Source organism: Dermochelys coriacea, chromosome 2 (genome assembly GCF_009764565.3).
Source record: "Dermochelys coriacea isolate rDerCor1 chromosome 2, rDerCor1.pri.v4, whole genome shotgun sequence".
Taxonomy (NCBI): Eukaryota; Metazoa; Chordata; order Testudines; family Dermochelyidae; genus Dermochelys; species Dermochelys coriacea.
In genome coordinates this window covers 252,439,804-252,583,982 of record NC_050069.1, presented here as the reverse complement: position 1 = coordinate 252,583,982, position 144,179 = coordinate 252,439,804, and the positions used below count along the sequence as shown (strand labels likewise).

General features: G+C 41.7%; 2 long non-coding RNA genes across 2 annotated transcripts; both read right to left on the bottom strand.

Annotated features, from left to right (window-relative positions):
* Positions 1–22,359: 22,359 nt before the first annotated feature.
* Positions 22,360–45,933, bottom strand: LOC122458551. Its single transcript, XR_006278596.1, has 3 exons — positions 45,921–45,933; positions 30,178–30,189; positions 22,360–22,505 (listed from the first exon to the last, which is right to left on the bottom strand). It is a non-coding gene; the product is annotated as an uncharacterized LOC122458551 (long non-coding RNA).
* A 13,521-nt stretch (positions 45,934–59,454) lies between these two features.
* On the bottom strand, positions 59,455–135,723 carry LOC122459050. The gene is made up of 3 exons (XR_006279484.1): positions 135,661–135,723; positions 72,044–72,123; positions 59,455–59,903 (listed from the first exon to the last, which is right to left on the bottom strand). It is a non-coding gene; the product is annotated as an uncharacterized LOC122459050 (long non-coding RNA).
* Positions 135,724–144,179: the final 8,456 nt, after the last annotated feature.

The following is a 144,179-nucleotide window of genomic DNA, read 5'->3' as shown; positions in this document are numbered from 1 at the left end:
TGGTGGCTTATGGAGGAGGGAAGAACTTAGCAGAGAGAACTGTTGGAGTGGTTCATCTCAATCATGGCTGCAAGCATACAGGTTCCTGCTGCCTATCCCACACCACCCCCTTATTCCCCTGTGATGTACCCTCACTTCAGAAACAGCCTGAGAACTCTAGGCTCATGCAATCAAGCCCCATGAGCAGCTGGGCAGGGTAACTTAGCCCCATGAAGTCCTCCATCTTGAGCCCCATCCTGTGGATGGCCCCACCCCTGTGCCAAGTGCACAGAAATTGGGGAGAGAAGGCAAAGGAGAAACAGGGGCCAGGGACATGCAGTGGTAGGGAGTTTCTGTCATGTTTGTGCTTGTTCATGCACCTCTTTAATTTTGTTTTGGAAAGGCTCTGTTGTAATGTCAGCAGGCGGGCCTGGCAATGGGTGAATGTTGTACTGTTTTATTACATGTTTATGAATAAAGCTTTTTAGGTCATCAAGAAAATCACTGCATCTCATCATACAATCAATATTTGACATAATAAAGCTAAACACATGATCAGGAACAATTAGGAATTAGTAAGCAGACACTATTCCTTTGTTAGTTAGGTACAGCAATCCACATCAATCACTTCCTTATATGAATCCATACTGTGAATCATCCCCCACCCTCACGCCATTTCATAAGTCATGATGTCATTCATAAGTACATTGCATGACAATCAAGCCCCCACCCCTTCCAAATATTGAACCCCCCAATCAATTAGCCCCATCCCCCTCAAGCACATTCACAGAAGTACTATTCCCCCTCTTCCCTTCGGCTATGCAAGTCCATAATGTGGAAACATAAAGCATGCCTGACTTCTGTTGCCCGATACAGCTCCAGCAGTAGTAGGTGCACTTTCTGGCTGATGTTTACCAATTCAGAGGCCCCTCACTGTCATAGGTCCATTGAGGGGGGGAAATGGCTCACCTCTGGCTGCACAATGATTGTGAAGACCACAGCAAGCCACAGTAGACTTCCAAACAGGTCTGTAAACATCTCCAATTGAGATTTCAATCTGCCCACAGCACATTCAACAACCAATCTTCACCTGCTTAGAGTGTAATTAAACCATCTTTTGCCAAGGGCCTCTGAAATAAGGGCATGGTTTCATAAGCCAAGTCTATGAATGTAGACTCCTGATTGGCAAAAAACCCTGACATCATGAACTTTCCCAGTGCAGCCCACACGAATGTTCATAAATTGACATCTCTTGTCAATGAGGGCCTGCATAACAGTAGAGTCATACCCTTTTTGATTTATGTACTCATGTGGTCCTTGAGAAGGACAAACTATGGGCACACGAGTCCCATCAATAGCCCCAGAGCAGTATGGAAACCCTATTTTCTCAAAGCCTGCAATTACTTCAGGAATATTTTTTACGCCCGCTTCCTTAGGTTAAACCACATGGCTGGTTGCCTCAGAAACCTCCACCACCACTTTACCTATAGTCAACTTTTCAACACCAAACTGGTTGGCAACAGATTTGAGCCCAGGTTAGAAAATTCTTAACATAGGGTTAAGAATCAGTGTAGATGCTCAAACCCTGGGTTCTCTAACATGGGTCAGCTGATTCAAGTCCCACTAACTTGGGCTTACATTGCAGTGGTGACATACCTATTGATATCAATGCCAAGACTCCCATTGACTTCAGTGGGGCCATGTATTCAAACTAGGTCTTTAGATGGACTTAAGTAGAGCATAGACCTCTCTGCACAAGGATGAATCTCATCCACTGTATGCATTTAAAGCACATTGTACACATGGCACCTGCACTGTACACAGTACAACACATGTTTTGTATTGCACTTTTTCCTAAAATAAATGTAGTCTGACAACAACATAGTATCTTAGTGTGAAAAACAAACTAAGAAACAGTTTTATATATAATTTATATAAAGTGTTTTTTCATTAGCTGGTGAATGTATATATTTGCAGACATCTTATCTCCATGTTGCTGTTTTCCTGAGAACCTCAAACAATAAATTGAAACATATTTCATGGCAACACAGTGTATTTTTCTCCCCCACATACATGCCTACAAAGGTTTAATATACAAATTTTGTAAAGACTTAAGATTGAAGGGGGGGAATAATCTTATTATGCAACAATTTATTGTCCTGCCAAAAGAGGGTGCCTTGGTAGTCAAGAACTGCCAGCCAGCACACCTGTGTACATTGGCATGAAATTAAATCAATAACAAAAAAATAGGCTAACAGCCAATTATCTGTCAAAAAGAGATTCATTTTAAGTATTTAAATGGAGTTTTTACAAGCACAAGTTGAATCATTTTATACTTAGAAGATAGTCCACATAGGATATTTACAGACACTAAAATGTACAATGATACTTATCTAAAATTGGTACATAACATTAATAATGTGCACCTAATAATTGTAATACTACTGTTTTCCTCTGGAAAAGTTTATTAGTGTAAATGAATGTTCTGGGGTGTGAATTTATTTTCAGTCAGTGGGATTTCTTGAGATCATCATTCTGGAGTAGCTAAACATTATTGAAATATGTCCTATTTGCTCTACTGCTGGAATGTAATAGTCCTGCTTAGCATGTAAATGGCAACTTCTTTGTAAAATATCAAAATCAGCCCTTAAGTTATAAAAAAGCAGCTGAAACTCCATACAAACATTTTATTAGCAAACAATTCCATTCTTATAAGATATTAGGGGCAGATTCCCACAGTTACACAGGTGGAAATCAAGGACAGTTTCATTAGGTTGGTGCAACCTCTTCCAATCTTGGAAGCAGATGTCTGCTGCAGAGCACTGCAGACAAGAATCAGAGATAGGACTTCCCCTCCCATTCACCACTTCTGGTTCCCTGTGGGGAGCATGCATAGGAGCATATGGGAGGGAGTAGTTCTTCTATTCTCTCAAACATGGGGTCCAGGTACTTCCATGACCCATGCCATGGCTAGAGGCTCCTTGCAGACTCTCCTATCCCATCTTTGAACCCCCACACAAGGACCTGCCACAATCTGGCCCTTAATTTACAAGATATTTTATGTATAGTACATTCAATTAACTCTCCCAAATGACCAATAGGTAGCTCTGTGCTACAATTTCCCTGTAGGCCAGTCTAAAGCACTGCCTTGCTGATACTTCCCTCCAATACAAGCTGTCATGGGTGGGCTGGCCATCTAAGCATGACTTAGCAGCTATCCCTCAGCCTCACTGAAGAGCTGGCAACATAAGAGCTGGCTAATTAGTGACCCCAGCTGGGTGTAATGGGGCTTAATTAGAAAGACTGACCCCAGCTGTGGGGGTGAAGCAGGGAGATCACTACCTAAATACAGCTGGGAAGTTAGTACAAGAAGAAAGACCCTACAAACAGGAAGAAGGGGACTTCCTCTCTATGAAGCATGTGAGGAAATTAGACTAGAGGCACCCACAGGGAACAGGGTATGCATCTGTAGGGGGTGGGAATCTTGAGTTAGGGGCTGCAGCAAGAGAAGGAGACCCATAGGGAGCAGAGTAGTTTCTTGTGGGGGAGCCCTGAGATGGGGCCTAAAAGGGGCAGGGAGATCCTCAGAGGTAAACATTTGAGTCCCTGGTAAGGGAAGCAGTGGGAGAATATTGCTGAAGAAGAAGCAATTGAAGAGACACTTTGCAGGGGCCAGGCAGCAGATTTCAGTCAAGCCCAAGAGGGGCAGAAGAACTATACGTTTGGACATTGTGTACTTTAAGTTGCACCTGTAGTTACCCCCAGAAGGGGAGTGAACTGTTATGTGACTTGGCCGAAGGGCTGAGCAACAGAAGACCAAAGAAGAGGCTCAGGAGTAGACACTGTTGACCCCCCAGGGGAGACTGGCTGTATCCTGAAGAGGGTAAATGGGCCCCCGCCGGGAGAGGGAGGAGGAGACGGAAGGACAAGCCGGCAATTGAGCACCATTCCCCAGCACCGACGGGGCAATTGAAGGGACCCTCCTTACTGAGCGAGCGGGAGGGCGCTACCGAGTGGGAAAGCTGAAGCACCGATTCCCTTCCCCTCTGTCCCACGGAGCTGCTGAGCCCAGTCTGGGTCTGCAGTGCAGGGAGCAGCTCTGGGTACTGACTGGCAACGGGTAATAAACGTGCTAATCTCTTCTATACTTCTCCCACTCACAAAGCTCAGGGGAATCTTGCTTCCCCTGGGTACCCACCCAAGGACCCTCCTCTGCCTTTCCCCACTGCATGGCCCCGTGTAGCCCACCTCTGCCTGATCCAGACTCTCACCCGGCTCTAGATCTTCATTATTGGCTCCAAGTATCCTGATCCATGTCCTGAGCCCAGCTCTGAGCTGTCCCCATGGAACCCATGTCCACAGCCTGGCAACCACTGCAGCATCACAAAAGGCTTGCATCCATGTTCAGAGTGGCTGACAACCCAGGTTAGCATGGTCAAGGGGAGTCGGACATGGATTCCTTGTTTCTGCCCTGAATGTCACCCAGAGACCACCACCCCACATGGCCACCTGACCTCCTGCCATCTACCGGTACAACTGAAGAGTGTATTGAAGGTGTATGCCACCCTCCCAGAGAATCACCACACCTGCAAGGATCAAGCTCAGCATAGTTAACTAACATTTTATAACCCTGAAGACAGTTGGCTTTTCCACCGCATGTGTCCACTGTGATAGTCTCACATGGTTCATAGTTTTTCAGATGACTGGAATTGCATGGTGATTGCCTTTTGCTGAATACTTGCACAATTCAGGGCAAGCTTTAAAAATTTCTTTCTGTACAGTATGATATTGAAAAGGGTGAATGCTACCACCATCTTCTACAATGATAAAGCCATTTTATTTTTTTACTGCCACTCTACCTAGAACCGCCTCCTGTAGAGCATGCAGTTTATTTATACTGATCTGTTACATGACAATCTCCCAGATTCAAAGTTTTACTTTCAGTGACCTAACAGTTTTTGACTTTGGCCCAGCATGTCTAAATCTACTGTTGTGTGATGCAGATCCATAGCATAGTCTACAGGGAAGATGAGTCTTTTTTTCCTCTTTCTACTGAGACTAGATAAGACATGCCAGTAAGAATCCACATGCCTGTCTTTATCTCTCTCTTTCTCCACAATCTTATCGTCCTATTCAATCTGTCTACCTACCTATTTATGACCTCCTTCACCATAGTATCTGAGCATCAGTGTAGGGGCCCGGTAAATACCGGGCAATCCTATGTCCTCAGTACTGTCCATTTAAGGTAAATTTATATGCGAGTATAAATTGAAGCCAATCAACAAGTTAAAGATAGTATTCAGAGTAGCAGCCGTGTTAGTCTGTATTCGCAAAAAGAAAAGGAGTACTTGTGGCACCTTAGAGACTAACAAATTTATTTGAGCATAAGCTTTCGTGAGCTACAGCTCACTTCATTGGATGAAGTGCTGTAGCTCACGAAAGCTTATGCTCAAATAAATTTGTTAGTCTCTAAGGTGCCACAAGTACTCCTTTTCTTTTTAAAGATAGTAGTAGTCTGTGTTACAGGCATCTTTCAGGAAAGCTATAATGAATGATACTTCTTCCTGAAATCTTCTTCCTGGAATCCTGAAGAATGATTTAAACATGACCAATCAACAATACCCTTTTGGCAAGTCACATGAGTCTACAACAAGGTAGGTGCATGGCTATTCAGGCATATTTCTGTGTACTTCATAGCAATTCACAACTTGACATGCTTGGAAGGTATGACAGTATATCCCACCTACTACCAGTTAGGAGTCACTATACCTTAATCTTAACTACCTTAGAATGAGATGTCCGATCTGTTGTTCTTTCCATTGTTTCAAAATTGGTGGATTTGATAAAATACAATTTGCATCATCCTCAGTTCTTGTAGAGTGCAATATTCTTTAACACTAATATTATCTGAGTTTTTGCAGGCTATGGTACTTACTAGATGTTGGTGTATCTCATCATGCCAGAGATATCAGAAATTAATTATTTTAAGCTTAATAGTACCTTATGGATTGGAAAAGTTGTAATTTTCCTGACTATAAGATAAGCTTGATCAAGTTCAGTGTTACCAAAAAGAAAACTTACAGTATGTTATTTTTTGTACCATTGAGTACATTGACAATTGTTGATAGGGAGAATTCTCCCTTATGGACATCTTATTATTGTTCCTCATGCAAATGTAGACATCCTCTGATACTTTTTTAATTATACTAAAAAGTGACTTCAAGATATAAGATTTTCCCCCTCAAACAGAAGTTTCTACTGTTTCTTAATCTAAAATAAAAACTGCAAATTAATTATACAAAGATGTCTCAATATTTTATAGTGTTAATATTATATAGAGTGTGTGTGTGTGTGTGTGTGTGTGTGTGTCCATTGAATTGAATTCACCATCATTATAAACACCCACAATGTGATTGGGCAATTTACTGCATTTTACTGTATTAGTGACCCCTTGACTGGATATACACATCCAGATATCTAATCCAAAACTGTACTATTATATAATCTAATATAAGCAATATAGCAGTCACCTCATTTTCTTTCTGGTTCTTTGGGTCCTGAATTAAGCCATATTATTCTGCATTTTCCACATTGTTATACTTATTTATGTGACGTTATTGTGGAATCATTAAGCTTCTGTGGCTGCTGGCTATTAGACTTTAGCTTGACTTTACCTTCATTCCCATCATCATCATCATCATCTCCCAAATCCTGGTTCTGAACTATGTCTACAGCAAGAAGACCTTGGATTCTCCCTAGCCTACTTAATGTCTGCAGTTCAAGATGCTCCCACGAGTCCTGAGGACACACAACATTCCTGAAACATGGCCCCATAGTAATATCAGCTATGGTCAGAGTGTGTGGCAGGATCCATGTAGGAAAAGAACATTTATCATATTTTGGGGACCTAGATATCAGGTTTCCTAAAATTACCAAGTATTTTAATATTAACACAGCCATACATTATACCTCAATCGTTGCCAAACTACCAGAGACTCATAAAAAGCTATTAGGTCTCCTAGCCCATGTCAGTGTAGAAATGTTCCACACACTATGTTCCAAAGGGTAGAAAGTTTTTAATTATTTAACCCAGGGAGGATTTGTCTGTTATTTCATTCTAACTGTTAAAATGCAACACACACATAAGAGGTATGGTTCATCACTGCATGACTCCAGTTTCACACCAGCATCACTCCATTGATTTTAAGATCTTCTTCTCTCCTGGAGTCCTCTCAAAAGTCAATATTACTTCCTGTCTCCCAGCGATGTGTACCTGCTACGTCTCACAAATAATCATTAGGTGGCTCAATTTTACAACCTGTCTATAAACAGTCACATGACAAAATGTCTGCTCCTTTATTGCCGAGGTAATAAAATCTAGTAGAATCCCAAGGAAAAAAAAATGGTTTCCAAAAACGAAACAGAAAGGATAGAATTCTCTTAAATCTGATAATTTTCCAAAAAGCTTTGATAAAAATGTACACTAACTTTTCCCAGCTTTCATGTTGGAAGCAGTGTAATAAACATACATTCTAATAGATGATCACTATTAGGAAGCCTGTTTGAAGCTGCAGAAACAATAATTAATTTACACTTATTAATATGTGTTAAGCTCTGACCATGTGCTTGGATAGATAGTACTACAAGAGGCTCTGGGGAACATCAGGAGGGTTAGTACGTTATGTATGACCATCAGGGTCAGTTCACACAGCATATGAAATATGAAGCTGCAGGAGGCTCCTGGACTGGTTCTGCCAAAGGCAAAGCATCATGCATGTTCTATGAGAGTTCACTATGAAAACAAGAAAGGAGCTGTGTGCGCACCTTAGACAGCATAAAGGCTCTTGATGTGATCAGGTTGAGACTGCTGAGCTGCACTTCTTGCTTGCTGGGATATCTCTGTCCCCAAGTGCCAGATCAGACCATAATAGTATCTTGGGTATGAACAAGCTTACACTGTGTTGAGAGTCCTCATGTGCTGTTAGGCTGGCTATAAAGGGGTAGGGTTGATTTCTTCAGGATAGTGTCTCCTCATTTTCAAGGTTATGATAGAGTAAAATTCCCAGTGGGTCTTTTTGCTGTACTTCAGACTGATAAGGTGGAGGAGGCTGATGTATCACTTCAGCAGGAAAAGCCCGAAATGGAGAAGCCTTGGTTCAGAGTGACAGGGTTGATCTTGGCTGCATTACTTTTGGGCTGCTGGACTGCAGAAAAATGAGAAATGTTTGAATTTACCCCTTTGGGAACTTCTCTCACAATTCATAAGCTTGCTCCTAGGTCAGGGAAATGGCAGAGATACAGGTAGGTGGTGACTACAAGCCGTCAGGAACAGTATCCCCAATAATGTCATGGCTAACCTGGTGGCTGAACTTTGTGACTTTGTCCTCATCCATAACTATTTCACATTTGGGGACAATGTATACCTTCAAATCAGCGGCACTGCGATGGGTACCCGCATGGCCCCACAGTATGCCAACATTTTTATGGCTGACTTAGAACAACGCTTCCTCAGCTTTCGTCCCCTAATGCCCCTACTCTACTTGCGCTACATTGATGACATCTTCATCATCTGGACCCAAGGAAAAGAAGCCCTTGAGGAATTCCACCATGATTTCAACAATTTCCATCCCACCATCAACCTCAGCCTGGACCAGTCCACACAAGAGATCCACTTCCTGGACACTACGGTGCTAATACGCGATGGTCACATAAACATCACCTTATATTGGAAACCTACTGACCGCTATTCCTACCTACATGCCTTGAGCTTTCATCCAGATCATACCACGCGATCCATTGTCTACAGCCAAGCTCTACGATATAACCGCATTTGCGGTTATAACCGCATAACCCTCAGACAGAGACAAACACCTACAAGATGTCTATCATGCATTCCTACAACTACAGTACCCACCTGATGAAGTGAAGAAACAGATTGACAGAGCCAGAAGAGTACCCAGAAGTCACTTACTACAGGACAGGCCCAACAAAGAAAATAACAGAACGCCACTAGCCATCACCTTCAGCCCCCAACTAAAACCTCTCCAACGCATCATCAGGGATCTACAACCTATCCTGAAGGACCCATCACTCTCACAGATCTTGGGAGACAAGACAGTCCTTGCTTACAGACAGCCCCCCAACCTGAAGCAAATACTCACCAGCAACCACACACTACACAACAGAACCACTAACCCAGGAACCTATCCTTGCAACAAAGCCCGTTGCCAACTCTGTCCACATATCTATTCAGGGGACACCATCATAGGGCCTAATCACATCAGCCACACTATCAGAGGCTCGTTCACCTGCACATCTACCAATGTGATATATGCCATCATGTGCCAGCAATGCCCTTCTGCCATGTACATTGGTCAAACTGGACAGTCTCTACGTAAAAGAATAAATGGACACAAAACAGACATCAAGAATTATAACATTCAAAAACCAGTCGGAGAACACATCAATCTCTCCAGTCACTCTATTACAGACCTGAGAGTGGCTATCCTTCAACAAAAAAACTTCAAAAACAGACTCCAACGAGAGACTGCTGAATTGGAATTAATTTGCAAACTGGATACAATTAACTTAGGCTTGAATAGAGACTGGGAATGGATGAGTCATTACACAAAGTAAAACTATTTCCCCATGGTATTTCCCCCCCACCCCCCACTGTTCCTCAGATGTTCTTAAAAAGAAAAGGAGTACTTCTGGCACCTTAGAGACTAACAAATTTATTAGAGCATAAGCTTTCGTGAGCTACAGCTCACTTCATCGGATGCATCCTTTTCTTTTTGCGAATACAGACTAACACGGCTGCTACTCTGAAACCTGTCAGATGTTCTTGTTAACTGCTGGAAATGGCCTACCTTGCTTGTCACCATGAAAGGTTTTCCTCCTTTCCGCTCCCCCTGCTGCTGGTGATGGCTCTTCTTAAGTGATCACTCTCCTTTTTTCCACCAAATGCATCCGATGAAGTGAGCTGTAGCTCATGAAAGCTTATGCTCTAATATAAATTTGTTAGTCTCTAAGGTGCTACAAGTACTCCTTTTCTTTCTCCTTACAGTGTGTATGATAAAACCCATTGTTTTATGTTCTCTGTGTGTGTATATAAATCTCCCCACTGTATTTTCCACCAAATGCATACGATGAAGTGAGCTGTAGCTCACGAAAGCTTATGCTCAAATAAATGTCTCTAATTAGTCTCTAAGGTGCCAGAAGTACGCCTTTTCTTTTTAGGTAGGTGGTGATGACTTCAATCTTCTTCTAAGGAGCAGGTCTGCATTTATTGCACAGGATGGTAGTTTTACTTAGACAATAGAGGGATGCACAGAACCTCTGTAAGACAAACATCAGACTTCATTTCAAGTTAACCCTTGCTAAGATTAAGTCCAAAGAGGATCAATATAATGCCTCCCACCAGTAAGATTTTTCCCTTATTTCCTCAGACTTAGTGAATCAATATTTTAAAAGCCTAGTCCAGAACCTTCCCAAGTCAAAGTAGAGTTTGTAATTGCTTTCATAAAGGCAAAAGTCACAGTGATGTTCTTACACCATAATGACTACACATTCAAAGAAGATTGGTTCCAAAACACAACTTAGTCAATGCTGAAACATGGGGATTTTTAAAGAGCACAATTAGGATGGTTTCATATATAATCTTTCCACACCCATATAGTCGGGTTTGGGAGGGATTTAGGTAACAGGTGCTATTGTGGAATTTCATGTTTGTAATTGTTGCACTCAGTGTAGGGTGCAATTGAAATAAAGATGTTCAAATAGTCATAACAATATGTTTAAAAAACTGGAAACTCACATTTTTTCACATTTTGTAACAGGCTTGAAAAGTGCCAGTGGGAGGGGGGGAGTGTTGCTGAGTATTTTAGAATTTTGAGGGGTGAAAATGTGCCTGTGTTTGAGTGGAAAACATTACACAAATGTTTGTTTTCAATGCAAAAACAAATACTACAGTGAATTTTCATTCATTTTCAGAGAGGTACTGTTGATGGTACAAAAAATGAGCACGTTTTCACACAAAATGTAATGAAACAAATCACATTTGCATTCAGCAAAACTCTCATTTGAGACCAATCCTGACTTTTATGATCACTCTAATTCAGAATTAAGAAACAATAACTTTCCCTTTAAGTATATATTGATGGAGCATGTAGGAGTCCATATGTTTGCTTAACTGGCCCTGCAACCAGCACTGCTTACAGTAAAACCCAAAGTTCAAACTTAATTCCTTGCTTTCAAGTATGCCCTTCAAACTGCAAATATCAGTTGATCATCCCTCTAAAACAGGGTACACCTTAACCAGGAATATATCCAATATATCCACATCAAGGTTCCTAGCACATAATATACCAAAACAGTTTACTGACATTTTTAAACATACTTGCTACCAGCAATAACTGGTTGCAGAGTGTGTGTGTGACAAAAAAAAACAACCTGGTATTTCTAAGTACTATAATATCCTGCCTACTTCCTAGTCTTGCAAATATCCTTGAAGTGGAACAATATTTAACAGAATGCAATGCAGCTAGAAAACAGTCAAAGAAATGGGCAGGGAGAAGTCAGTCAAAGTAAACCGAAGAATATATCTTGCACCACCAAAGCCACAAGCATTATACAAACATTGATCTATTTTTAGGGCAATCACAGTTAGCTATTGCCCAAAGGTTGCAGACGTTTCCAAGATTGTTTAATAATGCATGAAACCAAAGACTGAGGTATTATTGAAGAACTTGAGGTAACTTTTGATAGTGAAGGACAATATGATGACAATGTCCTGTTTTCCCGCCTTTTCTGCCCTCTGCTTTGAAATACTGTGAGTGCTTGCTGTGAAACACTATTGTGGAGCTTTTCAGCTGAAGTAGGGAACAACACAGATGAGATGCTGGTCAACACTGTGATTGAGGGTATGTCCATACAGCAATTAGAAACCCACAGCTGGCCCATGTCAGCCAACTTGGGCTCACAGGGCTTGGGCTGCGGGGCTGTTTCATTGCTGTGTAGACTTCCGGGCTTGGGCTGGAACCTGGGCTCTAGGACCCTGCAAGGTGAGATGATCTTAACACTTGAGCTCTTGCCTGAGCCCAGAACTCTACAGAGAAAAAACAGCCTTTCAGCCCAAGCCCTGCAAGCCCAAGTCAGCTGGCACAAGCCAGACATGGGTTTTTCTTTGCTGTGTACACATACCTATAATGCCATCTGTTTTTCTTTGACTTCATACTTTAGTACATTATTTATTTGTTTATAAACATTTCTCTGTTCTCATCACACTAGCATATCAAAGCATCTCACAAACATTAATGAATTTGATCGTCCATCTGTTTGCATATTTCTGATGTCTGTTACCTGTCAGTGCAAAATCTGAGCAGTGAAAGTTTCAATTAAAATATATTTTGCAGGCATATTGGCAAGAATCAGAATAGATTTTTAAAATGCAGCATTCACACTGAATGAAACTTTGTTTACCACTCTTATTTGACTCTTTAGAACCATATCAAGATAAAGAAACATGCAGTGCCTTAGTGGGTTTATTCAAAATGGCAGTCATTCATCCCATAATTCTTCAGTAGCAGAGCAAAACTGAGCCATGAATGAATTAGGTGAGATCATCCCAAACAGCTCAGTATCAAAATTATTTTGGCCTTCCTTTCAATGGATTCAACACACTGAGCACTTCAGATGATTATGGTTGTTGGTGATAAAGCAATAAAGGTAAGTTTGAGGAAAACTGTTATTTTTTGCAAATGATATTACTGAGCAATTTTGAAATATTCTACATAGAAAGACCACAAGAAGAATACATGGTGAAGAGGAGTGTGAAATGAACCCACAATTCACAAGTGGCTAAGCCAACCAAACCTACAAATTGTTTGGAAACAATTTTCCTAGAGCCTATCGGTGAAATCCTGGCTGCATACCAGTCAATGGGAGTTTCAGAATTGACTTCAGTGCAGCTAGGATTTCACCCTGTAAATGAAAACTATATCACAGTATCCTTGTGTCACACACTACAGTTTATTTAAATAATGCTTTAAGAATATGCTATCATGTATAAGTATATTAACAAACGGCTACTTACTGAAGTAGCTTTTGTTCTCCAAATGTATTGTCTCTGCAGGTCCAGCCTATGGAACAGTTGTCATGCCATGCAGCAATGGAACCCATTTCAAAGAAGGTAGCCATAGGGGAAATAGGTGACACTATGTTCCAGTATTCTAGAATCAATTACATAAAGGCCCCCACCCTGCAAACGGACCTCATTTCCTCTTCAATTCCATCCAAATCCTTTAAATTTACAAACCAGAAGTAAGAAGTATGAGTCATTATGAGTCTATAGACACAATACTTTTGGAGAACAAAATTACTTTGCTTGATAACCCCTTTTTCTCCTTCACCGCTTTGCCTCTACAGATTCCCACTTTAGAAAATTAACTAGTAATGCACTCCTCAGAAGAAGAAAGTGTGGAAGGGAGGGTAACTACAACACTTCTCTCTTGAATGAAGCATCCAATCTGGTCTGGACCAAGTATTCAGCAAACAACATTTTGTAAAGAGATGCACTGAGCTCCAGGTAGTAGCCTTTCTGGCAAAGAGATAGTGCTGAAGATTCTTCTCCATCTTATATAAAGTCATGAAGTCCTTCCAGTACAAGAACATCAGCTTGTCTACTTAGATCATTTCTCGACTGTCCCTTGAATTTTCATAAGAAGCGACAAACATGCTTTTTAAAAGGTATTGATTATATCTTTGACAGGACAAAAGTCCTTTTAACATCCAAGATGTGCAATGACATATAATTTGGAAGATCATGAGTCTTAGCAAAAGTACAGACAGAGAAAAATTCTGATTTAAATGAAATTCCAGAACACTATAGTCAAGAATTTGGGATGGGTTCTAATGTCTATCCCAATATTTCTGCTTTAGAATGTTGGACCACTTCATCCTTGTGAACATTTGTATCAGGAATTATCTGCCACTAATGACTGCAGTTCTGAAACTGTCCTGAACAATGCTATTGTCAAAAGTGAAGGAACCTTCAATGACAAATGCAAGAAGGAGCATACACGAAGAGGAGCCTGCAGAGAACTTGTGAGACCAAGATCTCAATATCATGCACTTGCAAGTTATGATTCTCAACATACACTTTCACCTAAACTTCAGTACAGTATATTGTTTTCCAAAGGATGACAAAAGGCTGAAAGTCCTTTGCATAGGCACATAGACGGCAGAGAGGCAGCTAATAAACTTTTGGTCATACCTCAAGGCAATCCAGAATCTTTCAATAATAAAGGATAATGTAAAGTGACCAGTAAAGGGACAAAGGACTAGATGCACCTCTTTGGACTATCCAAATCTTTAAATATTTTCCACTTACAGACATGACCCTCTAATGAAAGAGTTTTGTGCACGTTTGACTTTCCCAGAGAAATACAAGAATTTCCCTTTTAACAACCTAGCAACCAGGCTATCAGATAAAATGATTTCTAGAGTGACCAAAGACCTGGATTGAAATCCTGGGCCTACTGAAATCCATGGGAGCTTTATCATTGATTTCCATGGGGCCAGGATTTCATCCCTGACCTTACTCCTGAGGCCAAGTCTCTAAGTAGAAGGACAATCCCCTTTTAAAGTCATACCAGTCCCACAGACCCATTGCTATTTGACACAACTGGGGTATCCCTGTCTATTCAAATAAACCATTGCACAGAGTATTATCTGTGAGACCTACCTCTGCTGTCCATCTCATCAGGGAGAAAAAAAAGCATGAAATGCAAGTCAGATGGACTTTCAGCCCCAATTAGTTCATGTGTCTTGTTAGTACCAGATGGGGCCACTATATCTAGATCTCATTTTTGAGATTACCTACCAGAATTCTTCCCGGGATATTCTGAGAAGACAGACTAATGCAGGGAAGCCTTTATAAATCTTGAACCTGTGTGGAACTAAGACCAACTTTCCCATATTCACTCTTATCCTTAAAATGCTGGATAGAGAATAAGTTATCTTTAGAGTATAAATCACGCCCTGATAAATTCAGGCCCTTAGAAGCCAGTTGTGTATACATGGAAACACCTGCAGTCCTTGATAACAAAGGTTAGCAGCCACACCTGCCAGACACCCAGCAAACAACCTTGTAGTTGCTGCTTTCCCAAGTAAGTATTATATCTGGTACATTCCTCATTAAATTTCCTCATTTAACCTGAGGTGTTTCCTGTGCTCCTGTTGAGATATGGAGCTGTGTATTCAGAAGGCCCTGACCAATCTTGAGAAGTCAAAGCAGGGATTTTTCTCTTCAGAGATGGAAAAGAAAGGATTGGCACTAGCACACATTCTGTAGCCTCCATTTACAGAAGACATTGGGCCATACCCCACAGAGTTTTTTTGTAACGAGACCACTCAATGCAACAAAAATAAATCTATTCATAGCACTGCAAGCTAGGAACTTGCTATTTAATTTGACTGCATCACAACAGCATGCGGGGAATACTGCCATTAAGTAAACAGGATATGAGGGTGGGTGAAGCATTACTCCAACTCATAATACCCAGTCAATCCTTAGTGACCATTCTGCTACAATTATCATGAGCAAATAGAAATAGAGGGGATTTTGTTTTGGTATGACCTTAAACAATTGGATGAGGATTCACTGATTTAGAAATATCCTCCTATGCCTGTAAAAATCTGGACAACTGAAAACTAAAATTAAAGTCAGTTCTAGGTTCTCTAGAATCAACAGAAAAATCAGACAAACCCAAGCTGGGCAAAGATGACAATCTACATTTCTGGCAACCTCTGATTTTTCCCCCACATTGACTAAAGAACCCTGATGGACCTGGAATCCCCTTTGAAGAAGAGGAGTGGAAAGATCAGGCTGTCTGATACCAGAAAGAAGCCTGCAGCTTCTTATGCAAAGACTAACAAATTAACCAGGAAGGCATGGACCATGGGTTAAAAGATGGCTGTCTGCATTTGGGATATAACTGGACCTAACCTTTGACTAAGTCCTTACCAGATCCAGAGGTGTACGTTATTGGATGCTTGTTCACCTCTATGTTTCTTGTTCTTCCTAAAAGGGGAAGCAGATAAATACAAAGAATCCCAATTCTTAGAATACGTGGCTGTTTTTCTCACAGGAAAATAATCTGAAGACCTTGTGTCCTGATGTACAAAAGAACTTCTCCAACAAGGCTGAGACCTAGAAGAGGCTGCCAGGAGCAGGTCTCTTCCTGATGGATGTGAAGATTTCTTAGGCAAAGACAAGTAGGCCTGGGATTTTTCCCACTGAATATGCTAACTCCTTCTTAGACAAAAACAAATATTTTAAACTAAAACTATTCACTAGTAGAAATGCTGATTGTGTAGGGAGAAGTTTGGGTTCCATTCTGATCAGGCTGATGAAAAGAAAGGAAAGTCAGTGTTGGAGTTTCAATACCCTCTTTCTAGAATGTTGGAACAGAAAGGCATATACATTCTCTTCCATTGGCTAACTGTTTTGAAATGGATCCAGTCATCATGTGGCCAGGCACGCAATCTCATAGTGGGGATCTGCAGAGGCAATGTCTTGAAGAAGAAGAACAAGAATTAATGTGCTCAAGAAAAATTGCTTTATTATAAGATGCAATAGACTATATTGTAAAGACGTGTAAAAAAATAATTTAAAAATACTTAACAGATGGTGTTAGCCTGTTGCAGCCTGTTACAAAGCAATTATAAATTGGAGTACATACAATGGTTCATACATGTGGCTTCATGTCAGAATACAACATCATAGCCTAATTTGTTAGAAAAACCAAACTCTATAACTTATATAGGTTACCTTAATTTACGTTAGCCTGATTTGATAATTTACTACATCTAGGACCCTACCAAATTCACTGCAATGAAAAATGCCTCACGGATGGTAAAATCTGGTCCTTTGTGTGCTTTTACCCTATACTATATAGATTTCATGGGGGAGATCAGTGTTTCTCAAATTGGGGGTCCTGACCCAAAAGGGAGTTGCGGGGGGGAGGGTCGCAAGGTTATTTTAGGGGGGTCACGGTAATGCCACCCTTACTTCTGTGCTGCCTTCAGAGCTGAGCAGCCAGAGAGCAGTGACTGTTAGCCAGGCCCCCAGCTCTAAAAGCAGGACCCCACCAGCAGCAGCGCAGAAGTAAGGGTGGCAATACCACACCATGTCACCCTTACTTCTGTGTTGCTGCTGGCGGTGGCTCTGCCTTCAGAGTTGAGATCCCAGCCAGCAGCCGCCACTTTCCAGTTGCCCAATTCTGAAAGCATCACTGCCACCAGCAGCAGCAGAAAAGTAAGGGTAGTAGTACCGCAACCCACCCTACAATAACCTTGTGACCCCCCCAACTCCTTTTTGGGTCAGGACCCCTACAATTACAACACTGTGAAATTTCAGATTTAAATAGCTGAAATCATGAAGTTTATGATTTTTAAAATCCTATGTCTGTGAAATTGACCAAAATGGATCATGAATTTGGTAGGACCTTAACTATATCAAATTGCAGAATCTTCCCTCTCTGGAACGCTGAACTAACATAGCTGGGACATACAGATTATGTCAAATCCATCCAGCTTCTTGAAGGATAATTACCATAGACATGTAACCACATGGTCAATCTCCTATGTGTTTGTGTAGGCAGAGGACATTAATTTAACAAACTCTCCAGCAGCTGAACTTTTTTCATATCTAATAAAGGACCCTTAGATATGGCCTTCCATCTAGCAGCTGCAGGAGGCTCACCACCATGCTCATGACATCTCCCTGGAAAAGCTATAAAATACCCTCCAGATCTGTTATGTTAAGAAAAGGGCCTTGCCATCAGTTATGATGAGATTGTATGACACTTTTTATTGTTTCACAGAGAAACACCTTCCAGACCATAGACTGTACTAGGATTACAATAGCTATTTGGTAACTGATGCTGCTGTAGCATGATTTATATTCTGGTGTTTATTGTTTTAACAGTGTTTGCAGACGTTGACTTAAAGAGGTATCAGATTTAGTGTGAGTTTCTGCAGTTATCTGCTAAAACATTACTTTCCAATTTAACACAGCGAGACTCTCCTCAATGACTCACAAAATACGTCCCTGTAACTCCTGCTACAATTGGTAAGGCAATTTCCCACAACATCTCCAGCATCAGAGATGATGAGCATCATATGAGACTATGCTGTCATTATCAGGGATGTTCCTATCTTCACAATCTGGATCCAAATGGTTGGCTGGGAAGAAAATAACCAGAAGAAATGGCAAGTAACAACTGCCCATTTCTACCCATTGGAAACATTTTTAGGTGCAATGTATAAAATAAATAAAATATGCTGCTCTTGATCTGCAGTGAAATCAGTGGTCAAATATGCCTGGATCAAGGCCAATTATGTCCCCAAGTGTCAGAATCCTATTGACAAACTTTAGGTTATTGTAAAACTGTATATTTTTGAATCTATGTCCAGAGTAGCTTATAGCTCATTAAAAATGCTTTGTCAAGCAGATTCTATAAATATCTATAATATCTATAACACCTGCAATAAAATTCATTACTTAGCAAAACTAGTAACACAAACAAAGAACATTAAATGAGAGTCCTTTTACTTACCGAAAACATATCATAGCTATTTTACTTCAAGATCTAATTAGATTTAAGGCTTCATTTTGAAAATAGAAGATGAAAATGAGCCTCTTACCTTAGGGAGATCTGGCAATAAGTCAACAGCATATATTTTTTATCATATAGCAAATTTGCCCACATAATAAGCAAACAAAAGAACTCTACTGATTGTGCTTAACTGAAAGAAAAAACCTCAACTATATAGTATGACATCAAAACATCAATTATTTGGATTATTTTTATCAATTACATCATTTTCTTTACTGCTACTTAGATGCATAAATATTTTTACACTCATGATTGTTAAACCAGTACCATGTATGCAACTACACAGTAGTTAATAATCATTGTTTTCACAGCTAACCTCTTTTTTTCCAGGCATTTCTAACTTAGACATAAATGAACTCCAAGCTTAAAACTGGCATAAACAATACCCCCAAAAAAGTATTTTGTTTTGTTTTTTGAGGGATTGCAGTATAGTAGACTAATTCTGGGATTGGGAGTTGAATTCATTAACTTGTCTATGTCTCAGTTTGCCATCTCTAAAAGGGATAACAATTACTAACCTACTTCACCAAGAGAATTAGTTAGTTTGTGCCTGGTCCAAAGTCCACTGACATCAATGGAAAGACTCCCCATTGATTTCAATGGGCTTTGAATCAGGTTCCAAAATGCACAGGCACTTTGGAAATCCTAGGCTTTAAGCTCTCTGTACTCTAGCCGCCAAATAAGTATTACAATACCTACCGGTATCTATCTCATAAGAGTGCGGTGATGTCAGGCCTAATAAGTCACCTGGTTTCTCCCAGAGACACCCAGTTTTGAGTGCCCTTTACTGGGTTCCTGAATGGTGGCCTCAATATACTTGTTTTCATGGGCAGGGAGTTGCTCATTCAGCCCAACAGCGGGGCTCATGCAGGGAGATTGTCCTTATAAACTACTTGCCTTCCTTTGTTTGATCCTTAGACAAACAGCTCTATAATATAATTAATTAACAACATTCCCAGCCCAACTGGAAGTAGGAACTATAGCAAATTTTGAAAGACAGCCTGTTCTTATGAGAATTGCAGCAGATACCAGAGGTTCAGACAAGATTTGGAGAAGTATCCAAATCTTTGTGAGTTTATCTGAAAACAGCTTCCAAATATGTTTAAGTTTAATTAGCAAGTGATTGTTTAGGGTAAGTCTGTGAGGGGAAGCCAGGATGTGAAAAATATCTGTGAGCAACAGGAGAGGAAGGAAGATACTATGGACAAATTCTGCTCCCACTTAGATGCTAGATGACCCCATTGACTTCAGTAGGCTTGTATGTTGTATGTAGACTAGAGCTTGTGGGAAAACAACAATTATTCTTCACAGGACATTTTGGAAATGTTTTAAGGTTTTTTGGAAATGTTTCAGGTTTTTATAATTTCCCACAAAAAATCAGTTTTCCAAACTATTTCAAGATAAATGCTAAGTGTTCGGTTTTCAATTTTTAGACAAAAATCAGTAAAAGCCCATTTCACTTGAAAACTAATCAACGAGTTATAATATTGACTAACCTGTGGAGATAGTGTGCATTCACTTATGTATTCAGGCAAGATGAGTTGAGAAGAATGTAGTATCTGGTTCTACCACTGAGGTCTTGATTCTTATTAGACATGTATCTAAACCAAAAGCCCTGATCCAAACACCAGGCTTTAGAAAAAATTAGATATGGATCTGGAGCAGAGCTTTGCAATACCAGCCTTTCTCTATATCTGACCCAAACAAGAATGTGAAGTTGAACATCCCCAAACTTGATAAAAGTTAAGCTCTGCAGCCAGAAATGGATATCACAGTTCCACACCATCTGGTCTTTTCGTCTTCCTTTCAGCAGGGTTAAGCAAAATAAATGAATACCCCAAACCCATATATTGTGAAACTACGCCAGGATTACAACTAGCCCTCAGTACAGCAGTTTAACCCAATAGGCCCAACACACAACCTCATTCTTTTTTCTTATTATGGGTTCAGCTTCAGTCTATATTGTGGGTTAGGGCCCTTTATTGTTTTCCAAAAGAACAAGAGTAGAATTAATATTTGAAAATTTGCTACAGCATACAGGTTTGCCAGTGATGCTTTTAAACATTCATACCATTGTCTTGTAATGGACCCACTCTGTAGAGTCATACTGTTTGTTACATTGATTGATTGGTTGATTTATTGAGGTGGAAAGAGAGTGTGCATGACTACTAGCAACCTAAGGGTCCCTCCATTACATCAGGGATAGTTATACCATAAAGGTTCAGCAACCCAGTTTGTTTGGATAAGTAGCCAAAACCCTTTAAACCTCATAAGTCTACAAATTCAGGCTGGAAAATTCAGGAAAAAAATCTTGATTGCAAGATTTCTTGTACTTCCACTTCTAGTTACAGTCTGAAATACACAAGAACAGCCTTCCACACAGTATTTCGACCATTCTTGTGCCGGTCCCAGCTGGGAATTGAATGTGAAAAAGGCATCCACCATCTCAGAACCTTAAAGAAGGGACCAGTACAAGATTGGATCTAATAATTAATGAAGAGTCAGAAGTGGGAAGGTGTGTTGTTATATTTCCCAACCCTTCCTTCCCCCTCCTAGTAAGTCCTGCACTATGCAGTAACATTGTGGCATGAGGCTATTGTGTTTGTTTCCTAGAAAATCATCCTTATAACAACATTCCCCTATTGATGATAAACACATTTCTCAGATCCCAATTACAGTGACAAACTCTAGCTCCAGTAAAGCGCATTAAATAACTCATTAGAGAATGTAGTACAGCTATATCATTTTTGAATTATGAATATTGAAAAGCAGCAGCATGAGTGACTTTGGTTCTTTACATAATATTAATTTAAAAAAAGACACTTTACAGAGACTCATAGCTGAGTTAAAAATCAAGGGCCCATTCCTGCTCCCACTAGGTCCATGGCGGAAGTCCCAAAGGAAAAAGGAACAGGCCCAAGGTAAAGAAAACAATGCCACAGTTTAAAACAATCCTCTTGCCTTAAACAATCTTCTAACATCGCCTACTCAAGTAGATCAAGACAAGTTTTATAGCTTACTTGCATGTTCCAACCTTAAAAAAAATGATTATTTATTTATGCCCTTTTTATTTAAGAAGTTAAATCCCCAGAGCATCTCAATTTAGATCAAAAGCAAGCTACCAAGCTTCACCTGGCACACCTGTGCCTTATGATTTCTTAATTACCTGCCGAACATTCCCAGAGCTATAAGGCAAAGATGCAGGATTCATTTAGTGCATATACAAATCTCTGAAATACACCTAATGTAACAGAGCCTTTCCAGAATGCCCGAGGTGTTAACCAGTGTTAAATGATCCCACACCTCCTAAGATACTTGCATCGCAGCAAATTGCTTTCTTCCAGGTTTCAGAAGATAGGGTGCTATCACAAGGCTATGAATCTGTGGAAAGTTATTTACTTCTTTCTGACTTTCTTCAGAAAATGTCTTAACACTGTGGTTTTCATCCAGTACGTGTACTCTTGGGGGTACACAGATGTCTTCCAGGGGGTACAACAACTCAACTATATAGTTGCCTAGTTTTATAACACACTACCTAAAAAGCACTAGTGAAGTCAGTACCAACTAAAATATCATACAAACAATGACTTGTTTATACTGCTCTATATACTATACACCAAAATGTAAGTACAATATTTATATTCCAATCAATTTATTTTATAATTATAAGGTAAACATGAGAAAGTAAGCAATTAATTTTTTGGTAATAGAGCGCTGTGATAATTTCATATTTTATGTCAGATTTTGTAAGCAAGTAGTTTTTAAGTAAGGTGAAACTTGGGCTATGCAAGACAAATCAGACTCCTGAAATGGGTACAGCAGTTTGGAAAGGTTTAGAACCACTGTCTTAATAGACGTAGCGGACTATCCAGAGTCTTCTGTCATCAGAAAGACACTGGACTTGATCCTCATATCACTGAAATCAGTGAAGGTAGGATAAGATCCTTTAGCTACAATAGCTACACTACATTATTATTAATCATGTTTATTACAGAAGTGCCTGAAGACCAGCCAAGAACAGGGCCCAACAGTGCTAGACACTGTACAAACACAGAGTAGTAGAGAGTTCCTGCTCCAAAGAGTTTACAATTTAAATGGACAAGGCAGACATAGGGTGGAGGAAAGGGGTATAACACACAAGCAGAGTGATCGGTGAAATGCCAGCAAATATCATTTGGTGCCACAATTTTTCTTGTTTTGAGAAGGGTTGCGGGGGGGATTAGTTAGGCAGGGATAATCTTAACAGAAAAATAAGGAAAGGGACAGGAGTGAGGGGGACAGAGCAGTGTAGAAGAGGCAGGAATTCTGTTCCCAGTTACATTTTGCAAGTATGGAGTAACCTTATTGTTTTCATCTGACTTACTTTCAACTTTGACTGCTATCAGAATCTGGCCCCTGATTTCTGTATATGAGCAGCTTTGTAATTTAGTAGGACATTAGCAATAATTTCTTGTTTGCACTTGATTTGCTAAGTTAGACTCTTTAACCCTCCATACAAATCCACAGATCTCAGTATGTCTTAATCAAACATTACAGTTTGTTTCTTGGGCTATTTGTCAATAGTGTAATTTCACTAACTGGACAAATCACTGACTGAAGGCTCTATTAATCTGAATTTAATTTATACTGCCAAGAGGAGTTCTTTGGTTTTTCTTCTCAAGCTGAGGACATCTCTAAGGTTGGTGCTACATTCCCTGCACTGCTTTAGATGTCATCTTCAGATCAGTTGGTCCAGAGAAAATATACAGGACCTTAATTAAAAATGATTAAAGGAAAACGTTATTAATTATATCATTATTATACATTTTGCAATATTGTGTGCATAGAAGCCCCAATGAGACCGGGACCACTTACAGACACACAGAGTAAGAGGAAGTCTGTGCTATTAAGATCCTACAGTCCAAATAGATGAGGGTGAGAGAAATGGAGCCCCATTTTACAGATGGGTGAGTAACTGAGATACAGGAAGACTAAGGCCCAGAACTCCAAGAGTATTTAGGCTCCTAATATCCATTGAAATCAGTGGAAATTAGAAGCCTAAATTCCATTGAGGATCTGGGCCTAAGGGACTTAAAATCATGGAATCATAGAAATGTAGTGCTGGAAGAGACCTCAGGGAGTCATCTAGTCCAGCTCCCTGTGCTGAGGCAGAACCAAGTAAACGTAGACCATCCCTGACTAGAGTTTGTTCAGCTTGTTCTTAAAATCTTCCAAGGATGGGGATTCCACAGCCTCCCTCAGAAGCCTATTCCAGAATGTAACTACCCTTATAGTTTTTCCTAACTTCTAACCTAAATCTCCCTTCTTGCAGCTTAACCCAATTATTTCTTGTCCTACTTTCTTCGTCATAACAGCCCTTAACGTATTTGAAGATTGTTTTCAGGTCCCCCCCTCAGTCTTCTTTTCTCAAGATTCAACATGCCCAGTTATTTTAACCTTTCCTCATATTTTCTAAACCTTTTCTCATTTTTGTTGCTCTCCTCTGGAGTCTCTCCAATTTATCAACATCTTTCCTAAAGTGTGTCTCCCAGAATTGGACCTGGTACTCCAGCTGAAGCCCCACCAGTGATGAATTGAGCGGGACAATTACCTCCCACATCTTACATACAACACTCCTATTAATACACCCCAATATGTTATTACTCTTTTTCGCAACTACATCACATTGTTGATCCACCTTCAATTTGTGATCCATTGTAACTAGGGCCCTACCAAATTCATGGTCATGACAAACATGTCACAGACCATGAAATTTGGTCTCCCCTGTGAAATCTGGGCTTTTGAGTACTTTTATCCCATACAGTACAGATTTCACAGGGGAGAACAGTGTATCTGAAACTGGGGGTCCCAACTGAAAAGGTGATGGCAAGATTATTGTAGGTGGTCCATAGTATTGCTACCTTTACTTCTGCGCTGCCTTCAGGCTGGGTGGCCAGAGAGCAGCAGCTGCTGATCAGGTGCCCAGCTCCGAAGGCAGCTCTCCGCCAGCAGCATCACAAAAGTAAGAGTGGCAATATCATACCATGCCATCCTTACTTATAGCTGCTGCCTTCAGAACTGGGCAGCCAGAGAGTGGCGGCTGCTGGTGGTGGGCCAAGCTGTGAAGGCAGCAGCACAGAAGTAAGGGTGGCAATACCACACCATGCTATTCTTACCTCTGCAAGCTGGGCTCCCAACCAGCAGCTGTCACTCTCCGGCTGCCTAGCTCTGAAGGCAGTACTGCCACCAGCAGCAGCACAGAAGTAAGAGTGCAATACCATGACCTCCCTGCAATAATCCCTTCCACAGTCTCCTTGTGAGTCAACACCCTACAGCTACAAAACCATGAAATTTCAGATTTAAATATCTGAAATCATGAAATTTATGATTTTTAAAATCCTATGATCATGAAACTGACCAAAATGGATGGAGAATTCAGTAGCGCCCTAACTATAACCCTCAGATCCTTTTCAGCAGTAATACTGCCTAGCTGGTTATTCCCCATTTTGTAGTTGTGCATTTGATTTTCCTTTCCGAAGTGTAATACTTTGCACTTGCCTTTATTGAATTTCATCCGATTGATTTCAGATCAATTCCCCAATTTGTCAAAGTTGTTTTGAATTCTAATCCTGTCCTCCAAAGTGCAACCTCTCACAGTTTTCTGGCATCTGCAAATTTATAAGCATAATCTCCACTCCATTATCCAAGTCATTCTTGAAAATATTGGCTGGTATCAGACCCACAACAGACCCCTGTGGGACCCACTAGGTATGTCCTCTCAGATTGACAGTGAACCATTGATAACTACTCTTTGAATATGGTCTTTCAACCAGTTGTGTCACCTGATAGTAATTTCATCTTGACCACATTTCCTAGTTTGCATATGAAAATGTCATGTGGGACTGTATCGAAAGTCTTACTTAAATAAAAATAGATCACATCTACAGATTTCCCCACACACAACAGGCCAGTAGCCCTGTCAAAGAAGGAAATTAGGTTGGTTTAGTGTGTTTATTTTTGACAAATCCATGATATATGCCATCATGTGCCAGCAATGCCCCTCTGCCATATACATTGGCCAAACACGAACGCTTATGCCCAAATACATTTGTTAGTCTCTAAGGTGCCACAAGGACTCCTAGTTGTTTTTCCTTATAACCTTGTGATCCGCTAGGTGTTTACAGTTTGATTGTTTAATAATTTGTTCCAGTATCTTTCCAGGTATCAAAATTAGGCTGACAGGTCTATTATTCTCTGGATCCTCTTTGTTCTCCCTTTTTAAAATAGGTACTATGTTTGCTCTTCTCCAGTTCTCTGGGACTGCACCCGTCTTCCATGAGTGTTAAAAGTTAATTGCTAATGATTCCAAACTTTAGCTAGTTCCTTAAGTACCCTAGGATGAATTTCATCAGCCCCTGCTGACTTGAATACACATAACTTATCTAAATTTCCCTATTTTGGCTTGTGGTCCTTTCCTCTTTATGTCAATATTTATTGTGTTGAGTATCTGGTCACCATTAACCTTTTAGTGAAGACTGAAGTAAGATAAGCATTAAACACCTAAGCCTTCCTCATGTCATCAGTTATTAGCTCTCCTTCCCTACTAAACAGAGGACCTACACTTTCCTTCTTCTTTCTCTTGCTTCTAATGTATTTAAAGAACCTCTTTTTGTTGTCTTTTATGTCCCTTGCTTGGTGCAATTCATTTTGTGCCTTAAGCTAGATCTACACTTAAACTGCTATGACAGCAGCCCTGCAGCTGCACCACTGTAGCACTTCAGTGTAGATACTCCCTACTGTGACAGGAGAAGAATTTTTCTGTTGACTAGCACTTCACACCCCTGAGAGATATAGCTGTGTGATGTAAGTTACCATTGTAGACCAGCCCTTAGCCTTTCTGATTTTGTCCCTACATACTTGTACTGTTCTTTTGTAGTCCTCCTTAGCAATATGGCCATGTTTCCATTTTTTGTAGGATTCCTTTCTGATTTTCAAGTCTTTAAAGAGCTCCTGCTGGAGCCATATTGCCCCCTTACTATTCTTCCGATCTTTCCTTCCCTTCAGGACAGTTTGCAGTTGTGAGTTTAATATTGTCTCCATGAGAAACTGTCAGCTCTCCTGAACTCCATTATTGCTTAGGGTATGTCTACACTATGAAATTAGATCAAATTTATAGAAGTCTTTTTTTAGAAATCGTTTTTATATAGTCGATTGTGTGTATCCCCACACAAAATGCTCTAAGTGCATTAAGTGCATTAACTCAGCGAAGTGCTTCCACAGTACCGAGGCTAGCGTTGACTTCCGGAGTGTTGCACTGTGGGTAGCTATCCCACAGTCTCCGCTGCCCATTGGAATTCTGGGTTGAGATCCCAATGCCTGATGGGGCAAAAAACATTGTCGCGAGTGGTTCTGGGTACATGTCATCAGGCCCTCCCTCCCTCTGAGAAAGCAACGGCAGACAATCGTTTCACGCCTTTTTTCCTGAGTTACCTGTGCAGACACCATACCATGGCAAGCATGGAGCCCACTCGGCTCACTGTCACCCTATGTTTCCTGGGTGATGGCAGACATGGTACTGCATTGCTACACAGCAGCAGCAACCCATTGCCTTGTGGCAGCAGATGGTGCAATAGGCCTGAAAACCATCCTCATCATGTCTGAGGTGCTCCTGGCTGCCTTGGTAAAGTTGGTCAGGAGCACCTGGGCAGACATGGGTGCAGGGACTAAATTAGGAGCTTGACCAGATCATTCTCTTTAGTCCTGCAGGCAGTCCTACTGTACCATCTTATGGTGAGCTGGCAGGAGATGAGGATGGCTAGCAGTCCTATTGCACCATCTTCTGCCAGCCAAAGATGTAAAAGATAGATGGAGTGGATCAAAACAAGAAATAGACCAGATTTGTTTTGTATTCATTTGCTCCCCCCTCCCTCCCTCCGTGAAATCAATAGCTGACAATCATTTTGGTGAGGTCTGTCAGGGGCATCTTGAAAACTTTAATGGAGATTCAGTCTTACCTGAAATACCAGAGGGAGGGATAGCTTAGTGGGTTGAGCATTGGCCTGCTAAACCCAGGGTTTTGAGTTCAATCCTTCAGGGGGCCATTCTGTGTGACAGTTGTTTTTGTTTCTCCTTGATGTAAAGCCACCACCTTTGTTGATTTTAATTCCTATAAGCCAACCCTGTAAGCCATGTCATCAGTCGCCCCTACCTCCATCAGAGCAACAGCAGATAATCGTTCCGCACCTTTTTTCTGTGCAGACGCCATACCACGACAAGCATGGAGCCCGTTCAGATCACTTTGGCAATTAGGAGCACATTAAACACCACATGCATTATCCAGCAGTATATGCAGCACCAGAACCTGGCAAAATGAAACCGGGCAAGTAGGCAACGTCAGTGCGGTGACGAGAGTGATGAGGACATGGACACAGACTTCTCTCAAAGCACGGGTCGTGGCAATGTGGGCATCATGGTGCTAATGGGGCAGGTTTATGCGGTGGAACGCCGATTCTGGGACCGGGAAACAAGCACAGAGTGGTGGGACCGCATAGTGTTGCGGGTCTGAGACGATTCCCAGTGGCTGTGAAACTTTTGCATGCATAAGGGCACTTTCATGGAACTTTGTGACTTGCTTTCCCCTGCCCTGAAGCACATGAATACCAAGATGAGAGCAGCCCTCACAGTTGAGAAGTGAGTGGCAATAGCCCTGTGGAAGCTTGCAATGCCAGACAGCTACCGGTCAGTCAGGAATCAATTTGGAGTGGGCAAATCTACTGTGGGGGCTGCTGCGATGCAAGTAGCCAACGCAATCAAAAATCTGCTGATATCAAGGGTAGTGACTGTGGTGAGGCCATAGATGGAACCCATATCCCTATCTTGGCACCGGAGCACCAAGCCAGCGAGTACATAAACCACAAGGGGTACTTTTCAATAGTGCTGCAAGCACTGGTGGATCACAAGGGACATTTCACCAACATCAACATGGAATGGCCGGGAAAGGTACATGACGCTCGCATCTTCAGGAATTCTGGTCTGTTTCAAAAGCTGCAGAAAGGGACTTTCTTCCCAGACCAGAAAATAACCATTGGGAATGTTGAAAGACTATAGTTATCCTTGGGGACCCAGCCTACCCCTTAATGCCATGGCTCATGAAGCCATACACAGGCAGCTTGGACAGTAGTCAGGAGCTGTTCAACTACAGGCTGAGCAAGTGCAGAATGGTGGTAGAATGTGCATTTGGACGTTTAAAAGCACGCTGGTGCAGTTTACTGACTCGGTTAGACCTCAGCGAAACCAATATTCCCACTGTTATTACTGCTTGCTGTGTACTCCACAATATCTGTGAGAGTAAAGGGGAGATGTTTATGGCGGGGTGGGAGGTTGAGGCAAATCACCTGGCCACTGGTTACATGCAGCCAGACACCAGGGGCAGTTAGAAGAGCACAGGAGGGCGTGGTGCGCATCAGAGAAGCTTTGAAAACCAATTTCATGACTGGCCAGGCTACGGTGTGAAAGTTCTGTTTGTTTCTCCTTGACGAAACCCTCCTCTCCCTTGGTTCACTCTACTTCCCTGTAAGCTAGCCACCCTCCCCTCCGCCCTTCAATCACCGCTTGCAGAGGCAATAAAGACAGGTTTCAGAGTAGCAACCGTGTTAGTCTGTATTCGCAAAAAGAAAAGGAGTACTTATGGCACCTTAGAGACTAACAAATTTATTTGAGCATAAGCTTTCGTGAGCTACAGCTCACTTCATTGGATGCAATAGAGGCAATAAAGTTACTGTTGCTTCACATTCATGCATTCTTTATTAATTCATCATACAAACAGGGGGATAACTGCCAAGGTAGCCTGGGAGGGGTGGTGGAGGAGAGAAGCACTGGGAGGGGTGGTGGAGGAGGGAAGGACAAGGCCACACAGCACTTTAAAACTTATTGAATGCCAGCCTTCTGTTACTTGGGCAATCCTCTGCGATGGAGTGGCTGGTGCCCCCCCCCCCACCACATTCTTGGGCATTTGGGTGAGGAGGCTATGGAACTTGGGGAGGAGGGCGGTTGGTTACACAGGGGCTGTAGTGGCGGTCTGTGCTCCAGCTGCCTTTCCTGCAGCTCAACCATGTGCTGGAGCATATTAGTTTGATCCTCCAGCAGCCTCAGCATTGAATCCTGCCTCCTCTCATCATGCAGCCGCCACCTTTCAGCTTCAGCCCTCTCTTCAGCCCGCCACTTACTCTCCTCAGCCCACCACCTCTCCTCCCTGTCATTTTATGATTTCCTGCACTCTGACATTGTCTGCCTCCACGCATTCGTCTGTGCTCTGTCAGTGTGGGAGGACAGCATGAGCTCAGAGAACATTTCATTGCGAGTGTGGGTTTTTTTGCATTCTAATCTTCACTAGCCTCTGGGAAGGAGAAGATCCTGTGATCCTTGAAACACATGCAGCTGGTGGAGAAAAAAAAAGGGGACAGTGGTATTTAAAAAGACACATTTTATAGAACAATGGGTACACTCTTTCACAGTAAATCTTGCTGTTAACATTACATACATAGCACATGTGCTTTCGTTCCGAGGTCGCATTTTGCCTCCTCCCACTGCGTGGCTAACAGCGGGGAACATTTCTGTTCAGTCACGGGCAAACAGCCCAGCAGGAACAGGCACCTCTGAATGTCCCCTTAAGAAAAGCACCCTATTTCAACCAGGTGACCATGAATGATATCACTCTCCTGAGGATAATACAGAGAGATAAAGAACGGATGTTGTTTGAATGGCAGCAAACATACACTGCAATGCTTTGTTCTACAATGATTCCCGAGTACGTGCTACTGGCCTGGAGTGGTAAAGTGTCCTACCATGGTGGACAGAATAAGGCTGCCCTCCCCAAAAACCTTTTGCAAAGACTTTTGGAGTACATCCAGGAGAGCCGCAAATACCAGGGTAAATCAATCATTAAACATGCTGGCTTTTAAACCTTGTATAGTATTTTAAAAAGTACACTCACCAGAGGTCCCTTCTCCGCCTGGCAGGTCCGGGAGGCAGCCTTGGGTGGGTTCGGGGGGGACTGGCTCCAGGTCCAGGGTGAGAAACAGTTCCTGGCTGTCAGGAAAACTGGTTTCTCCACTTGCTTGCTGTGAGCTATCTTCCTCATCCCCAAAACCTACTTCCATGTTGCCTCCATCTCCATGGCAGGAGTCAAACAACACAGCTGGGGTAGTGGTGGCTGAAACCCCTAAAATGGTATGCAGCTCATCATAGAAGCGGCATGTTTGGGGCGCTGAACCGGAGCGGCCATTTGCCTCTCTGGTTTTCTGGTAGGCTTGCGTCAGCTCCTTAAGTTTCACGCAGCACTGCTTTGGGTCCCTGTTATGGCCTCTATCCTTCATGCCCTGGGAGATTTTGATAAATGTTTTGGCATTTTGAAAACTGGAACAGAGTTCTGATAGCACGGATTCCTCTCCCCATAAAGCGATCTGATCCTGTACCTCCCGTTGGGTCCATGCTGGAGCTCTTTTATGATTCTGGGACTCCATCATGGTCACCTCTGCTGATGAGCTCTGCACGGTCACCTCTGCTGATGAGCTCTGCACTCATCTGCAGCTTGTCGTCATGATGGCCAAACAGGAAATTGAAATTCAAAAGTTTGTGGGCCTTTTCCTGTCTACCTGGCCAGTACATCTGAGTTGAGAGTGCTGTCCAGAGCAGTCACAGTGGAGCACTCTGAGATAGCTCCCGGAGGCCAATACCGTCTAATTGCGTCCACAGTACCCCAAATTCGACCCAGCAAGGCTGATTCCAGCGCTAATCCCTTTGTTGGGGTTGGAGTCAGGAAATCGATTTTAAGAGCCCTTTAAGTCGAAAAAAAGACCTTTGTCGTGTGGACAGGTGCAGGTTTAAATCGATTTAACGCTGTTAAATTCGACCTCAGCTCCCAGTGTAGACCAGGGCCTAGAGTTTCTTCCCATGGAACCTTACCTTCCAGTTCTCTGAGATTGTTAAAATCTACTTTTTTGAAGTCCATTTTTCCTTACTCTGCTGCTCTAACTCCTTCCTTCCCTAAGGATAATGAAATCTAACATTCCATGATCACTTTCCACCTTTAGATTCACAACCAATTCTTCCCTGTTGACCAGCGTCAAGCCTAAAATGACTAGCTTTCAGGTTACTTCCTCCACTTACAGGAATGATAAGTTGTCTCCAATACATTCTAAGAACTTATTAGAAATTTAGTGTTTTGCCCTATTACTTTTCTAACAGATGTCTGGGTTGTTAAATGCCCCATTACTACCAACTCTTGTGTTTGGGATTTCTGTTACCTGTTCTAGAAATGCCTCATCCACTTCCTCTTCCTGATTTGGAGATCTGTAGTAGACCCCTACCATGACATCATTCCTATCTTCCCCTTCTATCTTCATCCAGAGGCTTTCAACTGGTCTGCCTCCTGCCTCCTTCTGGACCTTAGAACCAGTGTACATATTCTGTATGTACAATGCAACACCTCCTCTGTTTTTTGCCCTATTTGTCCTTCTTGAACAAGCTATATCCCGCTATACCAATATTCCAGTCATGAAATTTATCCCACCAACTCTCTGTGATGCCAATTACGTCATAATTTAGTTTATGTACTAATACTTCCATTTCTACCCATTTATTCCCCATACTTGCCCAAGAACACACAAAAAGATCATGGCAGAGCTGGTAACTGAGCCCAGATCTCCTGAGCTCCAGCCCAGTGCCTTAAACACAAGATCTCTCTTCTCCCAGGAAATAATTCTGAACTATTTTGTTTTAAATTGTAATTACAATAGAACCTTGATTATCTAAATATAATAATTGAAAGTAAATGGGAATTAGACACTTAATTCCATTAAGCGCTTTTGAAAATTCCACCCTAAATGCCAGATAAATGAGGAAAAACAGTTATGTGCATGAAATCAAGTGCATAATCTTTAGTTTCTGGACAAACTATTTTCAGTGTTTTTATTGAAAAATAGAAATTTTAATGAAATATGTGTTTAATTGAAAACCCAATTTTCCATCAATAAGCAAACACTTCCAATGGAAATTTTACAACGAGCACTGACTGATATCAGATCTCAGCACATAGCGATGGATAGTCTGAACTCTGCATGCAGTACAAACTTCAAGCAGAAAAGACTTCAGCAGACAAATGTGTGTATTTTGACACCACCACATAAATAGCTTTGCAGTGAAGTTTAAATTCCTGAAGTCGTCCATGCATAAAAGCTTTAACACTTTTTAAAAAAAGAAATGGAAGGATGTGATCCTGTTTTCATTAAGAATGGGGAGGGAAGGTCCAAATAAGTGAGATTTGGTTAATGAAGGTGCTATTGCATTTGCTACAGTTAACCTTGGAACTTAAATAGATTCCTCTACACCCCAAAAAAGTCACTATTTTGAAGTGAGGGTTGCTAGCCCATATTGGTGGTTTGAAAACATGCTACCTGTCAAGAACACTAAAATTAAAAAAATCTTTAAATATTAGATATGCAGAGTTAAGGCAATACTTTTCAAACAGGCACTTCCCTGCTTTCTGCAAGCAATAAACATCCTGTGATTTGACAGCAAGGAATTCTTCTGCTGCAAAACCATAAGGGAACATCAGAGGACCTCCAAAGGTCTGCAGAGAAGAGGACTGGGTGAGAATTGGGAGTGGGGGATGAGAATGGGTGCATTTTCCCACTCCACTCTTGTGGACCTCATCAGGCCTCCAGGAGGAGAGAACCACAAGCTCAGAGGCCCAGTGACAAGTCTATTGATAGAGAAAATGTTCTCATCCTTCGACACACCTCTTTCATTATTGGGTTTCACCATTAGCTCTGCCTCTGCCAGGAAAAGGGCTGGAGACTTTAATTTAAATGAAAGCTGAGATCTCCAGCAAGCATTTGGCATTCTATATTAAACTCACCAGAACTAATGATTCCAAGTGATGTTACTAAAGAAAATACTTTTAAACTTGTGTATTACACAACTAATTGGTCCTGTGCACTAGATCTCAGCTAGATCTTATAGCAAGATTCTATCTTGGATCCAGATCTAATTTACCAATTTTAAGATCAGTTTGGTTTTGGTGGGGAGGTGGCTTGGGGTGTGTGTGCAAAAATGGGCAGAGTGTCAGTTCATTTACATCTTTAACTACAGAGTGACTTCCACAGTACCCATATAAATAAGACAACACACCAGCTGTAGGTCAACACCAAGTTATCTTTAATGGAGTTTTTATTTCTACAGAGACAGACTTAAGATGGCTGCTGCTACCCATAATTTCAAGGTAGACATGTCAGATGAGAATTTCCAAAGTGTTAGTTGGCCTAACTCTGCTCCCTTGCAAGTCAATTGAAATGTCACCACTGACTTCAAAGGCAGCAAAAATAGGTCAATGCTTTTGAAAATTCCATCCTTAAAGTTGACTATTCAGCCAATGCAAAGAGAGATGAAATACTTCTTCATACCCATTAGTTTTTGGCCTAAATTTTAGTTATTTATTAAATTCCATCAGCATTTCCAATGCTATAAATAAGAAGTCATGATCTCTGATAAACTTCTTGGAGATCATGAGAAACTTCACAATCTAATTGAAACAGAAAATAGTTCAAGCACATATATCCCACTTAAAGACAGTTTAATGTGAAGTTATGCAGATGTCTTTACAGAGATCTAAATTGGAAGGCTTTGCAGAGGAAGTATTTTATTGAGTGAAGATGAGGATGGGAAGCCCGATTGTTTATTCTGTTAGTAACCTTAAGAATCAAACTGCTATTTAAAAATTCTTTTTAAAATTACCTTTCAGTTAGAAATCTATTTCTTGTAAAATGCTAAACAAAATTTTCATCCAAATATTGCATGAGGTTACGTTTAGCTTCTGAGCATGGTGGCCAAATTGGAAAAAAATTCAAACACCTGACATTTCTATCTACCTTTCTTTTCATGTAATTTACTCAGTAAATAAATAGATGATTACCACAACAGGTATTCCTGGCTTTGAGAAGATGGGCTATCTACTGGGGGCAACATATTTAAAGAATTGCACAGGTTTTAAAAAGCCTCTTGCAAATATTTATGACATTCAAACAAACAACTGGATTTTTTTTTAAGCAGAGAATAACATTCTTTACTCCATAGCATTTTCCCTTAAATCTTGGCTGTCAACACTGGCTAATATCCCCACCTATCAGATGTCATGGATGTCCCAGAGTTCCCATCACCCTTGAGCCATTTAAAATGCTTTGCTTTCTTTTTAATTGGAATAAGCTCAGATTAGCTCCCTTCAAACTTAGAGTGTTGTTTTTATAACGTTAACTGTCTGAGACAGAGCATGACAAACAATTCAAACCTTTCAATTGTTTCAACGTATTTTAAGAGTTGTCACAGTTCTATAAATTGCTAGAAAGATATTAACACTGGGCCTCATTCGCCACTCCAGTTTGATTTCAAAGAAGATATCGCAGCATAAAACTGGAGTAATGTGGTGGTGAATTAGGAATACTGAATATACTCTGTGTGTGTATGCACACACACACACACACCCACCAGGTGTGACTGGTAGAACCACACTTTTCAATTTTTTTTAAAAATTGCAGTTAATACATGCTTAGTAGACATCTCTTAAATTTTAGCAGCTAAAGTCCCCAAAGATTCCATCCATGCTGAAAATGCTCCAGGCCAGGAATGAATAGGACTTTCCCTGCCATTGCAGATCTGAGCTGCTGGAGACCATGTCAGGTCCAGGTCTGGGCACCTGAACAGAAAGCAGAGAGAATGTCTCTCCTCTGCTGTCAGTGACCCACCGAAAGGGTTGCCAATTTTGTTTGGATGTATTCCTGGAGATTTCATCACATGACATTTAATTAAAATAATCTTTAATTCCTGGAGACTCCTGGCCAATCCTGGAGAGTTGGTAACCGTACCCACCTACTGGGCCCAAGCTCCACTGAGGAGGACACTGCCTGATTAAAATGCTTAGGAGACAAGAGCCAGATTTGTTGGAGATCCAGGAGGAATAGAGTAGGACAAATATCCTGGAGTGGGGGGAGACTGGAGACTGAGAGTGGGGAGAGGGAAACTGGGACTCAGATTTGAGGCAGATACTAGGCCTGGCTGGACAAGGGGAGCTGGGACTGGTTGGGCAAGGAACCTAGGACTGGGAGCTAGAAAGGAAAATGGGGGAAAGGGAAAGACTGCAGCTGTATGAGGAGCCTAGGAAGGGAGAATGGGACTGGGAAACAGTGGAGACAGGGAATTTGGATAGGATGGGGGAGGCAACTGGAGGCAGAGGGGGAAGGAGAGAGACTGATGGGATGAAGAACAGGGAGCGTCAGGAAATTGTACTGGCTGGACAAGGAGACTGGAAGAAAAGGAGACTGGTCTGGCAAGGCTGGAGGTGTGAAACGAGGACTTGCTGGGCAAGGAGACTAGGACTGGCATGAGAAGCCTGAAGGGTAGAGACTGGGACTGGCTAGGTGAGAAGCATGGAACTGCGATGAGGAACTGGATGGGGAGCAAGAGACAGAACTTGGTCAAGAAGAGTTTGGACAGGACAGAGAATAAGGGGTCACACTTGGGATAAATGAGCAAAAGAATCTGTGTCTACTATACTACATTCCCCTTCAGACCCTGGAATGGAACTCACCAACCCCAAGTCTCACCATTCCTCTGCTGCTAGCAAATACCCATGAAACTCACAGGCAAAATGTCCCATCCCCCTGTAGTGCTGGTCCACACAAAGCATAACACCCTACTACTCTTATCAGTGACCATTAGCTCAAGTAGCAGAGTTCAGCGTGGTGTGTCTAAAGGTTCCAACCCTGCTGCTGACTCAGGTGGGTGTCAGTGTGACATCACATGATGTATTTTCTGTTTCTTTTTTAAAAACCTAGTAAATTGCACACTCAAAAATGATGCGAAAATGTCATTAAGATCAAGCACTGACATTTCCAAACTTTTGAGGGCAAGTCTACACTACAGCTGTATATCAGCCCAGCCACACTGCTGTGGCACGTTTGGTGAAGATGCACTATGCCAATGGGAGAGTGCTCCCCCGTCGGCATAATTATTCCACCATGGCGAGAAGCAGAAGCTATGTTGGCCGGAGAGCACCAGTGTGGCCAGTGCAAAACTTGTGTCACTCTGGGTGGGGGATGACACTTTTACATCCCTGACTGATGTAAGTTAGATCGACTTCAGTGGTAGTGTAGACCTGTCCTGAGTGTTTGTCTTTGCAACCTTAATAATGTTCTTTTAAGATTGATGATATTTTCTGTCTCTCTCTCCATCCCAATATTATAAGTATTATTCCAGATGACACTGTCATGCAACATTTCACTAAAGTCACTAAAATGTATCATTAGGATGCACTGCATGCCCTATGCGACAAGAGATGGAAGTTCATTGAATTCAGCACTCAACTAGTGATTACAGTTAAAAGATTTCCTTCAAATTATTCTTCTAATAGTAGAGCTTAAATGCCATGGCTTGTATTATCATATATGGAATACTTTTGAAATGGGATTTAAGTTAAAAAGAAATTGTCTTTTGATTATAAGTTGACATCATCTGTACTTATGAAGAATGTGTAAAACTACAAAAAGAAAGTTTTAATTTGATTAAGAAAATCACTAGCTCTAATCATTACAGAAAATACACCTTCACAATTCAAAGCTGGGTTTAAAAAAAAGCTAAATAGACTAACAGATTTATTCCTTTTCCTGTTTTCTATTTTTGCAACAAATATCCACAATCATATTATGTTCCTTGAAGCTACTTTTGCCATCCAGCTTGTTAGTACATGACTTTAACTGTAGTTCCTATTGAAATTAGTATTTTTTCAAGATTTTTCACATCATTAATATCTTCATTCAAAGATCATACATCTTTACTTCAAATAAAGCATTCAACCATACAGTCAACATCTTGTTGACCTCACTTACAACCAATCTTTGACAGCTAGTGGAAGCTTGAGTAATTGCATACCACCTGCCCTCCCCTTCAAGAATAGTAATATTTCACATGTGCTATCAATTATCACTCCTTTGCTACATCAGGAACATTAATGTCTAACCCCACAAGTATTGCCTTTCACAAACATGTTAGACATCATACCCCTGAATTACTCAAATTTTATTTTTTAAAATGTTTCAAATTCTTTTTGTGGGGAAACGTAAGTTGGTCCTGCTTAACACAATTGCTGTTTTTAAGGTGACATACTTAAAACAACCTTGAGCCTGCAGATGTTTAGAATCTACAACAGTAGCAAAGCTACAATAGAAGTAAGTATATACATTACATTCACTGGAATCTAAATTTTCAAAAGCGACTACTAATTTTGGGTGCTCAACTTGATAAACCGGAAAGATACCTGATTTCCAATGAGTGGGTATATTCAACTTTCTGAAAATCAGGCCCTTTGATGGTGTCTCTAGTTAACTACCCATAATTCAAGCACATAAAATCACTAGTTACTTTTGAAATTCTAGGCCTAGACTCCTAAAACCAAATTATGCTTTCAGGTTCACAAATACAACTGTATTGAAGTCCATGTTGTTTCAGGTCTCAGAATGATAGCAGAATTTGGCTGAAAGAACAGTTAGGAAAAATCTACACTGAGCTTGACCACCCATGTCCCAGTCATTGACAGAAACAACCCCATTTTAAAAACAGGACCACTTGATACGCAGAGGTTACAAGTTAGATTGTTCCTTTAGGCACAGTCTTTACCAAGGGGTGGTGTGTAAACTCCACCGCAGGAGCAGCCCTGGGACATGGCATTACTGGGAGACAATCCTCTGAGTCACAATTCTTCCCCTACTTCCTCGTTCCCCCAGGGGGTTAGTAATTTGCTGCTGGCCTCTATCAGCAGAAAATTACAACATCTCTATGCCAGCTCATACACCGAACATTGATTAGTGGGACTGGAGTCAAGGGACTTTGGCCTTTTCCTGCCCCTCCCCATGCATCTGCTCTAGGGAGAAAATAAGTGGCATGTAGCAACCACTTACTCCTGTGTGTCTGGATCCAAAGTCTGGGTAGCCCATGTGAGTATGTGAAGGGGGTTCTGACACTCATGGGTGGATGTGTAGTCACAAGTCACAACCAGCCCTAAATGACTTGCTCAGGACCACAGAGGGGATCATGTCAGAGCTGATCAGCTCATGCTTCCTTTTGCTGTCTTCACATCAAACCTCTTTCTCTAATATGCTACATATTCCAGTTTTTAAGTGTGTAGTAAGACAAGGGGCTTGTCTGCTTAGAGACATCAAGGAACATTAATCCAAATTAACTAAAGGTGTGAATTTGAAGTGAATTGGGTAAACCACATTAATTCCAAACTGCAGTTTTCACAAAGGGATTTAAAGTAGCCTTAATTCACTCCTAGCAGTCATTAAACTAAACCGAATGAAAGACACTTTAAACCCCCATGTGAACACCTTCATTCAGAATTAAAGTGGTTTATGTAATCCACTTCAAATTCATACTTTTAGTTAATTCAGATTAATTTTCCTGGATGTCTCCATGTAGACAAGGCCATGGTTTTGGAGAATGTATCAAAAGGCAGCTACTCCAGACTCAACAACAACCTGCAGACGCTCCATCATCACATAAATGGACTTGTGTTTCTTCCCCCACACAGTCAAGGATGTTCTGCCACATGCACTCATGCCTGAATTCTGCACAGAACAAAGCATTTTGTTAATTTTCACCCAAAGGTCACTTCCCATTGATGTGATGAAAAGTGGTCCTAACTTCTACTAGCATCAGAGAGCCCAAACCCAACATTAGTGAGAGAATTTAGAAGTTGTTCCAAAAAGGAAGTAACAAATCTAGATGCCCATTCCTCCCCAGGTGCCCTGCTGGCTCTTGTACTTTCAGACAGGATATGTTTGTTCACTCTCAGTGCCATTAAGGGTGGCAGGGGGGTAAACTAATATAGTAATATCTTCCCAAAAAAGTGCCACCCAAATTTTGCAACACTGAGGGCCACATGGGCAAGTTGCCAGAGTCACACATACTCAAATCCACTTTTACCATCCCCAGTGTCTTACTGGGCACTGGGGAGATCCACAGAGAAGAGAGGGAAAAAATCCTTCCCATAAGACTGGACTGGCAAAGTGTTGCTCCTTGTAGACTGCTCCTGCTCAGTGACTGGAATAGCCTCTATTTGCAGCTTGTCCCCTCTGCAGGGAGAAGGATTCAAAGACCCATGTAGTAGCAAACCCCTCAGCCCCATCTATACCCCACCTATAGTCCCATCTCTCTGTCATTCAAGGAGCCTCTACCCTTACAGAGCCAAGTCTTCACAGCTGTGTAAGAGGTGCTCATTCCTTCAGGGCTCATCAAATCCTGTCCTGCTTCCCACCACCACCACACATGCCCACCCTTCCCAACTTCTCTTGACCTACAGAATTACACTGGTTCTACTAGCAGCCATGTTAGTCTGTATTCGCAAAAAGAAAAGGAGTACTTGTGGCACCTTAGAGACTAACAAATTTATTTGAGCATAAGCTTTCATGAGCTACAGCTCACTTCATCGGATGCATTCCGATGAAGTGAGCTGTAGCTCACGAAAGCTTATGCTCAAATAAATGTGTTAATCTCTAAGGTGCCACAAGTACTCCTTTTCTTTTTACTGGTTCTACTGCTTGAATATTACCCTTTGCACCCATCAAGCTATGCCAGGAATTGTCTCTTAATTTGCATGTAAATGTAGATAACATTTAAATTAGGGCTGTTGATTAATCGCAGTTAACTCACGCAACTAACTCAAAAAAATCAATCGCAATTAAAAAAATGTATCACGGTTAATCAGTTTTAATCGCACTATTAAACAATAGAATACCAATGTCTCTTGAAATTTTTTAAATAGTTTTGGATGTTTTTCAACATTTTCAAATATATTGATTTCAATTGCAACATAGAATACAAAGTGTATAGTGCTCATTTTATATTATTTTTTATTACAAATATTTGCATTATAAAAATGGCACACAAGAAATACTGTTTTTCAATTCATCTCATACAAGTACTGTAGTGAAATCTCTATCATGAAAGTGCAACTTACAAATGTAGATTTTATTTGTTACATAACTGCACTCAAAAACAATGCAAAAGTTTAGAGCCTACAAGTCCACTCAGTCGTAATGGTTTTCTATTATTGTTTAACAGTGCGATTAATTTTTTAATCCCTTGACAGCCATAATTTTAATGCATGCATGAAGTCATAATTTTTGTTTGTACTTGTGTTTTCCCTGGCAGATTAATAGAAATTGCTTGCTGTCCAGCAATAAAAATCTCCAAGATGATCAGCTTCATCCTCATGCTGCAGTCACAGGAAGAGGAAGGCTGGGTAATAGGATCCTGTGGGCAATATTTGATCCATTGAGTTGCACTCTGTGTAACCTCTATTATCTTTAGCATATGCCCTGGAAAGCACCACCAACAGTACTGTAAAACACCCAGACCCCTGCGTTAGGAAGAACCTTATATTGACTGTTCTAGACTTGTGTGTCTTCTCTGTGATCTCTACTAATGTGTCATGATTTGTAAAATATGCATGCACAGAAGGTTTACAATAGATAAATTGCATTTCCTCTACTATTCCTCTGCTCCAGTTCTACAAAAAGTGATATTTAAAGCCAGGGGTCTTTCAGATCATTTCAGAATTGCAGCATCAAAAATACTCTATGGAACCGAATCACAAATTAAATGTTCATAGGAAGGAAAGAATGCAAAACATGAGTTAATTTAATCACAGAGTTCACTTTGCCTATTTAAAGTGGGAGGGCATTATTACTCTGCATTAGCAATGATGATAAATAATGTTTTAAGGTAAGACTGGGATGGTTACGGTGTGAATATGAAGGTTCTTTTTTCTAGACAATTCCATTTCTTCCTTCAATTTTTTATGTAAACTGTAAATGAGTTTTCCTACATTGGAGGCAACATGGGACTGAGAATCAGGAAAGCTGGGTTTTTCTCCCACTCCTGCCTACTGCCTTGCTATGCGACTTCAAGCAAATAACTGAACATTTCTGGTACCTCAGTTTCCCCACATGAAATATAATGATCTCTTCTGTTTCGACCTCTGTAAAAGTGCTTTGAGGCCAGATAGATATAAGCCTGGGGTATTATTATATAAATCATGTCTTCATAACGATCAGTTCTAATAAAGAAAAACCAAGTTACATTGCCATTTGTTTAGAACATCATTTTTGTCAGTTGCACATACTAGGTTTTTGAGTCAGCCTTCCTAGATTGGATGGCTGGTGATCTCTTGTTCTCCTGTGAAGATCAACTCTTATTTGTGGGAGGGGGAGATTTGCTGACATACATCTATGTGAAAACAGAGAGGGAAAAGAAGAATCCTGTAGAATATTGTATAAAATAGTTTTATTTTCTTTCCCAAATCCAATTTCTTGACCTGATTCCTGTGGGTATAGAGTAGAACAATTACAAATTTAACATGCTCATTTATATAAAGTATTAAGCAAGTTACATTCTCTGTTATAACTGGATCTGCAATGTAGCGCCATCTGGTGCATGAACAAAGAATATGATGCAACACAGATGTTTAAGGTTTAAAAATCCATATTGTCACAATGAAAAACTGCAACATAGCAGTAGCAATAATAATCCTTAGCATTTATCTTATATATAGTGCTTTAGAAACACTAAGACTTGACCTACACTTAGAATTTAGGTCAACATAACTATGGTACTCAGGGGTGTGAAAAAAATCCATATCCCGGAGCATTATAACTATGCCAACCTAAACCCCCAGTGTAGATGCAGCTAGGCTGACAAAAGAACGCTTGAGTTGACCTAGCTACTGTTGCTTGGGGAAGTGGTTTTCCTATAGTGATGGAAAAACCTCTTCTGTGGCTATGCATCTGTTGCTCCCATAGTGTAGACAAGCCCTAAATAATTAATCCTTAAACTATGTCAGGTAGATAAGCATGACTTCCCCATTTTGAAGACAAATATACAGGGCAAAAAGGTTATCTGAGTTGCCTAGGGCTATAGAGGCAATCAGTGTTAGAGCTGGGATTAAGCGTTCCTGACTCCCCACTCTGTTCATATTCAGCCTAACTAGAGAAAAAGGTGTGGTACTTATTTAGATAGATGTGATTGCCCAGTGGTTCCAGGGCTAGCCTGTGACTTGGAAGCTTCAGTTCTCCCTGTCTCATAACATCCGAAAAAGAGGACATTCAATTAAATTAAAAAGTGAGCAATTCAAAACTGACAAAAGGAAACACTTTTTTCACATAATATGTAATTAGACTGTGGAACTCATTCCCACAGGAAATTCCTGAGGCTAAGACATCAACAAGTGGTTGTAAGATAAAGCTGACCCTCTCCTGCAACTTTCCCTTTCTACCCCTTATTATATAGGTTACACTAGCTTAAAGTCACTAACTCCCCAAGGTTTAAGTTACATCACTGTTTATTTTGTTACAGAAATTGGCCTATAGTTTAACCGGCATTTTTTTTTAAAACCCAGATAATATTAGGGGCAGGAGTGAACTCCTGGTTCAATAGAAGTGAATGGCAAAACCCGCATCAACTTCAGTGGAGCCATAATTTCATCCAACATCTTCAGCTGCTGTAAATTGGTGCAACTTCACTCAAGTCAATGGAACTATGTTGATCTGGCCCTCAAAGTTTAGATAAGAATAGTCATTTAGTTTTGCAGAAGTAATATGCAAGCTCTCCAAGTCTCAAAACCAAGTTCTCTTTATTTACTCTTTGCAATATAGATTATAGACTCTATAGAGTATTTTCCAAGTGAAGATGACGTTTTCTCCTTGAAATAGAAACCCTTAACTCCAAAATACAGACATCAGCTTCACTTTCTTTTAAAAGTTCTCTAATGCTGACACTAATATACAGTATACACAGGCTCCATGTAAAGTGATAGCACAAGTTACGGCTATGAGGTAACTCAGAATTTCCCACAACATCTCACACAGCAAGTTGAGATGGGCAAACCTCAGAAGGGTTGGAGTTTGGGGGTGGAGGGAACAGGTTGGCAAACAATGCTGTTCTGGAGGTTATCTGGACTATCTGTGAAACTGCATTGGAAGTTTCAGAGTAGCAGCCGTGTTAGACTGTATTCGCAAAAAGAAAAGGAGTACTTGTGGCACCTTAGAGACTAACAAATTTATTTGAGCATAAGCTTTCATGAGCTACAGCTCACTTCATTGGAAGTCTCATGGTAAAAAGTTTTTGCACCTATTTCATCACTTCCTCTTTCATTCTGAACCAGATCCAGGGAGTGGAGAGGCTGGGGAAAATGAAAAGCAATTGCCAAAGGGCAATGTGAGGGGTATCCACACTTGTTTGAATCTCAGAAACTGCTTGGTTTGGGGCAAAAGTTTGGACAGGATAAGTGTTAGTGTTAGTTTTTAGTATTATTTAACATCTATATTACAGTAAGGTCTGGAGGTCAGCCAGATCAGTGTCCCATTGTGCTAGGTACTATAAAAACATAGTAAATGATACCCTGTTCACCCAGGTTCACTATTCACCATGGAGGTGCCTCCTTGTGGCTCACCTGGGGATTAGCTTTCAATCAGTCTGATGCCCCCTTCTTCGATTGCTTGCTCCATGATGTCTCTCTCCCTCTCTCTGGAGTCATTACTTCCTCTTCATGACTTGAGTCCTCCCTCTTTGTGTCTTGGCCCTCCGGCCAGGTCAATGTAGTTTTCCCCTTCCAAAGTATCAAAGTCCCACTGGATAGCTGTCTCAGGCAATCTTCAACTCCACTGCCCAGACTGTGGGAGGGAAACCCTCACCCACTTTCTACTCTGGGGTCCAGAGCCCAGAGACCCTATGTCTAGCAACCATAGTCTACACAATACCAGACCCTTTTGCTGTTTCTGCATCTCTTGAGACCCACTTCCAGATTACCACTGGAGCTTCCTCTGCTTCCCAAAGCTACTTCCCCCTCTCAGTGTCTTACCAGAGTCTGTAATCCAAGGCAGGATCCCAGGGCCTACTCTCCCCCTAGAACTCCTCTACAGCCAACTCTCTAGGAAGTGGATGCAGACCTCCTCCCTACAGCCCTTACTTACTACCAACTTTCTGTCTTTATGAGCCTATCCCAGCTCCTCTGCCAGCTGGGCTTGACCAGCCATTAGGCCTTGGCTCCCCTTCAGGTGCAGCCTATAAGTTAATTGGCCTATTTTACCCATTCATGCCTTGTGTGGGGTGGATACCCATCTCACACCCTCTACTCCAAACAGTCTACACTCCAAAACTCCTTATTTTATCTAAAAATGAGACTAAACCAAAGCCCAGATCCAAACGCTCCTAAACTTTGAGATGTTCCAAACCTGAACCTAGAGATAGAGCCACATTATGCAGTCGACCAATCAAAGTCCAGCTGTTCAAAATCAAGATCCTAAATTTGCAGTTTGAGCCCATATTCAAGCAGAAGCAGGACCAAACTTGGTTGCAGTCCTTTCTTGGCTATGTAAATGCTATCATATTTAATGTGTAAGGCTTTGTCTACACACAAAACAGTTATACTGCTAGAGTGTAGCAGTATTGTTAAAGCAGTACAACTCTCGTAGCATGGGAGCAGTTATACTGATATAAATGTGCTTATCCTGGTATATTTTTATACCAGTATAACTGTGCCCCACACTAAAGTTTGTACCAGTATAACTACATCAGAAAAAATCACACCCCGACCAACAGTTATACTGATATACAAAGTGTGGGTAGACCAGACCTGAGATATGGTAACTTCTCTAAATATGTGTGACTCATTATTCGGCTCAATTGAGGATCAACAATTCACGGTCTCTAGTTTTATCTTAATCTGTTCGCTCCCCTCTTAGCGTTTTCTAGTCTGGAAAAGAAGATTTATTTCTTAAGTGTGTTAGCTAAAAAATGTTAACAGAGACTGGTAATGGAAAGAACTTTATTTACACTCACCACTTTAAATCACCAGAATAGTGTAAAGCAGCTTCAGCATAGATAAGAATCAGGGCCCTGGTATAAACAGGCCACAATTTCCTCGTAGGACTCAGTTCACCCAGATGATGTGTTAAAATATGACTTGTCTGTCTACACAAGAATTTTTAAATGTGTTAGTTAAAATATTTGAGCTCACACATTTTAAAAATACACCTTTTTTCCTAATCTGAGTGCTCAATCCACCAATCAGAAAACAGCCTCTACTGTATTCAATGCTGTAAAACAAAAATCCTTATTTAGATTTTCTCCATAAATTATCAGTCCCACTTCAGTTACACAGTCAATAAAGTTTACTACAATGTTGTCAACTTAGAGAGTGTATTACTTTAAAGGAGTGTATTGTGACTCAAAGAGAAATTTGTTATATGCCAGCAAGAAAATAACAGCTTATCTACCATCTTGATCAGCACCTTTATATTATAATGAACTTTTGTCCTACTGCTAAGTAATTTAGTAAAATTTGAGAGAAGAAATAATAATGTTTCGGTTGAATAATGGCTTTCACACTTTGAAAATGCTCAGCAGAGTAGCTCTAGGATGCTCTAAAAGGATAAGAAAGACCATAAACAAACGGTAACGTGAAAAATGTATCCATCAAATCTAGCCTTTTTTCCTAGTGCAAATAATCCTCCAACAGATTGTGATTGTTATAAATGTATCAGTCATTAAAAATTGTTCCCTCGATTATCTCCACAAACAGATTTCAAACTATGGATTATTTACAAACTGTTTGTAGTCATTCTTTAAATGAGTATTCACTATTTTTACACACCTACAACACATAATACTGTTTCTATTTTCTGATTGGATGACCGAAACACAGACATGGATAAAAGCAACCATTCAGGCTTTGATTTTGTCATGGAGTAGACTGAGAAGGGAACATTAGTTAGAAAGGACATGAAATAAGCCAGCCTAGAAAATGTTAGGATCTTTTAAATCTGTCCCTGCCCTTTGCTGTACAGGAAAGAGGATTATATCTAACTTTGCACATGGATCTCAGATTTTAAAATATCCCAGTTGGGGGAGAAGAGAAGACATATAAGCCATATTTATTGGCTGCTTAGCAGACCCTGTTCAATTACCTCTTGTCCCGTTGTATTTGTGTACACTTATATGTGCAGTGTTATTTGTGTAGGGTACAGGCCCTTATCCTTGTCGCTTTTGTATGGTCAACTGCCTTAGTGCCAGGCCTCTGGCCTGAGACATTTGGAGAAGCTGTTTATGTAGCCTCCTAGAGCATATACAACACACAATTTTGTGACTGTAATCAGTGGTCTCCAGTTTATGTTATGTTCTCAGCAACCAAGCTCAACATGGCCAAAACTCCTAAACCCTCTCCACTTCTGCTATTGTCCATTGTTCTCTACAAACCTCCAGGAGAAGGAGATTTCCCCAAGGTCATGAGACCATCTGATGAGGAGGATTGGTGTGTTGTTAACAGTAATGGAGAATGGTAGAAGTAGAGAATGTTTAGGAGGAAAGTTAGGCTGCCTATTAGGAAAATTTCCTGGCAGTGAAATCTATTTGGCTATAGAATTGTTTCCCATGAAGTTGGTGGGAGCCCCAGTTGCTTGGGATATTTAAAACTGCACTAGACAATGAACTAGTAAATGTCATGGCTGGCAAAAATACTTGCATCTGCAGGATGGATCCAGACGATTAGATGGACTAAATGACCTATCAATAACAATCTTTTGCATCCCTAATATCTACCTACACTTCTGTGATAAACTATGTTATCAGTGTAGGATATGAACCAGTATGCTTTGTAGGGATAAAGCCTAATTCTGATGTGCAAATGCTTTCAAGTGAGCCGTGGTTACAAACAGGGAAATACTGAGGGTAGAGTTTATATGACTGTTTACAAGAATGTCGTTATTACCGTGCTATAAAACACAAAGGAATGTGACCAGACTAGCACAGAACATCAAAAGAATTGTAGAGTCATTTTAATTAGTTACTAGAAACTAAGTCAGGTTCTGCACTTTTGGAGCTATATGGTTCTACTTTGCTCATGGATTTAAGCTACTTAGCAACCTTTATACACATTGCAGCATGTTAGGGGCTGATCCTAAGTGGTGCTTAGTGCTCCCAGCTCTCCAGCTGGAGAATACATCCTATACATACGTTACATTAAAGAAAGATGCAAGTAAAGCCATCAGGCCTGATTCTCTGCTGCCTTGTCACCTTGTGTAGATATTTACACCTATGCAACATCAGTGAAAAGCCAGAACAGTAGCATTCCATACCCATTGTGCACAAGGTGTGAGACTCCCTCACATACAGATTACTCTGCATAGACTAACAGATTTAAACACGCATGATGGGTTGTTATATACACAGAGTGGTAACATTATACTATTTTTATGCCATATACGAGTTATGCTTATCTTTCGCAGGAAACTGGTGCAGATTTACAAAGCCAAAAATGAAAATCAATGGCAGTTGGCATCTAACAGCCATTATTGCCTTTGAAAATCTGTCACATGGTGTTTAAAATCTGTTCCAGTATTGTATTTTCTTTTCCTTTAACACTTTTCCAGTAGTTATTCTTTTCTAAGATACCACCTAGCTACCATAATACCATATATTAGATTAATATTGTCTTTTATTGAAGACATTGATTATAACACTTTACTATCAAATATACCTTTAAGGTTCTTATACAGCATTCATCATCTTGTTGCTGGAGGACCTATGGACCTTATTCTTGGAGGTAGTGTGCACATGCCACTCCCATTGACGGCAAGCCATCTGTTTTTTAAATGCAGCTCTTAATGCTTGTATGAACAGAACACATGAAATGAAATTTATTTTAGATAAATGGGATCTCAAAGAATGGAAGGTTTTTTGGTGCAGGTGATGCACATCAGAGAATATGGGGGTGTCTAACCCTCAGCTCAAGATAAACAGAGCCCCCACACATACACACACACTCCTCCTTTCTCAGTCACTGTGGAAAGCACTACTATTCTGCCTGTCACTCAGGCGCATAACCTGAGAATCATCTTCAGTTTGGGCCTCTCTCTACAGCCTCACATCCAGGCTATAGCTAAGTCTTGCTGATTCATTCTAAATGACATTCTAAGATATAGCCTTTCTTTATCCATCCACACAACTAAAACTCTCAGCCAAGCTCTGATTATCTCACTTCCTGATTACTGCAACTGCCTTCTCTCTGGCCTTAATGATTGAAGCCGTTCCCCTCTCATATCCATTCAGAATGCTGTTGCAAAGCTCATTTTCCTAGCCTGTTGCTTTGACTATGTCACATCTCTTGTTGAATCCCCCCACTGATCCCCATTTTCTTTTACATCAAACTCAAACTGCTTGTATTCACTTTCAAAACTCTTCAGTCCCCACCATGGGTGAAAGTAACTCCAAAGACTTACAGGTACGGGGGCTGGGGCTGGCTCTGGCCCCCAGAAAGGGCAGGGCCTCAGGTGGAAGGGGCAGGGCTGGGGGTCAGCAATCCCCAGCCAGCCCTTCTACGCCACCTAGCCCACATCACCTGGGGCTCCAGGGGCAATTTAAAGGGCCTGGGGCTCCAGCAGGGCCGCCGACGGGGCTGGGCACAGCAACGTTAAAGCACTGCCACGGCAAAGAACCCCCCTTAAAGCACTGCTGTGACAGCTCTTTAACATCCCAGTCCCTTTTGCCTCTCCTATCGGCAGCCCTGCCGGTAGGGTCTATACCGGCAGGGCCACCGACAGGGAAGAGGCAGCGACGTTAAAGCGCTATTGCGGCAGCATTTTAAGGAGGGTCCTTCGCCACAGCAGCTCTTTAAGGACTCTCAAAGTGGTCCCCACACTACCTATCATTTTTTATTTGCTATCGATCTGTTGATACACACCTCTGCTTGGCTCATCATGCCAGCTTCCATCACCCACTTGTTAAATTTTCCTACAGGCATTTTTGTGCTTTCTCCCATGCTTCCCCACATGCTTCGGAGGAGCTCCCCATAAACATTCACAAAGCTACCTCATTATCCACTTTCAAATCCCTCCTCAAAACACTCCTTTGTCATGATGCCTACCAAAAAAATTGACAACTATCAGGCAACTGGTGAGTTGAGACCACTGCCTACCATGCTGACCAATACTGTCTCACAATATGCACCATCTGCTGTATCCAGCTGTTGTCTCTTGTCTTATACTTAGATTGCAAGCTCTTTGGGACAGGGACTTTTTTTTGTTCTGTGTTGTCCAGAACCTAGCATAATGGGGTCCTGATCCATGACTAGGGCTTCTGAGCACTACAGTGCTAATAAAATAAAATAAAATAAAATAATAACAACAATAATACCTAATATGCCAGAACCAGCTTTTCAGCTAAGAGGGCTTCATATACGCAGGGTTCTACTTTAATCAGTGCATGTCTTCTGGTAGTGCCACTGGCTGCTCTACAGATCTCAGGAACCACTGCATTTAGAACTGGTCAAAATATTTTTGTCAAAAAGCAATTCAACAGGAAATGGTTTTACTTTTCTCTGAAAACTTTCATTTTCAATGTATCAATGACATTTTCATGGGGGTTGATAAAGGCACAGAAACCAAATCCCGCAAAGATTTACCAAAACAGTTTTTGAAAACCGAAGATTTTTCAGTTTGTGGGGGGCAGCGGTTTGGTTTGGTTTTGTTGAAACACTAAAAACCATTCACAGGAAATACAGACAAAAGTTAAATATTCTCCAAAAAATAGTTGACACTTTTCGACCAGCTTAACTTGTGTTGTTTCTCAACCATGGAAGGACTTCTTGGATCTTCAGTGCTGCTGTCAGAGGAGGCTGTTGCCTCCCCCACACACCATAAGCATGTGGGGACCAGCTACCACTCCAGAACACTTAGTAGGATTAGCAGGGCAGCAGCCTGCCTTGACATATCCTTTGAAGATGCCAGTAGGGAAAATCAGCCAGTTGGAGCCTCACAAAACCATCAAGAATTGGGGGAATTGGGTGCAGGCCTCCGAGTCACCACCTCTATAAGACTTCTAATAGAGACTGGGGCAGTAGAGAGATGGTGCCAGTGTGGTGGAAGACATCTATAGAAGGGTGGGCCTGGTCTGGTAGGGTATCTTGAGAATCTGGAAGCTCCAACCCAAGTACATCCAAGTACGAGATGGACCTAGACATGAAGGTCTGGATTTGAACATTTTCCATCCCAAATGTGGGAACTGGATATGGAGTCTGGATTCAAATCCATTACATTTGCTGTTGTGATTTGTTCAGGAAATTGGCTGACACAGTCAAAGAGTTGTTAAAGGAATATGACCTTTTTTTTTAATTCTTTCTTTAGTGGAGGATTCAGTCAGAATTTAGTTCCAGGGTAGACAGGACATGGTCCAATAGATTAATGGAGTCTATTTGCTTCTGAGTTTGCAAGATGACACTTTGGAAGTTAGGAGTTGGCCTGTTTTTGAATAGTTATTGTGTAGAGGGAAAATGGATAGAGTACAAATGAAGTTTTCAAAAGTACATAATAAATACAATTTTTCACATGGATACCACCACTGTATATGTGTTATATATATGCCACATAAGTAAATAAAAAGAGATACACACAATTTGAAAATTCACAGTGAATGAAAAACACTTCTCTGTCAAAGTACTTAAATACTTAGATATTAAAATTCATACTTGAGACCACAGCACTCTCATAATTGTCACTCAGCCTTCTGAGACACCAACTTCTAGTCTCTTGTGCTTTTTTGTTTGTTTGTTTGTTTTTGTTTAATTAAATGAATTTGTGCTTGGTTTGAGAGCTCTGTTTATCCACAGAGCAGATACAGCTGCACTGAAAATGTCCCCTGCGCTATCTTGCTAACTTGCCTCTACTTTGACTGGTAAAGGCTACATCTGGCAGATACCTAGATTTGCTTTATAATTTTGTTCAGTACACAAAAAATAAAGGTTTCTGACTCCCAGCCTCCTGCCAAGAATCAGATGGTCAGTCACTGGAAATAAGAAACTGTCCTACTTTTGTGGTAATCTCCATTAGCCCGAGGTCCGGCCTGATTATGACTTCCCAAATTCCAGATGCAGAATCTCACTGACAACATTCTCACTCTCAACTTTATGTAGCAGCATCCCTTTGCAATAGTGCGGTGTCTTTAAGTGTGTGTGTGTAATAGAGCACTGAAATAGTAATATTAAGGTTCAGATAGAGATCCACAAAAGCAAGGGTTTAAGTTGTGGTAGCAAACACAGTTTGACACACAGCACATATGATCCTATATCACAGAGCCTCAATACAAATGATCATCATCTTCCTTCCTGTCTGGGACACAATACCAAGGCACTCAGAAAGTGAAATGCAAAGTCACACTAGGTACTTCCAACCACTGAAGTTGAGTGGTGGAGCCCCACAAGAAGCATGAGGGTGAGCAAGCCATGCGGGGGCCCTCTACAACCTCTGCGCCGAGCTTCAGAAGGATCCCAGCACAAGCCCAAAACAGGCTTGCACGTATGGTGGTTTGGGACGGAGCCACCACAATTCATGGTTACTCAGATCCATTGGCCCTAATGCTACATACTGAGACTGTGGAACACCAGCTGCTCTTCCAGCCTGTGGGCTGGGACAGCAGCCAGAGAAGGGTCACACAGTGCAACTCCATGGGCTGCCTGTGTATTTGGGGAGGTGAATTTCAGACCTCATAAACTCTTTGCCATTCACTGCCCAAAGCCCAAGTCAGTTAACTGAGCTTCATATAGGTGGAGTGAATTCTGCCCTAAGTGGTTAAATACAGTGAATTAAACCTTAAATCCTAATGTCCTTGAAGTGATCTGACTCTTCACATTATTTTAATGTTCTTCGCTTGTATTTTTTGTTCATGGTAAGTTCAGCAACCAGCAGAGAGAGCTGATGGTCTGACAGTAACCTATAGAGTATCCAAAGACAGCTTATTTTTTTTTCCAGTTGATTGAGGCACTCAGTGTGTATCTATGACCATGGAACAAGAGCTGTGCAAACCTCAGAATGTTTCTTACAAAGGGAGCCGTCTGACTCATTTGAGGGGAGGGAGTCAGTACATGTAGGTTTGCACTGAGTTTGCATTTGAAACAAGTCCCAGATTCACAGGGCTAGCCTATACCTGTAATCCACATGGGTGTGGATAGAGAGAAAGGGTACAACACAGCCCAAAGGGAGTGAGGAGGAGGAGTGGGGCTGAAGGGATTATGCAGCAGGCACCCTGAGTGCTAGGGAGCTCCAGGAAGGATTGTACCAAAACAAACTTGTGCCTTAAAGACACAGTCTGGCCAAAAAAAGAGAATCAAAACCGATTCAGGTTCACTGGACACGCAGCTAGCTATCAGTCTCATGTACTTATATGACCCTCCATCGCTATAGTATTTGAGCACCTTGCAGTCTTTTGTCTATTTATCCTTACAACATTTCTGTGAGGTAGGGTGTTAGGATATAGATATTCAGGCCTGTCTGTAAAGACCTATACTTTAATTTAGGTGCATTCTTATCACTTGGCTAGTTATAGAGGTATAAAAGAAAGAATCAAAATTACTGTCTGCTGGTGTAAGGGCCTTCTCTCACTTTGACAGTCTGAGGCCCTGTGCTTAGGCTAAGATCTTTAGCTAAGCAGCAGAGGCAGCCATAAGATGGGAAGCGACCGGTCACCTCCTCACATTCCAAACTAGTTACATTGAAATAAGGTGCTATTGGGCTGTTAGGCATTCCTGTCACCTCAGGGAAAGGGAAGTGACTAGAAGATGTAAAAGGAAACTTAGTTTGATAGCATCCTGTTTGACAAGAACTCAAGTATCAATAGCTGGGATGTGAAATCCTCATTTTTTTGTTGTTCTATTACTGTAGTCCCCATTTCCCTATTGTTTGTCTGCATAATCTCTGTCTGGTTCTGTGATTGTTTCTGTCTGCTGTATAATTAATTTTGCTGGGTGTAAACTAATTAAGGTGGTGGGATATAATTGGTTAAATAATCATGTTACAATATGTTAGGATTGGTTAGTTAAATATTAGTAAAATGATTGGTTAAGATATAGCTAAGCAGAACTCAAGTTTTACTATATAGTCTGCAATCAATCAGGAAGTGGGGGGCGGAGGGGGAATGGGAACAGGGAATGGGGGTGGGGAATTGGAATCATGTTTTGCTAATGGGGGGAATGGGAACAGGGACACAGGTAAGGGTTCTGTGGTGTCAGAGCTGAGAAGGGGGACACTAAGGAAGGAAACTGGAATCATACTTGCTGGAAGTTCACCCCAATAAACATCAAATTGTTTGCACCTTTGGACTTCGGGTATTGTTGCTCTCTGTTCATGTGAGAAGGACCAGGGAAGTAAGTGGGTGAAGGAATAAGCCCCCTAACATAGGGCAATGCTATTATCCCCATTTGACAGATGGGAAACTGAGGCACAGATAAGCTAAGTGAATTGCCTAAAGTCACACAGGAAGTCTATGGCAGAGCAGGGCATTAATAGATTCCAAGGCCAGAAGGGACCACTGTGATCATCTAGTCTGACCTCCTGTATAACACAGGCCACAGACCTTCCCCAAAATAATTCCTGTTTCAACTAGCACATCTTTTAGAAAAACATACAATCTTGATTTAAAAATTGCCAGTGATGGAAAATCCACCACAGCTTTTGATAAGTTGTTCCAATTGTTGACTGTTAAAAATGGATGTGTTATGTCCAGTTTGAATATGTTTGGCTTCAGCTTCCAACCACTAGGTCGTGTTGTACCTCTCTCTGCTAGATTGAACAGCCCATTAGCAAATATTTGTTCCCTATGTAGCTACTTATTGGATATGTCTACAATAGTGACTACATACCTGTCCATATGCAGGCTTGTGCCATAGTCCCCCTACTGTCCACACTTAACCCCCTGAAGCAAGTGTCTCAAGGCAAGTTGTGGGTAAGTTAACTAGCACACCTAAGAGATGTGTGGGTAAGTATATGCCTTAGCTGTGGCACGGTCCTGTACCCATGCCAATTTGCAGTGTGAACGGGGATGAGGACTGTGTACCAGGTCTCAAGTTTCACTAGTCCTTCTCCCACAATGCACTCACCTCTTTTTCTTCCTGACCCTTACACAGTCTACGTCCCTATCCACCTATGGACCAATGCCAGTGTGCAGTGCTGAGCACAGTAGAACAGCTTTGGTCTGCACTGGTTACAGGTGATGATGAAGCCAGCCCTGAGAGCAGCTGCTTAGCCCACCGAGCACACCCAGGTGCTAATCAATGTATGGGCACAGTACACCATCCTCCACAATTTTGGCCTGAGCAGCAGGAACATTCACCTGTATTGGGAAAACTCATGGAAACTGGAGTAGGCAGGCATTCAGCTGACTCCGTCCCAGTGCCATGAATGTATGAGATATTTCAGGCTCCTGTACAGGAAGGCCAAAGATAGCAACAGTCAGTCTGGGATGGCTCCTTGTACGTGCCTCTTTATATGAGAAGCTTGACTGGGTGCTACACGGGCTCTGAGTTCTTAGTCTGAAGTGGCTCATGATCTCCACCTCAACACCTTTGTTGTCATTGTCCAACAGGACACTGATGAGAGCCAGGGCGAGTAGGGGCAGGGATATTCTAGAAGACCTAGAGGATGAGGACTTTTCCTCCCTCGATAATATGCCATAAGTCTCTGTGTGTTTGAACTGCAATACTAAATCCACAGCATTGTCAGGCATCTATGCGCCATCCCCTTGCCAAACTTTTCTAACTTCCCTCCTCCATCCAGTTCCTGCTGGGCTCCACCCCACAATGGTCCTCAAGTGAGACAGTGATTCTAATTTTGTTGATTTCAGATTATCCGCAATTATGCATTTGGTTTCTGAAGCTATTTTTTTCAAATACTTCATAAAAGAAAAATCAGTGTTACCCTGTGTCTCTGCACCTCCCAGCCACCAGCAGCAATGGGAGGTCCCAGGGGAGGTGGAGCAGTTTTGAAAAGGTCCCAGTTGGGGAATGGGAAATGTTGTAGAAAAAACTTAGTTGTCTAAGGCAGGGGTTCTCAAACTTCATTGCACCCCTTCTGACAACAAAAATTACTACATGACCCCAAGAGCGGGGACTGAAGCCTGAGCGAGCCCTGCCGCTACAGGCTGTGGGGCCAAAGCCAAAGCCCAAGGACTTCATCCCCAGGTGGTGGACCTGTAGCCTGAGCCCCACAACCCAGGGCTAAAGCTGACACCTGAGCCCTGGGTGGTGCTCAGGCTTTGGCCCTGGGCCCCAGTCAGTCTAACACCAGCCCTGGCAATCCCTTAAAATGGGGTTGCAACCCACTTTGGGGTCCCAACCCACAGTTTGAGAACGACTGATCTAAGGAAATGTTAATTACAGCAGTCTTTTCTCCCTTGGAAGATTACCACAATGTCTTTGCAGTCTCCGTCCTTATTGCTTCACAAGTCCAGGGGAGAAGGGATGAATGGTCAGATAAAAAGAGTGCAGTGCCCCCTTTAAAGTTGTCTGAGGCAAGGGGTTGTGGTGCTGAGCTGAATCTTCAGGAAATCAGGGCAATGTGTTTCTTTCTTTCCTGTCTATTTCACCGTTGTTAGTCAGGCAGAGAGATAAGATTTTCTGGTGACGCCCGGGGTGGGATAGGGGATGGATTGTGGTTCACTCTCCTTTTGTATGAAATCTCTGTATGCTAGCTGAGAAAGCAGTTGATTTCCAAACAAATTGCATTCCAATCCTGTAAGCATATTTCAGCAAAGTTCTGTTGCAGCAAGAACTTCAGCTGATTCTTCAGGTTCACAAGCAGTGCAAATCTGTTAGGACCACCTTCATAACTGACCAAACCCTTCCATTCAGCAATATGTAGAGGGGTAATCATTAACATAAACATAGATTGCCAGATCTCTTCCACAGAACTAAAAAGTTAGTTCTCTTTTCCATTCTGGTACTCTGGAAATCACCATGTTCTTCAAATGTTGGCCAGTCTTAAGGGAAGAAATTGTAAACTGGTAGCATAGCCCCTGGAAGGAATTACCTCACCTTCTCCCACCCCCATGGACAGTATAAACATTTTAAATTGCTAAAAACTCTAGTTGAGTTTTCTTACATTACTAGACTCTGCTCCTTCCTCACAATCTGCAAAAAGTGGCTGAGTACCAAGGACAGTGAGACAGTTACATTCCTGGAATGATGAAAAGTATCACAACTGTGGCCTTCTACAGCAAAGTAATGTCATGTGGGAGTATTTCTCAGTTTGTTCCAAGTCCAAAAAAATAATGCCCTCCTTCTTTTTGGCTCCTGAGAGTGAAACCATGCCATCAAGAAGGCAGGAGCAGCACCCCAGAGACAGCAGAGGTAGATGGAGATGAACCCTGGAGGAGCTACTAATAGGGATGGACAGGAGACACGAGGAGCAATTTGAATTCCTCAGGGCACTGGAAGAATGGTGTATTCAGCAGGAAGAGACATTTATGAGCCACCAGTTCCTGGAGCTGGAGGCACATTATAGGGAACAAGAGCGTTCCCTAATGGAAAGGCTAACTGAATTGGTGGCCAAAAAAGTGCAATGCCCACCTGCTGCCATGACCCCAGAACGAGCCCATCAACCACCACTACCTTGTCCTCCTCCTCCTCTTCTGGCTGCTGCTCAGGGCATTGCTGAGCCAGGGATCCTGTTACAATGAACTCCCCACCTGACGAACCCAGCAGAGAATGCCGAGCCTGCAGGAGTACTGGACCACCCCCATATACTGGCCTCTGGAACTCCTCACACAAAGCATCCTCGGTTTTCTCCAAGAATCATTTTTCTCCATTGTTCACCCCTTCTGATGAGGAAAGGAAGGAAATGGGTGCAAAAACATTACACCGTGGGTGGTGTTCTTGGTTGTGAACCATTCCTTCAGTATAAATACATTGTTCTGATTTCAAAATCTTCCCATTAAGCCTTCTACCTCATATCTTTAGCAAATGTTATGCTTTGTTTAATGGTGTGTTGGTCTTCCATCCTAATGATGAACTGAAGGCATTTTTATTCTTGAATGAGCCACAAGCTTCCTACATCATTTAATCGAATGGTGTGTAAAACTCCAGTGTCATCATAGGGCAAATAAGACTCCTCCCCAGGGTTCAGAAATATCTTAAATTGATACATGGGAGGGATGGGGAAAGTGCAGTTTTTGTTATGTGCTTCAAAAAGCACTACTATTTTTCATGTGTGTCTAAAACACAAAAGGGGTCAATTAATTTCTCAATGGCTTTATTAAACGTGTTGAAATCAAAACCAAAGAACAATAAAAAAGGAATATACCAGCAATAAGAGTGCCTTGTACAGAAACAGTGCCCCCACCTCCCCAAACCCTTAAGCAGTATCAATCATATCAGGGATTAGTGCTTTAACAACTGTTAATTGCATTTAGCACTGCTGACAGTAAGAAGTCACAAAACACAATGGTTGGAATATTCCTCCTACCCTACACCATCAAAACAAACCATCATAAGCTTGGTAAAAAAAAGTTTAAGTGGTCTGGATAAGACAGGTTTCTAAAGAAGACAAAAACATTGAACAATGACCATGACTCAGCTACCTACCTCTACAGCAGAAACCCAACCTCAAGGTGATAATCCAATGGAGGTGCCCTGGTACAATTGTTTTTAATATGTGCAATGTCACATGAACAAATGGGTAATGACCTTCAGCTACAGGGGAACAAAACCCTCACAAAGCTAGGTAGCTCCATAAGTATGTACCAATATTCCCGCAGTGTCAGGATCGCAACAAGGGCACTCAGGGCCAAGTGTCAAAACAGGGGCAAACCTGTGGCTAGGAGTAACCAAGGAGTTTGTACTCAGTTCCAGGCCAGGGTTGATACTAAGGGTCAGAGTCCAAGCCAGATTTCAGGGTTGGAGTTGGGACGCAAAACAAGCTGAAATCAAGCCAGAAGTTCAAGAGCATAGAACAGGAACAGTTTTGGCAGCTACAGAAGATCCACACTGTTGCCTGGACACTTCCTTGAATGCCCTTTGGGTTTATATTGGGTAGGGAGCCAATCAGGAGCCGGGGGGGGGGCTGCTGCCTGTCAAAACCTTCAGTTAGAAATTCCCATGGTCTGTGTCCACAGCGGGTCATGGGAAGTGGAGGGGGGGATTACAGGTGCCACTGGCTGTCAATCTGGAGATGTTAATTGCCTGGTAGCTCTATGGGCCTGCGTTCTAGACACATGGGGCCTTACACTTGTGTGTATTTCCAGCATATTTACAGGAAGTGAAGGTGTCCCTTGGCACAGGCTGATGTCATCCTCTGCTTCCCTGATGTGCCTAGATGTGTACACATATGGCATCCTTGATCTTCCTTGCCTGCTGGGAACCAGAATTAGTGTACATCTTGGTGGGGTCTGGCTGTCTGTAGAGAGTTGGTAACCCCAAACTTGTCCTGAGCTCACTTGGGACAGTAAGACCCCCCTTTACCATCACAAATGTTATGTAGGGTGCAGCAGGCAACAATTATGCAAATGGAGTTTGCCACATTGGCATCCAGATAGGAACGTAGGCAGCACCAATGAGTTTTCAGCCTACCAAATGCACACTCCACAACCATTCTGCAGCCACCTTAACTTGTAATTGAATTCCCTTTTTCCATATTCATTGATGTTGGGGGTACAGCTTCATAAGCCCAGTCAGGAGTGGGTATGCAGGGTTCCCCAAAATAATAGTTGGCACAGACATATCATACAGAAACATATCATTTCCAGGAAATAAAAGTCCCTTCTTTCCCCGTCAAGTATAATCCTGATCTCTTCCGCACTCTGGCATCATGAACCTTTCCCCTGTTTCCCAGGGTTGTATTCATGAATCTGCCTCTGTGGTCCACTAAGTCTTGCAGAACAATTGAATAGTAACTTTTTCATTTTACATACTTAGGTTCACCTTGTGGTTGGCAAAGTACTGGGATATGAGTGCCATCAGTGCCCTCTGCACAGTTCAGAAACATCATCTTCCCAAATCCACCAATTATTTCTGGAACTTTTCTTATGGAGCCACCCGTGAGTAAATCAGTGTTTATTGCTTCACAAAGCTGCACAACCATGACCCTGACAGTGGACTTTCCAACTCCAAAGTGGTTTGCACCAGACCTATAGCTGTCTGGAATAGCCAGCTTCCACAAGTCAATAGCAACCCACTTTTGAAACGGCATGGCTTGTCAGAACCAAGTGTTCTAGCATTAGGAAGTTGGTGCTAGCTCAACATACAGCTCCGTGAAGGTCTGGTTCCTTATTCAAACATTCTGAAGCCACTGCTGGTCATCCCACATTTCCAAAATGATATGATCCCAGCACACCATGTTGGTTCTCCTGCAACAGAAGCAATAGTCAATCAGAGGGCATACTGTGACAACATGGGCATTCACCATATCTGTGCAGTGTGAGCTGAATGAATCGTCATTGATCCTCAAGGTCAGCCATCTTCAGCTGGTCAGAAAATGCTGCCCAAAATTCCATCCAGTATCTCACTGAGCACCTGCTCCAGTGTATAACCATTTGCCCCGCGATAAGAAGCGGGAGCAGAACAAGATCATCATCCTATTGCTCCATGTCTTCCACCCAGTTTTGTAGGGAATAACAGTGAGGGGCAACAGGAACTGCTACTGGCAAATGTATGAAGGTGGGGGAGAGTACTAACAAAACACACCAAATCAATTTCTAGAGTGTCTCCCTGTGACACACTGAACCCTGGGATACTGCCCCTGAAATGGTAGTGCTAATGTCATGTACTTACAGCAGCAGCATGGAAAGCAGGTATATGTGTGTACACAGCCTTATACCAGTGTCCAGCACAGTATGTGTGGATGTTTGGGTATGGGTATAAGAAACACACATGAACATGAACATGATTCAGTCCTCGGATATCTGTGCAAGTGTAAACATAGCCACAGATTGTGATAAGTCACCCCTCAAACTTATCTTTCTTAAACTAAATAAACAGACCGAATTCTTTCAGTCTATCTCTGTAAGGCATGTTTTCTAATCCATTCTTGTGGCTCTTCGCTGAACATTCCACAATTTATATATATCCTTCTTAAACTGTGGACACCAGCAGTGACACCAGTGCCAACTACAGAAGTAGAATAACCTCTCTATTCCTACTCAAAATACCCTTGTTTATGCATTCAAGGATTTCATTGGCCCTTTTGGCCACAGCATTGCACTGAGTGTTTGTGCTCAGCTGATTATCCATTACAACCATCAAATCTTTTTCAGAGTCACTGCTTCCCAGGACAGGGTCCTCCATCCTGTAAGTATGGCCTACATTCTTTGTTCCTAGGTATATACTGTGACGCTGCCCAGCACCTCACCACCACTTGCCCTTAGTATGAAGAAGTCGGGTCTGAGTGTTGTGGATCAGTTCCCTGAATCCACCAGCCTCTGGCAACATAAGCACTGCCTTCCAGACCCCAGCAGGCCTCACTCTCTCTGTATAGGTAGCAATATCCATATCTCCCAAGTCCTCAGAGCATTCACTGCAGTGTCCAGCCCTGCATCCACTGGACACTAACAGAATTACCAGGTCTGTTACTCCCAAAGGAACAGTACACACCAGCTTGTAATATTCAACTGAGGACCAGCACTTTGCTTAGCAATACAGCAGTTAGATATATTCAGTGAAAACAAGAATAAATTTATTATCAAATATACAAGTAAATAGTGAGTAAGAATACTGGAAACAAATGGTTACATAAAAAACAAAATCATAACACCCTTTCTAGAGACTAAAACTTAGCTAACATCAGGTTAACATCCTATCTAAAGAAGTTTATCTCATCCGGAGTCCTCTGCAGTGTTTTCAACCAAAGTTAGCTGAGATCCTGCTTTTGTGAATGCAAATGCACTGTCTGTTTACTTCCTAGGCACAGGATGAAGGAGTGTCTTCTTTGCTGTCTAGAAATACTCCCAGAGTCTTTGCTCATAGGATAAGCCCCCATGGCTTGCTTTTTCCTATGAGCTCCTTGCCTATTGACTTTACATAAGAAGTGAAATGTTAAAGAAATGTGAATAGGCATCCATTGTGTTTGCTTACAATGCTTAATTTACATACTGACAGAGAGATACATTTCTTACCTCCTGTCTGTAGGAACCAGTCTAAGGCTTTGTCTACACTAGCATTTTTGTCAGTAAAACTTTTGTCAGTCAGGTGTGTGAAAAAAACCACACCCGACTGACATAAGTTTCACCAACAAAAGTGCTGGTTTGGACAGCACTATGTCAGCAGGAGATGCTCTCTTACCAACACAGTTAACGCCGCTCATTGGGGATGGTTTAATTATGTTGGCAGGAAAACTCTCTCCTGCCACCAAAGAGCGGCTACATGGGAGACCTTACAGCAGCACAGCTGTAGTGGTACAGCTGTGCCGCTGTAAAGTCCATAGTGTAGACATAGCCTAACATGTTCACCTTTACATGCTTAAAAACATAATTTTCTGGTACAGATACAGAACTCCTTGCACAGTACATGTATATACATTTCACATTTATATTAATGACCAGCGTGACACTGGCTTCCATATGAGACCACACCATGTCATTCTTTGGTGAACCAGAATGTACATACCAGAATCAGGAGATACCTGTATCCTTCTGTACCCCCTTATCAGTCGGCATAGGGAGGTTCTTGGGTCACATACACATTTACATTTAGCCACATTAAAACATATATTGTTTGCTTCTGCCCAGCATACCAAGTGATCCTGGTCACTCTCTATCAGTGACCTATCATCTTCATTATTTACCACTCCCCCAATCTTTGTGTCACCTGTACATTTTGTCAGTGATGACTTTATATTTTTTTCCATATCACTGATAAAAATGTTAAATAGGATAGGGCCAACCAATCCCTAGTGCCCTCATTAAATATACACCTGCTTTGATGATTATTCCCCATTACAACTACTTTTTCAGACCTATCAGTTAGCCACTTTTTAATCCATTTAATGTGTGCCATGTTAATTTTATATCATCCTAGTTTTTTAATCAAAATACCATTCAGTATCAAGTCAAATGCATTACAGAAGTCTATTTCTTCAATGCTATTATCTTTATCAACCAAACTTGTAATCTCATAAAGAAATCAAGTTAGTTTGACAGGATCTATTTTCCATAAATCCATGTTGATTAGCACTAATTATATTAGTGTCTAGTTCTTTATTAATCAAGCCCTGTATCTTCCTCTCCATTATCTTTCCTGGGATTAGTGTCAGGCTGATGGGCCTATAATTATCAGGTCATCCCACTTTAAAATATTGGTGCATTATTAGTTTTCTTCCAGTTTTCTGGAACTTCTCTAGTGTTCCAGAAGTCATTGAAAATCAACATTAATGGTCCAGCGAACCCAGGTCTCCCAAATCTTAGTCCACGACCCTAATCACTGGATCATCCTTCTTCTCCAAGGCTTTTCCATCCTTGATGTATCTTTTGGTGAAACTAGGTTCAATTTCCAGATTGTAGCAAATCCGTAAGTCAGGGATATTTCTTCTTATTTTTCGCTTTGATACAAAAGTTCTGCACAGCTTTCATGAAACCAGCTTACACGCTCCCCCCATTATTAGAGATGTACAGCAATTTTCTGCTATGCACATAAGCTAAGGAACCTGAAGATACAAAGCTTCATTAAAGCCAAATATAAAAAACTTACAAGCAAACGAACAAATGTTAAGAAGACGCTAATAAAATAGCTGGAGAAATTGGCTATTGTGACATCAAATCCAAATTTAGTTCCAGGCTGTATTTTATTATTTACACATCTGCCAATGAAATGCATGATGAAATCAAAAATAAACAAACAGAAATAATAATCAAAATCAATCATCGTCATTATCTAAGCTAGTTTCTGCTCTTAGTTTCCCTGGAATAATTCCATTGCCTTCAGCAGGGTTACTTTTGATTTTCACCAGTCTAAATGAAAGCAGAATTTGCCCTTCTTTTAACTCTCTGCATGCCAGAAGATCTAAAGGAAAAATTGAAGGTGAGATAGATGACAATTTTTTTAAACCTGGCTGGATAAATGGCTCACTTTGACAGGATGCCTATAAGATGTAGTCAGCTCCAGTGTTAATAGCTTAATCATAATCAGTATTCATGTCACTGGCTTCCTATTGTAGTGCTCCCTAGAGACTAGAAATAGAATTGATACATGCTGAGTGAGGGGGAAAAAAAGCTTTGCCCACTTTGCATGCACAAATGAGTTTTACCTTTGTTCCTAAAAGAAAGTGCAAGGAATAAATACACCTGCTATGGATCTTTGTCCAAAATGAGAAATACACCTCTGTCAGTACACTGGGGACTTACGTATATGCATTGCACTACAGTGTACCAATTGCAGAACCGGCCCCTGTGATTCCTCACAGTCCAAGCAATTAGAGAGACAAGGTGGATAAGGTAATATCTTTTATTGGATCAACTTCTGTTGGTGAGAGAGACAAGCTTTTGAGCTACACAGAAATTGGTCCAATAAAAGATATTACCTCACTCACTCTGTCTCTCCAATATCCTGGCTACAACAACACTGTGTACATTCTGGGCAATGGCATTCATAAAATAGATAATCAAATAGTTGAGGTACTGCACTACTAAAGGAACAAGAGTCTCATTGGTTCCAGAATATGGCTGCAGCTGCCAGATGGAGAATTACCCTGACCAGGGGACATCTCAACTGACATAAAGTCAATATCCTTTTGCCCTGTCATAAGAGGACACATCAGAAGAGGAAAGCTATGTGTCAGGGCAGGGCATAGCCGAGCTCTGTTCTGTCAATTCACAGACAGCGTATGGTCTTTTAGGGACCATAGCCAACTGTCATAAGTTAGAGCAGCCTTTTGACTGCTCTGAGTTACATTTGGTCTAGGGCAGTCTGAGGATCAGGCACCTGTAACTAGTTCCTTGATAACCTGCCCACTTTGTCACGCTTTCTCATGCCCAGATCCTCTCACCTATAGGGCCCCTGGACTTCTATGGGAGCAGGATTTAGTACATAAATGTCTGTGCTCAAACACCATCCACTGGTTATTTTATTTTTTTATTAATTTGTATTGATTTTCATAAAGAAACAGATAATGAAAAATACAAAAAGGCAAATGACTTGCACTTTACATAACATTAAAAATGCTTCTGTAGATTTCAGGCGACGCTTCATAAAACAAAACATTTTATTCAAAGTGTACTCCATGCCATACAGGTTGCACAAGATAAAGGCCTTATGCTCTCATATTTGTTGGCATATTAACAAAGAAAAAGGAACTGTGATGGACATGCTATTGGACTATCCAACAGCCAGGTAGCTGTGGAAAGACATGGACACAAGCATTAAATAGTGCTCAGCTCCAGAAGCCAAATCTTAACTGAAAATTATATCCTAGGTTATTTACCTGCTGAACTGGGTTTAACTCCACCACAGAGACTTTAGTGCTTGAGGGCTGACATGATCACCACACATATGATTTTACAAAAATGGAAGCGTAGGCTTATGTCCAGAATAGAGTAATGGTATTTGGACCTGTCTGAGTTAGCATCCAAAGAAAGAAAAGGAGTACTTGTGGCACCTTAGAGATTAACAAATTTATTAGAGCATAAGCTTTCGTGAGCTACAGCTCACTTCATCGGATGCATTTGGTGGAAAAAACAGAGGGGAGATTGATATACACACACAGAGAACATGAAACAATGGGTTTATCATACACACTGTAAGGAGAGTGATCACTTAAGATAAGCCATCACCAGCAGCGGCGGGGGGGGGAAGGAGGAAAACCTTTCATGGTGACAAGCAAGGTAGGCTATTTCCAGCAGTTAACAAGAATATCTGAGGAACAGTGGGGGGTGGGGTGGGGTGGGGCGGGGGGGAGAAATAACATGGGGAAATAGTTTTACTTTCTGTAATGACTCATCCATTCCCAGTCTCTATTCAAGCCTAAGTTAATTGTACCCAGTTTGCAAATTAATTCCAATTCAGCAGTTTCTCGTTGGAGTCTGTTTTTGAAGCTTTTTTGTTGAAGGATAGCCACTCTTAGGTCTAGTCGAGTGACCAGAGAGATTGAAGTGTTCTCCAACTGGTTTTTGAATGTTATAATTCTTGACGACTGATTTGTGTCCATTCATTCTTTTACGTAGAGACTGTCCAGTTTGACCAATGTACATGGCAGAGGGGCATTGCTGGCACATGATGGCATATATCACATTGGTAGATGTGCAGGTGAACGAGCCTCTGATAGTGTGGCTGATGTGATTAGGCCCTGTGATGGTGTCCCCTGAATAGATATGTGGACAGAGTTGGCAACGGGCTTTGTTGCAAGGATAGGTTCCTGGGTTAGTAGTTCTGTTGTGTGGTGTGTGGTTGCTGGTGAGTATTTGCTTCAGATTGGGGCTGTCTGTAAGCAAGGACTGGCCTGTCTCCCAAGATCTGTGAGAGTGATGGGTCATCCTTCAGGATAGGTTGTAGATCCTTGATGATGCGTTGGAGAGGTTTTAGTTTTGGGCTGAAGGTGATGGCTAGTGGTATTCTGTTATTTTCTTTGTTGGGCCTGTCCTGTAGTAGATGACTTCTGGGTACTCTTCTGGCTCTCTCAATCTGTTTCTTCACTTCAGCAGGTGGGTATTGTAGTTGTAGGAATGCATGATAGAGATCTTGTAGGTGTTTGTCTCTGTCTGAGGGGTTGGAGCAAATGCGGTTATATCGTAGAGCTTGGCTGTAGACAATGGATCGTGTGGTATGATCTGGATGAAAGCTCGAGGCATGTAGGTAGGAATAGCGAACAGTAGGTTTCCGATATAGGGTGGTGTTTATGTGACCATCGCTTATTAGCATCGTAGTGTCCAGGAAGCGGATCTCTTGTGTGGACTGGTCCAGGCTGAGGTTGATGGTGGGATGGAAATTGTTGAAATCATGGTGGAATTCCTCAAGAGCTTCTTTTCCATGGGTCCAGATGATGAAGAGTCATCAATGTAGCACAAGTAGAGTAGGGGCATTAGGAGACGAGAGCTGAGGAAGCGTTGTTCTAAGTCAGCCATAAAAATGTTGGCATACTGTGGGGCCATGCGGGTATCCATCGCAGTGCCGCTGACTTGAAGGTATACATTGTCCCCAAATGTGAAATAGTTATGGGTCAGGACAAAGTCACAAAGTTCAGCCACCAGGTTAGCCATGACATTATCGGGGATACTGTTCCTGACGGCTTGTAGCCCATCTTTGTGTGGAATGTCGGTGTAGAGGGCTTCTACATCCATAGTGGCTAGGATGGTGTTTTTAGGAAGATCACCAATGAACTGTAGTTTCCTCAGGAAGTCAGTGGTGTCTCGAAGATAGCTGGGAGTGCTGGTAACGTAGGGCCTGAGGAGGGAGTCTACATAGCCAGACAATCCTGCTGTTAGGGTGCCAATGCCTGAGATGATGGGGCATCCAGGATTTCCAGGTTTATGGATCTTGGGTAGCAGATAGAATACCCCTGCTCGGGGTTCTAGGGGTGTGTCTGTGCGGATTTGTTCTTGTGCTTTTTCAAGGAGTTTCTTGAGCAAATGCTGTAGTTTCTTTTGGTAACTCTCAGTGGGATCAGAGGGTAATGGCTTGTAGAAAGTGGTGTTGGAGAGCTGCCTAGTAGCCTCTTGTTCATACTCCGACCTATTCATGATGACGACAGCACCTCCTTTGTCAGCCTTTTTGATTATGATGTCAGAGTTGTTTCTGAGGCTGTGGATGGCATTGTGTTCTGCATGGCTGAGGTTATGGGGCAAGCGATGCTGCTTTTCCACAATTTCAGCTCGTGCACGTCGGCGGAAGCACTCTATGTAGAAGTCCAGGCTGCCGTTTCGACCTTCAGGAGGAGTCCACCCAGAATCCTTCTTTTTGTAGTGTTGGTAGGAAGGTCTCTGTGGGTTAATATGTTGGTCAGAGGTGTGTTGGAAATATTCCTTGAGTCGGAGATGTCGAAAATAGGATTCTAGGTCACCACAGAACTGTATCATGTTCGTGGGGGTGGAGGGGCAAAAGGAGAGGCCCCGAGATAGGACAGATTCTTCTGCTGGGCTAAGAGTATAGTTGGATAGATTAAAAATATTGCTGGGTGGGTTACGGGAACCACTGTTGTGGCCCCTTGTGGCATGTAGTAGTTTAGATAGCTTAGTGTCCTTTTTCTTTTGTAGAGAAGCAAAGTGTGTGTTGTAAATGGCTTGTCTAGTTTTTGTAAAGTCCAGCCACGAGGAAGTTTGTGTGGAAGGTTGGTTCTTTATGAGAGTATCCAGTTTTGAGAGCTCATTCTTAATCTTTCCCTGTTTGCTGTAGAGGATGTTGATCAGGTGGTTCCGCAGTTTCTTTGAGAGTGTGTGGCACAAGCTGTCAGCATAGTCTGTGTGGTATGTAGATTGTAATGAATTTTTTACCTTCAGTCCTTTCGGTATGATGTCCATCTGTTTGCATTTGGAGAGGAAGATGACGTCTGTCTGTATCTGTACGAGTTTTTTCATGAAGTTGACAGATTTCCACTCTATATGGCTAAATTCAGTGCCTTGCATAATGACATTTAGAGTAGCAGCCATGTTAGTTTGTATTCGCAAAAAGAAAAGAAGTACTTGTGGCACCTTAGAGACTAACGAATTTATTAGAGCATAAGCTTTCGTGAGCTACAGCTCACTTCATCGGATGCATTTGGTGGAAAAAACAGAGGGGAGATTGATATATACACACACAGAGAACATGAAACAATGGGTTTATCATACACGCTGTAAGGAGAGTGATCACTTAAGATAAGCCATCACCAGCAGCGGGGGGGGGGGGGGGGGGGAAGGAGGAAAACCTTTCATGGTGACAAGCAAGGTAGGCTATTTCCAGCAGTTAACAAGAATATCTGAGGAACAATGGGGGGTGGAGTGGGAGGGAGAAATAACATGGGGAAATAGTTTTACTTTGTGTAATGACTCATCCATTCCCAGTCTCTATTCAAGCCTAAATTAATTGTATCCAGTTTGCAAATTAATTCCAATTCAGCAGTCTCTCATTGGAGTCACCAGCAACCACACACCACACAACAGAACTACTAACCCAGGAACCTGTCCTTGCAACAAAGCCCGTTGCCAACTCTGTCCACATATCTATTCAGGGGACACCATCATAGGGCCTAATCACATCAGCCACACTATCAGAGGCTCGTTCACCTGCACATCTACCAATGTGATATATGCCATCATGTGCCAACAATGCCCCTCTGCCATGTACATTGGTCAAACTGAACAGTCTCTACGTAAAAGAATGAATGGACACAAATCAGACGTCAAGAATTATAACATTCAAAAACCAGTTGGAGAACACTTCAATCTCTCTGGTCACTCGATTACAGACCTAAGAGTGGCTATCCTTCAACAAAAAAGCTTCAAAAACAGACTCCAACGAGAGACTGCTGAATTGGAATTAATTTGCAAACTGGATACAATTAATTTAGGCTTGAATAGAGACTGGGAATGGATGAGTCATTACACAAAGTAAAACTATTTCCCCATGTTATTTCTCCCCCCCACCCCACCCCCCACTGTTCCTCAGATATTCTTGTTAACTGCTAGAAATAGCCTACCTTGCTTGTCACCATGAAAGGTTTTCCTCCTTTCCCCCCCCCTGCTGCTGGTGATGGCTTATCTTAAGTGATCACTCTCCTTACAGTGTGTATGATAAACCCATTGTTTCATGTTCTCTGTGTGTGTATATATCAATCTCCCCTCTGTTTTTTCCACCAAATGCATCCGATGAAGTGAGCTGTAGCTCACGAAAGCTTATGCTCTAATAAATTTGTTAATCTCTAAGGTGCCACAAGTACTCCTTTTATTTTTGCGAATACAGACTAACACAGCCGCTACTCTGAAACCTGTCATCCAAAGAAAGAACAGTTTATTGCCGTTGAGAGCAATTATATGAATTAAAAGATATTTGAACCCCATTTGTAGATAAATATGGATAAATAATGTTGAGATGGCTCAAAGAATGACAGATCTCCATCCCACCTAACCCTTCCTCTTCCCCCTCCTTTCCCAGGTCATAGACTCAGAACTTTGAGGCCAGAAGGGACTATCATGATCATCTCATCTGACCTGCACATTGCAAGCCACAGAACTTCATCCACTCACTCCTGTAATAGACCCATAACCTCTGGCTAAGTTACTGAAGTCCTCAAATCATGATTTAAAAACATCAAGTTACATTTACACTAGTTTAAACCTGCAAGTGAGCCATGCCCCATGGCCCAGAGAAAGGCAAAAAAATACTCCCACCCTAACATGTTATGTCTATGTATCTGGTTTTGTATTGTGTCTGGTTTTGCAGCTTAGCTATTATCCACTATTTGAGGACCTAGTGTTATCTCTTTAGTCTATATGCAATCAGGTCTTTGCTATGGGGGTCCTAAGGAATGAAACACGCTCTACCCATGAAATCCATCTCATCTCATATCTCCTCACATTATAAATACATACATACATACATAGAATCTTACTGAAAAAGTGTTTTTCTGAAAGCAGCTTGGGTGCTTTGGAGGGAGTGCTTTAAAGTTAAAAATATGATTATCATATTACTACGTTGGGGCTCACTCCTGCAGTTCTCACTTATTCTAATGGAAGTAATGAGCCCTTTCATTCCAAAACGATGATTCTATGCACAGTCTCTATTTGCAATATTCTCATCTGCAGCATTAATAGAGCTACAAAGCTGAAAGGCAGATAGAATCAACAACAATAGGCCTTAGTCCTCTTCCAGGCAGAACTCCCCATTGACTCATTAACGTCAACAGGGAGTTTTGAATGAGACTGCAGGATTGGGCCCATGATGAAAGGTGCTCTAAAAGAGTCAACTGCAAGGTCAGCGTACTTTACACACACATGCTGAAAAATAGGCAAATATCAGTGTCCAATTTAGTTGTCATCACAGAGTGGAACTCCAAGACAAAGGAATGCTGTAAACTTGTAAGGACCACACTTCTCTCTCCCTTTGATGTAAGCCAAGGTAATGGAGATTCTGCCAAGGCGTGACTAATTCCTTCTTACTGTATTGCATAATTTTCATATAATTTTGAAAAAAGCCTTAAAAAAATTGGAAGGAAAGCGAAACTTGCCCCTGACACATTCCACAAAACACAACCAACAGTACAAAGCAGGTTTTATTAACAGATGGTGAGAGGTCTATTTAAAAAAGTACTGTGGGCATTAAAGGAGATTGTTTTATGTCTTTGACATGAATACTCAGAGTAGATGAACTATCAAGAGTTTGGTTTAAGTGAGATTAATGCTTAGTACTTGGAATTCATCCAAACTGATTAAATCTGATTGAGTAAATGAGCACTACTTTCTCCATATGCTTTCCAAATGATATGATTAAGCTGGATATGTAGTAACTGAATGTGTAAATATAAGAAAAAGACGGGAAAATACCCTACCCAAGTTATCAATGCAAAAAACTAAACAATATGAAAGACAAACTTTAGTGATCCTAAGAAGACTATTATAAAATATGCCAAAGAGAGCTAAAATATAAAATTTTGTATGCTTAAGAGCAATAACAAAGCCCTGTATTCTGCCCCCAAAGGCTGGGCATCTCATTCATGCCCAGTAAACTCCGTGGAAGGATTTACGTCAAGAGAGAATCTGGCCCAAAGGCTTTTGGTGAAGATGGGGATAGGAAAGATGTGACATTTTAAGTCTTCTTTACCAGGCAGAGTGTCAAATTAGCAGCCAGTAATCACAGCTGGTAACAATGTTCTCCCATTTGCTTAAAAATCCAGTTTTTAATATTTCATCACACATTTCCTCATTTTTTAAAAATTTTGCCAAACACCATTTTACATAACATCTAAAGAGTATTTATCTAAGTGTATGTAAAGCATACAAACATTTACAGTATCGTGAGTGTATCTTGGGAAGCAGTGGCTCTGAAAAGGACATAGGGGTCATAGTCGAGAACAAACTGCACATGACCTCCCAATGAGATGCTGCGGCTAAGTGAGCTAATGTGATTCTTGGATGTACAAGCAGATAGGAGTAGGGAAGTAGTGTCACCTCTGTTTATGGCATTAGTGAGCCCATTACTGGAATACTGTGTCCAGTTCTGATATCCATGCTTCAAAAAGGATATTGAAAAACTGGAAAGCGTTCAGGACAGAACCACAAGATCCTAGATGCAGGAGGCATTGTGACACCTACAGTGGAGCACCCAGAGGGACATCACTCAAAGAAAAATCTGCCTTACAGGGAAAGACTTAGGAAGCCCAATCTATTTCGCTTATGAGGGAAGGTTAAGAAATTTCTTGAGCATCATCTAAAACTACCTATATAGAGAGAAGACATTTGATATTAGAGGGCTCTAAGTTAGCAGAAAGAGGCATAAAAAGATCTGATGACTGGAAACTGAAGCTAGACCAATTCAAGCTAGAGACAAGATGTAATTTGTGAAGTGAGGGCAATTAATCACTGGAACAACTTACCAAAAGATGTTGTTGATTCTCCATCATGTGAAGCACTTGGGTGAAATCGTGGCCCTGTTGAAATCAAGACTGGATTCTTTCTAAAAAAGTACAGAACCATAGAATTATAGCAATGTAAGGCTGGAAGGAATCTCAAGAGGTCATCTAGTCCAGCTGCCAGTGCTGAGGCAGGACCAAGTATACCGAGACTATCCCTAACAGGTGTTTGTTTAACTTCTTGTTTAACTCTTAAAAACCTCCAATGACAGGGATTCTACAGCCTCCCTTGGAAGACTATTCCAGTGCTTAACTAACTTTATAATTAGAAAGATTTTCCTAATATCTAACCTAAATTTCCTTTTCTGCAAATTAAGCCTATTACTTGTCCTACCTTCAGTGGGCATGAAGAATAATTGATCACTGTCCTCTTTAAAACAGCCCTTAACATATTTGAAGACTGTTATCAGGTCCTCTCTCAGTCTTCTTTACTCAAGACTAAACATGCCTAGGTTTTTTTAAACCTTTCCTCATAAGTCACGTTTTCTAAACCTTTTATCATTTTATTGCTTTCCTCTGGACTCTCTCCAATTTATCCACCTCTTTCCTAAAGAGTGGTGCCCAGAACTGGGCACAGTACTCCAGCTGAGTCCTCACCAGTGCCATGTAGAGTGGGACAACTACTCCTGTGTCTTACATATGGCACTCATGCTAATACACACCAGAATATTAGTCTTTTTTGCAACTGCATCCTATTGTTGACTCATATTCAGTTTGATTATAACCCCTAGATCCTTTTCAGCAATTCTACCACCTAGCCAGTTACTCCCCATTTTGTAGTCATGCATTTGATTTTTACCTCCTAAGTGTAGTACTTTGCACTTTTCTTTACTGAATTTCATCTTGTTGATTTCAGACCAATTCTCTAATTTGTCAAGATCATTTTGAATTCTAATCCTGTCCTCCAAAATACTAGCAACCCCTCAAAGTTTGCTGTCATCTACAGACTTTGGATGACACAAATCCAAGTTGTTAATAAAAATATTGAATAGTACCAGACCCAAGACAGACTCCTGCAGGATCCCCTGCCCCCAAGATACATCCTCTCAGTTTGACAGGGAATCACTGATAATTACTCTTTGAATACAGGCTTTCAACCAGTTGTGCACCAACCGTACAGTAATTTTATCTAGATCACATTTCCCTGCTTTGCTTATAAGACTGTGGGACTGTGTCAAAAGCCATACTAAAATCAATTATGAATTAGTTCAACCTCAAGATATGGATTTGATGCAGGCATAAAATGCTGGGTAAAATAATTTGGCATGTGTTACACAGGTGGCCGAACTAGATGATCATAATGATCTCTTCTGGACTTAAACTTCATGAATTTATCTCTAAGCATTGTAAATTGCATGATATAATACCCAGTTTTCATTTATAACACATGGAAAAAAGCATGCCCTTATTACAACTTATCCAGTCTAGCGCATTATAACAAACTGGATAGTGCATATGTATATCACTACCCTTTACTTGATGATGTCAGAATTTCTCAGCTGGGTGTTATGGTCCACTTACTGGTAAAGGCCAAAGAAGATTCTCCCTTAGCTCAAGTGGTAAGGTCTGTATTTTATGAACAGAAGGATCTATAATCCTGTATATCTTGAATAGATGTAGTGTTCAGTAGAGGGTCGAGACTAATTTTTTTTTCATTGGAGTATGCTGATTAGTCAAAAACAAAACTTCCCAGGAAAGGGTCACTTCTGACAAATTTCTCATTTCAAATTATTTTGTTCCTTTTGCATTCTGTTCCATGACTTTTTGTTTAGACATTTAAATGAATTAAAGGTTAAAAAAAAGTTTTAAAAATTATAAAGGTTGAAATCAAAACAAAACATTTTGAAATTATAAAAACAAAATGTTTTGATCAGTTTGTGAAAATTTTCAAAATTTCAACTTTTTGCAATGGGAAAAATGTTCAAAATCTTGAAAACCCTCATGGGACCGAAAAACTGTTTTCCACTCACTTCTAGTGATCAATTCTGGATCCCTGGCATACCCAAATCTCACACTGCCATGAAAGTGAGTGTTGGGAGTGGAACAAATGCAGGATGTGGCCTGGGGACTGGAGGACAATACATATTTTAAAACTCAGAATTTGCAACATTAGAAGAAAATCCATATCACATGCAGCTAGATTAATGATAGCACAACGTCTCATGAAATTCCCATGTGTTAGTATCTAATATGAGAAGATGAGTAATATATCTGTTCTTAACATCAGGGGTTTACTGTGTATTTAGCAGGCGAAAGCTATGGTGTGGATATACAGAGGGGCACTGCCTCAGGGATGGTCTCTGGAGACAATCTTTCTTGCAGAGAACACAGTCTGGCAGACTGTGGGAGCTGGGGGCAGCTGTGCTCTAGCAGCTCGGCTTTCTTGTCAATTTCATAGCTCCTTCTATGAAATTGACAAGACGGCCAAGAGCCATAAGAGACCCAGTCCCTACACAGACACGGAGTCATTCTAACTACACCATCATAAGCCTTATGCCTCTCGTGGAGGGGGAGTGAGTATGTCGGTATAGTAGGGCTTACATCCGATGGAGGAAGGCTTGTAGTGTAGACACTGACATAATTAGGTCTACATAAACTGCCTTATGTCGACCTCACTGCAAACTGTAGACCAGCCCTAACTGAGGGGCAAGGGGTTGTGTAGAGAAGATGTGCTTACATTTTTTTGGGAGGGATGTAGTGTGTACTCCCCATCTGGTGGCTGCACTCTGCCAGCCAGTGCAGAAAGGGATGAATGGCAAAGCCAAAGAGCATCCAGCATCATTAACAGCCCTAAGACAGTCTGCCTCTTGCATTCTGGTCTTTGTCCATCTCCATGTAACTCCCAGTCTTTTTATATGCTCTCTCCTTTGTGGGCCTCCATGGAGGCCAGCCGTAATCTGGTCCTTACCATTTTATGAAACATTTGGAAACTTTGTCGAGGTTTTATATAGAGGGACTATATGATGGTGTGACAAAGATTTTTCACATGATGGTGAGATAAAGGCTGGGCTCAGAGAGAGAGAGAGAGAAAGAGAGAGAGAGAGAGATTATAGCTAGCCAATTAGTATATCAACTAGAAATTCAAGAGTCCTATTCCCAAGAATATAAAGCTCTTATTTCTAGCACTGATGGGTGGCATAGCCTTAAACCTGTCCATTGTCAAGATCATCAGAACATAGGTCTTGTGCCAATTTAATTTTGGGGCAGATAATTCTACATTTTAGGGAGAGTAAATATGTTTGGGGTAGATTGATTTAAAAAAAAAGGAAAAGGCTTTGAATTGCTTTGAAATGTTAGAACCCAGCCCAGAAGAGACAGATTAGTGGGCAGAGTGCAGGTGAGGGGTTCAGAGGTGCATGAAAAATTCAATTTATTAGATGGATCTGCAATTTATAGATGGATATAACAATCATATGTGGATAGATAGATAGATGTGATGCTGGCAAGACAGGTGTCAGCTCATGTCAGGATCCCCATGTCTCAATTGGACACTGCTAGATACATAGCTGGAATCTGTCTGACTCACTTGTGGATTAATATTGATAGAATAGGAATTAGAATTATAAGAAAAAGCTTATTGTTTGGAATTTATTGAATGTTTGTGAGGTGCTCCATGTATTAATCTTACTTGTAATAGCTGTGTTCCATATTGTAATGTAATATCTGAGCAGTGGTATTGTGAACCTCTGTGCCTGTATGAATCCTCATTCAGGACAGAGACTTTAATTAGTGTGTAAAGCAGCTCTTCTATAGAAATTGTTATGACCCTCATGAAAAAGGAGACATTGATACCAGACAGGCTAAATTTGGGTCTTACAACTGGAAACTCCTTGTAGCTGGATTATGAAACTGTCAACAAAAGGACTAAAGACTCTTAGTGTAGTTCTGCTCTCCTCCCTGTGAAGATGAGTCATGCAAGTGGACTCCTTCTATCAGCTGGGTTTGCAGCTCCAAGCACATGGGACGAGGAGGATAAAATCCCCAAACCAAAGGAACTAAGGATCGCTATGCTGATTGGATTATGGTGGGGACAAGGTGTTTCTAGGCATAAAGCAAGAAATCCCCAGCTTTTTAGTGTCAGGGGCCAGCCTGCACCAGAGCCAGTATCCTGGCAATCTGATGAGTGCAGCTGACTCTGATAGAAGTTCTCTGATTGGCTGCAGGAGTCAGCAGACTGATTCTTTAACTCAGTAGCAGCAGCAGGCCAGTGCTCTTCCCCTTGCACCTACACTTGGTCCTGTCCCTGTCTCTATCCATGCCCCAGCCCCAGCCCCAGCCCCAGCCCGTACCTGCTCCAGTCCCAGCCTATGCCTCTTCCTGACTCAGCACCCCATTACATCCTGACTTCTGACTCCAGTCTCTGCCCTTTGGCGACTGACTGTGACTCCAACTAACGCTTCAGCTTCTGACTCCTGGCTCCAAATTTTGGCTATGCCTTCTAACTATGACTTTGGCTTCTGACTCCCAGCTCTGAGCTTTGGCTTCACTCCAGCTAGATTCAGCACTAACTGGTAGGCCAGTTAGATTCAGCTCTAACTGGTAGGCCAGACTGTTGCACCAACTATTCAGCCAGACCACCCACGACTCAGCTGTTAACAATTTGAGCGATCCCAAAGATGGAACAAGGGCAGCCCTCTAGATGGATTCTGTAAGGGCAGCATTGCCCCTGCTGGACAATTTGGGAATCCTGCAGACTCAAGCCATCTCACCAGTATTTGCTGTCTCACTTCTAGGGAGCTGAAGATTCAAATACCAGATAAGTTTGGCGGGGACCGTAGAAAGTTCTGCTGTTTCATGAACCTCTGCTGGCTTCTGTCACGCTATTGTTCCTGTCACTCTCCACTGATCAGATTTAAGTAGAGTTTATTATTAGTCTGCTAAGGAGGCAGGCCCTAGCTTGGGCGTCTCCCACCTTGGAAACGTTTAGCACCCTGTTTGGGCAGTCTGAAGAGTACGTCCAAGCCATGGCAATTGCGTTTGACAATCCAAATCACATGCAGCCCACCAAGAACATGCTTTGGGGGCTACATCCAGGAAAGAGGTCGTCACCAACTGTGGAGTTCTGGCACCTGGCAGCCGACACCAAATGGAACAAGGTGGTGCAATGTGACTACTTCCGACATGCCCTAAATTAGGAAATCAAAGATAACCTGGCACAAGTGGAGCTGCTGCCCAACCTGGACACCTATGTCAGGTTGTGTATCAGTATTGATGATTGCCTGATTGAACACCGCCTGGAAAGAGAGTCAGATTCCTGACCTCTTCCACATTCTCATCACAGGGGCCTTGAGGTCTGGCATCATGCTTCAGGATTATGCCTGTATTGCCAAGAATCTGGACACTACACTGTGGGATGTCCTGCTAAAAATCAGTCCATGTCTCAACCAGAAAGACTCCAGAAATCATACTCAATAAAGGGATCCAGGCTGAGACTGTGTTCCCCTCCTCACTCCAGAACCTTAAATCTCCCTTTCTCTACCAGTACCCTGGTTATAGAGTACACTTTGCAATCATTCTCCAACTGCCCCTCTGGCTACAACATTCCACCATGGCAGAGATAGAGCTGAGGGCACTTGTGGACTTGGGGGCCTCCAACATTTTCATGGACTTGGACTTCGCCGGGTTCACAATATTTCAACTCAGTGAAAGAGCATCCCTGATTTGGTGGTTTCTATTGGTGGATCCCTCCTCTCCTCTGACCCAGCTACTCATCAAATGTCACTCTTGCTTATTACCATGTTCCAGGATAACCAGGACATTCTACAGTTTGGCCTAATCCGTACACCTTAATCCCTCTATCATCCTCGGTATTTCCTGGCTCACCACTCAAGATCCACACATTTGCTGGAAGCCAGACATGCATGCTTTGTGTCAAAACTCTGCTGACAATTTTGCCTCCCAAAACCATGTCCCAGACCAGCAGCCCCCTGCGATCTCTGCCACATACCTGCGAATTCAGATATTGCAGGAGGTACTCTGAAGGCAACTGCTTCCATACCTGTGCCTCCCTCAATAGCTTCAGGAATTTGGAATTACACCAATGTTTTCAATAAAAAGAGAACCCCACCCTCACAGTTATGACTATTCAATTGATCTGCAACCCAGAGCTGAGACCACCTTTGGCTGCACATACTTCCACTTGGAACCTGAATTGCAGATGCTCTGGGAATACCTCTGCAAGAACCTGGAGAAAGGGTTCATTCCCTCCAATTCTCAGGCTGTGGTTCCAATCTTCTTCATGGCAAAGAAGGAAGGCTCCTTACACTTCTGTGTTGATTATTGATCTCTGAACAAGTGACTGTCTGAAACCTCTACTTCTTGCCACTTATTAATGAATTTTTGAGAGGCTGTGCTCAGCCAAGATTTTTACTTAGTTGGACCTTCGTGGGGCCTACAGTCTGGTCTGAATCACAGAGGGCAATGAGTGGAAGACTGCCTTCTGCACCCAATACAAATATTTTGACTCTCTAGTTATGCCTTTTGGATTAAGTAATGCTCCAGTGACAATTCAGCATTTCGTCAATATTATCTTGCAGGACATATTGTACTGATTCATAGTTATTTATTTGGATGATATTCTTGTTCTGAAAATCAGATGGTCTACGAACAACATGCATGTCATGTTCTCAGCAGACTCCACCAAAACCATCTTTATGCCAAACTGGAGAAATTGAGTTTGACAAAGACACAGTTGAGTTCCTTGGATATATCATTTCCCCCAAAGGGCTAAAAGTGGAACCACAAAAGATATCTGCCACCTCTGGATGAAATGCCCCAAAGGATGTAAGAGGTGTTCAGCAGTTTCTGAACTTGCCGAAATGCCTGGAGCCTGAAATTGCTCCAGGCATTGTATCAAAGGATTCTCTTACCTAACAGCCCTGATAACTGTGCTTCTCCAAAAGGGGGTCCACTTTGTCCAGTTGCCAGAGGCAAAGTTTGCATTTGATCAGCTAAAGAAATCTTTTACCTCAGCTTCCATTCTTGAACACCCGGATCCTGCCAAGCTCTTCACCATACAGGCTGTCATAAATATAAAGGGAAGGATAACCACCCCTCTGTATACAGTGCTATAAAATCCCTCCTGGCCAGAGGCAAAACCCTTTCACCTGTAAAGGGTTAAGAAGCTAAGGTAACCTAACTGGCACTTGACCCAAAATGACCAATGAGAGGACAAGATACTTTCAAATCTGGAGGGGGGGGACAAAGGATTGGTCTGTCTGTGTGATGTTTTTGCCGGGAACAGATCAGGAATGCAGCCTTATAACTCCTGTTAAGTTAGTAAGTAATCTAGCTAGAACATGTGTTAGATTTCCTTTTGTTTAATGGCTGGTAAAATAAGCTGTGCTGGATGGAATGTACATTCCTGTTTTTGTGTCTTTTTGTAACTTAAGGTTTTGCCTAGAGGGATCCTCTGTGTTTTGAATCTGAATACCCTGTAAAGTCTTTTCCATCCTGATTTTACAGAGGTGATTCTTTTATCTTTTCTTTAATTATAATTCTTCTTTTAAGAACCTGATTGATTTTTCATTGTTCTTAAGATCCAAGGGTTTGGGTCTGTGTTCACCTGTACCAATTGGTGAGGATTATTATCAAGCCTTCCCCAGGAAAGGGGGTGTAGGGCTTGAGGGGATATTATGGGGGAAGATGTCTCCAAGTGAGCCTTTCCCTGTTCTATGTTTAAAATGCTTGGTGGTGGCAGCATACGGTTCAAGGACAAGACAAAGTTTGTACCTTGGGGAAGTTTTTAACCTAAGTGGTAAGAATAAGATTAGGAGGTCTTTCATGAGGATCCCCACATCTGTACCCTAGAGTTCAGAGTGGGGAAGGAACATTGACAGACGGAGATGCTTCAAGTTTTGCTGTCAAAGCCATCCTGTCACATCCAACTAGCCTTTGTAATCAACTCCATCCTTGCGCCTTCTGTTCAAGAAAACAAGGGATATGGAGTTAAAGGCAGCACTTGAAGTATGGAGACACCTACTAGAAGGAGCTCAGTTCCCTGTCCAGGTTTTTACCAAGAATCTGGAAAAATCTCAGAACTGCTTGTAATCTTAACCAGTGATAGATTTGATGGTCACTTTTCTTTGCCAGATTCAACTTCATCGACACCTACTGCTCTGGATCACATAATAGGAAGGCAGATACCCTGTCCTACAAGGACAAATACACTGAGTCAGATGAGGCTCCCTGGGTTACTGTTTTAAGCCCATTAAATTTTATTAGGGGGACAACACACAGAAACCTGATGTCCATTATCCAGTCCTTGCCAGACTTGAGGTGTTAAAGATGTGCTATGATATCCTGGTTGCTAGCCACTTCTGCCGCTCCAAGACCCAAGACCTAGGCTGACATTAAGAGGTACATTACTTCACGTGATCTGAACTATTGGAACAAATGTCCATGTGCCAAACTGCTTGGTCTTCTCCAGCCTTTGCCTACCCCATCTTAGCTAGCGTCCTGAGTATCCTTGGATTTCACTGTAGAGTTACCTCACTCCCAGAGTTGTACTGTCACCCTCATCACCACTGATCTTCTCACTAAGATGGCACACTTTATTGCTGTTCATTCCCTGCCAACCATCCTGGCAATGGCCTTCATTTTTCTAGATAGTATTTTTCAGCTTCCTGAACTGCCAACCTGAATAGTCTCAGATCAAAGTCTGCAATTCAACTTCTCATTTTTGGTGCAAACTCTGCAAACTCTTAGGAGTTGCTTACCTCCTCAGCCTATCACCTGCAAAGGGGAAGACAGAACAGGTGAACCAGATCCTTGAGCAATATCTCCATTGCTTTCTCAATTATTATCAAGACGATTGGGTCACCGTCCTGCCATATGCAGAGTTTGTGTGCAACAATTCCACTCATGCATCCACCCAACATTGTCCATTCTACACAAATTATGGTTTTCACTTTCACTTTCAATCTACTGTATGTACAGACTCCGCAGTCCGCACCACAGCAGATCTAGTTGATCACCTTCATCAGGTCCAGCAGGAGCTTACTGAACACCTGGAAGCTGCCAAGGAGGTATACAAAAGTCATGCCAACTAAAAACAGCAGGCCACAACAACTCTGTCTGTAAGAGATAAGGTCTGACTGTCCTCCAAACACCTCAAATCCATCAGTCCCTCAGCCAAACTGGACAATCAGTACCCAGGTCCATTTAAGATCACAGAACAAATAAATCCTGTAGCATTTAGGTCCAGTTGCCAGAATCATTAAAGGTCCACCCAGTTTTTCATGTGTCCTTTCTCAAACCCCATGCAGAAAATCCCTTTCCTTGGCACTTCGCTTCACCACCACCTCCTGTAGATGTCCAGGGTATGAGGAGAGGAGTATGAGGTCAGGGGAATCCTATACTTCAAGCAAGTTTGAGGCAAACTTTATTATCTGATTGATTGGGAGAGTTATGGACCAAAAGATCAATCATGGGAACTATTAGAAAACATCCATGCTCCAGAAATCATTTGTGCCTTCCACCAAATATCCCCTGAAACCAGATCCCACTGCCCTTAGGAGGTGCCCTTGAGTGGAGGGTATTGTCATGGGCCAGCCTGTAGCAGTGCCTGTATCCTGGCAAACAAATGTGTCCCTGGCCTTGATAGAAGTTGTCTTATTGGCTGCAGAAGTCAGCAGGCTGATACTTAAGCTCAGTAGCAGCAGCAATCCAGTGGCTGCTCAGTGTCGTCCTCATCTGCAAGTGTGTTTGGTCCTGTCCCTGTCTCTAGCCCTGCTCCAGCATCAGCCCATCCTGTACCTGCTCCTGCTCCAGAATCACTCCATCCTGGCTTCTGACTCCCATCTCTAACCCTTGGCTACACTTCCTGACTGTGACTCTGGCTAACCGTGACCCTGCGTTAAGGCAGTCAATGCGCCTGAGAAGTTTGCACTTGGTGCAGATGGTTGGTGAGATCTAAGTTTAGAACTCACAACCAACGTGGTGTTTGTGCTGTGATTTTTAATTGTCTTCTCTGAGGTTGATACTCATATTCTTGCATCACTGGTCGATGGACAGACAGGCATCTTTTTAGCCAGCTAGCTGGCAGCTTGGATAGATAGATAGATAGCTAGGTTAGATAGCTATCTAGGATTAAAGGCAATACAACAAGTCATAAATTCTAAGTAAGTCTAAGATGTCTCTATTTGACAGCACTATTTAATGGGTAAGAGGCAGTTGAAGAATATAATATAGTCCCATGGTTTCTTAACTAAAAAAATAGAATAACAAATGCTGAAAATCTCTGCCAAACAACAAAGCAAATTTTATACACGCTCATCAATTTAACCCTAAAACCTTAAAAGCCTGAGGGTGATCCCAACGCCTTTAATACCAAAGGCCCTAACTATGCCACAGATCAAGAACCAAGCCCAAGCCTGCTTTGTCTGAGAAAGATGAAAGCACACTCAAACAGGTGAAGGCTTTTTTTTAATCATCACCTGCAATTAAGCAAAGGAAAACTAAGAGGGGAAGAGGTAAGCTGAACTTGTTTTAAAAAGACACCACGGGAGCAGGTGGATGCTTGCTAAGGATGGCTGTGGTGTCTGCTGTCATTCTTTCACCAAATGATATGCATTCATTGGGATTTCCTGCATGTTAACAACAGATCGGTTGGTGGGAAAGTCTGGTGAATGCTGCAAAAGCAATTTTTTTCTTCTACATCATTCTGGAAAGTATATTGCTGAAAAAAGTTCTCAAGCAATAGCAGGCTTCTATTGGAAAAGGGCAGCATCATAAAGCAGTTCATTTCAGAACATGGAGGAAAATTTTTACCCTCCCTTTTGCTTTAAAACCAATAACCCCAACTCTCTATTTTATTGCAAGGACTTGTGATAGTGGGTATTTTTCATAAAGCCCCAGCTTCTGAAGTCATGTTATCACATGAGAATTTCAGCTATCACTGGGGATAAAAAACTTTCTAGCCCTCATTGTCACTGAGAAACTCCTGAAAACATGAGTGCCCTAATGTTTCAAACACCAAATGACAAATAAAAAGAACCCAACATTTATTATTATTTTAAATCCCATTTTAAATTTTTAAGTGAATTTCATGTTTTTGGGGTGTGACTCATGATCTTTGAATGCTTGAAGCTAGCAACACAGTACCCATGGTCATTAAAATCCATTTTCAAAGGTCTTCCATTTTGCAAAAATCTGTAGAATGATGCTGTTATTTGATATAATTAATTTTTATGTATAAATTTTGCATTTATGCAAAACTCAAGGCACTAACAACCTCTTTTGCACACAGGGCCCACTGACTTCAATTTCATGTTACATACCACATAAATTCCACAGAATTAACATCTATTAAAATCACCCCCAACTCACTCCTGAGAAAATCATCCCCTTTAAAACCCATTCAGTAGCCACAAAAACTTCCCTATCACTCACTTATAAAGTCCTCCCTCACAACCCACTCATACTTCAACCAACTCACCTATTACCTGGGAAATTCTGAGAGTATAGATAGGCCTTGATGATCAACCAATCCAAGTTGCCAGACCAGAGGAGAAATAATTGCCAGAGTTGTGGTCCACTCATTGAAAACACCCTGCTGCCAACCCTCAATTATTTAGTTCTCTGGGCCGCTAACTCAAATGATTGCTGTTCTATGCCCTATATAGAGATGCAGACCGCCAGCAGGCAGGCCTCAATATGAGTGCAAGGGTCTATCTATATGCATCTCTTTGCAAAATCAGGGCTTTGAAAAGTAAAGTTCCAGGGCAAAATGCCTCACTCCAAAAAAGCCATCATTCCATTCTCCTTCACATCAATCCCCAACCTTCCTGAGCACGTAACATTCATCAAATCTGGATTCTCGCAGACTAAGGTGGCATTAAACAATTTCCATTGGGACATCAATAGGAAAGTTTTCCAGAAAGTGATGATCATCTGAAAAGAGCAAGTCATGATGCAAATCGTTTTGCAACCTAAGTGTAGCTTTTTCTACAGCAAAACCTAACACACTGGTGGGAACTAAGGGGAAGAGAGGGAGAAAGAGATGCGTGTAAATTACTAGCAATACTAAATGCCTCTGATCTGTGCACTGACAGCATGAAATGCACAATCTGAATAAAAATTTCAAATGAAGATTGTATAAAACAAGAAAATCAATATGATCCAAATACATAAATAGAAAGTTAATGGAGAAAGCTTTTATGTCTGCACAGAAGTGCACAATATTGGCCAAAACACGGCAGGGCTTTCCCTCCCTCCCCGTTTTCTCTTATATTTTTCAGGTCACTCTAGCTCATGAAAAGCAAGTTGTATTTCTTCTGCTGTGCTTCCTGTAAAATCAATAACAACAATCAATTAAAACTTGTTTTCTGCCAGCTGGCTGTTGTTTGTGATAATAATGCATGTAGCAGAAAGAAGATCACTTTATTTCCTTGACCTATTCAGTGCCCTGCTAAATACAGTGTCTGTTCCATCTAGACCTAGAACACTTCTACCCTCCCTCCCCTATATCCCCTCAGATTTACTTTTAAATGTTGTGAAAGAGATTAGAAATTCTCACTGTCTACAGATAATTCAGAGTATTTACTTTCAGTGTCTCCTTAATTGGCTGAAAGTTAATGTTTAATTTACACTTACCTCAGCACAGAGTCCCAACATCAGTTTGGGCCAAATTCTGTGCTGATTTAAACCCTGTCCATTGATTTTAGTAAGCTTGCAACAGGTGTAAGCTATTAACAGCTGATTTAAAGAGGGAGCCATTTGCAGTTCACAAGAAAACAAGTTTTACTGGTCCTACAAAATTCAGGAAGTAAACTACATGTTCTTGGGCACCTTATATTATCAGTTTACATCTACACAGATTTAATGTCACTGTAGAGTTTGGACCTTAAATCTCATCGTCACACTGAACTATTATTATTATTTATTATTTGTATTATAGTAACAATTAGTCAGGATCAGGGCCCCGTTGTATTAGATGCTGTACACACAGAGGACAATCCCCGCCCTGAACAGTCATAATTTAGATAAGCTGCAGTACTCAGTAAGAACATACGAATGGCCATCCTGGGTCAGACCAAAGGTCCATCTAGCCCAGTATCCTGTCTTCAGACAGTGGCCAATGCCAGGTGCCCCAGAGGGAATGAACAGAACAGGTAATCATCAAGTGATCCATCCCCTGTCACTCATTCCCAGCTTCTGGCAGTGCGACAAAAGTAGGGAAAAACCAGGGGAGGAGAAGGAAGGAAACAGCAATAAGAGCATGTGTTATGATAGGTCAGTGACACACACTGCCAGAAATAAGGAGGTATGGAGTCCTGTACTAGGTCTGAAAATGCAGCTAAAATTGTTTTTCAACTAGAGATGGGCAATTATGCAACAGCTTGAACATAAGCATTCCTGCCTGTTAAGAAGGGAGATTAGGGGTTTGAATACTCAGACCTCTTTTCTATCTTTTGAATAATGAGTATCATATGACCAAGTCCATCCTGGACTTTTCTCCAGGTAGCAGGATACAAAGGACTTATTTGTTTGTTTATACATTTAGTCTAGGGTTTTCTAAGGAGACTAAGGGATTTAGGCACCCAACTCCCATTGATTTGTCAATGAGATTTAGGCACCTAACCCCACCAGGCCACTTGGAACATCCCAGTCTTATTGAAGATAGAGTGTGCCCATTGCTGTGGTATCCACATGTGTTACAGTGATTAAAAAGAAACAAGGGATGCCAGCATTTATCACAAAACAGGCAAGTGATACAATACATGCTATCTTCACTCTCTCGTTGGATGGGGACACAGCCTCTGGCTGCAGTCCTAAGCAGTGAAAAAGCCAGAGTGAACAAATGCATTTTGAACTGCTTCTAGAAAACCACCAAACTAGAAAGTCTTGGGGACTGTCAGGGGAAGTAAGTTCCAGAGCAGGGGATCTCCTGATAATTTCCTGCCACCTATTAATCAAGCCTGGACAAAGGCATGAATTGCTTTTTGGTGGAGCAGAACTGTTACAATTAGGGCATAATGCAAGGGACATTCTCAGATGCCAGGTCCGAGGTCATTCAAGACCCCATAGAAAACAATGAGCCCCTTGAATTATACCCAGAAATGGGTTGGGAGCCAGTACAGAGGACACAGCACTGGAGTTGTGTTTTTCTGTTGGCCTACTTCACTTAAGAGGCAATCAGCCAAAATTCCACACTCACCAAAGCTTCCAAATTCTTCAGTGGAGCCCTATCATAAGCCAAACACTCAGTCCTAGAGGTAACAAAGGCAAGATTAAGTGCAGCAAGTTGAAAGGTTACAAATATGAAGACCAGCTGAATATGGTAAAAGTAATTTCAGACCACACCTGTCATCTGGCAATCCATGAGCAGTGATGGTTCTAGTAAGGCCCCCAAGAAGTTGAGAGAAGACTAGTAATATCTCTTCAGAAGAGGGAGCAGTTGTAACCTCCTTAAGTTCCTCAAAGTGCTTTCCCCTGCCCATCAGCATCATCTCTAGGTTGTCTGGATTAACCTAAACTAGCAAGTTTATATCTAGGACCCTAACTCAGCCAGGCACTGGAAAAGCAAGGAGACTGCCGAATATGGGTTCAATGAGAAGATATAAAGCTAGGTATCATCATCAACCATCAGGCAACTACAATACAGCAACTTTAGAGAAGCAAATTTAACCCCCTCAATACCCTAATAGCAGTGAACTAGTATGTGTAAAGGATGGAAAGGAATGCAAGTGGCAGATGGCATTTTAAAAAGTCATATATTAACAATAGACAAATAACCCTCGCATTTCTTAAACCTCTACCACTGGGCTCCAGGGCACCCTAGACTTGTCCAGCATGAACAGTGCAGATTCCTGAGCTCCCAGCAACCAAAATGTTCATGGCCTGATCCAGGAACTAAGCAGATACACATCTGGGCTAATCTCCCCACAGTATTTTCCACTGAATGCATCCGATGAAGTGAGCTGTAGCTCATGAAAGCTTATGCTCAAATAAATTTGTTAGTCTCTAAGGTGCTACAAGTCCTCCTTTTCTTTTTGCAGATACAGACTAACACGGCTGCTACTCTGAAATCTGGGCTAATGACAGTTTCATTCTGTGAATTTATAGGTTCCTTAAACCTTCCAGCCCTGTACTCACAATTGAAATGGAGACTATACAAAGCTAAAGTATCAAGTTCCCACTATCAGTGATACTACTTGAGCTTATTATTTGTTTAATAGCTTAACGTTATTTTATCTTCTTGGGCTGGATTTCTTTTCCTTAGGTTTATACTTTTTTCTGACCTGTCTCCTGTTTTTCTTCATCAGTTTGATTCTAAATTACATTTCTATATAGGTCCCTTCCCTGAATATTTGCAATTGCAGATAACCTCTCTTGACACAATTGTCTAACACCTTGATTTGGTATTTGTTCTATAGATTATGTCCCTCATACATACACCCCTGATTACTGCATGGAGTTTGATAAAGAGGACATTCTTATGGGAGCTTCTTGTTAAAATATTGGCAGCACAGCACGAGTGAATGTGTAAAACATGTAGTAGACCAGTCTGGATCGATATTTATATATTTGTCCAATGGCATTCTGGGTACTGCTGGGTGATAAGGTTCAATCCATTAGTAGTTGAATTGTTTATGTTTAAGCTGCTTTTGGAGTTTTACTTGTGTGTTTTTTTAGTTATTAATGTTAACTATATTTCATAAAATAGAATCACAGAAATGTAGGACTGGAAGGGACCTCAATAGGTCATCAAGTCCAGTCCCCTGCACTTAAGCTATCAGATCAAAGTCCCTGGTAGGCAACTAGTCTAAACTGTGACACTTGATTAGACTTGGGTGGAACTGAAAATTCTGGGGGAGACTTTACTAATGCTGTTGGATGGTCTGATTCTTATTATCTGGGCTTAATCTTTGTCTTTGGGCTCTATTCTGGTCAGCATTTTTGAAAAGCAACTGAAACAAATTGCTATGAATCTGACATATTGAGAGCAAAAAGAGTTCTACACAATAATGAACTATCTAGAGATATCTGTGTTGAAAAATAAAGTGAAGGATTTACAGATTTTTACACTAGAGTTCTGTGTGGCTTTGCAGTACATATTTAGTTTTAGTAGTTCACATATACAATCTAACTCAATCATGAAATGGCAGAACCCATCTTAAGTCTAGCTATCTGATGAAAATATAATAATAAAGAAAAGCTAGTTGCTGGGTTGCAGCTTTCATGTTTTATTAATGTGAGAAGCTAAGTTAACAACAGTATTAATATTTGTGTGTCATTTACGGAAAGTTTGTTACAAAGGCTTAGAATGTCCATTTTTCACAGTTCAGATTAGGTCACAGAGATCTTGAAAAATAAACAAAATTTCTTTATCAAGAACAACAACTAACTCAATCACCTTGATTAGTTCATCTAACCTTTCTATGTTCTTTTGTACCTCCATTTGTTTCGATTTTGCTTTCACTTTGTAAAACTGTGAAGATACTTTTCTGCATGGCTAAATAACAAATATTTTCTCCTCTGCTTCACTCATATGTTCTCCTGGCAGGTATCCCAGCTTCGGAATATTAAACCTGATGAGCAGTTAACAGTACTTGGCATGGGCTTCTCAGCCCTTGCAAGAACTTGTGTTTGTGGTATTTGAAACATTAACATAGAACTCACTAGGCCAAAACTTGCCTTAACTTAAATCCCATACAACCTCACAGAAGTTCACCCTGGGAAGAAAGTGGAGTTGCATGGGTCAGGATTTGGCCCAATTTTTGGACTTTCTCCTTTTTTGTGTTTTATACTTTACTGTGTCACCATCTTATGAGAACCCTTTTTCCCCCATATTTTCTATAGTCTGTTAAATAGGCAAGACAGCTTTTCATTTCTGTTGTGTCCTAGGTTTGTTATATCCTTTTGCTTCATGTACCTCATTATGTGCCCTAGCTTTTGTTAAGGTTAAAACAGCTCTCTAATGCAGACCTTATTCTTTTTTTTTTTACCCATTTATGTGGAGGACTTTTCTGTCCAGATGGTTTTTGTATTTGCATGGAACTTATTATTCAAATTCATTATACACAGTTTGAGCCAAACTCTCACTGTGTACAATGACATTTCTAAGATCCCATATATATTTCATCTGTTGCTATGAATTCCATCAAAACCCCCAAACTGATGCCTCTTACTGAGAGTTCTAAGTACAGACCTAGCAACTCTTCAAAAATGGTGGTCAACAGTCACATTCCATTTCGTTGTAAAATATGCCTCAAACTCTCTCATTGTAATAGAAATTTTTTTCCTGGGCATTGCTGGGTCTGATTTTCCCAGAAGGGAAAGAAATTTACCGTTTTTTGTAGGAAATTTGAGATTCTCACAAAATCACATCTTCAGGAGCTGGGGCTTAAAACAAACAAACAAATGCCAAATATCATGAAGCTCACAATAAAATCCTGAGGAGTTGGCAACACTGAGAGAAAACAGTACATTTTATTAACTACACAAGCACTCAGCTCAGTCTGACTCTACTCAGTCTTCTGGAAACATACAGACACACTGGGCATGTTCAGTGACTTAACAGAGACAATAGCGTAATCACTCTCATATAGTTTCTTCTTAAATTCTGAACTTAACTTCAGACTTGCCATTGTGGCCCTTTTCTCCATCAAGAAATAACTCACTTTGTGGAGTTGCTCATGTCAAGTGTTTCATGCCATTCTCCAAATAACAGCACAATGCAAATTACAGCATTAACTATAGGTTTCCCCATAGATGTGGGATATGTGTTTGACTATATTTGACATATACTTGTGTTTGTTTTCAGTCTAGTCATCTGCGAACTGCATGTGAATTAAACAAGTGGCACACCAGAGTGCTGTTACGAGACTGGATCTTATTTCTTGATTCCAGTATCTGTCCTGAGTGAGGTTTACAATAGTTGTCTCATGACAGGGATCAGTATTCACTGAATCTAGTGATTAGCGTTAGAGCAGGGATTCACTGTCCACAAATGTCGTATAAGGGCTACAGCAAGACACTGGTCTATGGACTCCATAGCTTACATCTCCTGGCTGAGAAGAATTATGTCACCCCCTCAGACTTCAGCTTGGTCTTATGCAATGCCTTTTTACTCAGGCTTTGTGAGAAGAAGCAGAGTTTTATCCTTATATTTCTTTTCTTTAGAACTGCACTTTTGATTGATCCTTTTCTTTATTTACCCCTTATTATTCTGATATTATATATTTTGGGTTTGTTTATTCTTCATCCTTCACCCTTGTTGTTTTCTTATTATTGGTTTCTACTCCTGAAGATTTTCTTCTATTCGCCTTTGTAACTTCCAAACACACACACACACGTTCGAGAGACACAGAAAGAGAGCATGCGCACAGTCAAAGGTAGTGGCAGATTTTTCCTTGATTACTTGGCTGTATGGTGTCAGCAAAGAAAAAACAGATGTCAGCGGAACAGCTCCTAAAGGCCAAACAGGCCAAATTAAAGGAAAATGAAAAGATGTCCAGGCTAATACACTCATTCTTCAGACAAACTCATATTTCCTATCAAGGTTTGAAAAAAAAAAAAAAAGGGGGTGTTTATGGTCTGCCAGATGACTGGAGCATAATAAATGTAATTTTGTAAGCTTGTAAAATATCTTGACATTGCCTTACAAAACCCACAATAAACGATGTGGTTAGATTGTTTAATTTCAATTTCTATACTCTTATTAAACTTATATACAGAAAATATTGCAATGAAAAATGAGAAAAAAATTTGCTGATTGTGAGCAGCAATTGAAATGATTGAGAATGGCATTCTTTTTTAAATCTGTAGTAGGCAACAGTAAATTTGAAATGCAGTGTATATCTCTTTAAATTTTACTGTAAACCAGATTCTGATCTCAGATGCAGGCAGAGTGCCTGTTGACTTCACTGGGACCTGCACATTCATATGCAAGGGAACAGAATTTGGTCCAAGTATGTTAGTTAAGAGTCTCTGAACTTAACAAGTTGTTTCAATGTTCCAGAAAAGAAAAGGCCTGCAGTACAGATAAACCTCTGTTGATTCCCGGTGAAGCTATCCCTACTGCAGTTACTGGGCAAGTCGTAACACTCAGCGTGCCAGTGTTTCCCTGAAGCATGACATGCACCTACAGAATACTGAAGACATTTAACTTTTTGATTGACAGAACCTCAGTGATGCAGAGAAAAAAACAATTATTGCAACATAGTGGCAACCCCCTTGGATTGAAATTTCCCTCTCATCTGCCGGGTAAGAAGGATGCCAGAATTATAAACACTTTAATAAATAGCTACTGGAAGTTTACAAACATGCCAGATGTCCTAGGAAATTAAGTGCTTGAACTTGAATACTTAGTCTCAAGAGTTTCCGTAATATGTAATCTTGGTAACGTCTCACACATTAAAGTCAGAGGTTGGCGTAGTGACTGGCTGCACCTTTCTCACATGCAGTGTTTGTGGCCAGCTGATCCATGCAGATCAGAAACCATGACACCATGCCCTCACCATTCCTATGGCCAATCCACAAATCCTGGAGTGGTCTATCACAGAGCTTGGCTTCAGGGTCCACAGTGGTTGCAGAACCCCTGAAGCACCTCCTACCTCCATACTCTATGAGGCAGAATCATAGTAGCCTTCTGTGGCCTCTCCCTAGCCAGGAGCTACAGGAGGGTTAAAACTACAACCAAGCACCAGTAGAAAATGGAATGAATTACAGAGCTATAAAAGCCCTGGATTTCAAAGTTTACTTCATCGCTTGAAAGACTGAGTCCAAAGCCTCTATACAGTCCACACATTTTATACTGAACATATCTGTGTGATGATAAAGAGCATTCCTTTCAGCAAGTGGTGAATGAAGTCAAGCATCTTCAACAATTTCTACAATGAATCTGTGGGGGGAAAACCCTCAGCTACAGTACTGCAGTGGTGAAAAGCACCAAACAGAAAGATCAGACTGATTATATTTCAACTAGTGGTTGAAAGCCTGTGCTACCACCTATGTGTTATTCATATAAAAAAGCCAAAAGTGGGGGCTCTTGTTTCCATGCGTGGTGTTATCATGAGCAGAGTTGCTATTTGTACATGTTACCTAGAGTTTGTACACAGTGCTACTCCCTGGCTGGAGGCACAACCACTTCTTTGTTACCCCGCGTAGCTGTAACTGCTGCCTTCTCTGATCAACTGTCACTTTCCAACTGCCACAGAAACTTTGCACTCCAACCATTCCATCAGGTTTTCACTCGGCCTAGTGCTACTGAATCTGGAGATATTCTAAACAAAATAGCTCTCAGCCATGCTTGTAGCTGTTTCCATCACTTTATGCTGACTCAGACATTCTAGGCTTCCAAGTGACACACCACGCGACAATCCTGGAATCATAGAGATAATTAAGGCCCAAAAGGACTGATTGTCTCAGTGAAATGATAATGGGAGTACAAAAGGCCTGATTCACATTTACACATAGATCCCAAGTCAAATCCAGCCCAGACTGGAAAGAAGCAAAAGTCATTATCATTTGAAGGCTGTTTGATGGTCCCAGTCTGGTTCCTAGTAGATAGGTGCCCATTTTAAAAAAAAACAAAAATCCCTAAAGTAGCATTAATTGTTGACCCTTTGCTAGAGTTACTGTGGAAGCCAAGCACTGAGCAATATATAGTGTGAATTACTTTCATGCCACAGTGGAGAAGGATTGAGACAAACTGCAATTGACTCTAAAGCACTGCAGTTGTCCATAGACTAGAGAGCTTCAAGGCCTGGCTCGCTCTTCTTGCTCCTTGCATAGAGAGTTACACCTGTGTAAAGTGTACAGTGTATGGCAAGTGGGTATAAAATGCTACCCATTTTTCAGAGACAGGACTACAGAATGGGCCAGGCAATAGAGAATTAGGGCCTCAGGGTTGTTCATCCATCACCTTCAATCAGCATCAAAGTCACTTAAAATATTTAAAAATAAAGGGCAAATAGGAAGTTTTCATTTTCTGAACATTATGGTGTAGGTCACATTGTGTTGTGCATTCCTGCTCTTGCACAGATCCTTTGAAGATAATGTTATGTAAATGGGACCGCTGCTGCTCAATATTTAAAGTATGGGCCTGATTCTGACCTCAGTTGTGTGGGTGAAGAGCTATGGCCCTGAGTGTTAAAACATCAGATATGCTATAATTTAAAAAACATTCTATCATGGTATGATGATGTATTTACCTAGAAATCTGTTCCATGTCAGTGCCAGAGATTACCTTTATACAAAAAGCAAAAGTAATAATAGTGGTGACTTTTTCAAATACTTTGTGCTCAAAGACACAATAAAACAGAAATAATACCTTTCACTCCGACAGCTCACTCCATCTGAGGATCTGACACCAATTAAATGAGTCTCACTACATTTTGTCAGGTATGTAATCAAACAGATCAACCTTAATACAGATGGGGCAACTGAGTCACAGAGAGATCAAGTGACTTACCTAAGGTCACACAGGAAGTATATGGTAGAGGCAGGAATAGACCTCAGGTGTCCTGACTCCTGGTTCCGTGCTTCAATCTCAATACTGCTCTTAGAAGATGGTCCTTCCACTTATGGATCACCCTATTTCAGAACTGCAGGATATATATATTTACACTCATTAACTTTACACTACACCTTATTCCATGAAACATGAAGTTTCTTAGGCCGAGGAAATGGAGAAAGAAAACACAGTAATCTATAAGGTTGACTGCAATAACTGGGTTAGAAAAAGTGAAATGGAAGGGAATTGACAGAATGGATTGCAACCGGATTTCCCTTTTCAGACCTTATCACAGCCTATGATAAGCCAACAATATCTAGTTGAAACCATCCCCAGATGATTACAAGAATAATCCTTGGACAGGGCCTCAGTGGCACCAAAGCAGCACTAAGTTCAGCTAAAAGGGGCATACGGACAGCTGTAAAGTCACCCTTGTAGCTCCTCGAATCTAGGGCTGGTCAGTGCCAACATTAATCCATGACATAATGTAAAGCCACTTTGGGGCCATTCTATACTATGCCAATTGCCACCAGGCCCAATTAATCAGTTCAGAAGCTAGAAGATACCAGAGTACATCCGCTTTCTGGTCACACCCTCTTTTGCCAGGGTATACCTGCTCTGAGAGGGTCTGGAGGGGCCACGGAAAAGAAGAGCTGCTACAGGAGGCTCTTCTCCAGGTAGGTCTTCCCTCATACTGGAGGAATCTGCATTTATTCCAAATTAAAATCTGCTTTGCATTACTCCAGCAGTCCAGAGCAGACATATTGTCACTGTAGCTCTCCCCCTGTATTTATCTGGGTTATCTCAGGTAGCGTAGGTGGGGGTTAGGAGGGACTTGGTCCAGAAAAAAGAATCCCAGAAATATGGAGCACAGACAGTAACCTCAATAAAAAGAACGAGGAATACTTGTGGCACATTAGAGACTAACAAATTTATTTGGGCATAAGTTTTCGTGGGCTAAAACCCACTTCATCAGATGCATGCAGTGGTAAATACAGTAGGAAGATATATATATGCACACATGGCTACCACTCTGAAACTAGTAACCTCAATGTCATCTTTCAAAATTTTTACCTACGTAGATCATGTAAATCCATTTATTATCAGCCACTCCCCTTAACCTCTTCACAGCTAGTCCTCCAGGATACTGCTGTGCAATCATTGTTCCATTGGAAAACTCAGCATGTAATGCCTGTCACGTTTATCAGAGCACCAGGTGTATTCAGCCTGATATACTGTTCCTGGAAGGTTCAGTAGCTGTCATGGTGATAGTCATCACAATCACACCTGGCAGTTTTTTCCCAAATTATTCCAAAATGCATATAAACCAGTTCTCCGAAGCCCAGGCTTAAACATCCTCCTCATAGTTTAGTTTTTACTTTATTTTCCACAGCTCTCTTCCTAGTAGGTATAACACTCAATGTCTTTTTTATTCCGCACATGACCTTTTCAGTATCTGAAATCAAAATCTTTGTGTATCCAGTAATAACACTATGCATTGCCTCACTCCTCCTATTTCTTAGACTTCCTCATTTTTCAATCCTGTAGCCAGCTGTCAAAATTTTGCCATCCTATCAAAATCTCAATTATTCTTAAATAGTCCCAGATGAAAAGGCCCATACATCCACCACTTTTTCCAATGTCCTGGATTTTTCAGTAAGCTTAATGTTAGTGAAAAGAGCCAAAATGACGGCTTGGAGAATGAAGTCTTCAACCTAACAAACTGGTTCTGCATTGGCATTCACAGTACTACCTGCCCCATACTGCAGGAAGGACCATCTCTAGTGGTGTGAAGGTTTTTGAATTTCCAATACAATGCTGGCCTCTCTGTTGAGACCATAGAAAAGGATGCCAATCAATGCTGTGTACACATGTCCACAGGAGCTAGAGAGAGACCACCAGCTCATTCCATGCAGGCCACCAAACAACCATCAGAAGGTAATCAGTTTTGGACATGCTAACCTAGGTCACATTTGGACTGGTGACCTAGCAATGAACAATCTACACCTATCTGTGATATCGTAGCTATGCTTTTCCAGTGTGCCCACCAGGATACCTAGGTGTCAGTGCCAAACTGTTCAAACTTGCCACCTCAATCCATGCTAGAACACCTGGATAAAAGTGGCCTGGTTTTCAAACATCTTGAGGATTTGCAGCTCCCAATAAAGTCAATAGGAACTGTGGGTGCCTTTGAAGATCAGCCAGCTTTTCATTAAGCGCCTAAATATTAACTGAGGTAGCTAACTTTCATCATTTAGGTTTGAAAATTTTGGACCAGGTACCTATCACTGGATAGCATCGATCTTAGTACTAGTCTTCTGGGCCAAACATTTAGATATCACATATCTAAATAATCCCATAGACAATGCACTCTGAAGCAGGCAGCCAGAGAAGGAATGGAATTGTACCTTGAAAAGCTCAGAAAAAAGAAGCTGCTGCAACTGTTTGGCTCTCTACCTTATCAGTGAACGCAAGGGGGCTTTGAGTGGGGAGAGCCCCTAAGAGCTTGTTCAGTGGGTTCCTGGAAAAGGAGGGTGACAGGAGCTATACACTTGTCAGAGGAGCAAACTGAAGAACTGGAAGGTTGTGGAGTTGGAAAGGATTTTAAATTATTTGAGTTCAGATATTAACTTGGAAGTTTTGGTACTTGGACAACTCTCTTAAGGTTTATCAGTCACTATTGTAACCCTATCTGTGATTTGCCCCAGTCTCTCAAAAACGTAATTGATTATAGACTGTATAAACAAAATACAGATTTGACTGTGAAATTTAACATATAGGTTTCCTAATTCTCCTATGTTTTGAAAGGAAATCAGTATTTCTCCCTGGCTGAGATGAAGTTGGAGCTTCACAGCATACTCCAAGCCAAAGAAGAAGCAGGATGAGAATGGGGAGTAGTGCCCCCTGAAGCCAAAATTAAAGTATTATTCCCATTTAAAGGATATCTGTAGCAGAAGGGGTTTGAAGAGAGCCTGGCTGGTTTGTGTCAAGCTTAAGGTGATTTCATAAAAAATTATGCTTTCATCCACTATGAGAAGTGAAAGGAAAAGGAGTACTTGTGGCACCTTAGCGACTAACAAATTTATTTGAGCATAAGCTTTCGTGAGCTACAGCTCACTTCATCGGATGCATCGGATGAAGTGAGATGTAGCTCACGAAAGCTTATGCTCAAATAAATTTGTTAGTCTCTAAGGTGCCACAAGTACTCCTTTTCTTTTTGCGAATACAGACTAACACAGCCGCTACTCTGAAACCTATGAGAAGTGAAGGCACTAACCTCCCTCACCTCAAGCTACCAGAGACTAAGGTGACATACATACACTCTTCTTCCTTCACACATCCTCTACTGATCTTCTTGAGGGTCGTCAGGTGTTTCTGCTGCTGGCCCCACCACAAATGATGTACTAAACCACAGACAGGCAGAAAAGAAGGAAATTATTCACGGACCCCAAAAAGGCCTAAAGTACCACTAATATTTTTAAGTTGACTGAATTGGTTACCCTGTGATCCTCACAATTCTAAAAAGTCGGTGTATGCATGCATGCGCACATATATTTAGGAGTTGCTTGTAAAGGTAACTGATGGAAAACCTGGAAGTTGCCTTCTATTTCATTTTAAGGCATGGTAGGAGTCAACTTTTAGTGCATACAGTGTGTGTATTAAAAGTTGACTCCTACCATGCGTTAAAATTAAATGGATGGCAAAACCCAGGTTCTCCATCAGTTACCTTTATAGGCAGCTCCTGAAAGCACTACATCTTTAAGAATATTTGACTGCTTTCTAGAATGTGAATTGTTAGATAACTATATAGTGCCCAAAAGTTACTTCTGTTTCAATTAGATTCCAGAACAGTGTGTCTATTTACCTTAATCATTCATGTTGAGGTTTTCAAGATCTTTTGTCTTTGTGTTCCCATCATGTGAACTCATCAAGCATCAAAGTTTTTCAGCTTGTGCACTGATAACATTACAGCTGGCATAACACCATAAAAACATTTTGGCAGCCAAACAAATAGCTTTACATGAGACCCAACATAATTGTGGGTTATTAAAAAATGTTTCCTGCGCACTACTGGAATTCCCCTAATTAGCAGAGTATTTTCTAATCTGTCCAAAATGCATTGTACATTGTGCCAAAACTTCTATATGTTTTTACCCTCATTTGCCCAGTGTACTGGGGGGGTTTCTTGGTCGCACTTATAGCACTGGCTTCAGATCCACTACTAAAGCATGTAGAAGAATTGAGGCAGTTGAAATCTAAAAATGTATAGGAATTTTCTTCCAGTGACTTCATATGGAGCAATACCAAGCCCAGAATCTTTCACTAAGCCACAGGAGGCCTAGTGTCTTGTGGGCCAATTTCAACCTAGAGAGCTCAAAAATATAGCCACTCTTATTTTTAATATGGAGGCTTGGCCAGCAGAGACTACAAGTCCCAGCATGCAATGCTCCATCTTGCTCCCAGAATAAAGTCTCTTAGATAAAGGTGCATTGCATTCTGGGATCTGTAGCCTCAATAGGCAGTACCTTCACAGTTGAGATGGCAGGTGCTGTAACCTGCTGGATTTCATGCAAATTAGCTTCTCAAGCTCCTGCCAGTTTACTAACGTGGCCCTCAGTTGGCAATCCCTGCACTAAATTAATAAAGAGCAATACCCTCTTCTTTTTCCAAGCCCCAGTAAAATATGTCCATCCCATAACGATTAACTCCCAATCTCTCCACTGCTGATATTGCAGAAAACGTCCAATTTATAATGATTTAGTGTAGTTACCCATTGTAAAATGTAAAATGTCCTTAGGGAAAAAAACAGGATCCTTTCCTTTCATAAGCTGAGAAGTACTTAAGTAACTTCTCAAATGGTTTTACTCCGAAAATAAGCTAAATCTTAAAGACCAAAAGAGAATTCATAATTTATATGATTTTAAAATAATGTTCATGGCAATACATACAGTATTTACTTCCAACAGTTAGCATGTGCATGCAAAACTTTCTAGAAAGTAGAAAATACAATCCCTTACCCCCATAAATTATATACTATTATGAAATGTATTTTATTAGAGTCATCTTGAAAAGTAACAGAAAGGTTGATTATGATAATTCAATAAACTTCAATGGGAGCTTTGCCTGAAGAAGGACAGAATAAAAGCTGCAGGATTTGACCTTTTATAGTTTGCTTATCTTTTAGATAAGTTTCTTTCACAGATAAAGTCTATGATCCTGATTTATTCTTTCCTTGGACCTATCCTAGTCATTTACATCCATCAAAAATTATCATAAAACACTACCATTCTGATCTGATAGCAGTTTAGATTTGCAATACTCTTGCAACAAGTGCATTCATTTACATCAGTGCAAACTGGATGTAGAGGGTCAGATTCTACTATTAGTTATCTTGGTGCAACTCCAGAGTAATGCCACTGAATGAGTTATTTTAGATTTACTTTGGTGCAAAAGTGTAAAATTTGCCCAATGGGTTGTTCTGTATAATTTTATAGGTTCATATCCTCTGCTGATGACAAGAATTGAGGCAGTTGAAATCTAAAAATGTATGGAGCTCCACCGATGTACACCTGCTGAGTTTCTGATCTATAATATATAAAGCCTAGAGCATGCAATTTGCAGAAAAACCTGCAGGTAGGGAGAGGGTTTCACAGAGGAAACCTCTGCAGGATCTCCTCACTAAGACCTTATATACACTACAGGTTACTTGCGTATAATTTATGTCGCAATGAGGTGGGAATAATCCACCTCCCTGAGCGACGTAAGTTATACCAACCTAAGTTCTGGTGTAGACAGAGCTTCTCCCACCAACATAGTTACCACCTCCCCGGGAGACAGAGTTCTCTCCCCTCCCTTCCACTTAATGTCTCCATCACAAGCGCTACAGTGGCGCAGCTGCACTGTAAGTGCTGTAGTGTAGATGCACTAGTGGATTACCACATGGGCCAATGGGGCCCATGCCCAGGAGCCCCGGCCAACTTGGAGGCCCCCGGCAGGATTGCCAGAACTCTGGTCCCGCCCCCTACTCCTCCGCTCCCCACACCAAAGGCCCCTCTGCCCTGCTCCTCCTCTTCCAATTGAGGCCCCACCTCCTGGCCAGGCCAGAAGCCAGAGCCCAGCTGTGGTGGTGAACGCACATCCCCCCGCCACCCCGCACAGAGCTGGCCCAGCTGCTCACTGGAGCCCCTCTCTCTCCCCTCCCTGCACAGAGCTGCTTGCCAGAGTTCTTCTTTCCTCCCTTTCCCCCATATGTGCAGAGCCACTCACTGGAGCCCCTCTCTCCCCGTTTCCCCCCATGCTCGGACTCAATCCGAGCCATTCCCCGAACCCTACTTCTCCCCCACACAGGGCTAGCCAGAGCCATGCTGTTCACCCCAGGCAAAAGTGGGCATTTGTCCTGTTTGCTCTTGCCAACTGGTGATTGTTTGGCAAATGCAAGTAGGACAAATGCCAAGTTTTGCCAAAAAAGTTGGGACATCCAGGGCAGGGCTTAAAAAAGAGGACTGTCTCAGCCAAAATGGGACATATGGTCATAGATTCATAGATACTAAGGTCAGAAGGGACCATTCTGATCATCTAGTCCGACCTCCTGCACAGCGCAGGCCACAGAACGTCACCCACCCACTCCTATGAAAAACCTCACCCATGTCTGAGCTATTGAAGTCCTTAAATCATGGTTCAAAACTTCAAGGAGCAGAGAAGCCTCCCTCCAGTCAACCATGCCCCATGCTACAGAAGAAGGCAAAAAACCTCCAAGGCCTCTCCAATCTGCCCTGGAGGAAAATTCCTTCCCGACCCCAAATATGGCAATCAGCTAAACCCTGAGCACATGGGCAAGATTCACCAGCCAGATACCCAGGAAAGAATTTTCTATAGTAAATCAGATCCCATCCATCTAATATCCCATCTCAGGGGATTTGGCCTATTTACCCTGAATATTTAAAGATCAATTACTTACCAAAATCCCATTATCCCATCATACCATCTCCTCCATAAACTTATTGAGTAGAATCTTAAAACCAGATAGATCTTTTGCCCCCACTGCTTCCCTTGGGAGGCTATTCCAAAACTTCACTCCTCTGATGGTTAAAAGCCTTCGTCTGATTTCAAGTCTAAACTTCCTGGTGGCCAGTTTATACCCATTTGTTCTTGTGTCCACATTGGTGCTGAGCTGAAATAATTCCTCTCCCTCTCCTATATTTATCCCTCTGATATATTTATAGAGAGTAATCATATCTCCCCTCAACCTTCTTTTAGTTAGGCTAAACAGGCCAAGCTCCTTAAGTCTCCTTTCATAAGACAAGTTTTCCATTCCTCGGATCATCCTAGTAGCCCTTCTCTGTACCTGCTCCAGTTTGAATTCATCCTTTTTAAACATGGGAGACCAGAACTGCACACAGTATTCTAGGTGAGGTCTCACCAGTGCCTTGTATAACGGTACTAAAACCTCCTTATCCCTACTGGAAATGCCTCTCCTGATGCATCCCAAAACCGCATTAGCTTTTTTCACAGCCATATCACATTGGCAGCTCATAGTCATCCTATGATCAACCAATACTCCAAGGTCCTTCTCCTCTTCCGTTACTTCTAATTGATGCATCCCCAACTTATAACTAAAATTCTTGTTATTAATCCCTAAATGCATAACCTTACACTTCTCACTATTAAATTTCATCTTATTACTATTACTCCAGTTTACAAGGTCATCCAGATCCTCCTGTATAATATCCCGATCCTTCTCCGAATTGGCAATACCTCCCAGCTTTGTATCATCTGCAAACTTTATTAGCACACTCCCACTTCTTGTGCCAAGGTCAGTAATAAAAAGATTAAATAAGATTGGTCCCAAAACCGATCCCTGAGGAACTCCACTGGTAACCTCCCTCCAACCTGACAGTTCGCCTTTCAGTAGGACCCGTTGCAGTCTCCCCTTTAACCAATTCCTTATCCACCTTTTGATGTTCAGATTGATCCCCATCTTCTCCAATTTAACTAATAATTCCCCATGTGGCACGGTATCAAACGCCTTACTGAAATCTAGGTAAATTAGATCCACTGCATTTCCTTTATCTAAAAAATCTGTTACTTTTTCAAAAAAGGAGATTAGGTTGGTTTGGCACGATCTACCTTTTGTAAAACCATGTTGTATTTTATCCCATTTACCATTGACTTCAATGTCCTTAACTAATTTCTCCTTCAAAATTTTTTCCAGGACCTTGCATACTACAGATGTCAAACTAACTGGCCTGTAGTTACCCGGATCACTTTTTTTTTTCCTTTCTTAAAAATAGGAACTATATTAGCAATTCTCCAATCATTCGGTACTATTCCTGAGTTTACAGATGCATTAAAAATTCTTGCTAATGGGCTTGCAATTTCAGGTGCCAATTCCTTTAATATTCTTGGATGAAAATTATCTGGGCCCCCCGATTTAGTCCCATTAAGCTGTTTCAGTTTCGCTTCTACCTCTGATATGGTAATATCTACCTCTATATCCTCCTTCCCATTTGTCATGCTACCATTATCCCCAAGATCCTCTTTAGCCTTATTAAAGACTGAGGCAAAGTATTTGTTTAGATATTGGGCCATGCCTAGATTATCTTTAACTTCCGCTCCATCCTCAGTGTTAAGCGGCCCCACTTCTTCCTTCTTAGTTTTCTTCTTATTTATATGGCTATAGAACCTTTTACTATTGGTTTTAATTCCCTTTGCAAGGTCCAACTCTACTCGACTTTTAGCCTCTCTCACTTTATCCCTACATCTTCTGACCTCAATTAGGTAGCTTTCCTTGCTGATCCCTCCCATCTTCCACTCCCTGTATGCTTTCTGCTTCTTCATAATCACCTCTCTAAGATGCTTGCTCATCCAGCTTGGTCTACAACTCCTTCCTATGAATTTTTTCCCCTTTCTTGGGATACAGGCTTCCGATAGCTTCTGCAGTTTTGATTTAAAGTAATCCCAGGCCTCCTCTACCTTTAGATCCATAAGTTCTTCAGTCCAATCCACTTCCCTAACTAATTTCCTTAATTTTTGAAAGTCAGCCCTTTTGAAATCAAAAACCCTAGTTGCAGATTTATTTTTGTTAATCCTTCCATTTAGTTTGAACTGAATTAGCTCATGATCACTTGAGCCCAGATTGTCCCCTACAACCATTTCTTCTATGAGGTCCTCGCTACTCACCAAAATTAAATCTAAAATGGCATCCCCTCTAGTCGGTTCAGCAACTACTTGATGAAGGAATCTATCAGCTATCGCATCTAGGAAAATCTGAGCCCTATTATTATTACTAGCACTGGTCCTCCAGTCTATATCTGGGAAGTTAAAGTCTCCCATGATCACGCAGTTTCCATTAGTATTTACTTTATTAAAGACATTAAAAAGGGCTCTATCCATATCCAAATTAGATCCCGGAGGTCTATAGCACACCCCAAGCACTATCGTAGGAGAGGCTTTACTAGTTTTCTTCCCCAATGTAATTTTTGCCCAGACGGACTCTGTCTTATCCATTGCATCGCTTCTTATTTCTTTACATTCTACCTCATCATTGATATACAATGCTACTCCACCCCCTTTACCTTTGTTTCTGTCTTTCCTAAACAGCACATACCCTTCAATACCTGTAGTCCAGTCATGACTACTATTCCACCATGTTTCTGTTATCCCTATAATATCTGGTTTCACTTCCTGCACCAGTAGCTCTAGTTCCTCCATTTTGTTACAATAAGGCTGTAATAAGAGCCACCCAGGGAGCATGGGCAGAGACCTGGACCCTCTACCTGCCCTGGGCAGGGGGCCAGGGAGCCCAAGAGCAGCCCCTGGCCCGTGTCCCTGCCCCCCAGGGCATGGTGCCCAGAGCACATAGAGGGTCCAGGGCTCCGCACAGCACCCCAAGCTCCCTGCACAGCTCTTACCACAGCCAGGGTTCTGGCCAAGCCATGGGGCAGGGCCTGGGGAAGGGGAGGAGCCCCGTGGTGGGAGGTGGGATGGGGGGCCCAAATGTTCTTTGTGCCCAGGTTCCCAATAAATCTTAATCCGCCTCTGTGTAGATGTAGCCTAAATTTCCTCCACATCATTCCATAATTCATTTCAATGGTATTCACAATCCTCTTTTGTTCATTTCCCTTGAACAGTCATACCAGTAAATTTTTGTTTGCAAAAGTGTTCACAGAAAGAGAAAAGTCACGACTATTCATGCAAATAGGTATTTGTGTCTGAAGTATCAACCCAGCCATCTGAAAAGCTTTTTTGATATTCTGAGTCATCCAGTCTGGGAACAGAAATACAATACCATGTGACTCAGGTGAGCAGTCACACAAATACCAAATACTCAGAATTTTACTTCTAGTGCAAGAGGAGTCCATAGACTGGAATGTATTTCAATAAATAATTTCAAATGACCAAATTTATGGTCAAATTCTATTCATGGATAATTCACGAACAGAAACAGGATAAATTCAACTCATAAATTGTCCATTGCAAATAATCATCCAGCTTTATTTTTAGATGGAGATATTTAGAGAAAAAGAAGTATAACTCCTCAAAAGCAGAGAGACAGTATGAAAGTAAAAAGAAAAATAATTATTTACTCCATATATTACCATACCCACAACACATTTTCTGAAACTGCAGACTACTTTTTGAATATGTTGGCCTACATTATTAACTTATGTAATGCAGAATCCAGTAGATTTTATCATAGATTTATAGCATCTATTATTGAGTTTTATATTAGTCCACATATTAATATTTCAGTCTAAACACCCTTTTACATTCTCTACAATATAACTTGTCATTGTTAATCTCTTGTGCTGATGTTAAACATCTTCTTACTACCAAAGTCTAAGAACAACGTGGACCATATTTTCTGTGCAGCTGGAAAGAATGATTGAAGAGTGGATTGATTGAAAACCTTGATTTATCTCATCTAAGGTTTGCTATAATGTGCAGTGATTTATGTCCTGGAGCAGGCTCTTTGATTAGTTTACCATGGTCTAGAAAGGCTAAACATAATGGGCATTAAAATTTCAACACAAATGTTTTCTCTGCAGTAAGCACAATACTGACATCTTGTGCCTATCAATACACATATGAACTGGAGTTCTGACATTTCTCAGTAGACACTTACCTCTAGAGCTTTGTGGTTTACTTGATCAATATATAACCTACTTTGATGCAATTTACACACCAAAACTACATTAAAATAACATTAAGGGCCTGCCTTAAGCTAACAACAGTCAGGAAATGCAGAGTTAAGGCTAAAACTCCATTTTTAACCCATCCCTTGTTATTTTCAGCATCTCTAAGCAATGTGTGGTTTTGTGCTGCAATGCCAGACTAGAGCAGGATTTCAGCATGTGCACTAATTTTCTTGGCTTTTCTTATGATAAGTCAGACCTTGTTGTTCGTTACAAAACTTAAACTGATTGTACAGAACATGGGACAGATTGTGCTTGACTCCTTTGTAAATGTGTACATTACTGGTATTGTGGGTGGGTACGAATTACAGATCCCCCTCTGTGTCAATCCACAGATGATATGTGTTGTTACAGCCCTTAACTACAGAGCCTTGATTCTTTAACTCAAGCTGTAACAACTCATGCTTTTAATTCTGTAGGTTCACAGTTCAATCCCAGATGTGTCAGCCAAGATGATGTCCATCACAAATGCACAAGGAGAGCCTGCAAGAAGCTTCACTGCACCTTGCACCTCCTCCAGAACAAGAGACACATCCAGCGGTGTCCTTGCCCTCAGGAAATGTTTCCCTCCCATCGACCTCAAAGAGGTTCTGCACCTCATCACCTTCCTTCCATACAGGGCCCAATCACTCTCAGGATCAGCCAGCCTGTACCGGGTTTACAATGGTGCCATGGTGCCGGGCCCACACTTGATCAATGTTCTAAGCAATCATATCCCAATGGTATTTCTGCCATCCACTCCATGTCACCTTAAACAATCAACTGGATTGCCAACCTAGATTTGAACATCTAACACTGCTGTTTTTTAAAATCACATGACAGAAGATCATTTATGAATAGTGCATTTTCTCCCAAAAGATTCCAGGGCACTTTACAAACTCTGTATCACTTATAAAATATTCACTTCACTCAGCAACACTGAAGGACAGCCACCTCTGGGATGGAATGCAGAAACTGTGTAAAAGTAAATAATGTTTATTTCAACTTAAAACAGGAAATGAAGAAAATACCATATTGAAGTGAACTGAATTTAGGCAAGACCAGTGTCATTATCCAACTTGAGTTCACCCAGGACACCTGGTCTTACCACATTAATTCTTGTGAAAATCAGCAAGGCATCTTTTATGGCAAGTATCTCCGTTTCACTAGACATTCAATATATAGCACATCCAGCAACACAGTGCCCTGTAACTCCATACTGGGTCTTTGGGTCAGAAAGGGAAGAAAACACAGATACAACAATGAAAGGCAATATATAGAAAAATAGATTAGATAGATACAGAAACACACACAAGATAGATAAAGCGCCACCTGCTGAAGTACCAAAATCCACTCTTGTGACAACCTAGACTTTCCTTGAACACTTTGCATTTTGATACACATCAAGCCTGATTAGCTTTATGTGCTCTGATGCAATCACAGCCCAAGTGGTTTAACTGCAGCCCATTCATCAAAGTGTATGTACTGTTAGCAAAAGCTCCGTGTGTTATTCACATAGTAAGCGTATGCTTGCCTAATAAAAGGTCATTTTCTTAAGCAACTTCCACCCCAACCCACCAACGCACAGAAGAAAATGTCTTCATTTCCAACATAAGAGAGAAAAAATTGAGAGTTGGAAAAACTGAATTTGACCATCATATGACCTTCATCTGATTTTTTTTTAATCATTTGTGTGGAAGATAACGAAATTTTGATTTTATTTTCTTACTGCATCAGTTTATATAAATATTGTTAATGCTACCTCCATTGGCATTTACATAAGATAAAAGGGCTGAAATCAAATTTTTGCCTCAGTATTTTTTTTACTTTTATGACTTAAACCTAATTGTAGGTCTGCATTGCAGTCCTCAAACTCTTCTGTACAAAGCATGCATAATTAGCAGACTTGTAAGATTCTGCTAATATCACAGTTAAGTGCCTTGAGCAAACACACTATTATAATTTTGCACCAATTTGAAAATATCCATTTAAATATTAAATGAAGAGGAACTAATCAATAAAAACACACAGTCTCCTGGGAAGTACACTGGAAAAGACAGCAATAATCTGCCATTAACATGCAAATAAAGACCCAGCAGGAAATAATGAGAGCACTGACTTCATTGTGATGTTTTAGAAAGAACATTTTACTAAAATTTGGGCCAAATTCAACTCTAATTTAAAGCAATGTAAACCCAGACTACTTCCATTTACCTCAGTAAGCGGAGACTTGGACCTCTAAGTACTTGCAGTGTCCAAACATTTAGAGATAATGCTGAACTGGGAAAGAGAAGAGAATGAGCTACAATCCCTATAGTATAGTCTATGTGAGGTGCTGTACAGATATTTTAAAATAGACAATCCCTAGCCTAAAGAGTTTAGAATCTGAAAAGACAAAGGATGGAGTAAAAGAGTACAATGTACAAGCAAAGTGGTCAAGGTGATGGGTTGGCCAACGCCTTGATGGTTTCATTTTTAATTTTACTTTTAGATTTTTTTATTATTATTTTGTCATATGTACCATTTCCTCCCTCCACTTAGCTGTTTTTAGTTAGCAAGTTTCCAGCAGATGTCAAGGTAGAAATGGGTCTTTAGGAAAGATTTTAAAGCATAAAGGGTGCTGGACTTGCAGGCCAGCATTCTATACATAAGGAGAAGCATGGGAAAAACACAGATAGCTGTCAGAGAAATAGACTAATGTCATCAAGGCTGGCATACCTGGAGAAGGGAGAAAATGTCAACAAGGACAGATAAGTAGGGAGGGATAGCGTTATACAGGGCTTTGGAAACAAGTCCAAGAAGCTTGAACTTAATGTTGTGGAGAAGGGGGAGATAGTGGAAGGATTCAATTAGGGGTTAGAAAGGTGGGTAAGGAAAGTCATCTTAGCAACTGAAGTTTTTGGCAAGGGCTGGAAAGGGGAGATGGGAGTGTGAGGGAGGCAAGAAAGGAGGAGGGAGTTAAAGTAATTGATATGGGAGGTGGAGGCCTCTGCCACAGTTCTAAATCCCCAGATCATTCAACAATAATCCACTGTCAATATCCACAATTGTTGCTGAGTTGGTTATTTATGCACAGTAAGCCATGTGTTATTGCCTTTGTTCCCTCATTCAATTACTTATATATGTAATGCCTCATCCGACCTGGTCACCTCCTCTGGCACCATTCTTCTTATGGGTTTGACAGACAGGCCTGGGTTCTTTTAGGTCCTGCCTCCAGCCTCAGCTGAATGGGTTTTTTTGTCTTGTTCTGATACACGACTTGGCAGTGCCTTCACCTCCTAAACTCCTTCCTGGCAAAAGTACTAGAGATACTGCTTTGGTGCTAACTACCTAAGTCTAAGTCTGACCCAGACAGCTGATATATGTAGATTCCCAAGGAATAACACAAAGACATACAATATATCAAGCCAGGTAATTGTATTAAATAAATGGTAAACATTAACTAACAATGCAAACACCTAGTGTTAGAGTCACTGGTGCCCAACCCCATGACTTATGCCAGAGGTCAGTAAGACTTTAATGTCTTGTTGGTATGTGTACTATATTGGTGTGATCCTTAACACTCCTGTATTCACACCCTGTAGACTACTGTAATAATCATGGTACAAAATATGCCTTGTCAGGTATAATCTGAAAATTAATAACTTGCTGATAATAATATCATGATGAAATGAACGTAACAACATTATATATAAAGTTACAAATCTCCCCGGATCATGTTACTAGCATACGTTCACGACCAAACAGTCTTTCCTAGGAAAAGGTGTTACAAGAGATCTATCTAAACAAAGAAATGTGGGTTTACCTCAATGTACATATAAGCAGTAAACAGAGACGTCAAACTAACAAGGGGAGAAGATTTCAGCAAACAGAACAATTTGCATTTTAGCAAACACCAGCAGTGGAAAAAAAACCAACATGGAGCTTCCTTCACCACCAGGCTTCATGTTGCCTTCTTCATAGCTTGAATAAACTTTACTCTGAGGGGTAACCTTCAGAAGAATCCAGTTCAAAGGTTCACTAGACTGTAAAAGAAATGGGCATAAACCCCCAAGTTATCTCTTTCACCTAAGATGACAAAGGAACCAGCACTTTGGGCTTCTGGAGGAGATCCTGACTGAAGGTGAGGGGTCAGCCATCTTGCTGGAAGTCTGCAGGTGAAAAAAAAGCCATCTTGAACAAAGCCTGTGCCTTGCTATATTAAGTTTTAGACTTTTAGATGCATGTTTTCACTTTTATTTATTTGTAAACATTTCTAATGTTATCTCTTACACTTCAACTCACTTAAAATCCTATCTTCTTTTCTTAATAAGCTTGTTTTACTTTCAGTCTAAACCAATAGTGCTGTGTTTGAACTAAAGTGTTAGTTAACTTCAGTTAATGTGGCAAGCTGTTGGGTTTTGTCTCTTTAAAGAAGCAAATGGACCTTATTATTCCTCTGAATGTTGCAAAAGGTGGCTAGACGTTGCAGAGCTCATGGGTTTTGGGACTGGGAGTGTGTTGGGGTCACCAGCTAACATTAACTAAGTCTGGTAAAGACTAGAGTGTGTCTGTAATAACTGTTGGCAGATTGTTAGATTCAAAATGGTTGAATCAGAGCTGCACAGTACAGAACATGGAGTATTTACTGGCTGGGTGTGTGTGTCCCAGGCAGGGGATCCACAAAGTAGCAGAAGCATTTTGGGGAACTCAGGGTTATAATACAAGCAATGACAACTTTTCACTGGTCTGAATTGCACCCCAGAATGTGACAGTTGGGGTCCTGGTGAGGGTGGTTTATTCAGTAGTAGAAGAGAGCAAGTTACCCCACACAGTCAGCTTTAGGATACAGTCAGTGGATTGGTATCTTGCAAACAATGGACCCAACTACCTACTTAAGGGTTGGTGTACTCACAAACTCCATAATGTAGGTGATTCTCAAGTTTAGATCCTGCTCGCTTCCCTCAGCAACTGTAGGAGGGGTCCAATGGTCTTGGTCAAGGCCCCTGCTATCCCAAGCTGGTCATGTAGAATTTTTTTATTACCCAAATTATACATCTTCTGCTTCTGAGGTACCTCTCCTCATAGAGAGACACAGGAAGCTGGCACAGACTAAATAAAAAACTAATTCTGAATCCACATTTTTATTCTATAAAATCAACTGTAGATTAAAACTGGTAGGAACTCCTGATCTAGCAACAGGAAGTATTTCTTTCCCCATAGTAACTGCTTTAGCTAGGGTCCAGGACCTAAGGGACTAATCTAGTCCTAAACTAGAGCCACCATGAACAGGGACCGGAACAAACTTAGGAACATTACTGCCACATATCCAGAGTCCAGTTTTCAGGGGTGGTCCTGCATGCAGGCATAGATCTCCCTAGCTCACCCCATATTCAGCATAGGACAATATGGTTACCCTAATCAAATGGAAGTTTGCTTTCTAATTAACATGATTACTTATGATCCGTTTTTTAACTATTCTCTCTGCCCTACCTTTGTTCTTGATTGCGACACTGCAATCTGTCCAGTGTAAGGCCAGTGCATAGACGCACTGCCTCTGGAGCAGCCCAGGAATGAAACTAGGGTGACCAGACAGTAAGTGTGAAAAATAGGAGGGGGTGAGGGAAATAGTTGCCTATATAAGACAAAGCCCTATTATCTGGATGTCCAGTCACCCTAAATTAGACTGAGTTGCAGGAGTCACACTCTCCTTCTCCCCACTGCTCCAGGGAGGGACTAAATTGTGCCAGGTCTATAAATTGCAACATTTGTTCCCTGAGGCACTGGCATGGCATAGCCTGCTTCCCTTGCTGCACAATTTTACCAATGGTTATGCAGGATTGTCTTGCATGCCCTTAACCTCCTTGCATTACCATACTAGCTGGGACATTATTCAGCCCTTAACTATTATTCCTTACTGGACCACTTCAGATCTGACCTTGAGCAAAGGTAAATTTAAAATGAATATCTGAGAGGGGCTGGGGGACCTTCATAGAATGAAGGTCTATTACAGTGAAGTTATCTCCCTGGGGAAGTGATGGAATACCATTCACTCAAGCCATTCAAACTGGAATTAAGAATATACTCGAGTGAACAATCCTTTACTGGAAGGGGCAGGGACTAGATAATCTAATAGATCTTTTCCTTCTCTGGTTTCTATGATTCTTGGTGAAAGAAAAATGTGGACTAAGTGAGTAAATGTTCTTTCAAACAGCTGATGCTTTCCTGTTGCAATGATTTATTTTTAAAGGTGCCAATAGTTTTTTAATGCCATGTTAAAAAGCCCATAGACAGACATATCTAATTCTCTGGAGCCAATAATGTGTCCCATATTAGGTGCAAACCCCTGAGCTGTTGGTTTATTTATTCATTCACGCGAGGAACACTTGCTGTCCCTAATTTTAAGAAACATTTGGCTTTCTGCCCTGCAGCCAGACAGCTCTGCCAGCCCGTGTGGAGAACAGGTTGAAACCAATCTGCCCCCTCTGGGGCACTAGCAGCAGGAAGTATAGAAGCTACTAATGTGTTGGCCTCTGCATGGAGGTGCAAAGTGGGGAGAAGGCTTGTTGCACCCTATTCCTCCCCACACTTGCACATCCTCCTGCATTATGCCTTTAAACATAACCATTGCAGATATATAACTTTACACAATTGCCACCTTTGGGCCCAACTGACTTCACTGGACATACTTGTGAATTCTCAGCACTTCTCAGGATCTGACTCCATGTCGCAGTGAAACATTTAAATTTAGGATGGAATATCAAATGCTATTCCTATTTATACATTTTTTGTGACCACTCTGATAAAATCACCTGATGAATCAGACAACAGGAGCACTGGCATTAGCCCACATTCTGATCTCATTCAAGCCAGCCTGCTGCCTGATTAATGAGTTGTGATATCATAGTCTGTGAGGATGAATACTTAAGTGGCAAGAAGAAGAAGAACACTAGACTTTGTCAGACTCTGTGTAAAAAACTAAGGAAGAAGAAAAGCTTTTATAGGACAAAGTTTTTTCCAGTAAAGATACAATCAATTATTCTCTTCTCCATGCTGCATAAGACCATTACAAAACTGCTTAAAACCATCAGTTATCATTGAAAACAGAGAGAAATGCTAAGAATCTTTACCAGGAAAATTCACTATAGTTGGCAATCCTGGAATTTTGTATTTTGCTTACCTAAAAAAGAATGTTCAGTCTTTCAGAAAGAGAAGCACCTCAGAGCAACGGTAATCTTATGGGTTTGGTGAAGTGTCTTTGAGGCTGGCAGGCGTGGCACTTCTCTTCATTTAAGATAGTTGTAAGAGAGCTTAGCAGCCCCTTCTAAAGCAAAGGCATATGTGAGACTGCCCAGGAATTTGAACCATGTGTTAGGGCTTTGGCTGGGCATTGTTTTGGGTGGGTGCATAAAAGAAGCAGGAGACAGAGAGGGACAAACAGACAGCAGCTAGAAAAGCACAGTGTGTAGACCTGGCAGAAGCGTTAAGGAGGGGCTTCTGGGTCTGAACAAGGTGGCTAAGGAGGCTTGAGGCTGTAAGCAAAAAAAGCTTTCTCCTATTGTCTGGTTCCACCTATGTTTGGGGAAACAGGACTTTGTACATTCCTTGTAAATAAACAAGATTGCATCAAGAAAATATCTATCTCAGCTTGTCCTCCTAACTGGCACAACCTTCAACACCCTAAATTTGGCTAACTGCTCAGGTCAAAAGGGTAACAGTAACAAAAATGGTTGGCTAAAGGAGTAACTCAAACTTAGGGCTGGTAGAATGATTGAGTGATTTTTTTTTTATGAATTACCCAATTTTTTCAGGGAAGTTATTATTTTTAAGTATTCATCCAGTTCTACTCTAGGAGCTTATAAAAGGCTAGGAAGGGTGGTTTTTTGGTTATGGTATTGGACTGGGATGTAGGTGATCTAGGTTCTATTCCTGGGTCTTCCACAGATTTCCTGTGTGACTTTGGAGAAATCACTTAATCTCTCTGTTGCCTCAGCTTCCCATCTATAAAATGGGGATAATAAAACAAAGGTGTTTTTAGGATAAATTCATTATATATTGTTGGTATTTCAGTGTAGAGCCCCCAATCTGAGATCAGGATCCCATTGTGTAGTTGTGTCCCGACAACAGCATTTTAGTAGCCTCTGTGAAATGAGTTTGGGGCCTCTTCCAGTCTCTAGCAGTTATATGCATCATTACTACTGGCAGTCTTCTTGACTCACTCTCAAAAGTGAACAGAGTTCTGAAATGACATAGGTCCAGATCCACATAAAGTTAAGCACCTGAGTCCAAAACTCAGGTCTCACTGAGATGCTCCAAACCTCTGCTAAGCTGCTGCCTCGGCATGAGGGCACCTAAAGTCCCTCAGTGCCTAAATTTCTACTGTTGAAATCCTTTAGGGTGCCTAAGTTTCTGCCTCTGTGCATGTAGTACTGCTGCCTCACTCTAAGCAGGTTGACACCTATCTTCTTGCAATCATCCATTGCTTCTTGTCCTATCCTCAGAGGTTAACAAGACCAATTTTTCACCCTCCTCCTTGTAGCAACCTTTTATGTACTTGAAAACTGATATGTCCCCCCTCAGTCTTCTCTTCTCCAGACTAAACAAACCCAATTTTGTCAATATTTCCTTAGAGGTGATGTTTTCTAGACCTTTAATCATTTTCCTTGCTCTTCTCTGGACTTTCTCCAATTTGTCTGAAATGTGGTGCCCAGAACTGGACACAGTACTCCACCTGAGGCCTTATCAGCATGGAGTAGAGTGGAAGAATTAATTCTTGTGTCTTACTTACAACACTCCTGCTAATACATCCCAGAATGATGTTTACTTTTTTTTTGCAACAGTGTTACACTGTTGGCTCATATTTAGTTTGTGATCCACTATAATCACCAGATCCCTTCCACAGTATTCCTTCCTAGGCAGTCATTTCCCATTTTGTATGTGTGCATTTGTTTGTTCCTTCCTAAGTGGAGTACTTTGCATTTGTCCTTACTGAATTTCATCCTATTTACTTCAGACCATTTCTCTAGTTTGTCCAGGTCATTTAGAATTTTAATCCTATCCTCCAAAGAACTTACAACCCCTCCCAGCTTGGTATCATTGGCAAACTTTATAAATGTACTCTCTATGCCATTATCTAAATCATTGATGAAGATATTGAACAGAACCCAGGACCAATCCCTGTGGGACCTACTAGATCTGCCCTTCCAGCTGACTGTGAACCACTGATAATGACTCTCTGGAAATGGTTTACCAACCAGTTAAGCACCCATCTTATAGTAGCTCCATCTAGGCTATATTTTCCTCATTTGTTTATGAGAAGGTCATGTGAGACAGTATCAAAAAACTTACTAAAGTCAAGATATACCACATCTACTGTTTGCCCCTATTCACAAGGATTGTTACCTTATCAGTGAAAGCTATTAGGTTGGTTTGACATGATTTGTTCTTGACAAATCCATGTTGACTGTTACTCATCACCTTATTATCTTCTAGGTGTTTGCAAATTGATTGCTCCATTATCCTTCTGGGTACAGAAGTTAAACTGACTGGTGAGTAATTCTCTGCATTGTCCTTATTCCTCTTTTTCTAGTTTGGCAATATATTTGCCCTCTTCCAGTCCTCTAGAATCCTATCTTCCATGAGTTTTCGAAGATAATCACTAAAGGTTCAGATATCTCCTCAGTCAGCTCCTTTAGTATTCTAGGATGTCATTCATCAGGTCTTGACGACTTGAAGACATCTAACTTGTCTAAGTAATTTTTAACTTGTTCTTTCTCTATTTTAGCCTCAGATCCTACTTCATTTTCACTGCTGTTCACAATGTCAGATGTATGATCGCTACTAACCTTTTTGGTAAAAACTGAAATGAAAAAGTAATTTAGCACTTCCGCCATTTCCACATTTTCTGTTATTGTCTCCCTGACCCTCCCCCATTGAGTAATGGGCCTACCATGTACTTGGTCTTCCTCTTGCTTCTAATGTATTTGTAGAATGTTTTCTTGTTGCCCTTTACACCTCTAGCTAGTTTAATCTCATTTTGTGCCTTGGCCTTTCTAATTTTGTCCCTACATGCTTGTGTTATTTGTTTATATTCATCCTTTGTCATTTGACTTAGTCTTCACTTTTTGTAGAACTCTTTTTTGAATTTCAGAGCATTGAAGATCTCCTGACTAAGCCAGGGTAGGCTCTTGCCATACTTCCCTATCTTTCCTACGCAGTGGGGAAGTTTGTTCTTGTGCCCTTTACAATAGCTCTCTGAAAAACAGTCAACTCTCTCAAACTGTTTTTCCCCTTAGACTTGTATCCCATGGGATCTTACCTACCAGCTCCCTGAGTTTGCTAAAGTCTGACTTCTTGAAATTCATTATTTTTATTCTGGTAATGGGCCTTAATTTCCAGGGCTGTCAATCTGAAGCCTTACATACACTCTTTTTCCCCACCTTTTTTCCTTTTTTGTTTGTTTGCTTTTAAAATAAGGTCTTAAAAATGAATGCTGCAAACTATGCATTAAAAGTTTTCATCCTGCTCCCACTGAAGTCAATGGCAAAACTACTGTTGATGTTAATGGGAACAGGACAAGATCCAAAGAGATTGGCCCTGGGAAAAAAACATAGTAATACATATCTTAGTGTCATCATTTTATTACATATGGAAAAGGAGGTGAACTTGAACTCCACGTGTTAAAATAAACATTGTAAAGGTAATTATATGTACAGTTCTACCAAGAAGGAGTTACAGCATGTACAAATCTTTCCTTTAAACTAACAAGCTTCCACAGATTGATTTTTACCATAGAGATTCCAGTTTATAGCACCATTTTTCTAAGTGATGTTCTGCACTAGGGTATAATTTAGATGATGGATCCCTCTCAATTACTGTCCATTAGAAGACAGGAAAACATTAAGATCAACTGAGTATTGTGAGAATTATGGGTTACTCTTTAAGTGAAGAGATTGTAAGTGAAAATTAATTTAACATGTTCATTTCTGATGTTGTGTAGCACAATCTCAAGCAAAAATGCCTCAGTAAAAAAATTATCCTTTGCCCAGGAAAAAGACTACTTGGTAGTGTTTATATGGACAGCGAAAGAGAGAGAGCTGGCTGGGAATTTTTCAATAAAACGTTTTTTCATCTGAAAATGCCAATTTGTTGACATTGAAATTTTTGTGGAAAAATCAGTTTTGATGGAAAAATTCTCAGGTCTCAGATGGAGGGAGCAAGGGGAAGAGAGAAAGAGAGCCTGCCCAGAGGCTAGGGCACTCATCCAGTATGTGGAAGACCTGGATTCAAGTCCCTACTCAGCCTGATTTGGTGAAAAAAATTGAAACATCTCAGTTTCATTCCAATATGAAACAAAAAACACACTCTGAAACATTGAAATTTTTACAAAACCAAACTATTGTATTCTGGCCAGTTCTAATCACTGTATCACTTTCCCAGCACAGCGAAAGCTCCTATCAGCAAATGGCCCAAATAGCATAAGTTACAAAATATTTCATATGATTGACAGCATTGATTTCAAAAGGACCAGTCCCACAAGATGCTAAACGCCTGATGTCAAATGTGCACTTGCACATGTGTAGGTGTTAGACTATTTAAATGGTATGCACTAATGTTAGTGCACAAGTGTTTGCATTTGCAAAGTGCAGACTCAATTATGTGTATGCACAATTTTCCATACATACAAGTAGACACTGAGGAAGGGCTGAAAATTCGGCAAAGTCCAATCTGTATGTGCATTATACTAAGGGTCAATTTTTTTAAAATGGTCTCCTAAATTCCCTGTGCAAATTCCACATTTGTGCCTACAAATATGGATAGAGTGTTCAGTTACCCATTTTGTAATCGCAAATACCAATCTGCCTGGGCAACTCAGGCAGCTATCTTTGATTACCTTCAGGTGTAATCTTCATTGTAAGAGTAACTTAGAAAAATTATGTGGCTGTCTTGGGGAACAAAAGAAATTTCTCCAATATGGTCTTTTCCAATTTATTTTTAAAAGCTAAAAATTCTTTTAACCTGGATGACATTTATGTTGTACATTATATTGAAATAAGCAATATCACATATTAACTCTTTCAACTTGGCTGGAAGAGCATCCCAATACTATCATAAGGAAAAGCCTTGTTCCACTAAAGAAACCTATGTGGAGGCAAAGGAAGTTAGAGCATTTGCCCAACATGAAGAACAATCACTCTGGAGCTGCTTCCACAACCCTTGGACTGCATGAGAGTCATGGTCTGCTTAATTTCCCCTACACAGAGCTTTTGGCTTGTATATCTATTTGGTTTACAGCCCAACCACAAACCCAGTTTTGCATCAACTTAACAAGAATTCCACAATATATCGTTGCCCCTGTGGCCTGCACATCCCCATGCAATGGAACTGCTGCATTTCATGCTTTGCATGTCCTTGGGTGAAATCCTAGAGATTCCTAGGGTGAAATAGTGGCAGCTGGGCACATGCCTGAATAGGCAAACTCATGCTACTGCATGAAAAATAGCAGTGTGGGCATTGCAGAACTGGGGGAGGCTGGGTCCAAACTCAGATGGCTAGCCCAAGCCTGTGCCAACACTGCAACATCCACACTAAGCTCAAGCTAGTGCAAGTCTGTCTACCCACACACTCCCACATGTAGTGCAGACATACACATTGAACTGTATTGATAAAGAGGAAAGAGATAGAATGTCCTCCTACAGTGTATTATGATTTAGTAATGCAGATTTTACCTTATTAGCTGAAAAGAATCCTTCATAGATGTTTATGCACATTTAATTAGTCATCAGATATAGTAATAATAATCACTTCTATAGCACTTCTATAGCACTTTCTATATAAGGATCTCAAAGCTTTAGTTCCCTCACAACTCATCTGAAGTCAGTATTGCTCTCATCATTGCACAGACAGGTTAAAGGTCTGATGCAAGTTCACACAGTGAATCAGTGGCAGAGCGGGAAATAAAAGGCAAGAGTCCTGACTCCCAGAGTGAAATCCTGGCCCTGTTGAAATCAATGGGGATTTTGGCATTAACTTTAAAGATGCCAGGATTTGACCCCCAGTCTCTTTCTGTATCTCACTCCCTCTTTGAATGCCAAATACTGGGCACCAGCATACATATATGCAACTGCTATGGATGATAAAATATATTGGTATTGAAAATCCATCTCTGGTTTATTAACAAATAGGTTTGGCTCATTAGTGTTTGGGGGTCGAATACAATGGCTTTGTGATCTTTCACTGACATGAGGTTTTGCCTAATTTACTTTAGGGTTCTTTCAGTCACTTCAATGGTTTAGGTCTATTAGAAAATTAGATAAGACATGGTCTTGGAAGAGCACGGTGGGCTTGACCCTTCACCAGTCACATCAATTGGAGATTTTCCATTGACCTGAATGAGGGCAGGATGAGCCTTATGTAAACAGCCTTGTTTGCTTATATACCATGCCTATTGCGTCTCCAATCCCCCACACCCTACCTTCCATGATGTCACTAACCCAACAGTGAAACCCCTGCCCACAGAGTCATCCACTGAATGATAAATAAGTAAATACATAAATACATGAACTAGCTAATATGGTAGAGTTATTTAGCATCTTCAGTCCAAAGATCTCAAAACACTTTATATAAAGATTAATTATCATCACTCCCTACACTCTGTGAAATGTATTATCTGCAATTTAAAGATGGCTGAGAAATAAAGCAGTATCATGATGATGAGCAAGCAGCAGGGCTGGAAACAGAACCCAGTCTCCTGAATCCTAGCCAGTGCACTAACTACTCGACCATGCTCTCTTCCATAACTGTTATCAGAATCTCACTGCACAATGATGAGTTATTCATAGAGTAGTCAGAAAGTGAGAGCAAAGGAAAAGAAAAAGAGAGACTCTGACAAAAAGCACCTGGAATGGAGAGGCCAGAGACACAGACCATTCATGGAATACTCAAATAATCAACCCGTAATTTAACAATAAACCAATGGAATTCACCTTCTAGTCTAAGAAATTAAGACTGGACCATTAAACTCACTGAACTGGTGGTGTAATACATATTATAATTTAAGATATTGTGCACAATATTTTTCAGGGAAGAGCAGACAGTGTTCAACCTATGCCTATACCCATGAATGAATTTTGTGTTCACTATGTCCTTTGTTTTGCTTGCCCACTGCAAAATGGGCTTCCTAAGAACCCACAGCCATCATAATAAATAAATAAAACAAATAAACTTTTGAAAAACAACTGTTTTGAAGTGTGATTAAAAGAAGGGAGAGAGATGAAAAATGTCAAAAATTGGAATGGGGTTGAGACTATTTAGTTTATTCAAGAGAAGGTTAAGAGGTGACTTAATCATGGTCTACATGTACCTACACGGGAAGAAATTTCTGATAGTTGACAGCTCTTTCATCTTGCAGAAAAAGGCATAACAAAAGCCAGTGGTTGGAAGCTAAAGACTAGGGATAAGACACAAATTTTGAACAGTGAGCGCAATTAACCTTTGAAACAATTTACATAAGGACATGCTGGATGCTCCATTACTTGAAGTCTTTAAATCAGGATTGGATATCTTTATAAAAGATATGCTACAGCTCAACCAGAGGTGATGGACTTGATGCAGAAATTACTAGGTGAGGTTCTATGGTCTACGTTATGCAGGAAGTGAGACTAGAGGTTCATATAGTCTCTTTTGGCCTTAAAATCTATTAATCTAGACTGAGATGGATGTCAAGAGTCAGTCACCACAGCTAAAGCATAATCACTTTCTGGTCTATATAAAGACTAAGCAATCTTTTGTGAAACTGCAGGGTCTGAATAGATTAGTCACCACATAACTTGCCAGGAAAGAAATCTTTTTCTCCCATTTCTCATGTTCTATTTCTGACTGCTACAATCACCAGTTGCATAGAGACTCATAAACACACTGCATCATTTTTATATGTAAGCAATGTCCATCTCTTGTGTCCTCTCACACTTGGAGCAAGACCTTCAACTGGTATAAATCTGTGTAGCTCTATGGTCAATAGTGTTCTGTGAAATCATGCAAAATGAAGCCTATCTTATATTTATGCTAGAGATTTCTATTAATCATTTCTTTGCCAAGAAGTTGAACAGAAATGACCTTCTAGAGGACTTAAACACTAGGGGAAACATCCTCCTCTTTCACATATCCGAATCATTTATTAAATCCTTTCCCCCATCCAAAATAAAATCAGAGGAATTATTATTAAACAAAATATTAATTAATATTTATTTAAACAGACAGTACTCCCTATGGTCCCTAGTCAAGGCACAACTCACAATGAAGTCATACGTAGTCAATGGGAACTTACTCTGAGTAAGGGCTGCCAAACTGTGTTCTATACCTTTTCCCTTGCACTTTGAATATTAATTGTCACCGTTTTCTGTGGTGCATTACATTATTGGCATGGAAGCACAAATAGTCTCTTGTGCGTAAAGCATAGGACTGACTAGGAGTCACAAATTGGGGAAATCACTTAACTTTTCTGTGCCTCGGTTACTCCAACTGGGGATGATAATACTTCCCATCTCACTGGGGCATTGGGAAGCTTGATTCATTAGTGTTTGTAAAGCTCTTTAAGATCCTAAGGTGAAGGGTGGTATAAAAATGCAAAGTACTAATTAATTATTAGTATTAATATTATTGATGTCACACAGCACTGGAGCAGTGAGGTTCACCCTACTCCATGGTACCACATCTGCAATTGACTCTCCTAGCCCTGACTACTCCAAGATTTCTTTAAAACTGAAGGGGTTTCCTTTATCATATAATAAGCTCTATTGGAACAGCCCCAGGCTATATTACCTTCCTTTCTTAGTTGATGTCCATGTGGCTGGTGAGGGGATGGTTTATGCAAGGAAACCACTCTCCATTCCCAGCCTATCGACTCCCTGTCTCCTCTCAACTAGGGTTCTGGGAAAAGGAGAGGGGAAAGCCATATTGCCAAGATGGCTGACCCCCATCTTTTGAAGTGGAGGAGGTGAGATGAGGGCATGATCTGGTCCTTGGATTGGGAATGCAGATAAAGTTCCCTACTCTGGTCAGAGAGCAGTTGGAAGATCTTCATCACAGCTCCCCCAAATGTATATGTCACAATTTTTGTGCTTCACTCATGGCTATCAATGCAAATACCAGGGTCCAGAAGTTTGTCAAGCAAAGATGTTATTATGAGAAAACTCTTAAGCATCTTTCTCTAAACACATTAGTTTGAGACAGGGACTTTTGCTTTATTGTGAACATCTTGAATCCTGAATTGAATACTATAACATTTAGAAGTCATTTACTTACAAGTGAATTTTCTCTGCATAATGAGTGCATGATCTAGCCCTTTAGGATAACAGTCATACTTGATTGTATATAAAGATTTCGTAGCTAAGTTAAAAAACACTAAAAAAGAAAATGCCCAGAAAATGGACTGGCAAGATCTTCAGCAAAACTCATACTTAATAAATTGTACTTCTAAAAAAAGCTACTCATTTCTCCTGCACATGCCAGAAACATAAGGATTCCTTTCCCCTATCAATTTTAAGGAAACATTTCATCTCATTAATGTCACTATTAATTGAGAATCTTTTAAATATACATTTTAATTAAAAATTCTAATTCTTGATAAACTGAAAGAAATACCTGGTGACAACAAGGTTATAATTAGTCTAAAAATAGCAGTCAGTGAACCCCATGTAACTGAAGCAGAAACTATGAATGAGGAAACTCATGCTACAGAATCTCCCAAGTCCTTTCTGTGGAATTAATACTTCAGAGACCACAAAAGATTAATCAAGATAAGCAATCAATAACTTCTCAAGTGCTAATAAGCACTGCCATGTTCCATGATATGTTGAGCAGTTTATCATGTTTAACCATATGAAGATTTATAGAAAATCCATTGTTAAAACTAAAGGGTGAGGTAATGCACCACTTAGTAAATGAAGTGCAATTAAAATTTATGCTTGATATTATACATTCCAAAGATCTGTAAAAATCATTTCGATTTCCTCTTTTTAAGGACAAAAAATGAAGGTACTAGTCATGCTATTCAGCCGGGAGTCCTAGGAGAATAGCTAAGAAGGCAATGGTAGTCTTCAAGTTAATACCCATTTGCAAGTGAAAGCCAATGAAATACTCTTAAAAATTTGTTAAGATTTTTACTCACTTAATTTTATTCAGTAATCAACTTTTGCTTGAAAATTCTGAAAGTTAAATAAAATACCTATTAGATCATAACGGTCCCTACTATCCATCAATCTGATGGATTTGCAGGTCAGCCGAGAGAATGACTTAATAGCTAATTAATAGTCCATAAACTATAGGTTTTGACCCTGGGGTCACTGTGACAGAACTCCACACTACAGCATATTATTAACTAAAACCAACAAATTATGAGTTTAGTAAATCAATTTTTAACAATATTATGCCCACTAGAATGTATTGATTCGTTATTAGTTATATTAATAAGCAACAAGTATATTCACACAACCACAGCATAAGCTCTTATAGTAATTTAAAAAAAATTAGTGTAACAAAATATATTTGTATTACATTCTTTTCTAAATAGCCAAGTTTCTACATATTAACTCCTAGTAACAAGGGATTTAGTTATAATGCTCAATAAAACTAGGAATTAAGATAGGTTTTGTGACAACTTTTAAAAAGCAAGAGTATACTCTGGATAGCTGATCATACAGTTTCTTTTAGAGAGAGCAATTTAACAACAATAATAATATTTAATACACAGAGCACTTTATATTTGCAGAGTCCTTTACCAGACAAAGAAATTAATCATCCATACACCCTTGTTATTTATCATTTATGGAGTAATGTAGATGTTCATGTTTCTGTACAACAGACAGAGAGATACCAACAAAAATACTGCCCCAAAGAGTTTAAAATTTAACAACTCTGCGTCAAAGAGGCAAATAAGCAAAGGCCAGATTTTCAAAGTTATTTCAGCACCTAAAGATGCAGAGAGGCAACTAGTTGGATTTAGGTTAGGCATCTGCTTAGGTGCTTCTGAAAATCCCATTAGGTGCCAATCTGTATCATTACCCTCAAGACACCCCTGTGAGGTAGGGAAGTATTATTTCCATTTTACAGATGGGGAACTAAGGGACAGAGACCCAGATTCTCAAATGTAATTTGACACCTATGTTCCTTTTAGGCACCCAAGTCCACTGTTTAGGTGCCACTGACATTTTCAAAGCTGCTGCTCTGCTGTTGCCTAACTTGGTAGGTATCTAAGTCCCCTGGACACCTACATTTCCACCAACTGGCATTTGCAAAGCCACCTAAGCCCTGACACCATCCCAACCAATGAGCAGCTCAGAGCCGTAGCTCAAATCAAAGTCCCTGAGGCCACAAAGTGGAATTCTCAAACGAGGTGGGGGAACAGCTATCTCAATAGTGGGGCCCGATCCTGAGCATGCTATGAGCAGACCTAAGACCTGATATCTGCCAGCCCTTACAAGAGGAGGGCCAGATGCATGCCATCTATAGGTGAGAGTGGGCAGCACGGCTCCTGCACAAAAGGCAACTAGAGGCATAGGGAAACGTAGAGCAAGCATGATAGAGGTAACAAGCATGAGCAGGAGGCAGAGAAAAAGAGAGAGAGAGAGAGTATGTTTCATCTCCTAGGGCATGGACCACCTAAGTGGCTGACCTGGTTTAGGCGCCTTGCAGAAGAGGGTTCACAACTGAGGAAACCAAGCCAAAGGAGATGCCTACGCCTACCTCTAGCCTATCAACCAGGTGCACCATTCAGCTGCTTAGGAGCCTAAACCCCACTTTTCTCTGCACCCCTCTCCTCAGCATTTCATCCCAGCTAGCTTTGGCACCTCCTTGCTCAGATTGCTGACTTCTGAGGATTGTTTTCTTCAGCACTTAACTCTCCTTATGCATTGTAGGAAGAGTCTATAGGCACCTGTCTTGGGGCTGAGGATTGCAGTAGGTGACAGGCTGCCTAGTGATTAGGCATTGCAACTGAGTGGAGCAACACCTAAGTATTTTTGAGGATCTGGGCCCAAGAGACACAGGATAACATTTTCAAAAGCATTTAAGTAATTTAGGAACCTACATCCCTGCACTGAAAGTTTATATGGGGAGCACCATCACTTCCTCCTCTGTTGTCTTTTCTATGGAATTAGATATGCTCAGAGCACACTTATTGGATTGGGCCCCAAAGGCAAGATAGTGGGCGAGGGACACCTACTCTGTGAATCTCACTGAGGGTTAGGCACCAGGCTGTTTGGTGGTGTCAGGACTCAGATAGCTGTGTGCATACCCACCACCAAAATTTAAGCACCCCAAGGGCGTTAATGGTGGAAACTTGGGTGCCTAGGGACATTAGGTACCTACAGAGTTAGGCAGCTGCTGAACAGGGTGTTTGTGAATGCCAGTGGCGCATGAAATGGCAGTTAAGCATCTACGTCTCCCATGCTTTAGAGCAGTGTTTCACAGATGGTGGGTCCTGATGGGTCACCATGTCTAGGGCTGGATTAACCCATTACTGGGCCCAGGGTGAGGAAAACATACACTTCTCACAGCTCAGTGCAGAAAAAGGCCATCAGAGGGTGGGACTGGAGCATGAGCCTGCCCCCCACTCACCCTGCAGCTGTGGCTTCTGTCCCATAGGGCTGGGACTGGCTCCCTGCTCTAGGCATTGTGACCTGACACATGGGGTCACAATCCCACTCAGATGTGGTCTGTCATGATGAGGGGCAGCTGGCCCGAACCCTGAGTCATGCTGCAAGGCTTTGCACAATGTTGCAACAGAGCGGAGAACCAGACCCAGCCCTATGGAAAGGAGCTGCCACTGTGAGTGTGAAGGGAGGGCTCAGTTTCCAACTCCCCTTGCCCTAGGTCCTCCCCTCTGCACCCAGACAGATTAGGGTTGTGGTGTTGCAGTGGAGGGTGTATATATGTAATGGTGGGGCACAAATAAAGACAATGCAGCTTGTGGGTCACCTTGGTAAAAAGTTTAGGAGCCACTGCTTTAGAGCCTAAGTCTCATGGAAAAATCAATAGGTCCTTGTGGCACCTTAGAGACTAACAAATTTATTTGGGCATAAGCTTTCATGGGCTAAAACCCACTTCATCAGATGCATGAAGTAGAAAATACAGAAGCAGGTATAAATACACAGCACATGAAAGGATGGGAGTTGCCTTACCAAGTGGGAGGTCAGTTTAACGAGACAATTCAATTAACAGCAGGATACCAAGGGAGGAAAAATAACTTTTGTAATGGTAATGAGTGGCCCATTTCAAACAGTTGACAAGAAGGTGTGAGTAACAATAGGGGGAAATTAGTATGGGGGAAATTAGGTTTAGGTTTTGTAATGACCTAACCACTCCCTGTCTTTATTCAGGCCTAATTTGATGGTGTCCAGTTTGCAAATTAATTCCAGTTCTGCAGTTTCATGTTGGAGTCTGTTTTTGAAGTTTTTTTTGTTGAAGAATTGCCACTTTTAGGTCTGTTATTTAGTGACCAGGGAGATTGAAGTGTTTTCCTATTGGTTTTTGAATGTTTTGATTCCTTATGTCAGATTTATGTCCATTTATTCTTTTGCGTAGAGACTGTCCGGTTTGGGCAATGTACATGGCAGAGGGGCACTGCTGGCACATGATGGCATATATCACATTGCTGGCACATGATGGCATATATCACAATAGGACTTAGGCTTCTACATGTCTAAGTCACTTTTGAAAACATGGGACTTATTTGATTTTGACAATGTTACTCGTCTAATGTCACACAGAAAGTCTGTGGTAGAGTAGGGTGTTGAAGAAACAGTTACTTACTGTAATTGTGGTTCTTTGAGATGTGATGCACACATGTATTCCACTTTTGTGTATGCATGCCCAGCACACCACAGCTGGAGAAATTTGCCTGACAGTATGCACAGAGGAGCAACGCTTACATCTTGTGACCATAGCTACTTCCTTGGCCACATGACCCTCACTCAGTTCCTTTGTACTGGACACCTGGACATGAGACTCTGATCAAGAGAGGATAGAGGGTGCATCGTGGAATACGTCTGGATCATGTCTTGAAGAATCACAGTTACAGTAAGTTACCTGTTTCTTCTTCTTCAAGTAGATGTAGCCACCATGCATTCCACTTAGGTGACTCATGAGCAGTATCCCATCTGGAGGCAGGGCTCCAAACAGGGTCTGCAGGATCACTCTACCAGAGCTTGCATCCGCCCTGCAAGATGCGGTAATGGCATAATGGTTTGTGAACATCCATACTGATGGCCACATAGCAGCCCTGCAAATGTCCATAATGGAAACATCACTGAGGAACATGATAGTCGTCGCTTGTGCCCTCATATAATGAGCTCACACCTGCTGAGGGAGGTGTAGTGGAGACTATTTCATATGCTGCCTTGATGCAGGATGTCATCCATTTGGAGATCATCTACAAAGAGACTATTTGACCCTTCATTCAGTCTGCATACAACACAAACAAATGAGGCAAAGCATGAAAGGGTTTAGTCCTGTCCAGATAAAAGGCTAGATATCACCTGGCACTGGCCCAGGTATGGAGATGCTGCTCCTCTGGAGATGAAGGCAGCTTAGGAAAAAACAGGTAAATATACCACCAATTCAAATGAAACTGAGAGACCACTTTAGATAAAAATGTGGAGTGTGGTCATAGAGTCACCTTGTCTTTGGAAAAGTGTGTATAAGGAGGCTCTACCATCAGACCCTGCAATTCACACACTTTCCTTGCAGAAATCATTACTACGAGGAACACAGTTTTCTGACACAAGAGCAGAAAGGGACAAGATGTTAGGGACTCGAACGGAGGACCCATCAGAGCCGCCATGACTGTTCAGGTCCCACAGGAGAACCAGATCTCATACCAGAGGTTGTAAACAAAGAAACCCTTTTAAGAATCTCATTACTGTGGCACTAGAAAAGACTGATCTTTCCTGAATAAGGGAATGAAATGCCAATATCGTTCCCAGATGCACTTTCAATGAACTAATCACAAGCCCCAATGTCTGAAGGTGTAGCAAGTACTTCAAGACGTCCTAAATAGAAGCCAGTGTCAGTTGGATTCTGCAGGCTAACGAGCATACCAAAAACCACTTTCATTTCATTCTGATATAGAGCACTTTCAACTGTTGAGCAGAACTTGTTCGACAGCTGCCAAACACTGCTCTTCCTCCTCATTCAACCATGAGGAAACACACCATGAGATGCAGGAGGCTGAGTACGGGATGCAAGGTGTGCATGATTCTGAGTGAACAAGTCAGGATGGAGAGGAAGTGGTATGGGAGACTGAATAGTCCATGTGAGAAGGTCAGAGAACCAGCACTGTCTCAGCCATGCGAGTGTAATGAGAATGTGTGTTGCCCGATCTTCCTTGAGCTTAAGGATGGCGTGAGGGATGATCAAGGAAAAAGCATACCGGAGAGTCGGATGTCAACTGCAGTGGAAAGCATCAGACAGGGACCCTGGACTGAGGTCCCCTCAAGAGCAGAACAGATGAAATTTCCAGTTATCCCTTGAAGTGAACATGTCAATCATTGGGATGTCTCAGGCTGTGAAGATGACCCAGAGGATACTTATTTTCAGGGACCATTCATGACTTAGGAAAAAATACCAGTTGACATGGTCCGCAAGATGATTCTTTACCCCGGGCAAGTGAGCGGCTATCAGAATAACATTCTCCTTGATGCAGAACTGCCACAGCCTGATTGCCACTAGGCAGAGCAACCTGGAGTTTGTGCCCCCGTTTGTTCATATAATACATCGTAGTGGTGTTATCAATAAGTATGTGTATCACTGAGTCTCTGATACGGTGCCCAAAAAGCATGACATGCCGTATAGATGGGCTGAAGCTCCAGTAAGTTGATTTGGAGTGAGGCCTCCTGCTCCAACCACAACCCCTGTAGATTCAGCGACCCCAGGTGCGCCCGACCCGCCCAACTGACCTGATTGGTGAGGGCTGGACAAAAGGAATGTCCTGGCAAATGTTCTGTGGACATATCCACCACTGCAAGGAGTCCAGGACCATTGGAGGGAGAAGAACCAGTCTGTCTAGAGAACGAAGAGTAGCACTGTAGACTGTCCTTAATCACATTTGAAGGTGGCAAAGGTTCAACTTTACAAACTGGGCCACCTGTGTGCAAGCGAACATGTGGCCCATGAGCCTCAGACATGTCTGACCTATCACGTAAGGCTGAGACCACATACTAAGGCAAATATGGTGAATTGTGTGAAATCAGTTGGTCAGCAGAAGTGCTCTGAACATTGTGGAATCTAACAGGGCCCCAGTGAACCCAATATTCTGAGTGGGAGACAAGGTTGACTTTCCAATGTTTAGGATGAAACCCAGATGGTCAAGCAAGCATCATGTGGAGCTGACATGAGCAAGAACTTCCTCTCTGCATCTGCCCCTCAGTAACCAGTCATCAAGATATGGGAAGATGTGAATTTCCCTCTTTCTGAGGTACACCATAACAATGACCATGCATTTGGTAAAATCCTAGGGGGCAGAAGAGAGGCCAAATGGAAGTACCATTTACTGCAATGGCATACTGCCATGATGAACTGAAGGAACTTTCTGTGGCTCAGTAAAATCGCCATGTGAAAGCAGGCGTCCTGAAGGTTCCGAGCAGCAAACCAGTTGTTCTGAGACAACACAGGGAGGATAGTCAATAGAGTGACCATTCAGAACCTCATGTACCTGATATATTTGTTGAGGGTGTGAAGGTCAAGGATGAGTCTTATTCCTCTTTTAGATTTGGTATCAGGAAGTATGGGGAGTAAAAATCCTGGGCCTGGTGGAACCTTCTCCACTGCTCCCAAAGCCAGCAGAGAGCAGACCTGCTCAAGGAACAGTATCTCACGAGAGGGGTCCCTGAAGTGGGACAGGAGAAGGGTAAGGAGGAGCTGTGGAGAGGAACTGGATGGTGTAACCTGATCTGACAGTGCTTAGGACCCAGATGTCAGTAGTGATTGAGCCCCAAGCACTGTGAAAGTGGGCCAGCCTGTCCTCAATGGGGAAAAAAGAGGAGGGAGGAGCAATGATTGGATCAGTGCTTTGGACCAAGGAGTCAAAATGGGCACTTGGAAGGCACCGGGGGAAGGCATGTGGACTGACTGAAACCCAAGCCCAACTACTTTTTCCTCTGGGATCTATCCCTTTCTGGGGTAGTCCCATTGCCTCTGAGGAGGGAAAGGCCGGCCAAATGTGCACTGCAGGTGATAATTCTGCTGCTGGACACTGTATTGGTGCTTCTGTGCCGTCAGTGTGTACACCCCCACAAGGACTGCAGGGTAGCTCTAGAGTACTTGAAAGAGTGCAGCGTCTCAGAAGATTTGTCCAAGAACAGCTTTTTGCCATCGAAGGAAATCCTCAATTGTTTGCTCGACATCAGGGACAATACGTGAATTCTGCAGTCAGGGAGCCCAGCTCAGGGTGACCACAGAGGCCATCACCCTGGCTGAAATGTCTGCAATGTCAAGCGCACGACCACAGAGCTGGCTAGCAATCTCGCCTTTGAGTAAGATGAAGAGCAGAGCCTCTGTGATTGAGGAGTATCCCACAAATTCTAAGGAGGCCACTGGCATGGATAAGGCTTTGGTGGCCAGTAGGCAATGGGCTAAGGACCTGCATCCTGACCACAAGACAATCCTGGTACCCAGCAAGGCCCATCAGTAGCCCTCAATGCTGATTGGGTGATGAAAAGTGAGAGGATGACAATACTGACTCAGAAACAGAGGAGCCTTGGGATCTCAGAGGTGAGGGTGGAACGAGATCAGAGGAAGCGAATACTCATCCATCTCCCAGAACAAAGCAGGAAGCAGTGCTGCTGATGGAAGCAGTACCATCAGTAATGACTCACCCAGGGGGCAACCTGGAACTGGAATACTGCTGAGCCCTCTGTCATACAAATCTGGGCTCCCTCACACACTGTGAAGCTGTGACAAGCTGCGGACTGTTCCCAGTCCTGCGCTCACACAGACATTTACACAGGCAGGGACATACCCAGCTGCAGTTACATGAAGGCTACTCCTCAGCCTAACTAACAATAGAGAGGGCTTCAGCCAATTCCCCACAGCTCCCTAGCCTTGCACCCCTGGACTGTACCGTCCTGCCCTGGGCAAAAATCTGACCAGTATAAGGTTATTAACCAGTCTGCCTCTCCCTCAATGTGGAGAGAACAATGCACCAGTTTTTGTTCCTGAGCAGATTCCCCAAGCACTTCAAGCAAAACACATTGTTTTAGGTAAAAAAATATAAAAAAGATGTATTAGCTACAGAAAGATAGATTTTAAGTGATTATGTAACTAGTAATTCAAGAGAGGCATGCTGTTCCACCATTCCCCTGCAGGGAGTGTTCTGCTCCACTATTCCCCTGCAGGTCTCAAAAATGTGGGACAGTTGATATTCCTGGGCAAGCAGCAATCCTGGGCGAGATCCATTTGGCTCGCCTGTGTCTAGCGAGAACAAATTTGCTCACTAGTTTCTAGCTTGTCATTGACAACCAGTCTCTGTTCTCCTGTTAGGATGGAGACACCTGTCCTGCTCCACCCAAAATGACCCAGGGGTTCACAAACACTATTGGGAAGGTTGGTTTAAAAAACACAAAAATCACCAAACACAGGGAAAGAAACTAGAGCGGCACGTGGCTTTCGGTTGGAGGAAGTGGTTAGGTACAGGGTTATGGGGCTGCTCCCTCTCCCGCTCTTGGAGCTGGGCATCTGGACAGAGGGGTAAACGGCTTCTTCTCACTCAAAGTGTGTGTGGCGGATGAGATCTGTTCTGGGATTTTGTAACCCACATACAACCATCTCAGTCCCTCTGTCCAGATACCAGTGCCATTGCCTGGCAGGTTATATCCTACAGTTTGAGCTGCCACCCTCCCACCCATCCCTGCTTTACATACAAATCAAAGTTGGTTACCTAGAAAATAAACAAAACCACAATCTAAATGCTATAAACTAGACAGGATTTGAATTAAGCAGTCTCTCACCCTGATGGTACAAACAGTCCACCAATCTTCCATACACAGGCAGGGCTTTCTTTTTTCCAACCTGGGAGCCCTTCCCCAGTTCAGTCTTTGTTCCTAAGGTGTTTCCCAGTGTTGGGTTGTAAGGGGAGTGAGGCCAAGTGATGATGTCACTTCCCCTCTTTTATAGGTTCTTCCAGCATGCTGGAAAGATCTTTGCTCATGACATTGGGGTCTGCCTCCTGGTCCAGCATCCTCCATTGCCTACATGCTTCCTCTGAGAAGCCTTCATTGTAAACAGTTCCTGAGATAGTCCCTGGGCATGTGATTTCCTTTAATGAGGGCATTAGCACTGTCTAGTTTCTTCATTGTTGTACCTGAAAGGCTAGTTGTGGTGTTTCCAACTTCACAAAATATTTCAGTAACACACACATAGCTAAACTTCATAACTTCACATACAATGACAGCACAACAGGATATTAATATTCAACAGACCAAGACTTTTAGAATTATACCTCACAAGGCATATTTTGTACAAAACATATCATAATTATATGACTGGTGAATATGGGCATGTCAGGGTGGTTTTTTTGGGCACAGAGTGTCACAGAGCATGCCACTGCTGGAAGTGTTATCAGTCCTGAAGTGAACAGCAGTACCAGAGTATCTGATGGTATTGATGTCAAAGGCAGTGAAAGCTGCCACAGAAGCATTTGTGATACTGACTGCAGCAGTGCTGAGGAGATTCCCGGTACCGAGGTCCCCCATACCAATCCTGGTACCAGCCCTACTTCCACAACCTGTGGAAGGGGAACATTGGAGTGCAGCGCCGACAGACTCAACTGTTCAGTGTCTCATTCAATCACAGCACTGGCAAAGTCCAGGACCAAAGGAGAGGTCAGGAGCAAAAGGGAGAGGAGGTCTGTAACTGCCTGGTACACAGCCAACATGGCAACTGTCAGTACTAGCATCTCCTCCGTTGGTACTGGGATCAACAGACACCTGGAGGCTGGAACCAGAGTCAATGGTACATAGTTTCTAACCTCCTTACTAGGTACCAGGGAAGGGTTAGAGGTACCTGTGCCATCCTGCGCACGAGCTCTGTGCCGGTACATGTTTTTCATGGGGGAGGTGGAAGAGTCACCCTGAGATCTAGAATGGTCTCAAATGGTCTTATGCAACCTTTTCCTTGTTGCAGTCAATGGGGAATGGTTCCTCCATTTCTTTGGAGAGGCACCTGCTCTAGAACATGAAGCGGCAGCACGTTGGAGCCCGAGATCAATCTCTGACCAGACAAAAGCCTTGGTACTGAGCAGGCTTCAGGCCTGTTCAAACAGGCACTGTTCCAGGCGAAGTTCTTGAGCCACTTGAGTCCATTTCCCAAATGATCTGCAGATCATGCAATGCTCCCTGAGGTGGGCCTCACTGGGACAGAGTAAGCACTACACGTGGGGATTGCTCCCCTATATCAAAGACAATGTTTAAATCCCAGGGAGAGCATAACCAAGGGAAAAACTACTACAACTAACACTACTCTAACTAATGCTAAGGGTATTACTAACTATATACACAAGAGAAAAAACTAAACTAGTTGAAAGGTGGTGAGGTTGAGATCACACAGAGTTCTGACTCTAGCCATGGGCAATAAGAAGGAATTGATGGCGAGTCAGGGTGGCACCACCTCCTACCCAGAGGCGGCGCTATGGCCATGAGGTGTGAGCACCACCCCTTTTTGGGTACTGCTTGGCAAATTTCTCTGGCTCTGGTGCACTGGGCATGCACACACCTAAGTGGAATACAGAGCTGCATCTGCTTGAAGAACTCGGGTCTTCCGAGTCGCAACATAGTGCCCTAACCACTGGACAATCCTTCCTCTTTAATAAGTCACACCTCTTCAATAATTTCATAACTATTGATCTCAAAAAGTACAATAAATGGTCAGGACAATTGAGTGATAAATTAGGTCATTATGATAGGATCTTCACAACTCAAGTTGCCTGGCTCATAATAGTTTAATTAGGCAGTATCCTAATTTGCAATTATCATCCAATGCACTTGCAGATTATAGCATGTATACAGTAAAATATATATGGTGCCTGCCTGGATTCTTTAAAAGGAAGTGATACTGTAGTAATGCAAAGAATTGAGGAACATAGCAGTAGCCATACCAGATCAGACCACAGTACTATCTACTCTACTGTATCTCTCCATGTATTTTTATGCATTCTTCACCATAGTACTTTTAGTGCCATATGCACAAATTGAGAATAGCAAGTGATACATCCAAAAGGACTTTCCTAAACCAATCTACTTCCATATCCTGCCCTTAGTAGTGGCTAATGCCTCATGCGTTAGCAGAAGAGGAACAAACATTAATACTAAATGATCACATGGTGAATAAAACGGGGAAATCCTTTCTGACTCCTCCAGATTAGCTGATGCCGTGACTTGTAGTGTTTGAATACACTTGTAATGTTGCCATTTACCTTTCATAGCTGCAGCTGATAATGAAGATCATGTCGTCACCAGCCCTTTACAAATAAGCTAGTTATACTTTTTGCTCAATGACTTCCTGCAGGGGTGAATTCCAGAGGGCACCTATACAATGGGTAAGTAAATATTTCCGGGGGGGGGTTATTTTTCAGTATTTTGTGGAATATCAGAGGCTCTCACAACACCTTTCAGATTAATGAATTAGGCTTCACAACACCCCTCCAATGTAAATAAACATTATTATGCCCATATTATAGATGGAGGAACTGGAATACAGAGATATTTTACAACTTTTCAATGGAACTACATCAAATTACACAGCTAATGACCTAGCTCACAGTAGTTAAGTTTCAGACACAAGTGAAGGCTTCTAACCTTGATAGAGAATTCAGATTCAAGATACAAAATAGCTATGCATTGCTCCTGTAAAAATCACTTGCTATGCTCCACCAGTGTTCTAGTGTCTGTGCAAGGCATCATACAGCTCCTCATGCCTGTGTATGGAAAGTGCCCACAAAATGTAGGAATAGGAGGAGTTAAATGAGAATGTTCAGAGAGAACACACTGGTACACACCTGATAGAGGACTGACAGAAGATGACTTGACAATATCACTGCAGTAAGTCACCCTAAGAGTAAAACAAAGAAATGTCTCACTGGAGGCTCCACCTAGTCATCAATCTGAAGGGTACATGGGGATCATTTTTTCCTGTGTCCAACAGAATTCACCCCCTCAACGGATACTGTTAATCATCCCAGTCAAGGATTTCTCAGACTGTTAAAAATACTTATGAAGACCAAATATTTTGCATTCAGAATGGACGATAGCGTACCAAGTGGTAAACATTTTTAAAATATTTCCCAAAAGACGATAATCCTAGATCTGCTACATGGTATTCACCACACCTTCTATTTGTTCATTATTATTAATAATAATATAATTTTCACATTTTCCAACCTGTTCACTAATTCTGGGTGCCTCCATTTTCAGGAACTCAATTTGCCTAGCACAATGAGGCCTCAATCATGATGGGGGCATTTGGGCTCTTAAGTAATAAACAGGACTAAAAATAATGGGAAACTAAAGTATTTGGCACCTCTACAAATCAGTCCTTATATTCTCAAGACGGAGGCCTAAAAATGGAAACATTTGGAATTAGTGCACACCTCTGAAAATAGATGCCTACTTGTTTAGCTCCATGGCTTGTTCAGCATTATAGGTAAAGACAGGCCCTGCCGAAATAATTTACACTTTAGTCATATAGATGCCGAAACATGGCACACTAGGAAATCCAAATGGCAAAGGTCCTGTCAATGGCAACAAGAGCTGGATCAGGCTCTTAGTCAAGGTATATTTATTATAAACTTATGTCCTGCAAGCATTACGGAAGAAGTGGGATTTTAGGAGTGATCTGGATATGGGGAAGGTAGCATACTGAAGAACTAGCATGAGAACATTACTCTGCATATAGGGGCAGCATGGAAACTAAGGATCTGTCCTGGGTCCAATTCTATTCAATAGCTCCACAAACTATTTGGATTATAAATGTGTTCTCTCTGCCAGTAAGTTTGCAGGTGATACCAAGCTGGGAGGGGTTGAAGGTGCTTGAGAGGACAGGATTAGAATTCAAAATGATTTTGACAAACTGTAGAACTGGTCTGAAATAAATAAGCACAAATGCAAAGTTCCTACATCGAGGAAGGAACAATCAGTTGCACAAATACAGAATGGGAAATGACTGCCTAGGAAGGAGTACTGCTAAAAGGGATCTGGGGGATATAGTGGATCACAAACTAAATATGAGTCAACAGTGTAATCCTTTTGCAAATAAAGTGAATGTCATTCCAAGATGTTGTGACAGGGTGCTCTACTCACTGCTAGGATGACGGCTCCTCCTGGTCACTCTGAGGAATAGCTCGTGAGGTCAACGCCCCTTCCCACAGTTGCACACAATCTCTCTTCCTCTCTCTCTGGGTCTGGAGCCCCTCTCTCGCTCCATGAGCTGCAGACTCCTCTTTGTGACTTGGCCCTCTGGCCAGGTCAATGTATGCGTTTTCCCCTTCCAGGGGCACCAAAGTCTTTCTCCCTAGCAGTCTCAGGCAGTCTTCCCTTTCACTGACCCCCAGTGCCACTCATCAGTGGTCGGAAGGGGAATCCAGGCCTGGCCTCTACTCCACGTTCTGGCTCAGGGACCCTTTAGGCAGCAGTCAAAGTCTTCTCCCTGTTAGACCTTACAGCCCTTCCCTGAGCCCTTTCCTTACCATCTGGCATTCCACCATCTCTGGGTCTGCCAGCCTCCTAACTCCTCCCCTCCCCCACAGAGTAACTGTGGAGTACCTTGCATAATCACAGGTTTCAGAGTAGCAGCCGTGTTAGTCTGTATTCGCAAAAAGAAAAGGAGTACTTGTGGCACCTTAGAGACTAACAAATTTATTATGCTCTAATAAATTTGTTAGTCTCTAAGGTGCCACAAGTACTCCTTTTCTTTTTGTGGAGTACCTGTTCCTGTAGTCTCCAAACACTCCTCTCTTCTCCCAGGGAGTGACTGCAGACTTTGCAAGCAGCCCCCTCTGCAGCTGTGTGTATAAGTCCAGCCCAACTCATTCCTCCCCAGCTCGGCTCCCTCCCTAACTCAGGGGACTGCTTAGCCACCTGATTCCTCTCAGCTGTGGCCTGTTGGGTTAATTAGCCCCCTTCTCAATCTGACTTAACCCTTTCAGGGCAAGTGTAGGATGAACACCCCACCACAGCTGTATTAGCAGGAGTGTTGCAAGCAAGACATGAGAAGTAATTCTTCCACTCTGCTCAGCACTGATAAAGTCTCAACTGGAGTATTGTGTCCTGTTCTGGGCACCACACTTCAGGAAAGATGTGGACAAATTGGAGAAAGTCCAGAGAAAAGCAATAAAAACTATTAAGGATCTAGAAAATATGTCACCTATGAGGAAAGATTGAAAAAGTGGGTTTATTTAGTATGGAGAAGAGAAGATTGAAAGGGGGATGTGATAGCAGTCTTCAAAGACATAAAAGGTTGTTATAAAGAGAGGGGAGTAAATTACTCTATTTATCCTTTTGGGACAGGACAAGGAGTAATGGGCTTAAATTGCAGCAAGGGAGATTTAGGTTAGACATTAGGAAAAACTTCCTACCTGTAAGGGTAATTAAGCACTGGAATAAATTACCTAGGGAGGTTGTGGAATCCACATCACTAGAGACTTTTAAGAATAGGTTAAACAAACACCTGTCAGGGATAGTCTAGATAATACTTAGTCCTGCCTCAGTGCAAGAGACTGAACTAGATGACCTAATGAGGCTCCTTCCAGTCCTACATTTCTATGATTCGATGACTGAGATGGGAGTTGGAGAAGGAAATGAACAGGTCCTAAAGACTATCCTTGTTGATGGAGTGGAGAGGTCAGGTGTGAGGACATGACAAGCAGCTGGGACCATAATTTTGAAGGGTTTTGATTCAGATTATACACATTCTGTCACTCACCATCTTTGCCACAAACCTGTACAAGTTGTACTGTGCTATAATATCTATATACTCAGTGCATTTTTTTCTCCAAGAAGATAGTGCCCCATAAATATTTATAGCAAAGGTAAGTTTGTTTGCAAAGTGGGATTGTCTCCTTCCTTGGTTATAAGTAAGAGATTCCTCAGTCCAGCACCCTTCCTGGTACATAGAGTTTATCACAGTTTCAATACTATTAATGTATCACTGATTCGGCCTGAAACCTACTAACATTTCTAGCCTTCTTGATTGACAACAGCAGGGATTACATATCATAGAACTATGCTATTGAACACAAGCGACCAATATGCCTCCCTGTATTACTGCTATCCTCTCCATATTAGGCCAGATTATTTTTTCCTTTGTTAATGGTTTTATTTAAAGTTTCAGGGACATCTCCTCACTGCATATTTTCCTAATGTGACCTTCCTACTCAACCTCAGCAGTCTAATTATGGAAGCATGCAAAATTAGAGTCCCAGAAGGTAATACCAGTCAGATTTTGTGCATCACTCATTTGTTCAGCTGTTGGCCCTCAGGTCGACTCACACATCAACATGGGAGACCACAGTGCCATTTTGCTGACTTGCTGTTCAAAGTGGAATCACACTTTGAATACCAAGCAATATTAGCAAATGAAAAGAAACCCCTAGCATTAATAAGTCACGCTGGATGTATGATCTGAAGAAGAAATGTTGCTTTCACTACAACAGAGAGTACCTATTTCAAATATATCACTTCCTGGCATCTCTTGGAGAAAAGGAGTACTTGTGGCACCTTAGAGACTAACAAATTTATTAGAGCATAAGCTTTCGTGAGCTACAGCTCACTTCATCGGATGCATTTGGTGGAAAAAACAGAGTAGAGATTTATATACACACACACAGAGAACATGAAACAATGGGTTTATCATACACACTGTAAGGGGAGTGATCACTTAAGATAACCCATCACCAACAGCAGGGGGGGGAAGGAGGAAAACCTTTCATGGTGACAAGCAGGTAGGCTAATTCCAGCAGTTAACAAGAATATCAGAGGAACAGTGGGGGGTGGGGTGGGAGGGAGAAATACCATGGGGAAATAGTTTTACTTTGTGTAATGACTCATCCATTCCCAGTCTCTATTCAAGCCTAAGTTAATTGTATCCAGTTTGCAAATTAATTCCAATTCAGCAGTCTCTCGTTGGAGTCTGTTTTTGAAGCTTTTTTGTTGAAGTATAGCCACTCTTAGGTCTGTGATCGAGTGACCAGAGAGATTGAAGTGTTCTCCAACTGGTTTTTGAATGTTATAATTCTTGACGTCTGATTTGTGTCCATTCATTCTTTTACGTAGAGACTGTCCAGTTTGGCCAATGTACATGGCAGAGGGGCATTGCTGGCACATGATGGCATATATCACATTGGTAGATGCGCAGGTGAAGGAGCCTCTGATAGTGTGGCTGATGTGATTAGGCCCTATGATGGTATCCCCTGAATAGATATGTGGACAGAGTTGGCAACGGGCTTTGTTGCAAGGATAGGTTCCTGGGTTAGTGGTTCTGTTGTGTGGTGTGTGGTTGCTGGTGAGTATTTGCTTCAGATTGGGGGGCTGTCTGTAAGCAAGGACTGGTCTATCTCCCAAGATCTGAGAGAGCGATGGCTCGTCCTTCAGGATAGGTTGTAGATCCTTGATGATGCGTTGGAGGGGTTTTAGTTGGGGGCTGAAGGTGATGGCTAGTGGCGTTCTGTTGTTTTCTTTGTTGGGCCTGTCCTGTAGTAGGTGACTTCTGGGTACTCTTCTGGCTCTGTCAATCTGTTTCTTCACTTCAGCAGGTGGGTATTGTAGTTGTAGGAATGCATGATAGAGATCTTGTAGGTGTTTGTCTCTGTCTGAGGGGTTGGAGCAAATGCGGTTATATCGTAGCGCTTGGCTGTAGACAATGGATCGAGTGGTATGATCTGGATGAAAGCTAGAGGCATGTAGGTAGGAATAGCGGTCAGTAGGTTTCCGATATAGGGTGGTGTTTATGTGACCATCGCTTATTAGCACCGTAGTGTCCAGGAAGTGGATCTCTTGTGTGGACTGGTCCAGGCTGAGGTTGATGGTGGGATGGAAATTGTTGAAATCATGGTGGAATTCCTCAAGAGCTTCTTTTCCATGGGTCCAGATGATGAAGATGTCATCAATGTAGCGCAAGTAGAGTAGGGGCATTAGGGAACGAGAGCTGAGGAAGCGTTGTTCTAAGTCAGCCATAAAAATGTTGGCATACTGTGGGGCCATGCGGGTACCCATCGCAGTGCCGCTGATTTGAAGGTATACATTGTCACCAAATGTGAAATAGTTATGGGTCAGGACAAAGTCACAAAGTTCTGCCACCAGGTTAGCCGTGACAGTATCGGGGATACTGTTCCTGACGGCTTGTAGTCCATCTTTGTGTGGAATATTGGTGTAGAGGGCTTCTACATCCATAGTGGCTAGGATGGTGTTTTTAGGAAGATCACCAATGGACTGTAGTTTCCTCAGGAAATCGGTGGTGTCTCGAAGATAGCTGGGAGTGCTGGTAACGAAGGGCCTGAGGAGGGAGTCTACATAGCCAGACAATCCTGCTGTCAGGGTGCCAATGCCTGAGATGATGGGGCGTCCAGGATTTCCAGGTTTATGGATCTTGGGTAGCAGATAGAATACCCCAGGTCCTGGCTCCAGGGGTGTGTCTGTGCGGATTTGTTCTTGTGCTTTTTCAGGGAGTTTCTTGAGCAAATGCTGTAGTTTCTTTTGGTAACTCTCACTGGGATCAGAGGGTAATGGCTTGTAGAAAGTGGTGTTGGAGAGCTGCCTAGTAGCCTCTTGTTCATACTCTGACCTATTCATGATGACGACAGCACCTCCTTTGTCAGCCTTTTTGATTATGATGTCAGAGTTGTTTCTGAGGCTGTGGATGGCACTGTGTTCTGCATGGCTGAGGTTATGGGGTAAGCGATGCTGCTTTTCCACAATTTCAGCTCGTGCACGTCGGCGGAAGCAGTCTATGTAGAAATCCAGGCTGCTGTTTCGACCTTCAGGAGGAGTCCACCTAGAATCCTTCTTTTTGTAGTGTTGGCAGGAAGGTCTCTGTGGGTTAATATGTTGGTCAGAGGTGTGTTGGAAATATTCCTTGAGTCTGAGACGTCGAAAATAGGATTCTAGGTCACCACAGAACTGTATCATGTTCGTGGGGGTGGAGGGGCAAAAGGAGAGGCCCCGAGATAGGACAGATTCTTCCGCTGGGCTAAGAGTATAGTTGGATAGATTAACAATATTGCTGGGTGGGTTACGGGAACCATTGTTGTGGCCCCTTGTGGCATATAGTAGTTTAGATAGCTTAGTGTCCTTTTTCTTTTGTAGAGAATCAAAGTGTGTTTTGTAAATGGCTTGTCTAGTTTTTGTAAAGTCCAGCCACGAGGAAGTTTGTGTGGAAGGTTGGTTCTTTATGAGAGTATCCAGTTTTGAGAGCTCATTCTTAATCTTTCCCTGTTTGCTGTAGAGGATGTTGATCAGGTGGTTCCGCAGTTTCCTTGAGAGTGTGTGGCACAAGCTGTCAGCATAGTCTGTGTGGTATGTAGATTGTAATGGATTTTTTACCTTCAGTCCTTTCGGTATGATGTCCATCTGTTTGCATTTGGAGAGGAAGATGATGTCTGTCTGTATCTGTGCGAGTTTTTTCATGAAGTTGACAGATTTCCACTCTATACGGCTAAATTCAGTGCCTTGCATAATCACAGGTTTCAGAGTAGCAGCCGTGTTAGTCTGTATTCTCAAAAAGAAAAGGAGTACTTGTGGCACCTTAGAGACTAACAAATTTATTAGAGCATAAGCTTTCGTGAGCTACAGCTCACTTCATCGGATGCATTTGGTGGAAAAAACAGAGTAGAGATTTATATACACACACACAGAGAACATGAAACAATGGGTTTATCATACACACTGTAAGGAGAGTGATCACTTAAGATAAGCCATCACCAACAGCAGGGGGGGGAAGGAGGAAAACCTTTCATGGTGACAAGCAGGTAGGCTAATTCCAGCAGTTAACAAGAATATCAGAGGAACAGTGGGGGGTGGGGTGGGAGGGAGAAATACCATGGGGAAATAGTTTTACTTTGTGTAATGACTCATCCATTCCCAGTCTCTATTCAAGCCTAAGTTAATTGTATCCAGTTTGCAAATTAATTCCAATTCAGCAGTCTCTCGTTGGAGTCTGTTTTTGAAGCTTTTTTGTTGAAGTATAGCCACTCTTAGGTCTGTGATCGAGTGACCAGAGAGATTGAAGTGTTCTCCAACTGGTTTTTGAATGTTATAATTCTTGACGTCTGATTTGTGTCCATTCATTCTTTTACGTAGAGACTGTCCAGTTTGGCCAATGTACATGGCAGAGGGGCATTGCTGGCACATGATGGCATATATCACATTGGTAGATGCGCAGGTGAAGGAGCCTCTGATAGTGTGGCTGATGTAATTAGGCCCTATGATGGTATCCCCTGAATAGATATGTGGACAGAGTTGGTAACGGGCTTTGTTGCAAGGATAGGTTCCTGGGTTAGTGGTTCTGTTGTGTGGTGTGTGGTTGCTGGTGAGTATTTGCTTCAGATTGGGGGGCTGTCTGTAAGCAAGGACTGGTCTATCTCCCAAGATCTGAGAGAGCGATGGCTCGTCCTTCAGGATAGGTTGTAGATCCTTGATGATGCGTTGGAGGGGTTTTAGTTGGGGGCTGAAGGTGATGGCTAGTGGCGTTCTGTTGTTTTCTTTGTTGGGCCTGTCCTGTAGTAGGTGACTTCTGGGTACTCTTCTGGCTCTGTCAATCTGTTTCTTCACTTCAGCAGGTGGGTATTGTAGTTGTAGGAATGCATGATAGAGATCTTGTAGGTGTTTGTCTCTGTCTGAGGGGTTGGAGCAAATGCGGTTGGCCCTTCGTTACCAGCACTCCCAGCTATCTTCGAGACACCACCGATTTCCTGAGGAAACTACAGTCCATTGGTGATCTTCCTAAAAACACCATCCTAGCCACTATGGATGTAGAAGCCCTCTACACCAATATTCCACACAAAGATGGACTACAAGCCGTCAGGAACAGTATCCCCGATACTGTCACGGCTAACCTGGTGGCAGAACTTTGTGACTTTGTCCTGACCCATAACTATTTCACATTTGGTGACAATGTATACCTTCAAATCAGCGGCACTGCGATGGGTACCCGCATGGCCCCACAGTATGCCAACATTTTTATGGCTGACTTAGAACAACGCTTCCTCAGCTCTCGTTCCCTAATGCCCCTACTCTACTTGCGCTACATTGATGACATCTTCATCATCTGGACCCATGGAAAAGAAGCTCTTGAGGAATTCCACCATGATTTCAACAATTTCCATCCCACCATCAACCTCAGCCTGGACCAGTCCACACAAGAGATCCACTTCCTGGACACTACGGTGCTAATAAGCGATGGTCACATAAACACCACCCTATATCGGAAACCTACTGACCGCTATTCCTACCTACATGCCTCTAGCTTTCATCCAGATCATACCACTCGATCCATTGTCTACAGCCAAGCGCTACGATATAACCGCATTTGCTCCAACCCCTCAGACAGAGACAAACACCTACAAGATCTCTATCATGCATTCCTACAACTACAATACCCACCTGCTGAAGTGAAGAAACAGATTGACAGAGCCAGAAGAGTACCCAGAAGTCACCTACTACAGGACAGGCCCAACAAAGAAAACAACAGAACGCCACTAGCCATCACCTTCAGCCCCCAACTAAAACCCCTCCAACGCATCATCAAGGATCTACAACCTATCCTGAAGGACGAGCCATCGCTCTCTCAGATCTTGGGAGATAGACCAGTCCTTGCTTACAGACAGCCCCCCAATCTGAAGCAAATACTCACCAGCAACCACACACCACACAACAGAACCACTAACCCAGGAACCTATCCTTGCAACAAAGCCCGTTGCCAACTCTGTCCACATATCTATTCAGGGGATACCATCATAGGGCCTAATCACATCAGCCACACTATCAGAGGCTCCTTCACCTGCGCATCTACCAATGTGATATATGCCATCATGTGCCAGCAATGCCCCTCTGCCATGTACATTGGCCAAACTGGACAGTCTCTACGTAAAAGAATGAATGGACACAAATCAGACGTCAAGAATTATAACATTCAAAAACCAGTTGGAGAACACTTCAATCTCTCTGGTCACTCGATCACAGACCTAAGAGTGGCTATACTTCAACAAAAAAGCTTCAAAAACAGACTCCAACGAGAGACTGCTGAATTGGAATTAATTTGCAAACTGGATACAATTAACTTAGGCTTGAATAGAGACTGGGAATGGATGAGTCATTACACAAAGTAAAACTATTTCCCCATGGTATTTCTCCCTCCCACCCCACCCCCCACTGTTCCTCTGATATTCTTGTTAACTGCTGGAATTAGCCTACCTGCTTGTCACCATGAAAGGTTTTCCTCCTTCCCCCCCCTGCTGTTGGTGATGGCTTATCTTAAGTGATCACTCTCCTTACAGTGTGTATGATAAACCCATTGTTTCATGTTCTCTGTGTGTGTGTATATAAATCTCTACTCTGTTTTTTCCACCAAATGCATCCGATGAAGTGAGCTGTAGCTCACGAAAGCTTATGCTCTAATAAATTTGTTAGTCTCTAAGGTGCCACAAGTACTCCTTTTCTTTTTGAGAATACAGACTAACACGGCTGCTACTCTGAAACCTGGCATCTCTTGGGTATAGGATATCCTGATTTTATAGTGATCATTCTAATGTATATTATATTAAATGTTTCAGGAACTTCCATTTACCTTTCATAATTACAAATTAATTGATTTCATGACTGTGTACATTTAACCAAGTGTATTGATCATATTCATATTTAAAAGTAGGACACTGTTGTATTTTAATATTGCATATTTTAAGGCTTGCCTATTGATCATATTTTCAGAACTCCTGATAGTCCATTTAACTCAATGTGTATACTAAGTGGCAGAGTCTCATCTCATGTATACTGATGTAAGTCCATGGAAGTCAATGGCTTTACATTGGTATAACTAACTGCATATTTATTAACCTTTGTTGAAATATTTGACATTATGATCTACCAAATCATACTTCCCTGAAATCCTTAAAACTAGGGGCACAACCCTGGAACACACACCACACAACAGAACCACTAACCCAGGAACCTATCCTTGCAACAAAGCCCGTTGCCAACTCTGTCCACATATCTATTCGGGGACACCATCATAGGGCCTAATCACATCAGCCACACTATCAGAGGCTCGTTCACCTGCGCATCTACCAATGTGATATATGCCATCATGTGCCAGCAATGCCCCTCTGCCATGTACATTGGTCAAACTGGACAGTCTCTACGTAAAAGAATGAATGGACACAAATCAGACGTCAAGAATTATAACATTCAAAAACCAGTTGGAGAACACTTCAATCTCTCTGGTCACTCGATTACAG